We start from the raw sequence: 144,179 nt of genomic DNA, 5'->3' as shown, positions 1-144,179 counted from the left end.
AAATATCTATATGTAAATATTAATATATCTGGAGAAAACCGCCTCGCAACCTGGCCTATAAACCTGTCAGTTTCTCCGAAGTGCGGCAACGTGACTTGGCGACCCTACTTTAAAAATCCATATTTCTTTACTCCGATATCGTATGAATAAATGGTTTGGACCGTTGGAAACTAGGTTTATATACCTTCATTTTTGTATGATATATGTCCCAAAATGACATCACAAAACTTACAAATTAATTTCTCAAAACGGTTCATTACAAGGCAAATCTTAACTCGATTTTTCTGCAACTTAAATCCGATTTTTTCTAAACTTTATATTCCATATCCAAACATCATGTATAGTCATATCATAACTTTAAAATCATTTAAATTATGATTATAAATTCTCATATTCATCTTAACTTACTTAAGACTTCGGTAAACCTTTCTTATCCTTGTAGAATGATTTCGTACTTTTTGAGCTTACTTTAGATAATCCTATAATAACAGTGACGTCTGAAGTATGGGGTGTAACAACATGTACCCTTAGAAATATTTGTCCCCGAATGATAACTCTTAAAGGCTTGCAAAAATGGGATGTAACATCATTAAATCACTTTATATACTTTCAAAGAGGATCTCATTTTCAAGCTTACATCAATTGACTTACGATGTACTTTCACGTACAAAAACATAGGGTGTAACATCATACCCCCCCCTTTGGAACATTCGTCCTCGAATGTTGACTGATGTGCTTATCATTCTCATAACCTACTTTAATATTGTCCTTTGCCATCTAGGCAACTGTTCTATGAATAAATCCAAAGGCCAGGGCATTCCCCCCTTTAGGGCTCTTTCTCACGCCACGACTCGCGGTCAGAATTATTCCAATCTCGTAACTATTGCTACCTTCTATCATGCAGTTTATATGACTTTGTCCTTGTATGTGTGCCTATGCGAATCTTCTCTCATTTTTCTCCAGCTTTTAATCAATCTCTAGGCCTCACTTTGTAAACATATACATGACTACGGCAAGCTGTCCCTCTAGGCATCTATAGGTATACTGAAGTTCTTCGCTTGGTACTTTGTTGAATGTACCACTATTGCTATATCTTGTTTCCTATCCTTGCTTATCTGTCCTTATAGCTTTACTACAACTAGGTAGGTCATGTTATACCATAACACTTACTTCGGTTTATTACTACCTATGTCTGTTACCCAACTCCAGGTTACTCGCTCGCTGCTTATCCTATATGTATAAATCTAAGTCCTTTAGTTCTTCCTCATTACTGTTCATCTTAAGAATGACAACCTAATCTCATCTCATACTTTGTAACTTTTATCCATCCATTGTTGATTCACCTTAATGTTGATCCATAATCTACCACTAATAACTTAAAACTTCTTACATAATACATTGTCACTAAGGCTCACATCTCACCGGGGAACATTTGAAGTGATTTGCCTGATCCTCCTAGGGATGATACTATACTTCAATAACCGTATTTCATAGCATCTTAACATGATTCATCATATGGGTTCTAATCCCGTGCAACTCATGAAATCCCTTTTCTCAAAATTGTTACTCAATCAAAGGCCTAAACGTCATCCTCTTATCTATCACCATTACACCCTTATTCTACTACCAGGGAAGCATTTCATCTCTTCTAATTTCTCCTAGTCTTAGACTCCTCTGAGTCAATTCAAGCTATACTGAGCTTTCTATAACTTACGAAAATCATCAACTCTCTTAATTTGATAGGCTTAATCCCGAGGCCTTACCTATTCTTGTCACCTTCTCACTCATCTTTTCTTATCCTTACTACCATCTACCTAAATCCTTGTCACTCTACCATATTTTAGTTTGCGACCTACACATATCTATTTATACTACTCACAACCTTCCTTTAACTTGCTAGCACCATAGATTTCTTTTCGTGCCTTCTCAGTTGCCTTTAAACATAAGCAATTACTTTTCCTGGTCGTTCTGCCACTTGTTGAATGAATACATGGCTTATCTTATTGCCCATAATTAATGAAATTTCCTGTAACTCATATGATCTCAAATATCAGCTTTTGATTTTTTTTTTCTTCTTCCCGTTCATTAGCCACGATAGGTGGAACTTTCTTATGGAGTACAAACAATGGTGTAGTGAGACTGTTGTTACAAGACCATTTCTTCTTTATGTCACAATGCTTAGGTGGAAGACTTCTTCCTTATTTCCCCAGCTGGTATTTCTTTGTAGTACGTAAGGAGACCTTCTGGCTCTTGTAAAGTTACGAGCTTGGTATATTGTATACCCGAAGGAATTCTCAATATTCTTACTCGCCTACAAATATCCTGAGTTATATACCTCTATTCCCTTGTGCTCGTAGGGTTACTTCTGAACTCAAATTTTGACTGTCTCCTTAGTGGCACTCTCTCTTATTTCCGTAACACTTATACGGTACCTTTAATTACTCCAACTCCTATATGAATATTTCTCAAGGGTTACGACGTCATATCTGCGAGACTGAATTCACTATGTTAGGGTTCACTACGTCTATCTTGCATGATCTATTTATTTATCCCTGACCTCTTGTCTAGCCAACATCGTGAGAATTTCAGCGATCGCGTTCCAACGATAATAGAATGGACAACAGAAGAATAAGCTTTAAAGGTCATTCAGGAAGATGCTTCCTAAAGAAAGCACAATGAGCAGAGTTAAGCTAAAGGGACTAAGTATGCTAGTTACACTAAAGAGGTATGGCCGGCACCCAGTGCCATACTCGACCCGAGCGTACCATTTTATAACTGTGAACTCTGGAGGGTAAACCTTAACTTAGGCCGATGAGGCCATATTCTGAACCATCTAAAAATAACGTCTACAACAGCAATAACAAACTAAACATCTACATAGGGCTGGTAAAGCCACAATACTGGTATAAAAAAATATACAGGACTCGTCTACAAGCCTCTAGGAATAACTGAATTGTATCATGGTCGGGACAGGGCCTCGACCTATCCATCAAACCTGTATATATAAAATGGACTCCAAGGTATCGATCGACCTGGTAACTCCGAGGAAGTGGAGCTTATCAACCAAGCTGATGTTTGACTTTGTCTACTTGAAAGGTCTATCTAGTTGTCTATTAGTACCTGCAGGCATGAAATGTAGCATCCCCACCAAAAGGGACATCAATACGAAATAATGTACCGAGTATGTAAGGCAACAAGATAACTGAAATCTGAAACTGAACTGATAATATAATAACTGAAATTACTTGGGGAGTGAAATATAATTTGAAGATATGCTTACCTACTGATACTGACTCATCTCTCTCAATATAGTAAGTAAAATAGTTGTCCGTCCCTATAAGGCTCGGTATGTGTAACTGCTATGTCGTAATAGGCTCTTTCATAGGCGCTCGGCCATACTAGGCTCTATATCTCGGCCATTCTGGGCTCGCTCATAGGCGCTCAGCCACAGTAGGCTCGGTATATAACTTATCATCTGATCAGAGGTTGCCCAATAGGGGCCTGCCCACCGATTATAGCTCGATAGTGGTGAAAATATTGTAATACTATATATATATATATATATATATATATATATATATATATATATATATATATATAGACCTTATGCTTTCTTGACCGGAAGAAGACAATACTCAATTGAATATAAAGTCTCGATAAGGGAGAATACTGTAACTTATGAGACTAGGATAATGTGAATAAATTCATGAATACGAACTTCTCTTTATGTCTCATTATCAAACACATGTAGCTACCATATCATGCCAAAATGAAGGAAGGGCTTAGCCTTAATATACCTTTCCAATCTTCTCTCCAATCGTCAACCAAGCTCAATATGATCTTCTTACGTCTACAATGAGTAACCCGACTTCGTCGTCATCATATAAGCATTGTAACTCTCATATTTCAAAGCCAATATTCTACAAAAAAAAATGGACTGCACCTCCCCTGTTTTTACTACATCCCATAAGTTACTAAAGGTCACCAAACAGCCCAAACAACAACAATATAATTCACAATAAACTCTCTGATTACTTCAACAACTATTTTGAGCGGCAAGCTCGATTTACAATTAACAAAATATATTTAATCCAATTATTTTTCCATGAATCTGCCTACTACTTGTATAACATCATACTTATGCTTACCATATCATTTTTATCCCAAAATATCTAAGAATAATCTTCACAAATAGTCCACACGCCTAGCACTTTAACCTTTATCGTCAACCTCTTATTTTTCATGTTATCTTCTTCAATCCACTGAATTAGCACATAGATAAGCTTAACAACAGCATCCACAATATAATCAAACTATTTATAACAATTTTCATTCATAACCAACCATATATATAGCCTCAACACAGCCCACAAAAAAAATAATGATTCCTTATGCCATGTCAATTACTATCTTGAAGATTTTAACTCAAACAACTCAAACAACACATGATTAACCTTAAGTACAACCAAGAACATGATTTACATACCTTAGGCAGTAGATACAACTTAAAATTTCAGCCATAACAACATATATATATATAGCCATAACAACATACACACACACAAACACGCATATATATATATATATATAGCCTTAAAATAACCCAACAAAAGATAACAACAACTCTTCCCCTTTCAAGTGTTATCTTGTAATCTTCATCCAATAACTTGACCAACACATTAATAAGATTAATCCCAAGAAATAGGATGTTATACATACCTTAAAGAATCTGAAAAAACTCGAACCAAAGCTTCCCTTATCTTATAACCACCCTTAGTCACATCACGACACCATAGAGACTTTCTTCTTCACTTAGGCTAACTTTTGATGTTTGATTTGGTGTATTTCTTTGGAATTTATTTGGAGCCTTTGGGGAGCTATTTGGGATGGTTTGTAGAGTGTGAGTCTGGAAGGAGAACGAAAAATGAGCAAAGCTCATCCAAAAAACAAGATAAGAATAAGTGAAGATCGGGCCCCGACCAAGTGGGTCCCATAGGGGCCTCCTGCGCAGTCTCGCAAAAATGCAAATATCTCTCTACAATGATGTCGTATTGATGAACGGTTTGAAGTGTTAGAAACTAGACACATGGGGATTTAATTACATATAAATATCTATATGTAAATCTCAATATATTGGGAGAAAACGGCCTCGCAACCTGGCCTATAAACCTGCCAGTTTCTCCGAAGTGCGGCGACGTGACTTGACGACCCTACTTTAAAAATCCATATTTCTTTACTCCGATATAATATGAATAAATGGTTTGGACCGTTGGAAACTAGGTTCATATACCTTAATTTTGGTATGATATATGTCCCAAAATGACATCATAATGCTTACAAATTAATTTCTCAAAATGGCTCGTTACAAGGCAAATCTTAATTCGATTTTTCCGCAACTTAAATTCGATTTTTCCCAAACTTTATATTCCATATCCAAACATCATGTATAGCCATAGCATAACTTTAAACTCATTTAAATCATGATTAGAAAGTCTCATATTCATCTTAACTTACTTAAGTTTTCGGTAAACCTTTCTTATCCTTGTAGAAGGATTTCGTCCTTTTTGAGCTTACTTTAGATAATCCTATAATGACAGTGACGTTCGAAGTACGGGGTGTAACACCATGTCCCCTTAGAAATATTTGTCCCCGAATGATAACTCTTAAAGGCTTACAAAAATGGGACGTAACATCATTAAATCACTTTATATACTTTCAAAGAGGATCTCATTTTCAAGCTTACATCAATTGACTTACGATGTACTTTCACGTACAAAAATATGGGGTGTAACATATACGCAATCTAGAATTTTCACTTTCGAGTTAAACTCTAGATTCGTAAATAGTATTTCACTGTTAGCTACTTAGCAAAATAATTAAGGACATAATTAAATAAACAATCCAATATGACAAACTCAAACTCATCAATTTAAACATCAAACGTCAACATTCATGTAGCACCCATGACCCCAGAATAATAGGGTTCTTAGCCACTCATGTTCATACAATCATCAAAAATAATGTTCTCAAACATAAAATCAATGAATACTAGAAGAAGAATGGAAGAATTGATCAAATTCGTGCTCCCGAGTGTTTCGTACTTTTGTTCTTCTCTCCAAGTCTCGTACTCCCCCTTAAAATAGATTTAGGTTGGCTTTTATATGAGTTGGGGGCATCTTGGGGTCGAAATAACCGAGTCCTAGTCGAAATAGGACATGTTCCCGTTTTGAGCGTCCAGGGCAGCGTGGGGTGCTGGCCCTGGTGCTCAACTTTCCAACTTTCTGTTTTGTGCGCCACAGGCAGCGCCCCACGGTGCATGTGGCCCTCAAATGTGCACTTTTGCCTTTTCTTCCCATTTTCGCTCCAATACGCGCACTTTCGTCTCAAATCGCATTCGAATGATTCCTACACATAGAAGTACCACAAATTAGCACAAATCATCATATTATATATCCGAAATCTACGAGACATGAGCATAATGCGATACAATATACATCAAAATATATATACGTGAAACCGAATATCAATGGTGCCAAAAGAAAGGAAGTTTCTATGTGGGGATCATTTTCGTCCACAAAACTGTCAATTGTAATTGTAACATTCAGTACGACAGTACCTAAATAAAAGAAGGTCCAACTTATATACACTCACAGTATAAACTTTTTACAATATTAGTGTATTTAGCTTAAAAGGGAGCCTTGGCGTAATTGGTAAAGTTGCTGCCGTGTGATCAGGAGGTCACGAGTTCAAGCTGTGGAAACAACCTCTTGCAAAAATGTAGGGTAAGACTGCGTATAATAGACCCTTATGGTCCGACCCTTTTCCGGACCCTGCGCATAACGGAAGCTTAGTGCACCGAACTGCTCTATTAGTATATTTAGCTTGTTATATAGATTGTTACTCAATATTTCAAATTATCAGATCGTGTTTACATGTTACTACACCTAATGATATAATAATATTACATACTATCATTATACATAATTTAATAAACTACATGAGTTAGGCGTGGCAGTGAAAGCAATGGCCAGCTCCAGGTCGGCAGAAATCTTTCCACTAGAGGATTCAGAGAATTAATTAAGTCAAACTAAAACCTGAACAATGTAGTGGCTGGAGCAATGAATGAGGAAATAATACCCCACAGCCCTGCACGCCACGTCTGATGTCGCGGGCCTGCGCGAATAAGACAGAAGTCCGAAGCAAGAAGTGGGATTTGTCAATGTGAGAAGAGGGGTACGAAGGAAGCACATTAATTAGTACTGTATCTTCAGATGGATGTGGCCAAGACTTAAAGATAGTGACATGACACTCCTTTTTGAGTGGTTATGCGCTTTCTGGAAAACAATTTTGCATTATATGCACATACACCGACCTGTTGGTATTGAACTAGTTATCTCGTACGTACATGGATAAGTTTGATATTAAGAGAGGCCCTCATGATTTGCCTTTAGAAACATACTATCTAATGCTGTAATGAGATGAACTTGATCTAACACAATGGAAATAAACATATACCATATATATAAACTAACCTAGTATTTCACGCCATATGGTAATAAACATACCATATATAAACTAACCTAGTATTTCATGTGAGTCATTTAATATCAACTAAACCGGACGGCCATAAAGAGCAATGTGCCCAATTAATATTAGATAGGCATATTACCAATGTTGAAGATAGTTTGGCTCACCAGGTCGTTCATTTGAGAAGCTAGAGGCCAAGACGAAAGGAGGAGGCGGCCTCACTTTCAACAATATAATGGAACCTGACATTTATATTCAGATTGAAACGACACTTAAACGTTCTTAAATCTTACTTAGCGTTGGCTTTCACTCCACTACAAAACCTAACCGATCGAGACAATTGGATAGAGACAGTTCAAAACCTTTATAAATGCCACTATATATGCTATGGCTTCATTTATTATATATGATGGTATTTGATTGAATACAAAGTCTAATGGTTAATTAGATTCATATACTACATTAGTGATAAAAATTTGTCAAATAGTGGTTGAAAAATGGTTCTAGAGAGACATCATATTAAAATTTAAATAGTTTAGTGAAATTAAATCTTAAAATTTGTGGAATTTCTTTAAAATTAATATTATGATAACAAACATTGTGTGTCATTAAAAAAGTAAAGTATTCTTATATCTCGACGCAGGTATTGTAACTTGAGGTGCATGTGACCAAAGATATGACAAGTCATTGACATAATTAAACGTCCCAAATAATACCTAGCTAGGGGAATAGTTCTTAGTGTCTTATATAATTTAGTGCTTTAATTGAGATAGATGTGACCGAGGATACCACAAGTCGTTGGCACCAAACCCCACACTATACCTAACAAGGGAAATAGTGCCTAGGAGTAAAATTTTAGTGATCTTCTAAATCTTGCTATCATATTTTGCCATTCGATCTGCTATTTTGTTTTGCTCCCTGTAGTTATGCTCGATCAAGGGGTCTCTGAATTAGCTGGCAAAGGCATGCAATCATAAATAATGTTAAGAGTAAGGTGACCCTAGTTTTGTGACACTGATTGATCTTAGCATATATAATTTATTGATCGGACAAGAGGTCAATCATAGGATTGGAAAATAAGAGACCATGCTACATTAACTTAAATTTAGAAGTTAAACCTATAAAGGTCGTTTGGTAAAATGGTGGGATATCTCATGGGATTAGTTAGCTCACCTTCTATCTGTGATAGTTAATCACACCAATTTAGTGTAAAAGTTATCCCGAGATTAGCTAATACCTCAAATCAAACATGAAATAAAGTTAATCCAATTTTTATTCCGGAATTATTATTCTTATCTCATGTATCAAACGACCCCATAGAGTTTAAATCTTGTATCCAAGCTCTGATAGACACATTGATTGCCTTTACTATCCTCCGATTCAGCGGGTGTCAACAGAATCTACTGAATCCTGTACCAAAACAGTCGAAGGCAAATTCAAAATATGAAGTCATTAGTCAAAAACAACAGGGTTCACCTCATGTTGCAAACCTAGCAAACAGTATATGACATACAGAAAATCAAGCGATGAAATTCCAAAGAAAGCAAATATAAGTGCTTCGAAATGCTTAATAGTGCTGCAGAAAAAGATGCATATTCCAGCAGGATAACTTTTTAGGTTGGGCCAGTGATGGAGGCAAGTACTTATACAAGGGAATAAAAAAGAACACTAGAATGTTACAATTGAGATTTGAATTTTTGAACATCTCTTACACTACACAAGAATATTTTTTTTAGGGAATTCAACAGCTTATATATATTAAAAAAGTATGTAGGTTGCTAATTGGGCTGTTTTAAGTCCCGAACATGTTAAAGGATTTCTCTACCACTGATCAAAGGTCTTGGTTTGAGCTCTTGGAATGAAAAATATTCTGGCAGGGAGCGCTTCCCCTTTTATATGGTCCACGCGCGGCAAGAATCTGAGTTCTGGATATCAGATAATTATACCCAAAAAAACATGTAAATGGGACCCCTAAACTAAGAAAACCGTGAAAAAAATTCGAAGTGGACATATCAACTAGACTAGGGCTCCATATAGGTAAGAAAACACACATGACAAATTTGTAGAAAGATTGCCGCGCACTGAAAGCCTTTCTTTTTCCAAAACCAGTATCAACTATTCCATGATAAGATTGCAGTAATAAAAGATGAAGAAGATCAGATCATAAAGATGAAGGGCACTGAAGCCTAAAGGCACCAGTATTATAGTGACCAAAATATGATTTAATCCAGGGACGTGGCGCCCAACTCTCAGCCGCTTCCATCGTTTTAACAGCGCGATTAGACACATCAATCCACTATAAAAGGATACAAAAATTCTATTCAACTATCAATTCAAGCTGAACAAGGAACTCACTTATCCGAAATTACTCTAAGCTCTTTCTGGTGGTTCCCTCTCTACTGTTAAGCATACCTTTTAGCATTTAGCTAGCTTAACTCTTCTCTCTTTGTATTGGCTGCTTCAATGCACCACTATAACTTTCCAAGCTCCGCTGATAAATGAAATGTTTTGGTTAGCCATCAACATTTGGTATCTAAGCATCTCCATTGTGTTCAATGTTGCTCTTACAGATTTTTGGAATTTTATTGAGAAGCTAACTAAGCAGTCAGTCATTACTCTCGATCTGACTATCAAAGTCTATGTAAACGAAGCCAAGCTTAAGCATTCAACTTTATGGTTGGTTCTGTGATTTGAAATGTACTTATGTATGCTTCGTTCCAAAGAAGCTCAACTTAATGTATTTTTTTTCCTTTGCAAACATGGTATGTTATCACAATATTACTCTCACGAGACAATGTGAGATACAGAATCCATTGCTACTAACAACTTTCCGAAAACATACATGTTTTCTCCTGGTGCTGTAGAATTCTCACCTTCCTACGACAGTATCTTGATTTTTGTTGCTCTATCAAGTCATAGCCCTTTGCAGGGCGGTCGTTTTTGTGCATCAATCAAAACGTTGTTTGGTCATTTTTGGTGGCTATTTATTAGTTTAAAAGCTGAAGTTTAGCTATTCTAAGATAACAGCTGGTTTCTGGTATTCCTTCACAAGACGGTTTTAGTTTCAGCATTTGCGTGTTCCACTTCACATAATAAATTGACTCAACGGCAGGAGGCTTCATAATTAAAACAAACCACTAACACAACTTGAGAGTCTCACAAACGAGCACACACATACAATACAAGCAGTTCACAACTTGATAGTTGCAGCTAGTGACTGGCAGATAATACCAACTTTTTTTCTGCAAGGATGTTTGGCACCTAATTAAACGGTTCACTTTTTGAGATGAGGAAAACAGGCATAGAGATCAGATTTTGGATGTTTAGCTTCAGCATGTTCCTTGCACTTCACCTCTGATGTCGTGCACATAAATGTCTGCATACACACCTTGCACTGCCATCATCCAAAAAATGAAAGTTAGCCAACAGTCGTAGCATACGTAAAAGGATCATTTAGACTGTAACTGAATTGCGGGCCTCAAATCCAATGTAGAAATGATAGCCAATAAAATCTTCGTTACTTGTAAGCCATAACAATCGTAACAAACAGGTCTGTTGGTCAAATTATAGGAATCGGATTTAGAAACTCCTAATCCACTCTATCTCTAAGTCAACTCACATTATAGTGGCATTTGAGACTCTGAATCCCCTTTCAAAGAAGTTTTACTTTATGTGTCACGTAACCAACATAACTTATGTGAGAATCTTCTCCGGCCAAATACATACACGGCCACCTGAACTTGTCTAGATATTCCATTTAGACACCTAAACTACGCCTATGACCTATTGAACATCTGATCTATGTTCAAACTGTTTCTATTGGACACTCTTTGCTGACATGGTAGGTAACGTGTTGCTCACGTGAACTTGAACGCGTGTGAGACGGGAAAATGGAGCTTCGCTCGGAAATCCGGCCACTTTTTCAAAGCTTCTTCTTTCTCAGGCAACCTCTAGTCTTCTTTTATTCCTTCTTCTTTCTGTGTTTCTCTTCCCTCAACCCATAAAGATTCAATTTCTTCCCAGGAACTAGATCTTAAATCCTATCCTCTGCCGGAAATATCATCACCGGCAATCCCCCATTTTTGTCGGCCATCACTAACGCCTCCCCTTCCTCTTATATTGTTCCTCTTTCTTTTTACCCCCCAAAGTCCCTCCCTAAAATCCTAAAAGTAACAGATCAATTTTCCACTATTTAATTGTTATTCTGACGACCCCAATTTCTCTCCCCCGGCGACCCTTTTGCTCTCCTCCATTCCAGATCCGTTGCAACTGTTTGCTGCTTCTTTGCCGCTCCGGTTAGGATTTTGCTTGGCGCTGAAATTGTATGTTATTGTTCGCCAAACCCAAGATCTGCGACTGAACGGACTTCGCCAGAAAGGTGAAACTCTGCCGGATACTTTTCGGTCAACTCTTTTTTCTTTTTCCTTTTAAGTTTTTCTTTTTTTCAGATTGACTTTCTTTTTCTAAGCTGACATGTCTTTTTATCATCGGTGTTGTTTGCCACATCACAATGAGTGGCATTCACGCTCCTTGAGTTGCTTAGGATTATGTAAAATGTGTTCAGCAGACACAGTTTGAGCATACATCAAGTGTCCAACAGGTCGTAGGCTTGGTTTAAGTGTTTAAATGGAATATACGGACGGACAAGTATAGGTGCCTGTGTATGTATTGGCCATCTTCTCATTATTGGACTTGTGGACTCATGGGTCCCACTTGCTTTGAAACATAAAACCAAAAAAAGGGATTTTTGAAATCGAAATTTCTCTAATTAAGATGCTTAACTAAAGGCAAAGAGAAGAAGAGAGTGAAAATATAACAAAATATATCAGCTAATAAAAAAATTCATGTCTAAACCTTTGCTTTCTATAACCTTTGGTCCGGCTCTTATATGAGCTCGCGGCATTGTGTAATTTCGGTATGCATATAGATGGGCTGGTGATTAAGCATCTCCTGACAGCAGCCATCGCCAAGGACTTACCCACATTGGTCACCTTGATAAGATAATATTGAAATTCATGTACATATGTGCTTTTAGACAGGAATTTTTCATTAGTTGCCATATTTCTTTACCATATTTTCAGTCTCTTCTTACTCTTTTAGTTAAGTATCTTAATATGGACTTGAAAATTTTCTTTTTTGGTTCTATGTTTTAAAGTAAACAACAATTGGGACCCATGAGTCCACTTGTCAAGTAATGGGAGACCCTCACATAAGTTATGTTGTTGTGCAACGCATAAAATAAAAATTCCAACCTTTAAAACCCTAAACATTGGCAACAACGATAGCAAAGCCAAACTAGCCAAAACTTAGGCCTATATCACGTAAAGTGTAGATTGACTTTGAATCAGTTCAAATTGCCCCTCTAAAGGAATTTTAGGCAAAGGCTAGTTCAATTTGATAAACCGTACACTGATTGAAAGCTTTTAAATAGTGTGAAGTTTCAAATACAAACTAAAATAAATGCAGTAACATAACTTGAATCATTATTAGGTATAAAACCAATATCACTTGACTCTTTATATACTACAGCAAAAAACATAGAGCTTTCAAGCCTTTGCTAGTGACAGAAACTCATCCTTTTCTTTAAAACTTTCTAAGCTTCTACATCCTAGTTCTTGTTGATACCTCACCTCCTTATTTTGCATGACATCTTCTGAATCTCTAGACACAGAGATGACAACTGCTATACCACCTAACCCTCCAAGTATAGCAAAATCACTTTTGAACAAACCTAAGAAACCCTCATTCCAAGAAACTCCAGTGGCTACAGTACCCAAAGCAAGCTCAAAATTCTTCTGATAAGGCTGAAGCAAAATCTACTGATCCCATTATTAATCTGGGAGAGAATAATTCACTACTTCCAAAAGATGATATGATGTCATATTCTTCTCTCCAGAAGAAATAGCCCGCATCTATCAGCCTTTGAAATTCTGTCACTGAGAAACATTTTGGTAAACAACTGAGTCGCCAATATCTCCGACCAAAAATCAGAGACAAATGGAAGCCTAGTGAAAATTTCCAACACATAGAACTTGGATGTGATTTTTACATTGTAAAGTTCTTGAAAGAAGAAAATATACTCAAGGGTTTTGCCTAATGGCCCTTAGTTCATTAATGATTTCTTTCTTTCAATTAAGATGGGAACCTAATGTTGTAGCTACTCAAGCAAAATTTGCTCTCTCACCAGTTTGGATACGACTACTACAACTACCAACTGAGTTCTATTATAGAAATTCTTAAAATAATTAGAAACAAAGTGGGTAGGTTGTTAAAGTCGATACATGTACTTCTTCCATTCTCAAAAGATGGTATGCTCATATATGCGTAGAAGTATCAATTGATACCCCAGTCGACTCATCTCTTTGTTGACAATCAAAAGCAGCAAATTTTATACGAAGGAGACAACATTTTGTGCAAGGATGTTGCATATTAGGACATATTCAGCCTTCCTGCAACTATAATGCTCTTAAACCAATTGACGATTCTTCTATACCTAAATCCGAGCAAAAAATAGCTTCTTTATCTTTGCAGGAAATCAATTCAAGAGCTGAAAATTAGAAATGGTTATTCTTCCTAGGAGAAAAAGAAACAATCAGAGTTATTAATTCTCATCTGTCCCTGATCACAATAATCAATCAAAGGAACAAGGTATCAGTGTAGAATTTTGTATGCCACTACAAATAAGCTAAGTTGCTTGGACACGGGTGCGGGTGTCCGACACGGGTGCGGATCTAGAGGTCGGATCCTTCGAGATATAAATTTTAAGATTCAGATATACGGATCCTAGTACGGATACGGGTGCGGGGATCCTGCTAAAAAAAATTCAAAAAAATAGAAGTATAAAAATACCTCTAAATTATGAGAAATTTTGTGAAATACTAACGTATAGCTTGTAAAATGTGGATTTATTTTTTGTTCTCAAGTTGTAGATAAATAAAGGATTAATTTCCTAGATAAGGTATGCTATTTTCTTCAAATTTACCCTAGTTTTGGTTCTGATTTCGGGAATCAAATTGTATCGCGTCTCGAATTTTTTCGTCCATCATGGTCAAAGTACCCAAAATTGTTTGACCATATCCGGTACGGATCCCATACCCACACCCATACTAGTGTCGTGTCGACACGGGTGCGGCACTTAAACTGCCATGTCGGAGCAACTTAGCAAATAAGTAGAGGCCTAGTGGTCATTGAAGTGGGTTGAGAACCATGAGATCTCAGGTTCGAATCCTAACGGAAGCAAAAATACTAGGTGATTTCTTCTCATTTGTCCAAGCCTTGGTGGACAAAGTTACCAGATACCAGTAAACTGTTACTGGTGGGAGGTAGCAGGTATTCCGTAGAATTAGTCGAGGTGCGCACAAGCTAGCATGGACACCATGGTTATCAAAAATTCAAGCACAACGAGAATAGTTACAATGTTATTTTTATGATAATTTCACTACTAAGAATTTTCTTCCGTGTATTACACGAATAACGATTCAAATTTCATTAGCCAAAATAATGCCTCTATTAAAATTCAGAATAATACTTCCACCACCACTAAGACCAATAAAATAAGTACACGTGGAACTCACATTAAATTTTGTATCCAGTTAAATTCCTCATAGAGTCCCTTAAACGTTCCAATTACACTTTTGTTACGTTAACAATTAAGTATAAAAAATGAAATTAAAAGCAGTACCTGGATACTCATGGCTTTTTTGTTCGTGTCGAGCTGACTTCCTGCGACAATTTAGGTAGTTAACATAAAAGCGAGCTAAACCATTTATGTAAACTTTTTTGTGTCTAAAACAACTCTAAAGGCACAACTGCTGCAGTCAGATCGGACTAAACTAAAGCTAAAATAGGACTTATTTTACCAATAGTTCAATAAGAATTAAGATCTGTATTTACAGAGAAATAGATTAGGATTCGAGTAGATTCAAGAGAGAGAATACCTTTGGAAGCTTTTGACTTCTCGAGATTCTTCTCGCGAGCCATCTTGGCTTTCTGACCGTTGCCTCCACCCATGATTTTGCTTGATCAGAGAGGTCGGAAAGAAAACCCTAGAAGAATCCTTTTTGTTTCAGCGCTAAAACGTGGCGGGGAATGGCAGCTGATGGGTATACAAAGGGAGATACATATAGAAAGACTCCGGAGTTAGGGCCTTAGGTGGGCGAAGGTGGGGGGGAGGGGTCGAGTCTTTTTGAAGACTACCGGTTGAAAAGGATCTACAAAACAAAGAAATATACACGAGTCTTTATTTAATTTGTATACATTCTTACTATATTATTTCATTACGATAAATTAATATAATTTGATTTTTTTTATTTTTCACTCGTATATTTGATATTTTCTTTGTAGCTCGATTAATTCAAACATGTGTATAAGTGCAACGATCTGATCGGTCGTTTTGAGCTCTAGCGCATCGTTCGGCGGTTTGAGGCCTTGAGTAGCTTCACTTCAGGTATTATGACTTGTACGTGTGGTCGGAATTTCATTTCGGGAAGTTCGGGATTGATTTGGAAAGAAAATTCTAATTTCGGAAGCTTTAAGTTAGAAGAAATGGCTAAAATTTGACTTTTGAGTAAACAACCTAAGAATCGGGATTTGAAGGTTCCAATAGGTTCGTATGATAATTTCGGATTTGGGCGACGCTTATTATAGAAGGTTGGCATTTTAAAGGTTTAAGAATTTCATAAATTTGGTTTGAAGTGGATTTTGATGTTATCAATGTTCGTTCGGGGTTCCGAGCCTTGGAATAGCTTCATTAGGTCATTTGTGACTCGTTGCGAAATTTGAAGTCATTTCGGATTGATTTGATACATTTCGGCAGAGGATAAAGAATTTGAAAATTTATAAGTTTGATTCAAGGCGCGATTCATGATTTTGATGTTGCTTGACGTGGTTTAAGGGTTCGACTAAGTTCGTATTGTACTTTAGGAGGTGTTGGTATATTTGGTTAAGGTCCCAAGGGTCTCGGGTGGATTTCGGATGGTAAATATATCGAGTTTGGACTTGGGAGAAGCGCTAAGGCAACTGGGATCTAGTGCAATCGCACCTGTGTGGAAAGGGCCGCAGAAGCGACATTTGGACTAAACTGGGATGGCCGCAGATGCGAGGGTATTTTCGCATCTGCGAGCCCGCAGATACGAAGGGAGCTCCGCGGAAGCAGAAAACGAGATGGGCAGCTCGGGTCACAGAAGCGGAAGATCCCCGCACGTGCGGAAGCGCAAGAGCGTGTGGTGGACCGCAGAAGCGGTCGCGCGGAAGCGAAAAGTGGTTCGCAGAAGCGGATTTCGCCTGGCTTGGAGGGAACCGCACCTGCAAAGGATTTTCCACAGGTGTGGCTGGTGTGTCCGCAAGTGCGGAAAGTCGGCTGGGTAGATTGTTTTTAAATTGGGGTTTTGCTCATTTCCCTCATTCTCTCACTTGGTTTGGGCGATTTTGGAGAGCTTCAAGGGGAGATTTTCTTCAAGTAACACAAGGTAAGTGATTCCCACCTATTACAAGTTAAATATATGGTTTGTATAGGGATTTAAATATGAAAATTAGTGGAAATTGTGGGTTTTTGGTAGACAACCTAGAATTTGGTATTATTGGGTTTGGACCACGAAAATTGGACATGGAATTGAGAATAAATTATATATTTGAGTTCGTAATGTTATGGGTAATGTTTATGTTCGAAAATTTTCGAGATCCGGGCACGTGGGCCCGAGGGTTGTCTTCATCGACTTTTCGAGCGGAGTTGAGAATTATTTAAATTGATTAATTATAGGTATTAGAATATATTTTTGACTGGTTTGCACGTTGTTTGAATAGTTTTGGATCAACGAGTATTGGTTTGAGGCGTTAGAGAGGTCTTAGAGTCGGTTATGGAACTACGGAGCGAGGTAAGTCTCCTGTATAACTCTGTGAGTGGGAAACTATCCCTAGGTATTGTATTATAATGTGCTACTTGTTGCGGGGGCTACGAACGTGCGAGGTGACGAGAGTCTGTACGTAGCTAGATTCATGTTATGTCCAGGTAGACTTAGGTTCCCGCCATGCTATAACTGTACTATTTTGTCCCTTGCCAAATACATTCCTTTATTTTATATTACGATTTGAGACTAGACTTGCGTAGAGTGATAGACTTGCTATTGTAGAGATTTGACGGGTTTTATGATAAGCCGCAGATTTAATTGTACTCTCCTTATAAAATTCTCCCGTGTTATGCGTTCTCACCAAAATATTCTCTTAAAAATCTATAACTCACACGACTATTCGTGAGTGGGGTCGAGGACCCGTCAAAGCTTCTTATTCTAATGTGATCGGGCCATTTGCCTCGGCAGGATAGATACATCTATGGTTTGTGTCGTTCGACCCTTGGCAGTGCTCACACTATGATGGATCGGGCTGTACGCCTCGACAGGATTATGTGCCACACTATCATGGGAGCGGGCCGTTTGCCTCGAAAATAAAATAGACATATCTATGGTTCGAAAATATTATGATGGATTGGTCTGTACGCCCCGATATTTCTATAAAATACTCTTATGAAATCATGCGTAATAATTGGCAAGAAGCCAGTATATCTGTGAACTTTTCCTAATTAAACTGTGACGACCTATCTGGTAAGGTCCATTATATATACTCCGATCGAGGAGGTAACTCATAGCTGAGAGTTTGAGTTTTTGCTGAGAGTAGGATTGTACCGCATATTTATACTTGTTATTTCGTTTATTTCCTCTGATTCACATCTGTTTACTCCTTCTGTATCTGTCTTATTGGACCACTAATAAGTGTTGATGTTGACCCCTCGTCATTACTTCTCTGGGGTTAGGCTAGATACTTACTGGGTACGCGTTGATTTATATACTCATGATACACTTGCTGCACTTTTGTGCATGTACTTATATGTTTGGTGGTCTTTTGGGTGCAGAGGCACGGCTATTGCGGGGACTTTACCGTGAGCTGCATTTCATGTTACGATCCGCAACCTGCAGAGTCTCCATCAAAGTTATTTATATTCTCCTGTCTAATTTGTATTCTAGATAGATGTTATATTTTATTATATTTCTTAGTTGATGCTCATGCACTTGTGACATCGGAGTTTGGGGGTTCTTACGGATTGTTCATTATTGTGGTTCGCGTAAATATTATTATCCACCCTGTAAATTCTATTTCATACTATTTAATTTATGAAAAATTATGATTTCAAAATACTAAAATGAGTAATTAAGTGATCAATCACTGTTGATTTGCCTGACGGTGGTGTTAGGCGTCATCACAATTTTTAGTGGATTTTGGGTTGTGATAATAAGCGTTTCGTATCAAAAAAATTTAGGATTCGAATCTAACACCTTTGAAATCCAAAATATCTAATTAAGGATGGATGAGTTTATCCATCCAAATTAACACCTTGATAATCACGAGATTTATTCGAATTAGACGAATACAAGTAAACTTTTTCCGATTTGGTATGCGGGTAATTTATTTTTTTTCTCCTTATCTAGTCTATTTTAAGTTAAGAGAAGAAAAATCATCAATTATATTATCGACCAGACATCAATTGTAGTTAATTGCATATTATCTAAATTCAACATTTAAATTATTTATTATAATTTTTTTTTACCTTTGTGTCATTTTATTTTAATTGTTGTATTTTATTCGACTTTGAAATCGATTGTATTTTATAAAACTCACTTAAACAACCTTACATCAAGATGAATAATCATTTCCGTAAAATTAAAATTAAAATTTTTTAATTCGTAAGTAAAAGCTCTCTTTTTCAATCGATAAACAAAAATCTAATGCATCATAAAATAATAGCATCAAGGCCATTTTTTCTTGCTACCAAGTTTTTTTTTTATAAATGGAAAATCTTAAATTAATACTAGCATTGTCCAGAATTATTACCTAGGCAAAAATAGAATGTCCTTAAAAGTTTCACTTCTTAGGTTCTTCCTCTGCTACGCAAAATCTTCAACTCAAACTTTAACTTTTCTTCCATTTTTTCTTGCACTTGGTCTTTTCTTACTATTTTTGATTCTTTTCCATTATTTAAGCATACTCAAAGCTTCATAACTATCAGGGTTATGAGTGTTAATACCATCACTCAACAAAGAAAGTCTAAGTCTTCCATCAGCACGTTCTGTTTGGAAGTAAGATTTGCAATATAAAAGCACAAGTCATCAAGTTATATAAATTATCGTTTATTAAAGACTATCACATGGTGATCAATCTATATCATCAAGCTATATAAAACTGCTGATGTCCATGGCATATAAAAGTTATATAAATGCCATCAAGAAAATACTATATAAAGAATAATCACAAATTGCTTCCATTTCAAAAAGAAAGGTGTTCATTAAAGACTACCACCTGGAAATGCCATCAGACACTTAAGAAAGTACATCAAAAAGAACACATAATAGTTGTTTTGTCTTCAGCAACATTAAAGACTAGATCTTTGTCTTCAGCAACATTAAGCATAACATATAATAGCTGCCCATAGCAACCTTAACAGTTTGGTTACAGTTCTATTGTTCAAAAATTACACTAGACATCAAAACAAACTTAGCACCACATAAAGAACCAAACATGCTAATTAGCCTTGTTCTTAGTCGGCTGAGAGGATGAACTTGCTTGACTGAGTTGGCATGGGTGATAAGTGTGGATTTTAACCACTTATCAGTACCTTCTTGTTTTAATTTTAGTTCGAAAGTGTTGATTCTTGTTCCCAAAACTAATGAAATTGTGCAAATTGCAAGTATATTAGAGGATTGGACATTAACGAAGAAATCTAACTCAAAAAGGAGTAATCCATCTCAAAAAGGCAAGAAGGATCAAAGCAAACCAAAGTGTAGTCCGCAGAAGTAATTCTACGACTGCAGAAGAAAGTGTGTTCCGCAGAAATGTATGTGTGGCCGCAGAATAGGCTCCTGAAGCTTCAGAGGATTTTGAAGAAGCGCGGTCCGCACATTGAATTGTGCGGCCGCAAACGTTGGTCGCACTGACAAAATTTTAAAAGTTTATAGAATGTGCAAGACGACCAAGTGTGAAGCCTTGCCAAAGTGCAGCCGCAGATGGAAAAGTACGGCCGCAAAAGCTAAAGTGCAATCGCAAATGGAATTGTGCGGCTGCAAAATTACTCCAACTGAAGAAGAGAAGGAAAGTGCGGACCGCACATGGAATTGTGCGGCCGCAGAACCTCCCGAAGGGTATTTTTGTCAGGGAATTTTAGGGCACTATAAATAGACGGGAGACACCTTTTTAGGGCACATTGTAGCGGTTATCTTTTGCTATTTTGGAGAAGTTGTGACTATTTTGGGTGAAGAATCATTAGTTTTATCATTTTAATCTTAGTTTATAACTTTAATTACTTCTTTGTTTTCTTCACTTCCTAGCATGAGTAGCTAGATTTTCTCTAGGGTTGTGACCCAACCCTAGTGTGTAAACCTTATGGGTTATTAATTTAGTGCTTGTTTAGATTGGGTGTTTATTATTTAGCCTTGTTTATGTATTATTTCTAGAATTAATGATTGCAAACATTGATTGATGCATATTTGACTTGGTTCTTACTTGAGATAGAGGGACTTAGTATTGAAAAATTTGGCTAACAAGGAATTGGGCTAGTTAAGGTTTTGGCTAGTCTAGTTAAAGGGTTTGAACTAGATATAGGGAAAACTCGACTTGATCTCATATCAATTGTTTGAATTGATACCCAATTGGACTTGAGAAAGCCAATTTAGACATAACCAATCTATCACCGAGAGGTATTGAGTAGGTAATTGAGAGTTGAGAGTTATAATACACCTCGATCAATAAAACAAGCATTAATGTGATTTACCCATTAGATTAGTACTTAGGCGAATGTTACATCCCTAGGCTTTTTTCCCATTTGATTAAAAATAACAAAACCAATTACTCGCTTTCTATTTTCTTATATTTAGTTTAAATTTGTTAGTGTTAACTTCGGAATTGGAAAACAAACACCCTTTGTTGGAAGCGCAATTGAGTTGTTTCATGTACTTTCACCAAGTATCAACCCTAACACCCCTTATAAACTCCCTGTGGAATTCGACCCCGACTCTTGTTGGGTACTATAATATCAATGACTGTTTCTACTCACTATTGAGTACGGATTGGATGTTGATCAATTTTTGGTAACCACTCTATAACCGAGAGGTATTGAGTGGGTAATTGAGAGTTGAGAGTTATAATATTCCCCAATAAACAAAACAAGCATTAATGTGATTTGCCCATTAGGTTAGAACCTAGGCGAAGGTTACATCTCTAGGCTTTTTCCCATTTGATTAAAAACATCAAAAACAATTACTCACTTTCTAGTGTCTTCTATTTAGTTTAAATTTGTTAGTGTTAAGTCCGGAATTGGAAAACAAACACCATTTTGTTGGAAGCGCAATTGAGTTATTTCACGTACTCCCATCAAGTATCTACCCTAACACACCTTACAAACTCCATGTGGAATTCGACCCCGACACTTTTTGGGTATTATAATATCAACGACCATTTCCACTCACTATTGAGTGCGGATTGGACGTGGATCAATTTTTGGCGTCGTTGCTGGGGAGTTTATGCGGTGTTAGCTATATACTTGAGTGTGTTATTGAAATATCTTCTTTTCTTTCCGCCTTACTAATTTGTTGAAGAAATCATAAGTACAAAATGGCGAACAATAGGCTTGGAAATATGACATTGGGTGAGTTGGACAGCGAGAAAGAATAACTAGATGATGTGCCTTAAGTGCCACAACCGAATTGTCGAGGCCGAGGTCAACAAGACAATGTGCCCCCACTACCCCCACCTCCACCACCACAACCACAAGTGGCACAACACCGAATTTTGCCCAACGAAGGTTATGCAAGTGCAATAGTCTCCCTTCGCATTAGGGCGAAAACTTTCAAATTACCAATGTGATGCTCAATGTGCTAGAGCAACGAGGCTTTGTCACTGGTGCACCAAATCAAAATACCTATAAACATTTGAAGGACATTGTGGATACATGTTGGGGGAGAAAGCAAACAAATATTTTCGAGGATGCTTTGAGACTAAGGCTTTTTCCCTTCTCTCTATGGGGTAAAGCTTTAGATTGGCTGGAACGCTTGCCTAATCATTCGATACATACTTGGGATGAATTGGCGGCAAAGTTTATTGCTAAGTTTTTCTCTCCCAGACACATGTCTACTCTTAGGGATGAAATATTGGCTTTCAATCAAGAGCCCAATAAACCTTTGCATAAGATTTGGGAGAAGAATCGCACAATGGTAAAGGAGTGCCCGAACAATAATATGACCTACAACATGATTTAATAAACTTTCTACCATGGTATTAATATGACGAACCAATGTGTGTTCAATCAGTTGGCCGGTGACAACTTTATGATAACACCTTATGTGGAGGCATGTGAGATTCTTGATGAGATGACGGAAACGTCATCGGCTTGGCAATCACGAGCCAATGTTCCACAAGGTGATCCCAACATGATTCACCTCTATAAAGAGTTGCAATACCATGGGCAAGCCATTGCCGAATTGACAACAACCATGACTCAACATGCAAAGGCCCAACTTAATCAAGTTCAAGCTCCTAAGCAAGTCCATGCTATGGAAGGGGTAAATGTGTTAGTTAACATGAAAAGGACCAAGGATCCACAAATACAAACCCGGTGGAGAATTATGTGCAAGATGATTGTAGTTTTGATTAAGATGATTATTATCATGAGCAAGAAGAAGAGGTTCAATATGTGAACAATTACCAAGGGCAAAAGAATAACTTCCAAGGCTCCAATCAACAACAATGGCGACCGCAAAATAACCAAGGCAATTGGGGTTCTAATAATCAAGGGAATTGGCACCACAATAACAACCAAGGAAATTGGAGTGGAAACAACCAAGAAAATTGGGGAGGCAACAATCAACATGGTTTGGGAAACAATTAAGGAAATCGGGGGTCTGGTTTTCAAAAGCCCCCAATGTATCAACAATCTAGCAACCCACCTCCTTATCCTTCCCATGGTTCAAGTTCTTCAAACAAAGAGATGGACCATATTGAAAATATGTTTAAGAAAATAATGGAAAAGAATGTCGATTTGGATGCCCAACTTGCCTCACACAACACAACAATCCGTAATCTTGAAGTTCAATTGGGACAAATCTCTCAAGCTCTTAATACTCGTCCTAAGGGTGCACTACCAAGTGATACAGTGGTGAACCCAAAGGGTGATAACAATACGGGGCATGCTATGGCGGTTATCACAAGAAGTGGTAGATGCGGGAATGCACCCACCTCAAGTGAAAGGCGACTTGTGGATGATGACCAACTGATACAAGAAGAGGATATCCCAAATAATGATGTTCAAGCAAATGACGAGGTTCGGATTGACATTGATGATAGTGTTTAAGAGACTCAAGAGGAGGTGAACCTGTCTAGGGAGCACATCATTGACATACCGGAGCCGGTAGTGCAAAAGGCTAAGGCACCATTACCTAAGCCTCCACCTCCCTATCCTCAAATACTTGACAAGCAAAATGGTGAGAATCAATTCAATAAGTTCACTCAAATGATGAAGAGTCTCTCTATTAATATGCCATTGGTAGAGGCTTTGGAACAAATGCCCGGTTATGCAAAGTTTATGAAAGATCTTGTGACCAAGAAGCGGTCAATGAATTTTGAAACTATCAAGGTCACTCATCAAGTGAGTACAATTATTCATTTCGTGGCTTCTAAGTTGGAGGATCCCGGTGCTTTCACGATTCCTTGTACAATTGGGAGTGCCAATTTTGCTAAAGCTCTTTGTGATCTTGGGGCGAGTATCATTTCGATGCCCTATTCGGTGTTTAAAACTTTGGGAATTGGGAAACCAAGACCCACATCTATGAGACTGCAAATGGTCGTACCATGAAGAGGCCATTGGGAGTGATTGAAGATATTTTGGTCTGGGTTGATAAGTTCATTCTTCTGGCGGACTTTGTTATTCTAGATTGTGAAGTTGATTATGAAGTTCCTATCATTCTTGGGAGACTTTTTCTTGCTATGGGTAAGGCTCTTTGTGATGTGTAAGCTGGAGAACTCACTTTCTAGGTTGGTGATGATTGGTATTCCATGTGTTTAAGTCTATACGACAACCAAATAGCAATGAAGAATGTTCTTTTATGGATTTAGTGACCGATGTTATTATTGATAATACAAGTGCTACAATCAATGTTGGTGACATATTGGAATCCGTGTTGCTCAACTTTGATAATGACGAGATGGATGGTTTCATGGAGTGTGTGAATTCTTTGGAAGGAATGTGGTAGTATAAATATGCACCCCGAAAATTTTCTTTGGATCTTGAGAATAGGAAGTCTCCCCCTGCAAAGCGTTTTATTGAAGAGCCACCTACTTTGGAGTTGAAGTCATTTCCTCCACACCTTCGGTATGAATTTATTGGCACTTGTTCTACTTTACCGGTTATTTTTTTCTCTTATTTGACTAACGTGCAGGTTGATTCCATATTGGCGGTGCTGCAAAAGAGGAAGAATGCTATTGGGTGGACTTTGACGGATATTCGGGGTATAAGCCCCGCATTTTTCATGCATAAGATCAAGTTGGAGGATGGTGCTAAACCATCCATTGAACATCAAAGAAGACTATATAAGGCTATGCAAGAAGTGGTCAAGAAGGATATTATCAAGTGGTTGGATGCTGGGGTTGTCTACCCCATCTGTGATAGTTCATGGACCTCTCCGGTTCAATGTGTCCCAAAGAAGGGGGCATGACGGTTGTTACCAATGATAAGAATGAGATGATTCCCACAAGAACAATGACCAATTGGAGAGTTTATATGGATTATCGTAAGTTCAACAAAGTCACAAGAAAGGATCACTTTCCACTTTCTTTCATGGACTAAATGCTCGAAGGATTGGTCGGCCGTACTTTCTATTATTTTCTTGATGGGTACTCGGGCTACAACCAAATTCTTATGGCTCTGGAAGATCAAGAGAAACAACCTTTACATGTCTTTATGGTACATTTGCTTTCAAGAGGATGCCTTTTGGTTTATGCAATGCACCAATGACTTTTTAACGGTATATGATGGCTATTTTTACGGATATGGTGGAGGACTACCTTGAAGTCTTCATGGATGACTTCTCGGTGATTGGGGATTCTTTTGATAATTGTCTTGCAAATTTGGACAAAGTGTTGGCTAGGTGTGAAGAGACCAATTTGTTGCTCAATTGGGAGAAATATCATTTCATGGTTGAGGAAGGCATTGTCCTTGGCCATCAAATATCAAGGAATGGAATCAAAGTTGACAAGGCGAAGATTGAGGTGATTTCTAAGCTTCCACCCCCAACTTCGGTGAAGGGCATGCGGAGTTTCTTAGGCCATGCGGGTTTCTACCGGCGCTTTATCAAAGATTTTTCTAAAGTGGTGAACCCATTGTGTAAGCTCCTTGATAAGGATGCCAAGTTCCATTTTAGTGATGATTGTATGAGGGCTTTTGAACATTGAAGCTCAAGTTGACAACCACTCCTATCATTACCGCTCCCAATTGGAGCTTGCCTTTTGAACTCATATGTGATGCAAGTGACATAGTGGTTGGGGCTATTTTGGGGCAACGTATCAATAAAGTTTTTCATCTGGTTTACTATGCTAGTAAGACCATGAATAGTTCCCAAGTCAATTACACAATTACGGAGAAAGAGCTCCTTGATATTGTATTTTCAATGGAGAAGTTTCGCCCGTACTTGATGGGTGCCAAAGTTATTTTCCACACATATTATGCGGCGCTTCGCTATCTTATGAGCAAAATGAAATCTAAAGCTCGGTTGATGAGATGGGTGCTCTTGTTGCTTGAATTTGATATTGACATTAAAGGCAAGAAGGGTAGTCAAAACCATATAGCGGACCACTTGTCTCGTTTGAGGGAGGAGTGGAGGCCACATGATGGCCTTGAATCAATGACTTTTTCCCCAATGTGAAACTTTTGGCACTATCAATGAAAGAGGTACTGTGGTTTGCGGATTTGGCAAATTTTCTTGTGAGTGGTATCAATCCGGATGAGTTCTCTTCAAACCAAAGGAAGGAGCTCAAAAGAGATTTTTATGATTATTATTGGGATGAGCCATACCTTTTCCGTATTTATACGAATGGGGTAATTAGAAGGTGTGTACCGGAAGAAAAGCAAGGTGATATTCTTAGCGCTTGTCATTCTTTGCCATATGGTGGTCATCATGGTGGAGCAAGAATGGCGGTAAAAGTTCTAAGTTGTGGTTTCTATTGGCCGCCTCTTTACAACGATGCAAGTGATTTTGTGAGAAGATGTGATGAATGTCAACGGGCCGGTGGAATTTCAAAGAAAAATGAGATTCCTCTCATAACCATTTTAGAGATTGATATTTTTGATGTTTTGGACATTGACTTTATGAGCCCTTCTGTGAGTTCTTGTGGAAATACTTATATCTTGGTCGCGGTGGATTATGTGTCCAAATAGGTTGAGGTCGTCGCCTTACCCAACAATGAGGCGAGAAGTTTAGTGACTTTCCTAAAGAAGAATATTTTTACAAGATTTGGTACTCCACTTTTGCAACAAGGCTTTTGACTTTTTACTTATCAAGTAAGGTGTTACTCACAAGGTCACGACCCGCTATTATCCAGAAGATAGTGGTCAAGTGGAAGTCTCCAACCGAGAGATAACGAGTATCTTGTCTAAAGAGGTGAATGCAAACCAGACGGATTGGTCCAAGAAGCTTGATGATGTGTTATGAGCTTATAGGATGGCTTACAAAACACCTATTAGAATGTCACCATATCGGTTAGTGTTTGGTAAAGCTTGTCATCTTCCAATAGAAGTAGAGCACAAGGAATCATGGGCCTTGAAGAAATTGAATCTTGATTGGGATGTAGCCGCTAACTTGCGGTTGCACACTTGAATGAATTGGATGAGTTTCGGTACCATGCATATAAGAGTTCATCCTCGAACAAAGAAAATATGAAATATCTTCCGGGCAAGTAAATTTGGAACAAAGAGTTTAAGGCCAGTGATCTTGTATTGTTGTTTAACTCAAAGTTAAGGGTGTTTCCCGAAAAGCTCAAGTGGAGTGGTCTGTTTGAAATTATTGGTGTGACACCCTTTGGTGCATTGGATTTGAAGAACAAGAACAATAAAATATTTCGAGTCAATGGTCACCGGGTGAAGCAATACTTGGGAAAAGTTGGAGAGAGCCATGTGGTGGCGATCATTTACTTCACTTGAGGATGCTTTGACATGGCATCGTGCCGCGATGTTAAATCAGGCGCTTCTTGGGAGGCAACCCAAGTTCTTTTCCTTTTTATTTTTGTAGTTAGATGCTCTTTGTTGTTTCTAACTTGATTTGAAGTGTGCTTCAGAGTTGAGTGTTAGATGAAAGAAGCGTGAACAAAATTGTCTAAGTGAAGAAGAAAATGCGGACCACACTTCTCAATTGTACGACCGCAGAATTTAAGTTGCCATCGCAGAAGACTTTGTGCGGTCTCATATTTCATCTGCGGACTGCACTTCATCAAGCTAAATGAGATGTCAAATGACAAAGTATATGAACTTTTTCCATGACAGAGTTGTCTTCTGAGAATGTAGAGGTGCGGACCGCACTTATAATTTTGCAAACGGCAGATTAATTTTGCATCCGCACATTGGCATCGCACTCTCCTTCAGAGAAGAGGCATCTGAGCCTCTGAACGTTTTTGACAGAAATACGACCCCAAAGTGTGCCAAAGACAATATGGAAAAGAAAGATTTCAACAATCGCAGGCAGAAGGAGGGGTGCATACCTCTCCGAGTCTAACTCTTATGCCCCGTCTAGGGAAGCCTCCGAGGGAAATTGAGTATCTATTTCAGAGGAGCATACAGCTGAGCAGTCCAAGCCACAAGGGAAATCTGAGCCTCTGGATGTGCTTTCCACATCTCACAATACTTCCCAAGGTTTAGAAAGTGCTAGCCAGGAGTCCAAGGCAGCAGCTGCAAGGTCTGGTTCTGGTGACGATCTTGATGATAGGAGAGGGGGAGAAGGTACATCTACCGGTTTAGCTCGGACAAAGAAGAAGAAATCTTGGGAGGATAAATTTGTGAGCCTACCGGCTTTCTCTGACTTCCGTATATGGTTCTCATTGAGGTCGTTGATTCATGAGCCATAGTTTTTATTGAAAGATCTTGACAAATATAATCCCACAGTTCTGGAGTAGTTCATAAAGAGAAAGAGATGGATGATATTTACGGAGAAGGTAGTGTATGTCAAGGAGCACCTTGTCCACGAGTATTATGCCAACACTTCACGTATTAACAAATGGGACAAAGGTAAACAAAGTGCGTAATCTCAAGCTAAAATTTGATTAGTACACGTTGAATGCGTATTTGGGATTTGAGGATTTGGAGCCGAAGGTGTATTTATATAAGTTGGCCTTTAAAGAAGAGGTCAGGTCGTGACTTGCAGAGATTTTAGCATTGGGGCCATCCCCACCATGGATTACTGCTGGGGGTACCTATTCTCTGAAGCATGCTGAGTTTTGAGGAAAAAGGTTGGCAAACCTTTGTGTGTAACAGGATTGACCCGATCCAGAATGAGAACAATCTACATGTGTCTCGAGCTATTTTTGTGGCATTTATCATGACCGGGTACTCGATCAATATGGGTGCCCTGATGTCGGCCAACATTTCCATGGTGGTGCAGCAAAGTAACACTGCTTACCCCTACCCCAACACTATTACTGAGTATCGGACAGATGCGAAGGCAAAGCCCAGGCCGTTTGATACAAAGGTAAAGCCGGAAGGGCTGTTTGAGTGGTACAAGCTGCAAGATCTGAGTAACCCGAAGAAGAGTTCTCAGCCTTCTACTACTGTTGGCCAGTCTGTTGAGCTGATCATGGTGGTTTTTGATACAGCTGATATTCCATCCACATCAGCTGAGCCTTCTACCAGTGCAGCAGCTGCCCATGCCTACATGCCCACTTTCTACTCTGCGAGTCTTCTATACATTGGCGAGTCTTAACAACTGGATGCATGCAGCTACTTCAAAGCTGTCTGAGATCTCCAGTGCTCTTGTAGGGCAGTCATCCACACACGCACCCAGGGAGTCCACTGACATTGATAAGAAGTTGGGCAAGATCTTGGACAACCAGAAGGTGATTATGGACACACTGGTGTAACATGGCTCTGTTATTGAGGGGTGGATGACCAAGCAGGTGAAAAAGATGCGAAAGTACCAAGCCAGAAAGAAGTCAGTGGATGAGCTTCAGACTAAGGTGACCCGGCTAGCTACAACTGGGGATTTGCCTTTTGATATGTTGCTTGACCCATCCCAGCCTACCCCAGATCCATCTACACAAGATGCTCCAACTGGCCAGTCTGAGGAGCCATGCCTTGCCGCCAACACTACTGATGCAGTGCATGCGATGTTAACCACTCCAGCCTTTCCCAGATTTGATGATGATATTCAGTTGGCTGAGCCAACAGGGACTGATGTTGTTGGGGACACAGATATGTCCAAGGACACATAGGGAGTTTCTTCGTCCTCTATACTTTTGCTCTTATTTTATTAAGCATTGGGGACAATGCTTACTTTTGTTCGGGGGAGGGGGGGGAGAGATAATTTGATGATACATTTGATACATTTGGATATATTTGTAATGTAATAATTGGATGATTCTATTTTCTTTTTATTTTATCTATCTTTAATAGTTATTGCTTTCATTAGCTTTTTTATTTGATTACTTTGATTCTGTTTATGTTAGTAGTTTCCTTTTATGTTAGTAGCTTTTATGTTTTTATAGTAGTGTGGGCCTTTGGTTTTCTTAATATCACGGTTCTATCCAAATGTGATCTTTTGTGTGAACCGAGTGAATTTTCCTGAGGATAGATAGTGTGACAACTTTCTTAGAGAAATGAGTCCGTTTTGTATTTAGGTAATGATAATGGTAGTAGTAATGAATAAAAGCCATAATCAAGTCATTCTCTAAAAAGAGTTATTCATGTTTCATTTGGCACCAACACACTTAATTGCGTGCTTAAGGTTTGAAACAAGGTTTTTGGAAGAAAATAGCTCTAGTTAGTGAATTTGAGATTCTTGAGTTGACTTTGATAATCATTGAGTGGTTGATTGGACCATAGTGATCTTTAAATTGCTTGTGATAGTTGTAGGCCTTATACTCTATCCTCTTTTATGCACTAGTTGCACGAGAGGTGAGGTAATTTTTGTTGCTAGTCCATGTATTTGAGTGGATGGTCCAGAACTTGCTCCAAATGTGTTTCAAGGCGAAGTGATTATAGGCTTTCCTTGGTCCGTTTGAGCTTTCTATTTCCACCTAATGCTTGTTATCCCTAGTCAACCCCTTTGGGCCTTCAGCCTTTCTTTATTGGTAATCATGCTACAAGCCTTTATCTGTTTTGTCTATAATCCTCTCTTAGCACCCGGACCTTCCTTAACACTCTTATGAAATAAATGGCTTAAGGTATAAATTTAGGGGGTGGGGGGAGTTGAGGAATCTAAAAGAGGTATCAAGGCACCAAAAGATAGAATAAATGATCTCTATGAAAAGAGAAGGCAAGAAAATAAAAGAACAAAAAGAAAAATGCCAAAAAGAGAATAAGAAAGAAGGTTGATACCATATGGGATAAGTGGTTACACCTTCCTTAAACATAAGAAAGATATGGTATCCACTTATCAAGGATTGCATGATAGAACATGAGTCCTTGATGAGGAAGTAAATTCTTGAAGCTCAAATGTCATATTAGTGTTATATGCCCATAATATATAGTTTGTCACCTTGTTGAAAACGCATGAGTATTGTGGGTAATTATTTGTCCCAACTGAGTATGAATGGCTTACAATTGACTCTTTGAAATGACCTTTCACTTCGAGGGGGTGGGAACTAATCTATTTGCTTGAGGACAAGCAAAGACTTAAGTTTTGAGGAGTTGATAAGTGTGGATTTTAACCACTTATTAATACCTTTTTGGTTTAGTTTTAGTCCGAAAGTGTCGATTCTTGATTCCAAAACTAATGAAATTGTGCAAATTACAGGCATGTTGGAGGATTGGACATTAACAAAGAAATCTAACTCAAAAAGGAGTAATACAACTCAAAAGGCAAGAAGGACCAAAGCAATTCGAAGTGCGGTCCGCAGAAGTAATTTTGTGGCCACAGAAGAAAGTGCGGTCCACAGAAATGCATGTGCAGCCGCAGAATAGGCACCTGAAGCTTCAGAGGATTTTGAAGAAGCATTGTCCGCACATTGAATTGTGCGGCTACAAACGTTGGTCGCACTACCAAGATTTCAAAAGTTTAGAGAAGGTGCAAAACGACCAAGTGTGAAGCCTTGCCAAAGTGCAGCCACTAATGGAAAAGTGCGGTCGCAGAAGCTGAAGTGCAGCCGTAGATGAAATTGTACGGCTGTAGAATTACTCCAACCGAAGAAGAGAAGAAAAGTGCGGATCGAACATGAAATTATGAGGCCGCAGAACATCTTGAAGTGTATTTTTGTCAGCAAATTTCAAGGCACTATAAATAGACTGAAAATATTTTTTAAGGAAAACGTTTAATGGTAATCAGCTGTAGCGGTATCTTTTGTTGTTTTGGGAAAGTTGTGACTATTTTGGGTGAAGAATCATTAGTTTTATCATTTTAATCTTAGTTTATGGCTTTAATTGCTTCTTCTTATTCTTTTTCTTCTTTTTTTTCTTCACTTCCTATCATGATTAGCTAGATTTTCTCTAGGATTGTGACCCAACCCTAATGTGTAAACCTTATGGGTTATTAATTTAGTACTTATTTATGATTGTGTGTTTATTATCACGCCCCGAACTTGGGGAGCATGACCGAAGCTCAACCGAATGAACCCAGTCGAGCAAGCCTACGATACATCAACCTTTTATGATAACTCATGCATGTTTTATCAAAACATAATAAGATCTTGACTTTCATATTGAATACATTTGGCTTAGTGGCCCATAATATTTTTTCTTTTTCTATCGTGATGGGTACATAGCTTCATAAATATCTTAAAACTTAAGTACATGACCCACAATGTACATGAAGCTTCTATGACAATAGATACCTAAGTACATAAAATCAACTAGACTCGAATACCCACTGGAATTGTAGCGGGATCACCATAATCTGTTGCGTAGAAGATCCCTATCAAAAATCCATATCATCCTGTAGAAGTATACCTGCATCCATTAAAAGATGCAGCGCCCCCGGCAAAAGGGACGTGAGTACATGTGGAATAGTACTCGCATGTAAGGCAAACAGAACAACATATGAAATCATGATAATTCAAATAAGAGGCATAGGAAGTACATCAAGAACTACGAAATATCCCATATGTTCACATTTCAAGTCTCGTTATGCTTACATCATTATAAACTTCGTTTAGGATTAACTGAGCCATATGAACTATGCGTGGAATACATAATATAAAGCAATTGAAGCATCATGTACAAACAAGGCCAATGAAAGTGGCACATAATGTCTACGTTAACAATGCATCTCACTAGACCGTCCATATCCCTCTCTTATCTTACACATATACATTTCACATGAGAGTTTCAAAGACCGTTCACATTGTTTACTTACACAATACAGATACACATGTGCGCTTTATAGACCGTACACAGTGTTTACTTATAAATTACAAATACACAAGTGCATTTCATAGACCATTCACATTGTTTACTTACACAATACACTCGTGCGTTTCATAGACCGTTCACAGTGTTTACTTATACAATACAAATACACATGTGCGTTACATAGATCATTCACGGTGTTTACTTATACAATACACCTGTGCGTTTCATAGATCGTTCACAGTGTTTACTTAAATAATACAAATACACATGTACATTTCATAGACCGTTCACAACATAGCATTAGTTAAAGCAGCTCATAAACATGTGAAGGCATAAAACACGTTGGAAATACTTACAAAGTATAGCATTAGTTAAAGCAACCACATTGGGGCATGACTTAAGGACGTAGGCTTTTAGGCAAACTATTTTTGAAGTCAATTTGGAACGAGTGAATCAAGGCTCATTTCATAAACTTTCACACATCATTTCATTGGCACTATTGGCCACAAGTATAACTTTCATTCTTGGCACGCTGACCACACTTTATATCCCCAACTCACTCCTATCACTTTCAATCATCTTTATAGATTATTAACAACAAGGCATCTCTAATCACTGCTTTCATTACACATATGAATAATTAAGAGTTTTAAGCACATCGAGATTTCTTACACAATTTGGCATAATAGCCTTTATTTGAAACACGACTTGAAATCATAACATATTAACACACGTCCCATACTTGAACTCATTCTCGTATGATATCATAATATGACAAGAGCGTTCGAAACATGTTTTGAACATATACCTTTCGACACAAAGCTTATTCGGAATAGTTAATTTATAATGAATAACTCGGGACTTACAAGAACATCATAGGGTTCAATTCTAGGAGAGATGTTTAGCCAACATACCTTGATTCAGCCTTTTAGTGATATTACAATGATCCACTACACTAAGAAACTTCAATCTACAATATCAACATCCAATGGGACCATCATTAGTAACAAATTCCATAGTTTAGGCCATTTAGACACTTTATCAAACACCTAGTAGGCATAAATCTCTACATCTTATAGCCATAGAATTAGTTCATCCAACTACCACAATTTATCAATAATTTATCCCACTATCATTCTTAAATATTTTATAAGTTCCAACATCACATGCATGACCATCCATCCATACCCAATCAACAAAATTCCATCAAATAATCACCTTCCAATCTCTACAATGGTTATGTATTTAAATTTAGAAATTATGGCTTTAAATCACCATCACATGAGTTCCAGTACTTAATTCATACTCATATTCCCATAATAAATCCATACATGTAATTCTAAGGGTGTAGTATTACCTTTTGGAAGAAATCTTGCAAGACCCTCCTTTGAGTTCTTGAAGAAATTTCTTGAAAATCTAGTTATTTTATGTGTAGATTTCATCAATACTAGTGTAGAAATGATGGTATTTTACATCAAGATAATGAGGATTTCTTACCTTGAAGAAGAGAGGGGTTGGTGGTCTTGAGAGAATGGAGAAGAGCTCAAAAATCCATCCAAGTGAAATGGGGGAAATGAGCCCCCAAGGTGAGTACTTATAAAGGCTTCAGGTGTGGGTAACGTGCCAGCGCCAGCGCCAAATGCCTATACTTTACTGGTTTTCAAAGTTGCTGAGAGGGTTGGCGTGCCACAATCCGCGCGTTGCACGGACCCTAGCACACTTCCAGTTATTTTCTTTTCAATTTCTTGTTTCTTCACTCACCCTTAATTGATACCTTGCTATGATATAGACCCGAATTGACTTCCAAACCTTCATATAAGTATGAAACCATGTTTACATAATAACATTCTTTCCATCTAATGTATCCAACTTGTTACACACAAATTCTTCCCATTCACAAGACTCCTTTAATACTCGAATACTTTAATCCCAAATATCGCTAGCGCACTTTAAAATCTTAAATCATTAGAAAATTTTAATGGGTCCTTACTTTCTCCCCCGCTTAGGATCATTCTTCCTCGAATGAGGGTCAGAATCCGCCATTAGCATCCAATGAGACTCAACTATTTCCTCATACACGCGTAGTTCTAAATTTTTGACTAACTCCCTAAATTTCAAAAACTTTCGACAGAGTTTCCCTTGTAATTGGGCATATCCACCTGTCAGAGAATCTCATAAATCAATCTTAACAACATATAGATAACACCACATTGCACCATATACATGAAAACAACAATAACCATGACTCCTGAGGCCAACTCTATGACCTTGCTTACCTTGGTCATATCTTTGACTTTTCCTTCATCCATTACAAGGAGAATTGGGCACCTCACACATTATACATGTTATGTGCTCCATTCCTTTAATCCTTAGGACTTTTTCATTTCGTAGTACGACGTGAAAATATTCCTTGACATTAACAAAGGAACTTCTAGACTAACTCGGAACCTTAACGCACGATATAGGATTGAAGAAGAGAAAGATTTCCTAAATGTCGTTGTGGCCTCCCTATTATAAGTGTGACCGGCAACACCCCGATAAGAGAGACTCTACTCACACAACTCCATGACACCTTAGGACTCATAAACTGTACTCTAATACCAAGTTTGTCATGCCCCAAACTTGAAGAGCGTGACCGGCGCTCAACCGAGTGAATCCAGTCGAGCAAGCCTACGTTACATCAACCTCTCATCATAACTCATGCATGTTTTATCAAAACATAATTAGATCTTTACTTTCATATTGAATACATTTGGCTCAATGGCCCATAATTTGTTTTCTTTTTCTATCGTGATGGGTACATAGCTTCATAAATATCTTAAAACATAAATATATGACGAAACCCAAAACTTAAGTACATGACCCACAATGTACATGAAGCATCTATGACAATAGATACCTAAGTACATAAAACCAACTAGACTCAAATGCCCATTGGAATTGTAGCGGGATCACCATAATCTGTTACGTAGAAGATCCCTATAAAAAATCCATATCATCCTGTAGAAGTATACCTGCATCCATTAAAATATGCAGCGCCCCCGACAAAAGGGACGTGAGTACATGTGTAATAGTACTCGCATGTAAGGCAAACAGAACAACATATCAAATAAGAGGCATAGGAAGTACATCAAGAACTACGAAATATCACATATGTTCACATTTCAAGTCTCGTTATGCTTACATCATTTTAAACTTCGTTTAGGACTAACTGAGCCATATGAACTATGCGTGGAATACATAATATAAAGCAATTGAAGCATCATGTACAAACAAGGCCAATGAAAGTGGCACATAATGTCTACGTTAACAATGCATCTCACTAGACCGTCCATATCCCTCTCTTATGTTACACATATACATTTCACATGTGCGTTTCATAGACCGTTCACATTGTTTACTCACACAATACACATACATATGTGCGTTTCATAGACCGTTCACAGTGTTTACTCACACAATACACATGTGCATTTCATAGACCGTTCACAGTGTTTACTTATACAATATAAATACACCTGTGCATTTCATAGATCGTTCACAGTATTTACTTACACAATACACATGTGCATTTCATAGACCATTCACAGTGTTTAGTTACACAATACAAATACACCTGTGCGTTTCATAAATCGTTCATAGTGTTTACTTACACAATACAAATACACTTGTGCATTTTATAGACCGTTCACAGTGTTTACTTACACAATACATATGTGCGTTTCATAGACCATTCACAATATTTACTTACACAATACAAATACACATGTGTGTTTCATAGACCGTTCACAGTGTTTACTTACACAATACACATGTGCGTTTCATAGACCATCCACATTGTTTACTTACACAACATAAATACACTTGTGTGTTTCATAGACCGTTCATAGTGTTTACTTACACAATACACCCGTGCGTTTCATAGACCATTCACAGTGCTTACTCATAACACATCATTATGCACATGACCATATATAAACCCAAAGCGACATGACTAGTGCTACTTTTAAGGTCGTAAGTTCTCGGATCATTGGAACACTTTGTATTCATGTTCATGATCATCATGGAGGAACACAACTCATTATGTTAGCGCACGTATGGTAAATCAATAAGTCAATTTCAATGGCACATGGCCCAAATATGTTTTCCATAAGATTTATCGTCACTTAGCATAGGACATCCCTGTTCCACCTCATTATATACCCTCTTGTCAACTTAAGGTCATTAGCTAAGTTCATGATTCTTGGGAACTTAACAACGAATTCATTTGCATTTATTATTTTAGAAGCATACATACTATGATTGAAACCATTGGGACATATAACGCCTCAAAATTCTATTTTGGCAAATGGCCACATTTCATGTTCACACTATCACTTACTTGTACTTGCCATGGGTGGTCACAGGAAATTAAGAATATTTAAAACATTTAGGAATACCATAGCCTCTCCTCATGAGGGCGTAGGAGCTTATAGCACATTAGAAACATAAGTATGAATACGTTCATCTCATAACCATTCACACCATATATCACTTCATTAGTACCTTCAACTACTTAGAACATCACTATTTCACTGGCTCCTTTGGCCATACATATTATTCTTCATTCATGGCACGGTGGCCATATCAAATATTCCACACTTTTATTTCTTTACTTTCAAGGCTCATCATCATAAACATCAACATATAGAATATTCTTGAAGTACCTTTCCCCAAAAGGACAATACACAATTTTAACTCATAAATATGTGAAGGCATAAAACACATTGGAAATACTTACAAAGTATAGCATTAGTTAAAGCAGTCACATTGGGGTATGACTTAAGGACATAAGCTTTTAGGCAAACTATTTTCAAAGTCAATTTGGAACGGGTGAATCAAGGCTCATTTCATAACCTTTCACACATCATTTCATTGGCACTATTGGCCATAAGTATAACTTTCATTCTTGACACGCTGGCCACACTTTATATCCCCAACTCACTCCTTTCACTTTCAAGCATCTTTATAGATTATTAACAACAAGTAATCTCTAATCACGGCTTTCATTACACACATGAGTAATTAAGAGTCTTAAGAACATCGAGATTTCTTACACAATTTGGCATAATAGCCTTTATTCGAAACACGACTTGAAGTCATAACATCTTAACATACATCCCATACTTGAACTCATTCTTGTATGATATCATAATATGACAAGAGCGTCCGGAACACATTTTGAACATATACCTTTCGACACAAAGCTTATTCGGAATAGTTAATTTATAATGAATAACTCAGAACTTACAAGAACATCATAGGGTTCAATTCTAGGAGAGAAGTTTAGCCAACATACCTTGATTCAGCCTTTTAGTGATATTACAATGATCCACTACACTAATCAACTTCAATCTACAATATCAACATCCAATAGGACCATCATTAGTAACAAATTCCATAGTTTAGGCATTTAGATACTTTATCAAACAGTTAGTAGGCATAAATCTCTACATCTCATAGCCATAGAATTAGTTCATCCAACTACCACCATTTACCAATAATTTATCCCTCCATCATTCTTAAACATTTTATAACTTCCAACATCACATGCATGACCATCCATCCATACCCAACCAACAAAATTCCATCAAATAATCACCTTTCAATTTCTATAATGGTTATGTATTTAAATTTAGAAATTATGGCTTTCAATCACCATCCCATGAGTTCCAATACTTAATTCATACTCATATTCCCATAATAAATCCATACATGTAAATCTAAGTGTGTAGGATTACCTTTTGGAAGAAATCTTGCAAAACCCTCCTTTGAGTTCTTGAAGAAATTTTTTGAAAATCTAGTTAATTCATGTGCAGATTCATCAATACTAGTGTAGAAATGATGGAATTTCACGCCAAGATAATGGATATTGCTTACCTTGAATAAGAGAGGGGTTGGTGATCTTGAGAGAATGGAGAAGAGCTCCAAAATCCGTCCAAGTGAAATGGGGGAAATGAACCCCCAAGGTGAGTACTTATAAAGGCTTCAGGTGAGGGTAGCGTGCCAGTGCCAACTCCAAATGCCTATACTTCACCGGTTTTCAAAGTTGCTCAGAGGGCTGGCATGCCACAATCCGCGTGTTGCACGGACCTTAGCACGCTCCCAGTTATTTTCTTTTCGATTTCTTGTTTCTCCACTCACCCTCAATTGATATCATGCTATGATATAGACCCGAATTGACTTTCAAACCTTCATATAAGTATGAAATCATGTTTATATAATAACATCCTTTACATTTAATGTATCCAACTTGTTACACAAAAATTCTCCCCATTCACAAAACTCATTTAATACTCGAATATTTTAATCCCAAATATCGCTGGTGCACTTTAAAATCTTAAATCATTAGAAAATTTTAACGGGGCCTTACATTTATGCATTATTTCTAGAATTAATGGTTGCAAACATTGATTCATGCCTAATTGACTTAGTTCTTACTTGAGATAGAGGGACTTAGTCTAGAAAAAATTGGCTAACAAGAAATTGGCTAGTTAAGATTTTGGCTAGTCTAATTAAAGAGTTTGAACTAGAGATAGGAAAAACTCGACTTGAGCTCATATCAATTGTTTGAATTGATACCCAATTGGACTTGAGAAAGCCAATTTAGGCATAACCACTCTATACCCGAGAGGTGTTGAGTGGGTAATTGAGAGTTGAGAGTTATAATATACCCCAATCAACAAAACAAGCATTAATGTGATTTACCCATTAGGTTAGCACCTAGGCGAAGGTTACATCCCTATGATTTTTCCCATTTGATTAAAAACATCAAAAATAATTATTCGCTTTCTAGTTTCTTTTATTTAGTTTAAATTTGTTAGTGTTAACTTTGGAATTGGAAAACAAACACCTTTTGTTGGAAGCACAATTGAGTTGTTTCACGTACTCTAATTAAGTATCTACCCTAACACTCCTTACAAACTCCCTGTGAAATTCGACCCCGACTCTTGTTGGGTACTATAATATCAACGATCGTTTTCACTCACTATTGAGTATGGATTGGACGTGGATCAATAGAATGCAACATCTCTTTGGAGTTGCCTTGTTGTAATGGCTGGTTTGCCATTCCACTTGACTCCTTTGATTGGTTTGTAAGTACACTCTAGAATATTAGCAGAAGACCTCTTTTGACCAATTGTAACTACTCTTTGAATACCACCACCAGACTGCCAAAAAAAGGTCTTGATTAAAAATAATCACAACAAAGTATATACGTTTAAATTGTGCAATACTTACGAAAAAAGACTTAAAGCCTGAGGCATTTTGGAATAGACCAATCCCAGAGCAACCCCTACCTCTTCTAGCCCCTCTTCCCCTACCATAACCAATAGCTGGAACATTTTTTCTTGCCTTTGCCTCTAGCAGTAGAATTATGTGCAACAGGTGTAGGTTGTGCAGGAGTAGAACTGTTACACCCCATATTTTCGTACGTGAAAGTACGCCATAAATTAATTAATGAAAGCTCGAGAATGAGATTATTTTGGGATTATAAGTATTATGTTATTTCAAACAAGGGATAAGTAAATTCGTGAAGGTGAGAGGGTAAGCGAATCGAAGAAAATACGTTTCGTCAAAGTTTGGCAATTTGGGATAAAATACGGACCGAGCTATAATATCCCGTATTTATGGACTAGTGTCATACAAGGTACCCCATGACCACGATAGTAGGATACGTAAAATATGTTAAAAGTAAGTAGTATTTTAAGTAATTTGAGATAATTTTTAATTATGTGGGTAATTGATTAATTATTGGGTAACGGGATATTACCTAAATTAACTAATGAATTATGGGATAAGATTAAACCCCCCACCCCCACGTGGCAGCAAGCCACTACCTAAATATATGACTCTTAGTCATTATGGGTTATGTGGCAAACTAATGTATTAGATACATAACACTACATTTTTCTACGTGTAAAGACATAGAAGATTAGCATTTTGACTTCATTTGGATGTGTTAAATAAAAACACTGCAAAACACTTCATTTCTAAAATGTTAAATACAAAACACTACAAAACAGACGTTAAGAATTTATATAATGAAGAATTCATAACACCTTCAATGAATTCCTATAAGAATTTCAACTTTAGCAACCTCAAACCAACGAGATTTCTTAGCACCTTAGCAACGTGAGATTTTACGATTCTAAGGGAGTACATTGCAATCTTTCTCAAGAATATCATACGAATTTTTTCTACTCCAGGAATGTTAAGGCTAAGCCCTTCCTTCATTTTGGCATGATCACGTAATTACATGCGTTTGATAACGAGACATAAAGAGAAATTCATATTCTAGAATTTATGTATATTTTTCTAGTCTCGTAAGTTATAATATTCTCCTTATCGGAACTTCATATTCAATTGAGTATTGTCTTGTTCTAGTTAAGAGAGAAGAGAGCCTATATATGCAGTATTACAGTATTTTTATTACCATCGAGATATAATCGATGGGCAGGCCCCTATTAGGCAACCTCTAATCAGATGGTAAGTTATATACCGAGCCTACTATGGGCGAGCGCCTATGAGCGAGCCCAGTTGGACGAGATACAGAGCCTAGTATGGCCGAGCGCCTATGAGCAAGCCTACTACGGCAGAGCAGTTGTATATATATACCGAGCTTATAGGGCCGGATAACTATTTTACTTACTATATTGAGAGAGTTGAGTCAGTATCAGTAGGTAAGCATATCTTCAAACTATCTTTGACTCCCAGTTACTTTCAGTTATTATATTATCAAATCAATTTCAGCTTTCAGTATATTGCCTTACATACTCGGTACATTACTTGTACTGACGTCCCTTTTGCCTGGGGACGCTGCGTTTCATGCCCGCAGGTCTCGATAGACAGGTCGAGAGTCCTCCAAGTAGGCGATCAGCTCAGCGGAAGATGTTGGTGCACTCCATTTGCTCTGGAGTTGCTTGTTTGGTCAGTATGATTTAGATATGTATTGTTTGGTATGGCAGGGCTCTGTCCCTACCTTTATGACAATTATGTATTCTTAGAAGCTTGTAGACAGATGTCATGTACGTAAAAGATTGTATGGCCTTGTTGGCCTATGTTCAGTGTACGAGTGGTTATTTTGGTCTTATAGACCCATACGTCTTATGTATAAATTGGTATTACATGTTGTATTCTACCTATCTCACGGAAGCCTCTACGGTTCAGTTATCTATGATAGTATGATACGAAAAGATACGTTATGTTTACCGGGTGCCCGTCGTGGCCCATCGGTTTGGGTCGTGACAAAAGTGGTATTAGAGCAGTTCTGTCCTAGGGAGTCTATAAGCCGTGTCTAGTAGAGTTTTATTTTGGGTGTGTCGTGCACCACACTTATAAGCAGGAGGCTACAGGGCATTTAGGACTGTCACTCTTTCTTCTTACTCTAGATCGTGTGGTAGAGCTCAGTTGTAAGAACTCAATTTCCTAAACTCTATCCTATTCATAATACGACGACGCCTACATATAGAAAGGCAGTTGGTAAGAGATTAAATATGGCTATGGAAGAGTTGAGTCAGAGGAACTCGAGTTTGCATGATATTTATGATGGATAAATGTAAGGTATTCAGCAGATCATGTGTGTACTAAGACGTGGAAGCCTTTTGATAAGGAGCCTTAAGGCAGGAATATCTATCCACCCCTATGGTAAAAGGCAATGAGAGATTCAAAAGATAGATACAAGTTTCAACAAGTAAAAGAAGCAAGATGAAGAAGGGTACGAGGCGCCCAGCTAATGAAGATTATTAGCATTTACAATTCAGGCAGAGGAATATAAGCCTTTTGATTTACCTGCAACAATAACAGAGGTATGTATAATTGGCCACACCCATCTCAGTTATAGCCTATATGGGGCTAACAGGTGTAATTTAAGAAAAGAATGAGATATCAAGATCCGGCTGGGGTTAGAGTAACCCAAAATGGTGAATGGATTATTTGTGTTAGTTGACATTTCCGAAGGATATTACAAAGGTGCTAATAGATATCCTTGTGAGACACCGAGATGGTGCATTCTAAAATAGTACAACTAGATATGAGTACTACAAAGATAGACACTGGAAGCCTTGAAGGGATAAATATTACCTTAGTATGACTCCCGTCCCTAGTAGGGAGAGAATGTTAGGCAATTCGAAGAACCAGTGGATGGAGCAAGGGGAGCTAAAAGCAAAAGAATGTCTTATTGAAGTTTTCAGAATAAAGTGCTAGAAATAAATGTTAGCAGGAAAAAACAAAGAAGAGAGTTAATGAAGTATTATGAGTAAGATGTGATACATGGATGACAACGGAAGATTAAAAAAAATGAAATGAATGACAGTATTATAGAGTCTATATTCAAGTGAAGGAAAAGATGAGAGGTGACAGGCCTTGATACATCAAAAGAGTATAGGCCAAAAAGTCATATCCTCATTTCGAGAAATAAGTTTGTGATTCCAACGCGACTACCATAAGGAAAAGTTAGACCTCAGAGTAATAGAAATCAGAATGGACTAATGAACAAGGTAAACTAAATATGAATTAGGGACTGAGTAATTTAATAATAGTCAGTATCGTGAGAATTTCAGATTTCGTTCCGGTGATAATAGAATGGACAACTGAAGGAGATACATAAGAAATTCAAAGAATGGTCTTTCAGGAAGACGCTTCCCTAAAGCAAGAAATGTGAGCAAAGTTAAACTTAAGGGACTGTATGTTCCAGTTATACTAAGTGTCACCCTCGCGAGTAAGGAATTTTGTTATCCTTGGTATAAAAGGATTACCGCGAGGCGAGTAAGGATCATCGATGATGTGAAAAGATGCCAAAGATGAAAAGGTAAAACATCTATACGTAGATCATCGTAGCACTAAATATTAGTGCTCCCCTAAATGGGGGAATATGGTGTGATGTGGCATTAAATCAAAATTAAGTGGTTCTAGTAACTATGGAATGGTAAAGGAAGAATGCGACAAAAAAATGAGAAAGGGATGAGATTGCACTCATTCAAATCCTACAGATATGCTATGATTCTAGAACATTATGCAAGCGCGACGTCAAGGAGAGGAAGTAAGGGTTCCTACCCGAGATGTTTTTGATAGATAAGGAACCAATGCGAGACGTAAGTTAAGACAAAGGAAATAACCCAAGAAAGATTACGCAGAATATTGATATGAGAATGGGACAATGAGTAGTTAGTAGTTGATTCAGGAAAAGCCTAGTTATGGCTAAACAAGAGGACACAGACAAATCAACAAATTGTGCAAGACGAACATAGTGAACCCCAACATGGGGAATTCAGTCTCGCAGATACGACATTGTGACCCGTTGAGAAATATTTGGACAAGAGTTGGGGTAGTTAAAGGTACCGTATGAATGTTATGGAAATACTATAAGTTCAGGAGCAACCCTACAAGCACAAGTGCGTGAAAATAAGTAACTACGGATAATTATAGGCAAGGAAGAACATCCAAAATTCCGTCAAGTATACGATGTAATAAGCTCGCAGCTTTACAAAAATTCAGAGGGTCCTCCCTAAGTACGACAATGAAAGACTAGCTGAGGAAATAAGGAATAAGGCTTTAACCTAAGCATAGTAACTTGAAGAAGAAATGGTCTTGTAATAGCAGTCTCACTACAACACTGTATGCACTCCATAAGAAAGTGGCACCTATCGGAACTAATGAGCGAAAAATGAAACCAAAAGTAATACTTAAGATCGTATGAGTTGTACGAAAATTCCGGCATGCATGGGAACTAAGATAAGCTAAGTAGGCACGCAACAAGGCAGAACGACCAGAAGAAGTAATAGCTTACGTTTAAAGAAAGCTGAGAAGGAACAAAAGGAATTATTCGATCAATGATCCAAAGTTAGCTCCACTTAAGAGTTCGGAGTATTATCCATGCAACATATATGTTGGCAATCATACAACCGTAGAAGACCCCGGTGTAAGTTAAATGAGAGAATTGAGCCCATGGCATAAACAAATGATTAAATTATTACAAGATTGTATCCTAGATATTCCATAGCGTCCATGAAGGGCTAAAGTAATAACTAGTACCGTGAGCCACAGATCGGAAGACAGCTTAAGCCTACATAAAGGCTGATCAGAAGGAAGAGGAAACTAAAGAATTACATTAACCAAGTAAATCGGGAATCTGATTATTGGCCCGGACAATTATAGAAATCATGATTGAGAACCTTGCAGGATCATCCTTAATACCATAGGCATAAGATAGATAGTACAACAAAACCACCATATTCTATAACGGACCTACGATAGAGCCAGTTAAAAGAGTACCAGCCTCGTAAAAAGTAAGCATAGAGCTACCACTAGATTGTGTATGCACCAGAGGTGCAAGTATTATAAGAGAGCTTCAAGTTGGGAATGTGAATTATACCTGTGTGAAAGGGAGGTCATGAAGGAGATAAAAGATATGATGCGAGACTTAAGGTAAGTAAGGTAAATGTGAACAACGTACGAGATACTCAAATACATAAGGTTGTGAATAGTCCATACTTCGGATAGAAGGTTAGAAGTGCGGGGATTCAATATCCAGGAATAATAGCGGCATCGTCAGTGGCATATCTTGCAGCCTATGGATTCTAGGTATCGAGAGGTCTAGTTAAGAGAGTAAAAGAAGAGTTAGAGATGATGTGATGTCTCGCTTGATGTTCCAGAATAATACAAGGAAATCTATGGTGCAAGCAAGTTGAAGGAAGGTTGCGAATAATATAAATAGATATATGTAGGTCGCAAGCTAAAGTATGGTAGAGCGACAAGGTTTTAGAAAGACAGGAGTAAGGATAAGAAAAGGCAAGTAAGAAGGTGACGAAAATGGATAAGTCCTCGGGGTTACGCCCATGAAAACAAGAGAGCTGATGGTTTGTCTAAGTTATAGAAAGTTCTGTATAGACTGAATGAACTCAAAGGAGTCTAAGACTAGTAGCATATAAAAGAGATGGAATGTTGCCCTAGTAGTAGAATGAAGGTGTAATTGTCATAGATGAAGGATGACATTTGGACCTTCGACTGAGTAATGATTTCATGAATTGTACAGGATTAAAATACCCACATAAGGTAAATCACGTTGGGATGTTATGAAATACGATTGTAGATTGTAGATTAATATTGAGGTGAATCAACAATGGATGGACAAAAGTCACAAAGTACGAGATGAGATTAGGCTATCTGTCTTAAGATGAACAGTAATGAAGAATCATTAAAATGACTTAGATTTAGACATATATGATAAGCAACGAGAGTAACCTAGAGTTTGGTAGCAGACCTCAGTAACGATAAATCGAAGTAAAAGTGATGGTATACTAATCTACCTAGATGTAGTAAAGTCATAAGGAGATATAACCAAAGTTATGAAACAAGATATAGCTATATTCGTAAGTTCAACAAAGTACCGAGCGAAGAACTTCAAGTATACCTATAGACATCCATAGGGACAACATGTCATAACTCTATATATGTTTACAAAGTGAAGCCTAGAGATTGGATAAAAACTGGAGGGAAAAGGAGAGAAGAGTTGCATAAGCACACAAAGGAAAAAGTCGTACAGGCTGCATGACAAAAAGGTAGCAACAGTTACGAGATTGGAAGGATTCCGACCATGAGTCGTGGTGTGAGAAAGAGGCCTAAAGGGGGGAATGCTCTGGCCTTTGGAATTCATTCACAGAACAGTTGCCTAGATGGCAAGAGGAGTACTAAAGTTTTAGCAAGAGCTATGAGTTATGAGAGTGATAAGTGCATCAGTCAATATTCGAGGACGAATGTTCCGAAGGGGGGAATGATGTTACACCCCATATTTTCGTACGTGAAAGTACGCCATAAATAAATTGATGAAAGCTCGGGAATGAGATTATTTTGGGATTATAAGTATTATGCTATTTCAAACAAGGGATAAGTAAATTCGTGAAGGTGAGAGGGTAAGCGAATCGAAGAAAATAAGTTTCGTCAAAGTTTTGCAATTTGGGATAAAATACTGACCGAGCTATAATACCCCGTATTTATGAACTAGTGCCATACAAGGTACCCCATGACCATGATAGTAGGATACATAAAATGTGTTAAAAGTAAGTAGTATTTTAAGTAATTTGAGATAATTCTTAATTATGTGGGTAATTGATTAATTATTGGGTAACGGAATACTACCTAAATTAACTAATGAATTATGGGATAAGATTAAACCCCCCACCCCACCCCTATGTGGCAGCAAGCCACTACCTAAACATATGACTCTTAGTCATTATGGGTTATGTGGCAAACTAATATATTAGATACAAAACACTACATGTTTCTATGTGTAAAGACATAGAAGATTAGCATTTTGACTTCATTTGGATGTGTGCAAAACACTTCATTTCTAAAATGGTAAATACAAACACTACAAAACAGACATTAAGAATTTATATAAAGAAGAATTCATAACACCTTCAACCAATTCCTACAAGGATTCCAACGTTAGCAACCTCAATCTAACGAGATTTCTTAGCACCTTAGAAACGTGAGATTTTGTGATTCTAAGGGAATACAGTACAATCTTTCTCAAAAATATCATACGAATTTTTTCTACTCCAGGTATATTAAGTCTAAGCCCTTCCTTCATTTTGGCATGATCACGTAATTATATGTGTTTGATAACGAGACATAAAGAGAAATTCATATTCTGAAATTTATGTATATTATCCTAGTCCCGTAAGTTACAATATTCTCCTTATCGGGACTTCATATTCAATTGAGTATTGTCTTGTTCTAGTCAAGAGAGAAGAGAGCTAATATATGCAGTATTACAGTATTTTCATTACCATCGAGCTATAATCGATGGGCAGGCCCCTATTGGGCAACCTATGATCAGATGGTAAGTTATATACCGAGCCTACTGTGGCCGAGCGCTTATGAACGAGCCCAGTTGGCCGAGATACAAAGCCTAGTATGGTCAAGCGCCTATGAGCGAGCCTACTACGGCAGAGCAGTTGTATATATATACCAAACCTTATAGGTCCGGACAACTATTTTACTTACTATATTGAGAGAGTTGAGTCAGTATCAGCAGGTAAGCATATCTTCAGACTATCTTTGTCTCTCAGTTACTTTCAGTTATTATATTATCAGTTCAGTTTCAGCTTTCAGTATATTGCCTTACATACTCAGTACTTTATTTGTACTGACGTTCCTTTTGCCTGGGGACGCTGTGTTTCATGCCCGCAGATCTCGATAGACAGGTCGAGAGTCCTCCAAGTAGGCGATCAGCTCAGCGAAAGATGTTGGTACACTCCATTTGCTCTGGAGTTGCTTGTTTGGACAGTATGATTTAGATGTGTACTGTTTGGTATGACGGGGCTCTGTCCCTACCTTTATAACAATTATGTATTCTTAGAGGCTTGTAGACAGATGTCATGTACGTAAAAGATTGTATGGTATTGTCGGCCTATGTTCAGTGTACGAGTTGTTATTTTGGTCTTATAGGCCTATATGTCTTATGTATAAGTTGGTATTACATGTTGTATTCTACCTATCTCACGGCAGCCTCTACAGTTCAGTTATCTATGATAGTATGATATGAAAAGATACGTTATGTTGGTACTTGGTTGAGTAAGGTATCGGGTGCCCGTCGCGACCCATTGGTTTGGGTCGTGACAAGAACCTACAACAGGAGTAGAAATATTCTAAGTTCTCCCTCTTGTGAAAGAAGCATTTGCAGGAGTAGAACCTGCATGTCTTGGATCCTCGGAGCATCCTCTCTTATTGTGTCCATAACCACCACAATTTGAGTAGCTCATTTTCATACCCCTACTTGATAACTTGCCAGATTTAGGATGTTCTGTTTTTACTCTTCTCCTTTTCTTCTTGGGCCTACCAAGCACCTTTTTAATTGGTGGAGGCTAAATGGGTGGATTGGTAGATGTTGGTCACATTATCATGCTATGCACCGATTGAATAAAGGTTGAGTATACTTTTAAGTAAATGGACTAATGGTACCAATGGGATATGTAATTAAGAGGCTCAATGTCTTTGAAGTGTATTGCAGCAATTGCATGAGCACAAGAGATACCCTTCAACATCCATGACCTGCAGCTGCATGTCTGATTTTTCATATTCATACAATGCTTATATGGGTCATACTCAATCTCACAACCAACCTCAAATTTCACCTGATGGTACACTTCATGAAATGAGCCATGTTATCTTGAAACACTATCATAGCAATAGCAATGGGAGATATATCGTATATCTATTTGTTTGCAAACTCCCTCAACTTCCCTACCCTTTCCATCATCTTCTCTCTTATTTCTTCTAACATTGTGATAATTGTCTTGTGTCTCTCAGCTAGTATCCATGCATTAAAGGTTTCAAATATGTTGTTGTCAATTATATCACATTTAATGTCACAGTTGAAGTATGTTCGTACCCAGGTTTCCTTATTATAAGTGAGCAGATTCTCACAAACCACATTACCAAGATTGTTCAGGTTATCTATTTGGATATTCAATTCAGCAACACATGATGTTCTTGCATATCTCCAGAAGCATTTTCTTCTTTCCAACCCTCTCTAATTATTTGACCAGTTTGCTAAAATGTTCCTAGCACACCATCTATATTCACTGTCATGCAACAAGTAATTGACTACCTTAAGTATGCCCTGCATATCAAGCACAAGTCAGAAAATGCATTAGTTACATTAGTCATATAACAAAAAATATCAAACACAATAGATATTACTTTCTGCATGTCAAACATAATGGTGAGATCTCTACCTTTCTGCAGCATCAAGTCATCAATAAAACACTTGATAAACCAACTCCATGTGAAAGTGTTATCACACTCTACAATGGCCCAAGCAATTGGAAACATCTAATTATTGCCATCTTTAGACACAACTACAAGCAGTTATCCCTTACACATTCCTTTTAAGAAACAACCATCTAGACCAATAATTCTTCTACAACCTTCCATCTAGCCTTTCTTCATGGCATAGAAACACACATAAAAGGACTGGAATACATGCTTTCCATCCCTATTATCTACTGACTTTACAACACAAATTGTGCCAAGATTAGTCTGTAAAATGACACCCCTATAGTCATACAATTTTTTAAACTCTTTTTGAACATCTCCAATTAATTCATTCAAAATCTTTGCCCTACCTCTATGGACAGTGGACCTACCAACATACATGTCTAGTTCTAGCTTAATCAGCTTTTTCAACTTCCAAACCCTCATATTTGGCTGGGAATAATTTTATCCATGTAATGCTTTGCTAGATATCTAGAGCTGCAAAGCTTGTTCTTGTGGGTCCGATAATACTTATGGATAGGACAATACCTCTTCACTTTAAAATTGTTGTATCTGTCATCTTTGCTAGCAAACAGATTCCATGGAAAGCCACCATTGCATCTTACACTCACCCGACCAGGTTCATCAATGATCTTTTCAATTTGAACTCCTTTCTGGATAGCATATCTGGATACAACCCACCTAAACTCAGTAACACTTTCAAAAATAAGGCCCAACTCCCATATTATTTTCTTGACAGTTGTATCAAATATCAACCTTTTTTTTTCTTCTTTGCATCAATATTTCTCTTATATTCTTCATCAAACTCATTTTCCTCATCTGAAGCAAAACTTTCAGTATCAGAAGAACCAAAATATGGTTCATCAGCCCCAACTAACCCTTCATTCATATTTACATTGCTATACATGCTCAACTCATCAAACCCATTGTCTATACCACCATCCCCTAGATTTATGTTACCCTTATCTTTAGGCCTTTCACTCATTTTCCACCTATACTTCCTCAACATTTCCATCACTCTCAGACCTAGATGAATTATCAAAATTTGAGCCATTCTCATCGTCAAACTCACCTTCATCATCTTCCTCTGTTTCCCCCTCTTGAGCAGGTTCTCCCTCTTGCTCTTCTAAGTTTATGGTGACTTTATCAGCCTCACTATTTGTCTTACCAGCCCCTGGACCAATAGCATTTATGTCAATAACCATTAAAGGGGCAACATGTGTGACATAAATGTCTAGGGTATCCCCATCCCCCAATTCATTTAAAATGTCTAATATATCCTTATCAGCTCGTATATTTACCAATTTATCAGTTTTGTCCATGGGATAAATATACATCTCAGCAACAGTTTTTAACCTCATTTTCTTAGTGTAGTCCATAAACTCAAAAAATGACAACATATCCACATCTACCTCTAAGATCAATGATTGACTATCCCCCACATAACGATCATAAGTATCTGAAACTAACACCCCATCATGATAACATTTTAATGTAATCAATTTAAAAGATATTTTTTCTGTAAAAGGGGGGAAGAGAGTTCACTCGTACATGCAGTAATGAATAAAGAAATAAAAAGCTACTCGTAAAGCTAAAGCAATTCACAATATTCAAATCAGATGTAACCAATAATAAAATACTCTTAAAAAGTAGAAGCACGGCAAATAGAAAGTAACATTGAGAATGACAAAGGATTCCCCTTGAGAAAAGTACGAAACCCTAAATCGGGTAAAGAAAAATAACAAAAAATAAAATCACATGCACTAGACGGATACAGTGTGCATACTCACCTGAAGGACTTGAAATCAACCTCTTGTGAATGGTAAAAATTACCCGATGCAAATTATATCCACATGCACTAGATGGATCTCCTTCAACGCCTTCAATAGAAGAAGAGTCGATAAATGGGGAATTAGTTTTGGGCTTATTTGCACTTAGGCTTTTAATCGGAGTGGCTAGTATCGGGTCGGGTCGGGTAATGTAATAGATTTATTAGACAGATGGGTCAAGAGTAAGTCAAGCGCATGTAATATACCGTATGAATTATTAATGGACCTGGTCAACTTTGGGTCTTAGACAACTTGGCAAAGGTTGGATGTGTAAAAGTTTATCCAAGCTTATTGGGTGTGTAATACGAATTTGCCTACAAGGTTGATGGGTAACTATGCATTTTGCCACTTTTTATGGATAAGTTCGAGCCATTATTAACAAGCAATAAATTTCACCTTATTGCGTGGACATTGGACAATATACACAGCTTATTTCTTTACTTGAGATTATTTGCAAAAGAAGAAACTACTAGGGAAGTTATTTGCATTTGCAACTAATCAAACAACTAGATTATATTAAATGCATTTAGAATCTTAAAGAGTTATTGCTTTCCTAAGATAGACAAGAAACTACATTTTGAGCTACAATCTTCCACCTCCCCCCCCCCCCTCCCCACCCCCACACCACCTTTCAATCTACGTCAATAGTCATTCCTTGGCGAAAAGAATGACTCGGCTTCCTTTATAAAGAGAAAATAATTGATTGATTTTATTTATTGTTTCATATTGACTTAATACCGAGATCATTTACACTCATTTCTCAAATTAAAAACAATTAAATTCATGATATGTTTAAAGCTACTAAGCCCAAACTACTGATTAGTATAACTAATGACATTGGGAAAATATAACTACACTATGGTAAAAAAAGATGCTAATGGTGGCTAATTGTGGGTGTGTAGGAATTGGGTGGAGATTGGGAAAACAGATCTAAAGTTTTTTGGGAGTGTTTTTGGCATCTTTTTTCATGGCTAGCCGCAGAGGAGAAGAAAAAGTTAAGAAAAAAATGGATTAACCATTTTTGAGATACTAAAGCCCTAAAGGAAAGTGGAAAATATACATTTTGCCTAAGAAAATGTATTTAATAAGTAAACATTTAAAGGAGTTTATGTCATCAATAACTATTCTCGGAATTAAAATGTCTAAAGAAAATAATTGGACAAATTTAGGAGCCGCATATATATTAAGCCACTTCTCTTTTATTCAATAGTACAATATATCAAACGGCAAAGGGCCAAATATACCCCTCTATTTTCGAAAATGGTCTAAGAATACCCCTCGTTATACTATTGGGTTATCTATACCCCTGCAGTCATACTTTGGGTTCAAATATATCCCTTATTTAAACAGAGGGACACATGTCATCGTCCTGTTGGTCAATTCTAAATATCTTTTAATTAATTAAAAAGACTCATTAATCATATCCGAAAAGTAATTTTTTTTTATAAAAACTAGAAAAAACTGAAATTATTTTTAATAAAAACTGGAAAAAAAAAAGAAAATATTTTTTTTTCCAGTTTTTATAAAAAAAACTGCTTTAGAAAAAACTGGAAAATATTTTCTAAAATAATGTTTTTGAAAAAACTGAAAATCAATTTTCTAAAGCAATTTTTTTTTGTAAAAACTGAAATTGTTTTTACTAAAAACTGGAAAAAAACGAAAATATTTTTTTTTCCAGTTTTTACAAAAAAACTGCTTTAAAAAAAGCTGAAAAATATTTTCTAAAACAATATTTTTATAAAAACTGGAAAAAAAACTAAAAAGCAAATTTCTAAAGCAGTGTTTTTGTAAAAACTGAAAAAATAATATTTTTTTTTTTCAGTTTTTAGTTAAAAATATTTCAGTTTTTAATTGCTTTAGAAAATTGCTTTTCAGTTTTTACAAAAATATTATTTTAGAAAATATTTTCCAGTTTTTTTAAAGCAGTTTTTTGTAAAAACTAGAAAAAAAAATATTTTCGTTTTTTTCAGTTTTTAGTAAAAATATTTTTTTCAGTTTTTACATAAAAGAAATTATTTTTCGGGTATGGATAATGGTTTTTTTTAATTAATTAGGAGATATTAAAAATTGACCAACAGGACGATGACACCGTGTCTCTCCGTTTAAATGAGGGGTATATTTGAACCCAAAGTATGACTGTAGGGTATAGATAACCCAATAATATAACGATGAGTATTGTTAGATCATTTTCAAAAATAGAAAAATATATTTGGCCTTTCGCAGTATATCAAAATTATTCAACTAGGTACATTGCACCAGGTACAAAAATGAATAAAACATGGCACAGAAGCAAATATACAAGAAAGGTTAAAAACAGAGAATTGCACAAATTCTTGGGTAATCTTTAGTAGGAAACATATGTTTAGGTACATAGTATGGTCGACTCGAGGTCGTTTTCTTTGTCTCTACTCCCTCATGATCTTTAGCAAGACTGTCCTTTTTCGCCACCTTACTTTCCTTTTTTTCAAACGTTGCCAACACACAGAGTGACAGTGACACTCCCCCCACCCACCCCTACACCCCAACTCCAACTCCCACAAAACCAGAATATACTTTGCTCTGTTCTGCAAAATTCCTTTCCCTTTTCTTTCATCCCTTCAAATTTTCCATCATTTATTTTGTATTGTGTACCCACTCTTGTTGCAATATAGGTATGATTTTTTTTCAAGAACTCCTCTTCACTTTGGGACTTTCGTTTCTTTTTTATATCATACTTGTCAAGTTCCATTCACATAGATTCATGCAAGGCAGATACTATAGTTGGAGTCTTCAGTCTAGTGTCACAGCTGTTACGTGTAGCTCAAAGAATGACACTAGTAAGAAAAGGTTCTGCTATGTTGAGGACCTAGCGAGAACGAGTGATCTGAAAAGCAAAAATGTTGTCGAGGAAAATCCTATGGGGGATGGTGGCATAGTTGGAACTGCAGTATTAGCAGAAAAGATGAAGAGAAATGAACAAGAAGTGTCAAAGGAAGAAGGGGACACATACGTTAAACAAAATGTCGGTGGTGATGACAACGGGGTGAAAGAGAAAGTAAGTGACAAAAGTTGTTATGTGGCCCCAAAATTTCGGGAATTTGAAATTGGGTCCCTGTATTATGTTGAAGAAATTCCGGAGGAACTTGAATTTCAAGAAATTGAGAACAACCCAAGTGAGAAAGATGGGGTGGCAAAGGAGGGAGCTGGAAATTTAGAGGGTGAAAACAGGAAAAAGCAAGAAGCTGATGTATTAATGGAGAAAAGTGAGGAGTTATTAGAAGATTGGGAAGGTATAGAGAGAACAGATTTGGAAAAGCTATTCGGTGCAGCGGTGGTATTTGTGAATTCCAAAAAGAATGATGATGTTCTTGACAATGAGTTGAAGATGCAGCTTTATGGGCTTCACAAGATTGCCACTGAGGGGCCGTGTTATGGACCGCAGCCGATGCCGTTCAAGCTTTCAGCTCGTGCAAAATGGTACTCTACTTTTTTCTTATTTATGATTCTAATCATCAGCATATATAAGCTTAAATGTGTTACGTTATAGTTTAAGCACCGGGAATCATAGCTATTTCTTCGTTCAGAAATGGAAAAGAAAAAAAGTAAATGAGCTTTGCGGGGACAAGTAGTTTGGATGTGTTAATTGAGCATTTGGTTCATCATAGATGCATTGGAGAATGACCAAAACAAACGGACAAGGCTCAGCTTCTGTTCTTGATATTATAATAAAAGTAGTTTTGTAACTTTTAAGGTAAAGTTTAGCTTCTTTAATGTGATAAATAATAGGTTCATAGTGGATAAGATAGTTTTCAAGTTGTCGAACTAAGTGTCAGATATACCCTGAAGCTCCACTCAGTTGTGGGGGTTCAATTTCTGTAGTTTGAAAAGATCCAAAATACACAATTGTATTCTTGTAAACACAGGTCCTAATCACCTCCTCTTGCTATGTCTGATCTCCTGGAAAATGATCTAGATTGCCTCCTGTTTCTTACCTTTTAAGACTTTACTGGAAATATAAGATCCAAAAGAAATTCACTTTGTCATGCCTCCCCATAGAAGTCAGAGTGAGTCGAAATATTGCAAATTTTCTTCTATTTTCTCAGTGTTCCCGTGTATTTAAGAAGCAGAAATTTCAAGCACAATCTGCATCTATACATTCTTTCTATGCCTTGTCTTGTCCCATGCCGTTGAATGCTGAATAATCAGTAGAGAGAACACTTAGCTTTTTCACTTCTGTTTTTCCTACAGAGGAGCTACAACCGAAATTCTATCACATTGGGACCTCGGGCATCATGTCTAGAACCAATTGGCACCAAAGAAAAAGAAAAGTTGGAACTATGGAACTGAAACTTCAAATCCAAATAAAAGTCAGTCTAATTCCACACAAACTGCATAATGTCTGAATATCTTCAGAGAAAAGAACAACAAAACTTAACCTTTACTTGCATATATAGATCTCAAAATCATGCATAGAAATGTTAATCTTGAGGCCTAAAATGTTGTATTCTCAAAATTTTGGTATCCAATGCTGCAGCATTAACTGAACAGCATAATACACATAGTTCATTAGGAAAAACTTGAGGTATCCTTGTCGAAATTTTCCAGATTTCAGACCCTTTGGCAACAGGCCATGTATGTTATGTTTTGAATTTAATAGTTTGTTATATATGCTGTTCAGGAGCTCTTGGCACAGGCTAGGAGATATGAGTAGGGAGAAGGCTATGGAAAAGTATGTAGCCCTTCTCTCAGATAGAGTTGCAGAATGGAAGTTAGATAAGACTGATGTAAGAATCACTGAATCAGTTTTATTTACAGCTCCCTCTTTCTGATGTTTTACAAAATTTCTCAGTGATTAGTTGGTAGAGGGTAGCACTAACTGATTTCTTAAAACTGAACAAATTTCCTCTCAAAATTCTGTTCTCGCTGATAAATTGGTGGCAGGTTAACAATGAACTGATTTCTCGAGACATTGAAACATCTCAGGATAGACTGCACTTCTGCGCACAAGTTTCTTCATTAAGATGAAAGGTACCTTTCTCCAAATTATTGCCATGAAATAAACCACATTGAAGACTTTCTTTCTGAATTGCATCAACTTGATATGCTTATAACTCCGTCAAAAGTTGTAAAGCTATGTGATTATGTCTATTTGAGTTACATACCGTCTTTCTCTTGTAGAACACAGCTGCTTTGGTTAAATTACTTAACAGACTCATGAAGATGGATTCAGATGCCAATGCACTTTTCTTTTTCCAAGATGGTTGTCTTTGCTTTAATTTTATATTATGAAGAGTTTTCTGTGTGACTCCTTAGTTAATTGAGCATGGGAATTCAGAACTCTGCTCCACACAAACCCAACTCAAAAGCGATTAAATACCAGGCTCAGTGTCTTAGCCTACAAGATTTCACAGTTCACAAACATGTCGACTATCATATGCTTTTTTGACATCTTGCCTACGTGCAGTGCTGTGATTTGCTTGTCTTCAACTTCTAGTCTTTCTTCTTAATTTCTAATTTGGACATCATTTTGTCTTGCTCTTTTTGTTCTTCAGAATTATAATATGGTAAGGTTCATAACTTGGATTGAATCATAGAAATACAAATGCTAGAAGAGCAGCATGTTAAGTCAGCATTCTTGTGGTAGTAGCTCTCCATTAACGAGTTTTTCTATTTTCTCTATGCAGCTTTCCAGACTGGGAACTATGAATGGGACCAAACCATTTTAGTGTGGTCACTTCAGTTATTTGCATTAGTTATATATAGACGTCTTGCGGAAAACTGAGTAGTAGTGCTACAATGGTGCCTTGATCATGGATACATGTAATGTAAAGGCAGGTTGAAATAGTGCACTGAAAGCACCAAGGAAGTTGTTGATTTTTCTTAGCCACCGAGTGTAAATGTATACTTTCCTCAGTAATCTATCCCTTTTGCTGTATTCAGTTTGCTCATACTCGTATGTCTTGCTTAGCAGCAGTCCTATCGTGCTGATGTTATTTTATTTATTGGGAACTGGAAAATACATGTAACTCTCTCACAAAGTGACAAATCCAATAATGAGTTTTCAGGCTCGGCAGACCCTGGTTTGGGTTCTTGTCCGCCAAAGCTCTCTCAAGCTGGTTTAAGTTGTCTTCGTTATGATTGCACGCAAGTGTCTATGTTATGGTTGCAAGTGTGAGAAAACATTAGTGTCTTTAATTGTTATGGTTGCATGTGTGAGATATTATTAGTGTCACACATGTGAGAAAATATTATTGTCTTTTCTACATTGTGGTTTGCACGTTTGAGAATTTCTTTCTAACTATCCTTGGTCCACATTTTAAATGAATTTGCTAATAGCCAGGAAATAGTGCCATTGAACAGACTTGTTTCCTCTTTTATTTATTAAACATATAAAATGAGAGTAACCGTGTTAGTATATTGGATCTGGAAACTGAAGAAGTTCCTCGAACAGGTTAATGAGCTAGTACATTGCCTTCTTAAAGGGAAAGGGAAAATGCAAAACCAGATGGCTTCCTTAAACGTCAAATGTGTTAACACTGGACCTCTTCACATACAGGAGTCCACACGAGTAGGTCCAACCAGCTGACATGGCCCAATACATCTTTGTAATAGTCTGTAATCTATATAATTATATAAAACAGGGCCTAAGACAGGTGGCGTGGCACTATATACGATTAGAGAAGCCATTTCTCTTTTTCCACATTTTTTGCTATTTATTCTAATTTTTCTATTTATCTTATTTTCGGATGAAAAATTTAAAGCGACTGTTCATTCTCTTTAACCTCTTTAGCCACATTTTCATTTGTTTTCCACCGTTTCGTATTCATTTTCTCCTACTAAACCGAAAGCTCTCCGATCTCCACATACCATGGCAAAGCTAAGGACGTTCCCTTTCTCATGGAACTTACCCATTCTTCATCCCTTTTTCTGCATTTGATTTTTCCTCTTTTTTCATCAATATAAATTGTGCCCGGCGTTTGGTGGGACCAAAATGATATTCATTTAAAATATTCATTGTGATATATAAAAAATTCACATTCTCCAAATATGCTGATGTTTTCATTCAACAGATATTTGCCGAATTCTGACATAAAATGGAGGCATAATTGTGTTTTGTTACTATAGAATGCATAGAAAGGGACAAAATGTGATGCTTTTTCTCTTGCTGGGCGCATCATATTGTATGTTACAATCTTCCATTCCTGGACGTCAACTAAAGCAACATATAGTATACAATATGCTTTTTCTCTTACTAGACTAGAAGTATTTTATTACATTATGTCATAATTATGGTACTCATGATAAGTAATTCCTCTTTAATTTCCTGATATAAATACTTATAGTATCATGGAATAAGTGGTATTTTTTCATCTTTGTTGTTGTTGATTTAAATATGTATAGTATCATGGAATAAGTGGTGTTTTTCAAAATATTCAAATGTACCCAATTTATCACTCATTGTTAATGCTATCCCATTATTTCTTCTCTTATTGCTGTGCCATTTCTTCTTCGTAACTTCCCCTCAATATTCTCTAATTTATATTTTTGTTTTTTCGTAAGGGATAATTTTAATTACCTCCATAAATGTTTTGAAACCTTTCTAGACTCATATAAGCGGCATAATCCAATACACCAAGATCCAAATCCTAACACGTGATTTGGCTCACTCAAACGTTAGAGATTTTCACTTCCATTTCTCGATTTACTTACCAGAAGATATGAAGGTTTTAGATTTCTTAGAATGATTTTATGCGTGTAATTCTTGGCATTTGTTCATTTAGGTTGTGTGAATTTCAACTACACGGATTATGTTCTGATGGAAAATAAGGTCGCTCCATTGCCTTCTGAACACAGTGGTGTTTCGGTTGATGCTGCTCTGGTTGGTGGTTGCGCCTGTGCCATGTGTGGCTGGAGATGAAAGTAAGCATAAACAAAATCTAAAAATGAAAGGAAGTAGAAGAGAAAGAAGGCTCTGAAGACGAATTGGTATCAACATCTTTGGTATATAGTTTCACAAAGCACAATGGATGTGATCGTGTGGAGAAAATTTAGGAATTTAGGCTTGCATATTCGAGGGGGGAGGATAAAGTAGCAAAGATGGTAAATTTTCCGAGAAAAAGAAAATAAAAGAATCGGAAAGCGTAGAAAAAGAGTTGGGATATGCGTGATATGGTTTCATTATTTTCCTTTTTATTTCTTTTCCTTTTTTATTTCAATCTTATATCTTATATTTTTCACTTATTTAAGATTGAATATGAGAAAAATAAGAATTGTTCATTATCCATGTAAGTGGTGGAAAAAAATAAATTATCCATATAAGTACGATCTATGATTTACGTTTCGTAAATCTTGAATGAATTAATTACAATCATATATCCCCTTAACAAATTAGTAGTATAATGTGATGTTCTTTTTCTATGAACTCTAATTTAATGTTTAGTTTCTAATTATCTATTTGCTGCCCTTTCTTTTTATCGTTTCAAATTTAAGCTACATAAATTTAAATTGCTAGGGAGTCTAGATGAAGGTGAAGATGTAACGACCGGATGGTTGATTCTAAACTAAGCTAAGGGATTAACACTATTCTGTTTATATTTAAATATAATTTTTATGCACCATGATATCCAGTAATTTTACATTATTATCTTTCATCAGTTATTTATCTTTTGTTTTTCAAATTCAGATATACTTATTTAAATGGGTTATTCCATTTTAACTAAATGTTTCGCAAATCCTTCATCCAAAGAACTTGATATAAGATGTTTGATTAATGTTTTATTTTATTGAATATATGATACTAATTAGTTAGCTATATTTTATTGTATAAACAATGTATCTATATGTATTTATATAAGTCGTGGTCTCAAGAGAGGTTAGATGGCACTACAGTCTCATATTTGACAATATAGAGAGGGTGGTAGATAGGTTAAAGTGGCAAGAAGAGTTAACAAGAAAGAGAAAATAATTTTAAAAATTTTACAAAAAGTTAGGAGGAGAAATAAAAGTTTTGCCTGGTTAATTAAATAGAATCACGGGAGGAAAAATGGATAGGAAGTAACAGAAAAGGAAAAAATAATAATTAAGGGTGGTGGACTTTTAAAAATGGTAAGAATAGCTAACACGAGAAAAGAAAATGATTTGTGGGATTTTACAGAAAAATAAGGAGAGGAATTATGTATCTGGTTGATCAAATGAAATCTGATGGAAGGAAAGAGAAAGAAAATGAAAAGGAAAAACGAAATTGTACCATGAAAGAGGAAGAGGAGCACCATTTTGCAGGAAACAAAGAGAAATGAAGAAACAAAAATAAAATAAGCAAACAAAGAGAAAGAAAAAGAAAAAGAAAAAGAAAAGAGAAGTAAAACTGAACATGCCCACCAAAAAACAAAATACTACTTGGCTTAAGAATACCTTACAGGAAGAAGGGAAAGCGAAAAACATCCTTGGTTTACATCCTCTAAATTTTCAAATCACTATATTTTCTCCTTTCTATTATTCTTTTGTATTCTATTTTGATTTATTCAAGTTCACATATAAAGTGAGTTTTTTTAAAAAAAAATTTATTATACATAGAGGAAGAGAAAATGGGGGGAGATGTTTACAAGGTGAATGATCTGACCCCAATAAAATAAAGTTCAGCCAATATAAGTATTAACCTGAAATATATTTGCACATACTCTTTTTCTCATAAAATTTTATATAAAAAGTTAAAAGAATCGTAGTAAAATCATGAAGCGATGTTTGATATTAATAAATACTGATTTTCTTTATATAAATAATATTAACAATTAATTATATTTTTAAGACCGCGCGAAGCGTGGTAAGTACACTAGTTAGTTTTATATATATAGTTACCATATGTTTACACTTAGCTATTTTTGGTCTAACCTTGCAATTCTTTACCCACTGTATATAAAGCCTCATAAGGATTAAATGTGTAATTAACAGATATTTTCGATTCATTCATTTTTCTCAGATAATAAAATTCTCTCTTTTCATCCCTATTTCGAGTTAGGGTTCTCTTCTTCATATTTTGCTTCCGCAATTCGATCTTGTTGATCTAACATGGTATCAGAACAAATAATCGAATAGTACTTGTTCTGAGCTCTCGATCGATCTTACCCTCACGGGTTTTCGAGGTGTTTCAGTTCGTCAATTTCTCACCTAGGGTTTCTGAGTTTTGCGAAATTTTGGAAAAATTTATGAAAGTTCTCCGATAGAGTTTTGTTGTGTAACGTGATAGCTACTTAAAAGATGAAATTTAAGGAAATTAAATTGATAGAAAAATTAAAGACAGATTTTCATTCCAAAAGATGCATTTTACACTGATTTTAAGGACTCTATATAACTATTATCACCAGTTGTGACTAATGTACTGGACCAATAAAAATAGAACAGACTAGGTACTATTCTAACGTTACAAATGCTAAACATAATACACGTGTTGTTATAAGGAAAACAACAACTTAAGAGAATTTAAAAGACTACTAACCTAAGAGGACTCAAATAAAAATTACAAAACTATATTCAGATCTTCAAAATAGACCCAATACAAAATGGACCCATTTCCTTCACGTCTTCTTTAGCCCAGCGGACTAGATCCGCTATATCCCATTCGAGAACCTTGTTAATCAAGGTTGAAAATCTGGAAATTGCGAGGTTAAGAAGGAGTAATCTTCCCAAGTTGCATCTTTTGGAGCTAAATTAGCCCATTGTACCAACACCTGGGTCACCGCCCGATTTCCTCTTTTAACTATTCGGCGATCAACAATTGCTAAAGGTTCAGCAACCAATTGACCATCTGGAGTGCTTAGAGGAGGATTTTTTGTTGGAAAAACTTTGGGTCCTAACTTCTTCTTGAGTTAGGACACGTGAAACACAGGGTGGATACGTGAATTGTCTGGAAGTTGAAGCTCATAAGCCACCGGGCTGATCTTTTTTATTACAGGGTAGGGGCCAAAGAACTTTGAAGCTAACTTCAAATTCTTCCGCACAGCTACGGATGATTGCCTGTAAGGTTGTAATTTGATAAAGACTAGATCCCCAATCTCAAATTCTCTTTCGCTTCTTTTGTTGTCCGCATATTGTTTCATACGCATTTGTACTTTAATGAGATTTTCCTTCAATTGTTTGCTCATTATTTGCCTTTCTTTCAGCAATTGATCCATTATTTCTACCTTGGATTGAGCAATTAACTCAAATGTGGGCTGCGGAGGTTCATATCCTTAGAGGGCTTGAAATGGTGTCATCCCAATAGCGGATTGAAAGTTGGTGTTATACCAAAACTCGGTTAAAGAAAGCCACTTGATCCATTCTTTTGATTTTTGGCCTGTCATGCACCTTAGGTAAGATTCCAAACAGCGGTTTAGCCTCTCAGTCTGTCCGTCCGTTTGGGGATGATAGGCTGAACTCAGCTTAAGTTGCACCTGCATATTCTTGAACAACTCCTGCCAAAATAAGCTCACAAATATGGGGTCTCTGTCCGAGACCACTGAGCAGGGAATTCCATGTAGTTTGCACACATAATCTAGAAACACTTGAGCTATTTGGGAGGCATTGTATGGGTGGCTTAAAGCTATAAAATGAGCATACTTAGTGAAACGGTTGACTACCACCAGTATGACTTCTTTCCCTTGCGACTTTGGTAAACCTTCGATGAAGTCCATTGAAATATGTTCCCAAGCCCTCTTAGTAATTGGCAAAGGATGCAACAATCCCGGATATGCCACACTTTCATCCTTGTTTCTTTGACATATTTCGCACTCTCTAATCACAGACTTAATATCATTAATCATCTTGGGCCAATAAAAAATTGACTTAAGTCTTTGATAGGCTGCATGAATACCTGAGTGTCCTCCCCATACCGATGAATGCATATCATTGACTAATTTGAACCTTAAGTTTTGTTGATTGCCTATCCACACTTTGCCTTGTAACCTCAATAGACCCATTTGCTAGGAAACATCTGGGACATTATTTGGGTCAATACTGATTTTAATGATTAACTCCTGGGCTTCATCATCCCCCATATAGCTATCTAACACTTTTTGAGCCCATTTTGGTTGTGTTATACTTAGACCCAAACAATCAGCAATTTGACCATCCACTTTGGTCTCCTCACCTCTTCGAGATAACGCATCTGCTACAACATTTTTTTTCCCTTGTCTGTAATGTATTTCGTAGCTTAACCCCATCAGTTTTGTCACTCCTTTGTGTTGTAAGGATGTGGTGATGTGTTGATCTCTTAGGAATTTTAGGTTAAAGTGATCAGTCCTAATTACAAAGTGGTTGGGTTGAAGGTAATGTCTCCATTTCTCTATTGCTAGCAAAAGTGCTATCAGTTCCTGCTCATATGTTGACAAACCAAGGTGCTTTGGGCTTAAAGCTTGACTCATAAATGCGATGGGCATGTTATGTTGTGAGAGGACTACTCCGACACCTAGCCCACTAGCATCCACTTTAACCATGAATGGAACATTGAAGTCTGGCAGTGCCAAAACTAGAGCTTAGGTCATAGCTAACTTTAAAGCCTCAAAAGCTTTATCTGCTCCTTCGTTCCAAACAAAACCTCCTTTCTTTAATAGTAACGTCAATGGCTTACTGATAATTGCATAATTTTTAATGAACCTTCGGTAGTATCCCGTTAATCCAAGAAATTCACGAAAACTCTTAATGCACACAGGTTTGGGCCAGCTTATCATCGCCTCAATCTTAGCCATATCTGTGCTCAGACCTTCTCCATTAATGACATGATCCAAATACTCAACCTTGGGTTGAGCGAAACTGCATTTTGACCGTTTGGAAAACAATTGATTTGCTTCCAATACTTTAAACACAATAAGTAGATGTTCCAAGTGTTGTGCCAATGATAAGCTATATACGAGGATGTCATCAAAATATACAAGCACAAATTTCCTTAAGTAAGGGCCGAAAATGCTTTGCATTAGTGCTTGAAAAGTTGTTGGTGCGTTAGTGAGCCCAAAAGGCATCACAGTGAATTCCCACAACCCATGACGTGTTTTAAAAGCCGTCTTGTGTTCATAACCTTCCTTCATCCGTATTTGATGGTATCTCAGCCTTAAATCCAATTTTGAGAAACATTAAGCCGCATTGAGTTCATCAAGGAGGTCTTCCACCACCGGAATTGGGTATTTTATTCTTGATGGTCATATCATTCAACCTTCGGTAGTCCACACATAGCCTCCATGAAAGATTTTTTTTTCTTGACTAAAATCACTGGTGAAGCAAAAGATGAAGTGCTGGGGGTTACTGTTTTTGCTTCCAGCATCTCCTTGATGATCCTCTCTATGGCATTTTTCTGCTCATGTGAATACCTATAAGGTCTTTGGTTGACTGGCCTTGAGTCAGGAATTAACTCTATTGCATGGTCACAAGGACGGGTTGGAGGTAATGAAGTTGGTTCCTTAAAAATGAATGCAAATTGGTTCAAAATCTCCTGCACTTGGGCTGGAATATTTTCAGAATCATCCCCTCCTATTTCCGTATGGAAAGTCTGGGCTACCCAATTGCATCCTCCATTTCGCAGAAGCCCAGATATCAGTCGTGCATAGTTTTGGCCCAACCCAGAAGAGTCTTGATAGCCAATAAGAGTCACCATCTTGCTTCCCCTCATAAAAGTAACATTGTGGGGGCCTGGTGTGCAAAACTACTGGAGCTACCATGTCTATCCAGTCCATTCCTAGCAAAAAATCACAACTTCCCACTTTTATTAGCCTAAATTCAAATTCGAATCCTTCCCCTTGCATTTGCCAACGTACTTTTCTACAAATTGCCTTGCTTAACATTACATCACCATTAGCAACTCTAACTCTCATGGGTCTGTGCAACGGTTGTATGTTTAGGTTCAAACTTTCAGCCATATGGGGGTCTATTAAACAATGAGTAGCCCCACAATCTACTAGGACGACAATTGATTTACACTTAAGTAACCCAGAAATTTTAATGGTCGTTGGGCTTCGAAATGGGTCTTCCAACATACTAATGACAGCTTCTTCTTCATCTAATTGGTCTTCAATTAGACTTACCCCTGCCTCAAGTTCATTTTCATTTCCCCTTGTCTCTTGTTCATTTTTAGCCCCTGAACTTTCCCCAACTTCCACAATTATTTCTCCTTTATTCCATTCTAAAGTATTGTGTGCTTTGGTTCTACACTTGTGTCATGAAAAATACTTTTCATGACAATTGTAACATAACCTATGTTCCCTCAAATTTTCCAACGTTGGGGCCTTGGTTAATTTCAAGTGGTTGTGGGTTACAACTGGTGGTAAGCTTTTGGGGACTTGGGTTACAGATGCTTTTGGGCTTTGAGGGTAAGTGATTCTAGGTATGGTGTTTGAATTTCTGGGTGGTTGAACCTTCTTGTATATGGCTGCAAGGGTTTTCTCATGAAGTTTGGCTATTTCAACTGCATCCATCACTGTTTGAGGATTTGAGGCCCTTACCATTGGTTCTAAATCAGATTTCAACCCACCAACAAAGCAATACACAAAATAAGCTTCACTGAGTGAAGGGTTAACTAATAACAAGTAGAATCTTAATTCTTCAAACTTATTAAAGTAACTCTCCACATCAGACCCACTGTTGCAACCTATTGAACTCAATAACAATGTCCATGGGCCTAATGTTCCCATACCTACGGCACACATCCAAGCAAAAGTTTTTCCAAGTTATAACCCCTCCGTGTTCCATCATATACACATCAAACCAAGTATCCATCTTTTCCTTTATATGGATAGCAACATAATTCATCTTATCAGCAGGTGGAATTTGGTATAATTCAAAAAAAAATTCACACCTCCTAATCCATCCTCGGGATTATTACTATCAAACTCAGGGAAAGTTAGCTTAACCTTTAGCCCTCAAAAAGTGTTGTTTGTGTTGGTGTTAAGGAGTTTGTTGGAATATTGGTTTGTGAGTTGAGTTACACAAAAAAGTATTCATAATAGCCTGGTAAGCTAAAGGGGGGAGGAAATAGTGGGTACATACTGTCCTTGGGTGGTAACAGGGTTAACATAAGTATTGGGGTATATTATTGTGAAATTTTTTGACACAGCTGGGTTTGAAAAAAAAGGGTAATGAAGCAAAATTGGTGCTTATAGCTGGGTAGGTAAGAGAAATGGGGGCTGGGGGATACATAGATGAAGATAAAAACTGAATTCTGGGCAAGGTTATATTAGGATTGAGGGGAGCTGCAGTGAAGGACATACCCTTTCCAGCAAAAGAAGAAGCTGGTGTCACTGGTGACTGAGTTGGTCTAAAACTTTCTCCTACTGAAGATTCTCCTCTTGATGTTGGTGAATCACCCAAGGCTAAGGCAACAACAGACCTACCAGAAGTGGTCAAATCTATCCATCTTTCGGACTCTATTTGGCTTATTACCACATCTAAACGTCGATTGTTTTCCTCCTGCCTTTGTGATACTTCAGCATTCAAACGAGCTTGGCTTTTCTCCAAGACCTCCATTCTTTTCTGTGATTCACTCATAAAAGCTTGTAATTGAAGCTCTATTTTTTCCAACCATCATCAGGTGCTTTATCTTTATCTGCCATTTTTGAAAAGAATTCCGACGGAAAGCCTGGCTCTGATACCAAATGTATCGTGATAACTGCTGAAAAGATGACATTTAAGGAAATTAAATTGATAGAAAAATTAAAGACAGATTTTCATTCAAAAAGATATTTTTTACACTGATTTTAAGGACTCTATATAGCTACTATCACCAGCTGTGACTAATGTACTGGACCAATGAAAATAGGACATGCTAGGTACTATTATAACGTTACAAATGCTAAAGACAATAAACATGTTGTTATAAGGAAAACAACAACTTAAGGGAATTTAAAAGACTACTAACCTAAGAGGACTCAAATAAAAATTACAAAACTATATTCAGATCTTCAAAATAGGCCCAATACCAAATTGACCCATTTTCTTCACGTCTTCTTTAGCCTAGCGGACTAGATCCGCTACATGTTGTGGGTTTGTAACATCGCAATTCGAAGGCTTTCATCTGATTCAACTTTGTTCAACTGTTTTCAGCTAAAGAAGACCTACTTCTCCAGGTTTTTGAGAAGGACGGTAATACATACTCTCTATAGCTCTAAGTTCAACATAATTTTTGTGTGATATTACTGTTGCATGTTTATATTTCCTTCGATATGGGTAGTACAATAGAATTTGCGAATGAAACTAGGCAGACCACTTCTGATGATGGATTTACCTCCTTTTTTCATCGAACCTACTCATCTTTTCTACATTCACCCATAAGATAGCCTAGGGAGTCATATGATTTCTGATATATTGGACAAAAATGATTTTGTTATATGGAGAAAGAATGTGCTAGTTGCTCTTTCTGCTTAGACCAAACTAGGACTCATAATTGGTCGAGTTCCTCAGCCTAATCTAAACTCTCCTTATTACTCCTTTTGGTAATGTTATAACGATATGGTTATAGCATGGATTACTAATTCTTTGTCCAAAGATATAGCTACTAGTGTCATGGGTTTTAGCACTGTTAAGGATATTTGGTTTGATGTAAATGAAAGATTTGGTCAGTCTAATGGTTCCAAATACATACAACTTCAAAAGAAATTAGCTGCCACTTCTCAAGGATCTTCAGACATTGCAGCTTATTTCACAAAATTGAGGAGTTTGTGGGATGAGATTATCACTGCCTACATAGGTCCTGTCTGCACCTATGGTGCTTTACCCAAACATATTGAAGAATAGAAAATATTTCAATTCCTTAGTGGTCTAAATGACTCTTATTTAACCTGCAAGTGTAACATTTTGATGATGCCATCTCTCCCTTCTATCAGTAAGGCTTACTCTATATTACAACATAATGAGAAGCAAAAGAAAACCTCTAGTGTTGTTCCTAGTTTTTTAAATAAATCAGCTTCCTTCTCTGTATCTACTGTCCTCCTCATTCTGGTAATTTCGACAACAATAAAGGGATTAATCAAAGGGTCTAATTTGACTCCAAAAAGGGATCCACATCCAACCTCTTCTGTAAATATTGTAAGAAAACTGGGCACACTGTTGAGAAGTGTTACAGGCTGCATGCCCCCCACCCCACCCCCCCAGAATTTTAAGTTCACAAAAGGCAAAAGGGTTGCATCTTGTGTTCAGCCTGAGGGATATGGTGGAGATTTTGGTGGTTCTGCTAAATCTTCTGATCCCCCTGCTCCTGCTCATGGCTTCAGCAAAGATCAATACCAACACCTCATGACACTTTTTCAACAGGCGCAACTGTCTCCTCCTTTCATCCCTGAAGGTCCAGTGGTGAAAATCTTTCCTTTACAAACTTTGCAGGTGTGTTTAGTTGTTCTATTTTTACTGCTGATGGTTATAGTATATGTGCACATTCACAAACAGATAGAAGCCCTTGGATACTAGACTCAGGTGCCACAAACCACATGACTCCTCACAAACACCTACTCCACAATCTTTAACCCTTAACCACTCTTTACTTGGTTACTTTACCAAATGGTTATAAGGTTAAAGTTGTCTCTACTGGTTCTTTAAATCTAAGACCAGATATTACTCTACTTAATGTTCTGTTAGTTCCATCTTTTCATTTCAACCTAATTTCTATTCACAAGTTAATCACTTAGTTGTTATGCACTCATTACCAATTCTCATTGTTATTTACAGGGCCTTTCTCTGAAGAGGCAACTGGAAATTGGTAGGTCTGCAAATGGTCTGTACTATCTCAATCCCACTACATCTACTTCCTTGTCTACTGTTCCACCTACTGTTTCACCTCACGTAAATAATTCTCAGTGTAATGTTTTCAATTCAGGGTCTACTTGTGATGTTCTACCTCATGTAAATAATTCTCATAGTTATGCTTGTAACTCATCCACTGCTATTAATAAAACTGATATTTTCTGGTATCAAAGAATGGGCCACATGCCTTTTAATAGAATGAGGTCTATTCCTTTCCTATCTAGTAAACTTTCTACTAAACAATAATTTTTATGTGATGTTTGTCCTATGGCAAGACAACACAAAATTCCCTTTCCTGAGAGTGTAATCCATTCCACTACACCTTTTCAATTAGTCCATGTTGATGTATGGGGACCATACAATGTTAGAACCTATAATGGCTTTAGATATTTTATCACACTAGTTGATGATTACACTAGGGTAACTTGGACTCATCTCCTTTCTTGTAAAAGCAATACCTTCTCCATTCTTAAAGCTTTTACTCTTATGGTTTAAGTCCATTTCAAATCTAATATTCAGTGCTTCAGATCTGACAATGCCTATGAATTGGGCAGTATTTTGAAGCACAACAATTTTTTGCTAACCATGGCATATTACATCAAACTACCATTCCTCATTCCCCTCAACAGAATAGGGTTATTGAAAGAAAACATAAACATTTTCTAGAAGTATCTAGGGCTATTATGTTTTAGTCTACTCCCTTTGAAGTATTGGAGAGAGAGTGTCTTAACAGCCACCTACCTTATAAATATGATGCCTTCCACTATTTTACAAAATGTCTCCCTCTTTGAGAAACTACATGGAAAGCCTCCTTCCTATGATCATCTGAAATCTTTTGGGTGCTTGTGCTATGCAACCACCCCTAAGCAAGGCAGAGACAAGTTCCAATCTAGAATAATTTCAAGTCCTTTCTTGGGGTGCCCCTATGATAAAAAGGGTTACAAGTTACTCAATTTGGCTAATCATTCTATATTCTTCTCTAGGGATGTCACTTTCCCTATCATTCCTCCAACCATCCTTCTACTTTTCCTCCTACTCCTTCATCTTGTATTGATATCCCTTCTTTTCCTTCTTCTTCTTCTTCTTCTTCTTCTTCTTCTTCTTCTTCTTCTCTTTCTCCTTCTAGTGCCAACCCTTCTCCTTTTACTGTCAGCCCTTCTCCTTCTCCTCTCCCTGGTTCTTCTTCACCTCTCAGTTCCACTGCTTCTCCCAGTCCTTGTCCTCCATCTACTTTACACTCTCATGTCTCTACTCCTCTTTCCTCTGTGCCCTATTCATCCTCTCCCGTTACTCCTTTCCTGAGAAAATCCACTAGGACTGGTCATCCCCCTACTTATCTTTCATACTACATCTGTTCTTCTACACATGTTTCTATAGTTCCTCAACTTTCTTCTACTGAGTTTCATCTGCAAGAACCCCAATTCTATCAATAGACATTCTCTCACCATACTTGGCAAGGAGCTATGTTTAAAGAGTTCCAAGCACTAGAGGCTAATCATACTTGGGACATTGTCCATCTTCCTCCTCGTAAGAAATCTATCCTTTGCAAATAGGTGTACAAGATCAAACAAAGTGCTGATGGGTCTATAGAAAGGCAAAAGGCAAGACTTGTCATTAGAGGGGGCACCCAAAATGAAGGGGTAATTTACACCGAGATATTTTCCCCAGTTGTGAAACTCACCACTGTCAAATGTCTTATATCACTAGCTAATAAGAAGAATTGGACTGTATTCCAACTTGATGTCAATAATGCCTTCCTCCATGGAGACCTTCATGAGGAAGTTTATATGAAAATTCCACTAGGGCTGCAAGTTACCTCCTATGTTTCTACTTCTTCTCCACTAGTTTGTCACTTAAAGAAGTCTTTACATGGCCTTAAACAAGCCTCTAGACAGTGATTTTCAAAACTATCTGAGGTCTTGCTGTCAAGAGGCTACATTCCCAGCAAAAATAACTTTTTTCTTTTTTACAAAGTCTTCTGTTGGATCTCTGGTTCTCGTGGCAGTCTATGTAGATGATATATTGTTGGTTGGGGATAATTTGGTTGAGATGAATTCTTTGAAGGCCTTCTTGGATGATCATTTCAAGATTAAGAATTTTGGTTATATTCACTACTTTCTTGGGTTGGAAGTCTTCAAGCATCCTCAATGATATCTTGTTAGCCAACACAAATATGTCTCTGATTTACTTGCTGAATATCATTGTGCCAACTTCAGTTCTGTTGTAACACCTTTGGACCATTCTCTTAAGCTTTCCAGTGAAATGGGTGATCCTTTACCTGACTCTAGCTCTTACAAAAGACTTGTTGGGAAGCTGAACTTTCTGCAGCATACTAGGCCTAACATCTCATTTTCAATGAAACATTTAAGTCAGTTTCTTCAGACTCTTAGAGTCCTTCACATGATGGATGCTCTCTATGTTTTGAGATACATATCTTCTAATCCTGCACACGAGATTCTTCTTTCAAGGTCTTCTGATACTTCCCTTGTTGCATACTCAGACTCTGACTGGGCAACTTGTGCTACTTCTAGAAAGTCAGTCTCTGGGCATTACATTTCCTTTGGTGGTTGTCCCATCTCATGAAAGAGCAAGAAACAACCTACTATTTCTCTCTCCTCTGCTGAAGTTAAGTACAGAGCTCTGAGGAAGGTAGTTGCAGAAATTTCATGGTTGATAAGGTTGCTTGGTGATTTAGGTGCCAGCCATTCAGTCCCCATCCCTGTTCATTGTGATAATCAAGCTGCCTTACATATTAATCCAGTCTTCCACGAACGCACTAAACATATTGAAATCGATTGTCATTATGTCAGAGATGTGCTTAAATTCAGGCCTGATTTCCCTTCATTTTATCAGAAGTGCAGATCAATTGGCTGACATTTTTACCAAAGCTTTGCATGGTGCTTCCCATCACTCTCTTTTGGGCAAACTTGGAGTGTTATCACTCTCTAGCTTGGAGGGGGAGGGTGAGTGTTAACACCGGACTTCTTCACATACAAAAGTCCACACGAGCAGGCCTAATCAGCTGACATGGCCCAATACTTCTTTGTAATAGTCTCTAATTAGTTTTACATATATAGTCACCATATGTTTACACTTAGCTATTTTTGGTCTAGCCTTGCAATTCTTTACCCACTGTATATAAAGCCTCAAAAGGATTAAATGTGTAACTAACAAATATTTTCGATTCATTCATTTTTCTCAGATAATAAAATTCTCTCTCTTCATCCCTATTCTGAGTTAGAGTTCTCTTCTTCATATTTTGCTTCCGCAATTTGATCTTGTTGATCTAACAAGATGGTTGCTGCACCTTTTGTTACTTGGTGGTGCTTGACTAGTAAGACATATTGAACTTTTCTTGAGGCAATCCAAAACTAATAACCACCGGCTTGTAAATCGTTTTCTTTTTTTCTTATAAATTATAACCAAAAAATTCGGAGGGTCACTCTACCACCATTAAGTTACTTAAATATCAAGTTTTTATCGGCGGTAGGATTAAAAGATCCACACATAAAAAATTGTGATCATACCCACTATACCTAAACATGGAGCACATCGGATAGTAAATTCCTTGTTATTAAAAAAGGAGGCGAGCAAATCAAACTCTCTCCTTAAATGAACATAGGCTTGGTCAAGTGAAATAGCCACTCTACTTAGGTGACGTTTGTTTAAAAGGCATGTGAAAAGAATTTTTCAATTTCTTTTTAATTTTTGTAAAAAGTCAAAATTCATAATTTTATATTATGTTAAAAATATATATAGTATACATTAATATACAAAAAATATAAATTTTACGGGATATAATTTAGGGCTTTTTTTACTTTTAGATCGCGCTAGAAACTCTTTATATTTGATAGTCAAAAAAATATATAAAATTTGTATAATTTTTATATATAACATACATAATATATATAATTTTTTTTTCCCACTATTATTTTAAGAAAGGCTATAATTTATTCACTCCTCTGCTTAGGCTATATAGCGTAGTTTTCCCAATAAGTCTGGGTTTCAAGAAGGCAGCCCGATTTAGGCCGGCAAGCAAGTGAGCTCCTAGTCCACAGGAACAATCTCACCTTCATCGTACTGACAAATTCGCCGAATGCGATGAATCAATTGATGAACCTCTTATTCCTTTTCTGTGTCTGCAACTGAAACAAAGAAGTGATCCAAAATAGATCGGGCGAACTTTCTTCCCTCCCGCCCAAACAAGGGATGGGGGTAGTAATAGAGAGGGATGTGTGGGAGCCAAATCCAGCATTGTATTTATTCATATTCCTATCCTGCTGCTTCTCAATCTTTTTTTCCCCAATCAACTCCAACAACAGCAGCAGAATTTCTTCAGTCTTTGATCATGCCCTTCCCTCTTCTTTCATTCGTTTCCAAAGACGTTTCCTCTTCCTATTTTCTCTTTCTTCAGGTATGCTTAAGTATTATGTCCTCGGTGCAATTTACTCGATATGTATGTTACAGCTCTTATTCATTTCAAACTACTTTCACAGTAATGGAAGGCTTATGGGAAGTATTTGGAGAATATGAGATGGCATACAATGGCATTAGTAGGGAGCATATGATTGTTTCTCTCTGTCTTGGATATGCAGCTGCTCTCTTTGTTGGTACCTTTCTAGGCATGTTCTCTGATTTGATGTAAGACTTCTATTGATTTTTTCTATTTTACCTTCTATTTCCCTGATTCGTAAGGGGGAAAAAACGTTACTTCCATTAACCAAAAAATCTAAACAACATATTTTAATGATATATTCTCTTCGTCCCAATTTATACGAGGGTGTTCGACTAGGCACATAGTTTAAGGCAGAATATATAATCACATTAAGTTAAATAGAAAGTTTAAAGTTATATTATGTCATACTTTTTGGGACAGACTAGATGAAAGAGTGTCGTATAAATTGGAAAATAGCGAGTATTAAGGAGAGTTACTTATTTTTGTTTTTTGAAACTCTATACTACATCATATTTGGGGATTTTTTCATAAGTACATCATATTTGGGGAACTATGAATCGCAATTCTTCTGTATTGTTCCATTAGCATGAATTTGGAGTGCTTTCTTTAGCTAGGATGCGTTTTCAAGTATGTGGTGCTGCGTCATGTTTACTATTATTAAATTGATTGTTGCTATCAAGTTGTGATGGAATTACTATTTATCACATCTCCCCGTGCAGTGGCCAGAAAAAAGTCTGTTTGTTATTCTGCTCGCTGCACCTTTTTATTACCATATGGAAGAGGGTAACTGTAGATCCAAGTGTTTGGCTTGTCTCTCTCTTGCGTCAACAATCTTCTTCTTCAACTTTGAAACATGGATGGTTGTTGAGCATGATAAGGTTTGTCTTAATAACTTCTTTTTCTTTTTTTTTTCTTTCTCTTTCTTTGGAGGGGTGGGGGTGGGGGTGTCATTTGCTCTGCGTGTGGGAAGTACAATTGCTTGCAACCTTCTAGTTCGAGTTTTGTTTGTCCCTTTTATATTTATTTGGCATAAATGAATGGAGTAAAGAGAAATAAAAGGACGGAACCATATAATTATATTCTTTTGGAAATAGGTTTCTTAGCTATCAGTAGCAGCTCAAGTGCTTTAAGTTGATCATTCGCCAAGTTCATGTAAACTTTAGACACAGGTTCAGATTTTCTGTATGACTTTGGAATTATTTCAGTGGAATAGTCTCATATAGTTAACTAAGATATGGTCTCTTTACAGTCACTATTTGCAGCTGGGACAGAGGCAAGATTTGATGAATGACATGTTTTGGGTAATGACTTTTGCTGAATCTGCATCTTTCATTGGAAGCCAAGTGCTTGGGAATTGGTTATTTGGTGGTAATGGAAAGAGAAGCATGCTTTCTCCTTTCGGTGCAGTTGTGGTAATGGCTTTTATTGCTCTGATTCACGTTACCCGGGGGTGGAAGGAAGATCCAAAATCAACTAGTCTTAAGGATTATCACACTAAATTTCATACATATATACTCAGTGGTACGAGTTTTCTGCTCTTGTTCTTAATTCTTTACCTCTTCAGGACCTTTTCCTATCATGTACATATACAATAATGTGGGCGGAGTCACTAATGGTGGTTGGATAGTGGCGAAAGTTATGGTCTTGTTGTGTTCAACTGTTCATGCATTCCATATTGAACTCAATGGGCTCACATTACCAAAAGATTTAAGTGAGATAAGTATGTCCATCCATAGAGTAAAGTATCTAGGTCGTAATTAACCTTTTGTTTCTTATGTTATTTAATCCACTTTAAGAAACTAGAAATTTTTGGATGATCATGATATAGTATGGCCTGACAGTGTGAATATGCATATGTATGAAACAAATCATATGGACGATGAATGCAGCTTGGTAGTCTTTGGAATTCAGCTTGATTAAAATTTTTTTAATGCACAAATAAGTCTAAACAATGAACAATTTTTTATTGTTGGCAGATAGAAGGATATGGCTTTTGTCATGGGCGCAAGCTTCTGTTCACTTCTCCGTTTCAGTTTTTTGGATCCTTTGGGCTCCGACCATTGTGGTATGATTTTCACTGCCTTTGGATGGATGAAACAAACTTTACGAAAATCTAATTCTCTAATCTACCTAAAAACGTAATTATTTTCCTTCTTTTGGATTGATGTGCTAGTGAAATATTTCAAGAAACCACACATGGCATTTCTCCCTCCATCATTTTTAAGACAAGTGTTACTCCCTCTATCTTTGTTCAGAGGGATCTTATGGAGTTTCTGGATAATACACATGGAAAACACAAGTGTGACTTCTGTAACCTTAAGCTTTAAAATTAGTTGTTGAAGTTTGTAGCTGAAGTTTATTTTGTGAAACAACACAGTTCTTGGTCAGATTTGAATTGTAAGTCAGAATGAAGGGTGTCAAGGGAAAGCAGAGCATTCTTCTTATTACTTTGTGCCGAGGGTGAGTTGGCATTGTTGACTTTTTGTGTATGGCACAGCAGGGTGCAGTCTAGTGTATAACCAAGTCTTAGCTCAACATATTTTGTAACTTAGTTATTTTAGGATCCATTTTCCTGTAATTTGAGATTTATAAGCATGTCTTTTACACTTCCTCCTCAAACTTTGGAACATTACTGATATCATGAGAAATCAGATTTTTTTTCCATTCTGGCTCCAGTATCACCATGTTTGTTCCTTTATCTGAAAGAATTAATATTTCCTCTACTAAGAGTTTGTTCTATTTCTAGGCAGATGGCAGAGAGGTTCTGTTAGGTTTATTATATCCATGTTTGCTCGGCTCTAAGATGCTAGGAAGCCCTGCACTTCCGTGGTTCTTCAATGGACCTTTATCACTTCGAACAGAGGACTGCTGAGTGTATGCTTTTGTTGTTATGGGATTCATCATGTCCATTGTAGCTTATGATTATCAGGTACTTTAGTCATGTACTTGTTTGATGCTGTTTGGATATCAAGCTTTTAAGTCAACCTTATGATTTGCCATGTGATTGCAGGAAATAAAAGTTCTTGTGATGCTGTTCTGCATATTTCATGCTGGCATGGGACTAGTTTTGCCTTCATTTACCAGATTGAGAACCATGTAACTTGCAATACTTTACTATATATTTCTTTAAATAAATCATGATTTCGTAATTCTCAATATGTGGGGAATTATACCGATTCTCATATATTTGGGTGGAGTCTTTCTATTGCTCAAGTTCCTTTTCATCCTATACTATGCAGGTACGTGCCTAATGAACTTCGCGGAGGAATGATGAGTTTATCTCTTGCTCCTTCAAATGCTCTCGTGTTATTTTTTCTAGTGCAGGTCTGTACTAAATATATCCTTTAATCTACTATCACATTAAGAGAAACCATATACACATTTTACAGTGGCATCTTGTGCGCTCTAAAACCCGTTAAAGAACGTCGCATTTGGATGGTAAGCACCTGGATGCAGGTTGCTTAGAAATTTAGGGGTCTCACGACTTATCAACATCCTCTGCAGATCTAGCAACCCATCTTCTCTTGTTCTCTTCCCCCCTCTCTTTCCTTTTTCCTTCCCGCCGAAGTAAACAATCATGATGTATGCTAGAGCATGAAGAATATGCATGGGAGTTTCTTTTTTTTCCAACCGCATTTATCTATTTGCACTCACAGTTGTGTGTTTGAATCGTCAGCAACACCTTCTGTTCTCTACGTTCCAAAATAATATTGGTACATGGACCTATTCTGAAAGAATGACAAGTTAGTGTATCTTATATATGTACATGCATATTTGCCACGAAGACAGGAATAAGGTGCAATTGTATATGTAGACTAGGGACGGGAATTTTCAGTGGATTGAACTTTTGCATCTGGTTTTATTGGCTGTATATGCATAATGCCAAACATTATCATGAGACTTCTAATTTGTATTTCCGGTGATTTGGTGAATATTTGATACTTCTGATAATCTTGAATCTTTTGTAGAGAGGTTGCTACCTGAATATTGAAAATTCAACCATGATAGCACCAGTTGCACTTGGTCTTGTTGGGAAAATTAACCCCCACAGAAATAATATTCACGTTATACGACTATAATAAATGCGGATTACTAAAATATTGTAACCAACGGTAATAATAAGAGAAATAAGGACACCAAAATTTTTACGTGAAAAACCACGGCCCGAGAGGGGCAACTGATTTCACTATAGTGAGTATTTTACAATTTGTAGTACCGAGTAAAATACTCCAAGACCACTAAACACTCAAAAGAAATAACTCTCTTTTGATTTTTCCCCCTCACCACAATACCGCTCAAACTCTCTATATTTTTCCTCACAGAGTATTTTGGTTCTTACTCTATAAATCACTCTCTTTCTGTTTGTTTTGGTGTGATTACAAATGAAGGTAGAGTCACCTATTTATAGTTGAAGAATGCCCATATTGATGTATGCAGTGTATGGGTGTTTAACGGGGGGCCTGAGACGGGCTGTACACAAAATAAAACCAGCCTGTCCGTTTAACGTTTCGGGCTGTTAGCGGGCTATACTTTTTCGGGTTTTTTTTGTCCGTTCGGGTTCGGGCTTAGCGGGTTGGACCGGGCTGTGCAATTTTTTTTTTAAAGTAAATTTTATTTTTCTTATTCAATGTTATTGATACTTAAGTGTTTGCAAACTTTTAAGGCTTAGAATTAAACTTTGAAGTTTAAAATTTTAAATTTGAAATTTGAATTTTACAATTTTAAAATTGAAATTTGAAAGTAAATGGCTACAAAAAATTATTTAATAAGACCAATAGGCAATATGTAAGGATTAAACTCCGAAGACTTTCATTTGATATTTTTATTGAATAATATATAATACTTCAAATTAAGTTGGTTCTTTTTTTATTTTGTTATTTTTGAACTTGCAAATTAAAAGTTTACAACAATTATAAAAAAAAAGGAGAAGAAATAGTACATCACATGGTTTGCATCATTTTTGTAAGTCCATCTATATCAACAAGAGGTTCTTGGTTTCCGACATTGGTTAAATCAGAACCATAAACCATTATATCTCCAATTTGTTGGTCCTCCGCTTCATCTACCTCGTCACGCCCTTGATTTCGCCGTTCTGATCTTATCCAATCTCTGAAGCACACTAGAATTTCTAAAGCGTTGCTGCCCAATGAATGACGGGTATCTCCTAGTTGCTGCCTTGCTTGGCTAAATGCGCTCTCTGATGCGACTGTTGAAATCGGCACATTTAGCACGTTTCGAGCTATGGCCGAAAGAACAGGAAATTGATTTGAGTTGCTCCTCCACCAACCCAGTGGTAGAAATTCCTTTATGCGGGGCTCTGCTGACTTTTGCAAGTAGAATTGAAGTTTATCAATATTCCTGCTACTGGTTTGTTGATGCTCCCCTAGTGTAGACCAAATCAAATAATTTTCAACACCATCATTATCATCCAAAGCATTGGTCCCAGATGTTGAAACTGAACTTGAAGGAATATTTGCATCTACAGCAGAAGAAGCATCAACAATGTTAGCATAATAATTATATAATGTTTCTAAATATTTGTGTAGATCATAAATACAAGTATCAATATCAGGAGTTTCAGTTGGTCCAAAAAAAAAATTGTAACGGATAACGGGTTGAACCGGGCTGTAGCCCGTTAAAAACTCGTTAACGGGCTTAGCGGGTTCCGGTGCACCGGTATCAAAAAACTGTTCGTTTGAAACCCGCTCCCCGCCCAACCCGTCCCAGTCCGCCCCCACGCTACAGTACCGGGTTGACCCGGGCTGAACCGGGTTGTAAACGGGTCAGCCCGGCCCGATTAACAGGTATAATGCAATGACATCAATATTAATTTCAAAAGTTAGTTGCCCAAATTGAACTTCTAAATTGGTTGGCTTGACAAAACCAAAAAAGGAAGCTTCATCTTCTTTCACATGGGCCATGGGATGGACCCAATAAATCTCCCCCTCTAGTCTCATGCACCTGAAGGAGGTAACACCGGAGTTTCTAGTTTGAGTGCATGCCGATAAGTTCTTTGCATAGCTCGAACTTGTCTCTTGGTACCACCTTGGTCAGTATATTCGAAGGATTCTCACTTGTATGGATCTTCTAGACCTGCATAGATCCATCCTCTATCCTTTCTCGAATCCAGTGATATCTCACGTCGATATGCTTCGTCCTTGCATAATATATGGTGTTTTTGCTCAGGTCTATTGCACTTTGACTGTCACAATAGATGACATACTCCTTTTGATGTAATCCAAACTCTCGAAGGAACCGTTTCAGCCAAACCATCTCCTTTCCAGCTTCAGTAGCAGCAATATACTCTGCTTCAGTTGTAGAGAGTGCAACACACTTCTGCAACTTCGACTGCCATGATATAGCCCCCCCTGAAAAAGTAAACAGGTATCCTGTAGTAGATTTACGATTATCAAGATCACCTGCCATATCAACATCTATGTAGCCCTTCAAGACTGGATTTGATCTCCCAAAAACACAAGCATTCATCTAAGGTTCCTTTTAAATACCTAAGTATCCACTTCACAACTTCCCAATGTTCTTTTTCGGGATTATCAAGAAACTTGCTAACAATACCGACATCATGAGCAATATCAGGTATGGTACATACCATTGCATACATCAGGCTCCCGACGGCAGAGGAATATGAAACTTTAGCCATACTTTCTTTATCTTCCTTTGTTGTAGGACACATTGTCTTGCTCAATTTCATATGACCAGCAAGAGGCATGCTAACTGGTTTAGCACTCATCATGTTGAAGCGTTTAAGTATACGTTCAATATACTTATGTTGTGACAGCAACAACTTACTATTTGTCCTATCTCGGACAATCTCCATTCCTAGAATTTGTCGTGCTGGATCCAAGTCTTTCATGTCAAATGACTTGGACAAATCTTCCTTCAACTTGACAATCAACTTCTTGTCTTGTCCTACAATCAGCATGTCATCCACATATAACAACAAGATGATAAAGTTATTGTTAGAGAATTTCTTATAGTATACACATGGATCTGAAAAAGTCTTTGTGTACGTTTGACTTCTCATGAATGAGTCAAATTTCTTGTACCACTACCTAGGTGCTTGTTTCAGCCCATAAAGTCTCCTTTTCAACTTGCACACCATGTGTTTCTTCGCCTTTACTTCAAAACCTTCTGGTTGCTCCATATAGATCTATTCTTCCAAATCTCCATGCAGAAACGCAGTTTTCACGTCCAACTGCTCCACTTCAAGATCTAGGCTAGCTGCCAAACTCAAGATTGTTCGAATAGAAGCCATTTTGACAACATGTGAGAAAATTTCATCAAAATCAATACCTTTCTTCTATTCGAAACCTTTTACCACCAATCAAGATTTGTGTCTGACCAGCTTGCCATTTTCATCTTTCTCGAGCTTGAAGACCCACTTGCACTTGAGCGGTCTTTTGCCTTTTGGAAGTTCAACCAGTTCGTACGTATCATTCTTTTGTAAAGACTTCATCTCTTCTTGCATGGCTTCCATCCACTGGATTTGTTCCGGATGAGATAACACCTCCTTGAAATTCTTAGGCTCCCCCTCATCAGTGACGGGGATATACTCCGAAGAAGTATACCTTGTGGACTCTACCTTATCTCTTTCAGATCTTCTCAAAGGTTGTTGTCCTTCTTCTTGCTGTTGTTGCTCTCCTTATTCCTCTTGTGGACTGGGGTGCTCCCCCTGCTCAGCAACCTCTTCATCTACGCCTTCTGTGTGCCATTCTTCATCTGTGGAAGGATTACGTACAAGTACAGCAGGAGTAGTAACAAAGTTAGAAACTATACCATTATCATTTTGGTCTTTGTTGATTGATCACTATCAATCCCGACCACATCTTCTCTGAAAATCACATCTCTGCTTCTGATGATCTTTTTCCTTTCTGGGTCCCACAATCTGTAGTCAAACTCTTCATCTCCATAACCGATGAAGATGCACGGAATAACTTTGTCATCCAACTTCGTTCTCTGCTCCTTCGGCACATGTGCAAAAGCTTTACATTCAAACACTTTCAGATGGGAGTAGGACACCTCTTTGTTGGTCCAGACAATGTCAAACTCCAATGGAACTGATGGACTTCTGTTAATCAAGTAACAGGTTGTGCGAGCTGCTTCACCCCAAAATGACTTACGTAATTTTGCCATTTTGAGCATACTTCTCACTTTTTCGACAATGGTGTGATTCATCCTTTCAGCTACACCATTGTATTGTGGAGTTCCAGGAACTGTCCTATCATGTCTGATTCCATGGCTTGAGCAGTAGTCTTCAAACTCCTTTGAAGTATACTCTCCTCCATTGTCTGTCCTGAGATGCTTTAATTTTTGACCTGTCTTCCTTTCCACCAGAGCATGAAATTTCTGAAATACTTGAAAACCTGGTCTTTGGTTCTCAAGAAATAAACCCACAATTTCCGTGAAGCATCATCAATAAATGTGAGAAAATATTTGTTACCTCCCATTGATTCTACATCCATTGGACCACAAACATTAAAATATACTAAATCAAGTATATTCGATTTTCTTCCATGAGTTGCTTGAAACGATACCCTGTGTTGTTTTCCAAATAAATAATAATTACAAGAATTCACAGTTGTACCTTTTGCAAATGAGATGAGTGACTTTTTGGATAGGATCTGCAGTCCCTTCTCACTCATATGGCCTAATCTCCAGTGCCATAAATCTGCAGGCGTATCATTTACAGCCACATGTAATCCATCTTCACATATCTCAATGATTGTCTTGTACAATGTGTAGGGATCAACTCCTTTAGCAATCACCAATGATCCCTTGGTGAGTCTCCACTTCCTATTGGCGAAGTGATTCTCGTACCCGTCTCGATCTAGAGCGATCCCTGAAATCAAATTCATTCGCAGATCTGGTACACATCGCATATCTTTTAAACTAATGTGCATCCGACATTTGTCTTGATACAAATGTCGCCAATCCCCACAATCTATGAGTGAATGGTATTTCCCATCTTGAATTCTTGACCATTCCAAAGTCTCCTGCTTTGTACCTATAGAAAAATTCTCTTACCGGTGTGGAATGGTAGGATGTTGCTGTGTTAACCACCCATTATGACTCTTGGCTTGCTAAGTGCATGCATTCCTCCTCCTCGTGAACGAAGAGAACCACCGAATCATTGTTGTACACTGCAGCGGTTGTGTTGTCATTATTCTCCTGGCCACTGCTCTCGCCTCGGCCTTTCTTTGGGCAATCTCTTTTGAAGTGACCGGGTTGACCGCAACTGTAGCAGTTTCTACCCTTTGACCGGTTACTGGACTTTCCACGAGCTTTGGATTTATCACAGCTACTCGATGCTCTATAAAAACTTCTTCCTCTGTTTTCCATGCTAAGAGCCTGCCCCTGATTTTCGGGCTTCTTCCTCATCTTATCATTGAGTAGGATGGCTGATGTGACCTCCTTTAAATCGATGATATCTCTATCATGCGGGATGGTTGTTGCTAAATTATCATAGGAAGATGGTAACGAGTTTAAAAGCATGATAGCCTTATCTACTTCAGTGATTGTTTCTCCAAGGTTTGCCAGCTGCGTGATTAATCCATTGAACATATTTAAATGGGACAAGAAATTTGTACATTCACTCATATGGATGGCATAAAGTTGCTTTTTCAAAAACTACTTGTTTGTTAAGGATTTGGACATGTATAGACTTTCTAGTCTTTTCCAAATACCACATGCACTATTTTCGTCCCCGACATTATTGAATACTTCATCGGACAAGTGCAGTCTGATTGCACTAGCCGCCTTCTTATCTATGTCTGCACATTCCTCGTCTTTCATGGTTTTCGGCTTTGCCTCTTTTCCATCTAGTGCAATGTCTAACCCTTGTTGGATGAGCAGGTCCTTCATCTTTCTTTGCCATATGGAGAAACCGTCATTATCGTTGAATCTTGTTATTTCATACTTTACTCCTGACATTTTTTTGTCACATTAAATAATATTTCTGTGAATGAGCAGAACCTGTGCTCTGATACTAGTTGTTGGAAAAATTAACCCTCACAGAAATAATATTCACGGTATACGACTATAATAAATGCGGATTACTAAAATACCGTAACTAACAGTAATAATAAGAGAAACAAGGACACCGAGATTTTTACGTGGAAAGCCCTTCTGAATAAGGGAAAAATCACGGCCCGAGATGATCAACTGATTTTACTATAGTGAGTATTTTACAATTTGTGGTACCGAGTAAAATACTCAAAGACCACTAAACACTTAAAAAAAAATAACATTCTTTTGATTTTTTTAACTCATTACAATACCGTTCAAACCCTCTATATTTTTTCTCACAGAGTATTTTGCTTCTTACTCTGTAAATCACTCTCTTTCTCTTTGTTTTGGTGTGATTACAAATGATGGTAGAGACACCTATTTATAGTGGAAGAATGTCTATATTGATGTATGCAATGACATCAATATTCACTTCAAAAGCTAGTTGCCCAAATTGAACTTCTAAATTGGTTGGCTCCACAAAACCAAAAAGGAAACTTATCTTCTTTCACATGGGCCATGGGATGGACCCAATAGGTCTCTTTTCCGCTGCTGGATGCATGTATATGTTGAAGCGGCTAGGAAAGCAACCACACCATAACTGGCATAAGTTGTGACCCCCTTCCATATCTGAAGCTCTTCTATCGGAATTGAGTGGCTCCTGAATGTCGCCTGTTGATTCAAAGATGGTGAAACTTTTTAAGCTTCATACTTTCATGAAGAATGCGAATGACATCCTCTTTTAATTGGAAATCAAGGAAAGATGCAGCCTTTAACGAGGTATTTTGAGGAGATTCTATGTGGAGTTCAATTTGGTCGTCAACACACTTTCCATTCAAATGGTATGAGACGCTACACGAACATTTTGCTTTTCACTATTTGGCACGAACTAACTCACACCTCGTATTTACTATCGGAGAAGCAAGATAGCCTTGGTGGTAGAATTTGGGTTTGCATTTCATCCCCCGGAACAGCTCTCCGCCTCTCCGGCTTTCTGATGACTAGTGAAGGTCTTGTCGATGATCAGCAAATAATTATGAGTATCAAAGCATTTTAGATGAAAGAGGTTTTTTTTAAAACAATTTATTTGTGATAATTTTGTCCGTTCTTCATCGGATTCATGCAGTATTGTTGAAATATCATCCTTGGAATATGCTTTTTATTACTTTGGTTTGAGAAGAGAAATTGGAAGGAACTTCATATAAATGAGTTGTTTCTCGGGACATTGATCCCTCACCCTTTTATATAAAATTTTGGAGTCCACTATACTTTTCCAAGAATGAAATTTAAGCCCTTCAATTATTTTCGACTTAAGAAGAATAGGGGTAATTTCTTCTCAAGAAAAATATTGAGATCACGTGAAAAACCCGAGGAAAGAAAAAGAAATTGGCCAAGGATATTTCCTGTTAAACATTAAAAAGAACTCTTTTCTCATTTATGTCACTTAATTACTATTTAGACGGTCAAGCAAATCATTCTTTAACACATTTCTTCCATTATAGTTAAAATTTAGCGGTATTGATTTGTACTTTTTCTATTTTAATTTCTAGATTCATACTTTTTGTTTAGAATGAGATACACTGCTCTATTCAAACTATTGTGGTAAACGTCTTATTATTTCTATGCAGAACGTCTTATTATATTTCTATCGACTAGGAAGAAAAAATAATATTATGACGTAGCTTTTTCGTTAAAGACAATAATAGTAGGCCAGAACTCTGTTATCTGTCAATGTAGAAAAGTTGTCAATGTTTAATCATCTTTTATTCCTCCGTTCTCTAAAATATTTGTCCTATTCATATACAGAAAAATATAAAATAAAATAGAAGTAATTACCACTCCAATTTGATTTACTGCCCCTTTCGGTCCATATTAGTTTTTCTATTTCTCTTTTATACGTCTTTTAAAAAGTTATTAATAATTTTTTTTTAATACGATACCCTTACTTATTTCTTTAATCATTCAACATATTAATCCTCTTCAATAAGTATTCTATTTATTTATGGATTGTTACTCTTCCATTTAGATTTTCTATGCTAGTTTTTTTTACTTTCAAGAATATTTAGTACTAAGAGCAAATTGGAAAAAAATGATAAATTATATCTTAATTTTTGAAACTGATAATATTTTGAATTAGATATGTTTAGTAAGGAGGAGAATTAATATGGAGCGCAGGGAGTATTATCGGAACCTTTTATCTTTCCTAAAGAAGAATGCCACTACTTTATTTCTTGCTATATGCACCTGTTTATGCAAGCTAAAAGAAAATGTTACAAAGGTGGAGAAAAAGAATGTTAAAAAGGGAAAACTCATTTACGAGGGGAAATAACTGTTGAGAAAACCGAACCAGTGCCACCGTCTTCCACAACTCCTTAATCTCAGAAATGAAATTCTTCATCGGAAAAGCCTCTACTCTTCACTCTCATCATCATCAATTTCTTCTTTATATAGTTTCACCTCAATCAAATTATATGGCTCCACACTCTATCTCTCTGCTAAACAATTATAATCCCAATTTTATTACAAAGCGGTGGCTCAGTACAGGGACCGAGTCGGCTCAGTCCGAGTTTACCGGACTCAACGCTTACGAGCTATTAGGTGTGTCAGAAACAAGCTCTTTTGCTGAAATCAAAGTCTCTTTTCGTAAATTGGCTAAGGAGACTCACCCTGACCTCCTCCCTCATTCCACGCCCAATTCCTCCTCTACTTCCAAGCAATTCGTTGACATACTTGCTGCTTATGAGGTCATGCATTTCTTCCCTATAATTTCCATTTTTTCAGTGACATTAATCTTTTCACTTTCTTTTTTCTTTTTAATTTTTTAATGTATTCTGCCTCAATTTACTTTGTTATCAGGATAAATATAATTGTTGAATTGTTCTTAGTTCAATTCAATCAATGTGCAATATTTGTTATTAGCTACAATTAAGGATATAAAATACGTATAGTAAAAAAAATTGAGATGTTTAAGGGTTAATTTCATGGATGATCACTCAACTTTCACTTATTGAACCAAAATTACCAAGCTATTTTTTGTAACTAAAATGTCACTCAGCTTTATCCAAGTATCATCAAAGTCACTAAATTACTTTTTGTAACAAAAAAATTGCTCAACTTTGCTTAAATACCACATGAAGTCACTAGGAGAAAAACAAAGGAGACGTTTTCTAGGATATTTAGGCAAAGTTGAGTGTCTTTTTTATTACAAAATTTATTTAGCAACTTTTGTGACACTCAGGCAAAGGTGAATGACACACAAAATAGTTTAGTCACCTTGGTACAATAAAATGAAAGTTGAGTAACCGTCCGTGAAATTAACCGGATGTTTCACTTCGCCTATCCTTGCAAAGTATATTTAGTTCCAGATCTGGATAAAAGAGGAGCATTGTGGGCGAGTAAAAATACGAATCAATGGAAAATTAACTTCGTGAACAGAGTGGAGTGGATGCAGATGACTCGTATAACTGATTGACCCAGGTTGGAATTGAGGAGTACGAAAAAATTGGGATATTTAAGAGCCTCAATTTTTATGTTGATTGAAAGTTTAATTGAACACGAGAGAAATATAAGCATAGGCTTTGTTGCAGTTTTTTGCTTAATTTAGGACCACATGAGCTAAGCTAGACTATGATTTGAATATCAAATGTGTAAACTGCTCTGTTGGCTATTACAGTTTTGTTTTGTTTTGTTTTTGGGATCTTCCATATTTGTCATGGTATATCCATTTTAATGCTTGTAAAAGTGATCCCGAGTTGTGAAAGAAAAAGGGCCATGATTACCCCAATCCGAAGTGTGAAAATCCCCTTCAAAATCGCCCAAATCCGAGCTCCAACAACAACATACCCAGTATTATCCCACAATCCGAACTCCATAGCTCAAAATATGATAAAATGACCAAAACCTTCGAAATAGAGTACTTTAAACACTGCTCCAGAGGTACCCTTCGCGATCGCGGTCACCAACCCTAAAGCAAGCACGCCTTCTCAGGGAGAATGAAATGAGGTGAAATCATGTTACTATACAGACATGGACGCCATTATGACAGAGTAGATGCTTTTCATTCTTAGTTGATTCAATAAATCAATATCCTAGAAGTCCTCTAGAATTTCATAATTATTACAAAAATGACATTTAAACTTGTACAAAAGTGACATTTAAACATGTGCACATTTAACATCCTAGTCCTCTATGGTGGAATATTATACTGCATATGCATATGGTGGACTATATGGCTCGAGAGGAACAAAAGATGCTTTGAAGATGCAACCAAATGTGTGCTCTAGTGGTCAAAGAAGTGGGTTAGAACCATGAGTTTTCAGGTTTAAATTTAGTGGAGGCTTAAACACGAGGTGATTTCTTATCTGTCCAAGCGTTAGTGGGAGGTAGCAAGTACCCGTTGAATTAGTTGAAATGCGCGCAAACTGGTCCGGCCACCACGGTTATCACAAAATAAAAAGATGCGTTGAAGATATTGCTAAGTTAATTCTTAAGATAAAGGCTAATTGTATATCTTTGTTTTGCTTTGGTGTAGAATGGAACATGTAAATGAGGCTGAAGTACTTCTACAACTACTAGAATTGGTACAGGATAGTTGGGATTTTTTGCTGGTTTTTTGGGTCCTCTGCTGATGTTGTACAATTTTAACAGCACATCCTTTGTGGTGGATTATATATGAGATTACTTTACCTTCTCCAAAAAAAAAAAAAAAAAGAAAGTGAAGGGTAATATCTTTATTTACTAGAGAGAATACTGGTATTTACTTGGATAACAAATGGAATGCAGATTCTATCCGATTCTGAGAAGAGAGCGCATTATGACCAGTACCTCTCAGCTCGAAAAACACTTGTTCATGTGCATTCTAGACAAGGTTCGAAAATGTGCATGTATGAATCATATAGCACGTCAATCAAGGAGATGGAAGTTGTTGAATGGTTAAAGTGGTATAGACAAACAGTAAATGACATATTGGCTGAAAATAGGGTAGTATCTGGATCAGGCTATTTTGATGCACTGGAAAGAGATTTCTACTCAGCATTACATTTAGCATTCTACGGCCCTGAGATTGAGTCAGATCTCCTTCCTGAGTGTTTTGAAGCTGAGGAGAGATCAGTATATGAAACAGCTGAGGTTCTGCACCTGGTGTTCGGGCGAGATCTTTTTGGGATGGTCTGTTTAGCCAAAAATGTCTCCGAACTGTCACATGCTTCTATGGAAAAACTAACTTCCTTTACGCCGGGCTTGTGTCATTCCATTGAGAATATCCCCATGAAAATGCATCCGGAGACGGCTCATACTGGTTCTGATCAAAGGCAATTGAGAAGTTCTAATTACCCTACATCAGATGCATACAGAAACTTGGAATTGCATGTTGGAAGGAGGCTTGTTGCTGTGGCCACAAGAGTTCCACCTAGGAGTAGATCTAATGGGATACAGAATGAGGGTTTTGATGACTGCATTCATGTTTACCTCAATTCAGATGAAGTCCAAAGATTTTCTAAAAGTAACTTTATAGATTTCGGATTGAAATCTGCCGTTCCACTGGGAATGATAACAGGGTTGGGGACCAGTCCTGAAGAAGGTTCTTGCGATGTTTATGACAACAATGGTCTAAAAACCCATGTGATTATGAAGCATCGAACATTGCTGGTGAGTCTAATATCATCTATTATATTCTTTATCTTTTATCCTGTCAAATATCTTTTGCTAGAAAAAGAAGGGGATGGAGGGGCGAGTTGGTACAATGAGCAATACCAGTTCTTTCCCTATCTGCCAGCTGCTTATGAAGAGTAGTTGTAGATTGCTGTAAACATTGCATAAAGTTGCAAGTGTAGTTCTAAGGTCATTGTCTGAATGCAATAGAAAAATGTCTAGGCTTGCCTTCACTATGCTTTTTGGTGTTTGGCCTTTAATATGTTGGTTGGTGTTGCGGTATACCTGACTTGCAAGTAGTCATGAATTGTTTTCTTTGTCTTATGGACCATTTCTGTCCAATCTAAGAGATACTTGGAGTAGCTTAGCATATTCTACACTTCTTCTACACTTATTTATCTTACAACCACATGCACCGTGTACAAATTTAACATCCTTCCTCTGCACTCAAGTGTAAGGTTTTGACAGGAGGTATGGCTTATCTACAAGCGATGTCTTGTTGTAGCTGAAATCATTCTCCTTTTAATACTCTATGGTTGGCCAAGCATCAAGCTCGTAGTACTTCTGATTGGATTTTGATATCATAGTTGCTGTGCTGGCAAGTCCTAGGATGGTGGTCCATGGAGTAGTTGGAGCAATCAAAGGGGAAGAGTGAGAGAGCGATCACGGCCATTCGAGATGGCAAATAGAAAACTCATTAACATAGTATAGAGTGGAAGATATGGATGGAGTTCTTCATTGGTTTTGTCAATGGAGAAAAATGAAGCCTAGAAAGAACTGAGTGTGCGTCTAAGGTGATTTTTACAGTGGTAGTTCAATTGACATCCTTCATCCGGCATATCCAGAGGCGGAGCTAGGATTTTGCGTTTATGAGTTCTGGATTTTAGAAAATGCAGCTTCATGGCTTCTTCATTACTGTTTTTCAACATGGCTTCTTTTCCAATCCTGCTTAGAAATTTTTTTGAGCTGAGGTCTATCGGAAACAACCTCTCTACCTCCACAAGATAGGGGTAAGGTCTGCGTACACACTACCTTTCCCAGACCTCAATTGTTGAAATACACTGGGTATGTTGTTGTTATTGCAGCTTCATGGGTTCTAGATAAATTATTTATATATATTAAATGGATTTTTTAACATAAGTACAAGAAATTTATGCAAGCGGATTCAGAAAAATACTAGAACGTTACACTTGGGATTTGAACCTGTAACCTAAAACAATTTTTAAACCCCTTTGCCACTACACTAGAATCTTACCACTTGGGATTTGAACCTGTAACCTAAAATAATTTTTAAACCCCTTTGCCACTACACTAGAATCTTACCGGATGTCATGAGCTTAGTTTACATATAACCAAAAAAAAAAACATTCACATTATAATATTTTGGTGAAGGGGATTCAATTACCCCCTTGGCTCTACATAGCTCTGCCGAGGATACTAGGATTATATTGGGCTTAATAGCATGGATGTGGACATGGGGTCTTGTTGGATGATGACACAAATTCAATCATGAAGACCGGAAAACTTTAATTTTGAGGGGACATGTCGACGTGACCCAATTGAATTTTTGTTGTAGTTAGGTTATGCAAGTTTCTTATGTAGCATAGGCCAAAAAAGAACGTTGAAAAAATATATACTTAGATGACTATAACCGCAAAAGAACTCAGATATAGTTATGTCTGAAAATTTGCAATAAATGTATCCTTTCTCTTGTATATGAACCTCTGTTATCCACTCATACCTCCGTTTATGATTTCCAAGTGTTTTAGAAGGCGAAGGCATAGAACAAGACATTGTAGCTATACTGGGGCGGAGTGTAACCCCAGAAACTTTGAACTCTTAATATTTAGTACTCCTTCCGTTCATGTTTAGTTGTCCATTTTTGACTTTGCACTCCGTTTAAGAAAAAATAAATGAATATGTATTTTATAATTTTACCCATAAATGATAGTATCTCCAAAAGTCGTGGAAATAATTTGGGGAATGAGTAGTTAATGATAAGGGAAAACATGAAAAAAAAGATTGTCTTTCTCTTGATTTAGTATAGTGGACAAGTAAAAGTGAAAACGCATTTTTAGTACAGTGGACAAGTAAAAGTGAACGGAGGGAGTAGTAAAATAACATTAAGAAATAAATTAAAAGATAAATTTCTAAAAAAAAATTAAAATTCAAAAGATAAAAGGTATAAATATTTATTTAACTACCTAGGCATAATTTAATATTCTAAGCCATCAAGCTCTTAATTGTAGAACAACGTACTCATTATATAAATTATAGACAAATACTTGAAAACATTTATAAATCAAACACTGTGGCGTTTTGAACGGGCAATCCAAGGCGTAAAGCATGCACGAGCCATTCTTGGAGTGTACTGGATAGACAACCTAAGGCGTAAGGTGTCCATAAGGCGAATGCCTCACCTGTCATGGCATATACCCCATGGGACTTTAGCTGTTCCATCTTGCGTCTACAATGTTAAGGGCTTACCTCGCCCCAAAGGAAGTTCCAGACGAGTTACAATTTTTTCTTTCAAAAAAATGGACTTTCCCCTTTTCATGTCTTTTATAATTTAGTAACTTACTATTTCTGACTGAACAGTTTGTTATAGATCAACAAATAGTGTAGGAGAATAAGCACCACCAAAGATGTGATCAAGTGAAACAGAAGAAGTTTGGTGTCCAAAACATAAAGAATGCAAGAAAAAGAACATGTTCGACATGTGTATAAGAATTTTTTGTCAGTCTCAGTCTCCGATACAAAGCCTTAAATTTTGGAGCCATGTTTTTTTAAATCTAGCATTATGTACTTTCACTTCTTTGAAGCAAAGGAATAGTCATGAGAAGTCCAAGTATTTATGAGCTTCTGCTCTTAGCCATCTAAACCTCAGGGTTCCATCTTTAATTGGACTCTGTAATGTGGCTCCACAAAGATGAACTGTGGATATACCATGTGTTCACAGCACATTGGTGGTTTTCCCGATATGATTCTTTGGTGGGTATTCCATGGATTGATGGCTTTAATTGACGAATTTGCTTGACTTCCGTGATGATAAATTCACTTCATGGCTTTAACTAGTCGAAAAACCTTTTTGCATAGATTCATAGATGCACGCTGCAACATCCTGTTGTAGTCCGTGCATGAACCATCACTCTTACATGTGCACCTGTCATTTGAGAATATTGTGCTTCTTAAGCTTTATGTATCCTGGGTTTTATTAGAATTCTTCTTACCATGTGCCATACATGCCGCTCTGGAATTTGTTCTTGGAATGGCTGTCTTTCTCTTGGCTTAAGGAATCATATTCATAATTTTTCCACTTTAATTTGCGTGAGAAATTTGTTTCAGGTAAGACACATGCACTGGTATCAATTAGGAGAAGTATCAACCTGTGAGTGCAGATGCCGCAGAGCTAGGCTACCTCCGAGCAAGTAAAGTCCATAACTTAACCTTTTGAGTCAATACTCATCAGAAGTGCTAGTTTTTCTCTCTATATTTTTGTCAAACTATCATGGGACTTTTGTGCCTATTCTTTAGTTACAAAGTAAATGTGGAGAGGTGGGCTTAGAGATGAATCAGACTACAAAACTGGAGTTAATCTATCTTATTGAGTTGGATGGAAACGAAAAGCTGAAATGGAATGACATCATTAAAGGAAGTTATGGTTTACTAATTTATTGATGTCTAGTCATCCACATTTAGCTTTGAGCTTGGAAAATTGCGCCTCCTGGTCAATGCTGTCTCTTTTTACTTACGATCGCTGCAGTCTTCCATTTTCTGTCATCCTCCCTCTCTTTTCATTTTTTTTTGTTACTCTTTCTCAGAAGGTGGAACTATGAAAGCTTATGGTTAACTATTAAGAGACAAATGGTAAGAGAACTAGTAGTTATTTTTGTGCTCAGTAATTATGGTTTATTGTACTTTTCAATGTCATTAAGAGTCATAGTTAGGCTCCTTTCTATTTATATCACAAGGCTCTGTCTGCTCTTCCTATGTTGGTACATTGGTGCTTGTTTGTTGGAAGCATAGGAGCTTTTGACCACAGTATCCATATGGTTAGCGGATCAAGTTGTTAGATTTGCTTTAAATCGTTTTTTTAGTAGTTTAATGAATTACCGGCTCCTAGAGACACCAGTGGCCAAGTATAAAGTTTAGCAGAAGATGATGCCATTGGATTGTGAATTTTCTTTTTAATTCATAACTTAAAAGCCAGGAAATCCATAGAACATTGCGCTTGTGATATTCATATCAGAGTGTTCTCTGGTAAATCACTGTTTTTCTTGTTAGTATACAAGATATAGGTCTCTCATTTTCACTTGGTTTTTTGTTTATTGATGTCATTAGTAATGAGTTTTCTCTCAAACAGATTTTGGCTATTTGAACCTCGATGTGGCATGCATGACATTGGAGGTTGGTATGTGGAGACGTTTGGCAGAGATAAGAAAGGTCGAAATGTGCTATCTCAGAGGTATTGGGATGGCTTAGGGGCAAATGATCACTTTGAGAAGTAAGTGTCAGGTTATAGAAGCCTCAAACATATGAAATTAAATTCTCCACCCATTTAATGATAAGCTTATACATTGTGGCAGTCTGGCAGAAACAAATTTAAGTATTTTATGAATTTTGCTGATAATTATGCTTTGATGTTTTGCATCTTTGTAAATTGATATTATTGTGACAATGTAGGATGTGTTTACACCCTGCTTGAAAAGATTAATATGAAAATCTTACTTTCCGTGCTTCTAGTCTAGCAGAAGCCACTCGGCTACAGCTGGTTATCTTTCTCATTATGTCCCATGAATTTGGGAAATGTCTCCAACTGTAATCACCATGTATAATCCTCTTCTCTTGATGTTGCATATACGAGTTGCCATACGAAATGTTGTCGGATTATTCAGTAGGCTCGAAAACAGTATTGTGGGGTTTGATGTGCAGATATATTTTTCCATGTGCAGGAGACTGCATCCAGCAATGTACTTGCTTGCCCTTGCCTACAGGACTCTAGATATTGAAGATTCAAGGAGAAGTAAACAGAGAATGAAGGATCTTGTGGAATCAAACGTATCTAGAATTCTCAGCTGGTGCAAGAGACTAGTACACTGAAACATAATGACATTCAGTCTTTATGATCATATCCTTGCTCAGCCCCAGAATTTAATAGGCACCTGTATTCTGGTGGTCCTCTGATGGTACAGATGATTCACACTTGTTAAAGAATCCTCATATAAGCCTGCATAGGTTGTTGATTTGGATGGCTTGTGGATTGATGAGCCAAACACCATGAGCCTTGAACACAACATAGATATTTTATATGCTGCAATTGAATTCACCAATCTCTGTGAAGCAGCTTAAAAGTGCTCTTTAACCACCAATGAGATTGCTCTGCTTTGTATTTCCTGGTCTCTCATTTTCGGTGCCACGACCCAATGTGATATTATGTAAGGTGACACCAGTCAGCTCACTAAGGAATTGAACCTGTGTTTCATTATAAGCTAGTTTGGTTACTGGATGGAATTGCTGAAGCAACATCAATAATGATACCATGTTAACGGGAAGAGTTGCATGCTTACTGCCTTCGGTGACACTACATAACGCTAAACTATACTGCTCCTTATATGTTGGAAGCCATATGTGGATCACGACATTATGGGCCGGAAAAGGGATTTGATACCTCAAGTAGGAACCAAGTAACACCTCAAGCCAAGGGAGTGAAGCATGGTGTTAATGCAGATGGAAGCTATTAATGTTTGGGGTGATGGCTTGCATTACAGGGAGGCATTTGATCAAAAGATTATTGTGCACTTTCTGAGTTGCTGTAACTAATTTACTTATTATCCTCATACTTCTGTTATTGGCATACAGGTTCTCTGATATATACATCAAATTTTTCTCCATGAATATAACAAAACGATTGCTGGTTAGTATATTTGAGTTCAATTGCACAAATCTTGTAAGCAGCTAGAGACTTTCTTTTTAGGGAAGCAGTCAAGAGGCTTTTAACTGTTGTTTTCTTATCTTTTTATTTAAGTAGATGTTCTTCCATTTTGTTTATTTCTGAAGTAATTACAGTGGACTTTTACTTCTTCTTTTTTCTTTCTATATTTATTTTTACTATTCTCATGCTAATTCTTGTAGGCTGTAGCTAATGAATCCTACAGCATACGGATTACTTTCAGGATTGAGGGTTTTGGTATGGCATACAGCGAATACCTTTTTTTGTGTGTGCTCTCTGTCCAAAAATGTTTAGTTATCTTAGTTTGTGATTATTTTTCCTTCTAGATTAAATTAGCAAAATCCTGTGCATTCATCGGGTGGGATTAGGTTTTTTTTCTCCTCAATCCAGATAAAATATTGACACAGAATTACCGAGATCGTCACTTCCTCAAAACACAAAACAGTAGTTCCAGAGGTGATTCTTCAACCGTGAATATTAACGGATTGAGAACAAAGTATATACGAACTGTTTAAAATTTAAATTAGATTTTATACTAAGGAACCTGGTTTTGCGGTTGATGGAGTTGTAATTTCTTATTGGTTAAATTTTCTGCGTAATCTTCGTTTGGCTTGTTGTACCAAAAAATTATAATGAAAGCCTATCTTTGGTAAAAGAATATACGAAGTTAAATCTTAAACTGATATAATTCACAACTAGCTGGACGTGTCGCACGACTCCAGTTGTTTTTGTTTCGCTTGTGGTTAGTGGAATCCTCGTGTATTTCTTGTTTGGTTGACCAAAAAAACTTTTCAGTACATCAGATCTAAAAAAATTAACAATCAGTACTCCATTCTGCACAGAGAAGGGAAGAAAATTATTTACTATCAAAAAATATATATAGAGGGATGAAATGAAATATAGAGCACTAATATATTAATAAGTAATACTTAGTATTTATTTTTTTTTTCCAAATCGAGTAAGGAAGGTTGTTGTTCAAAAAGAAAGAGTAAGGAAAGTCAGTGTACTGATCTTTAAACACTTGTTTAAATTGTAGTTTTATTCATTATCAACAGATAAATTTTGGAAGACATTTGCAAACATCTTTTGTATTTTATGTTATCACAGATTTAATATTTAATTTAATATAAAACTAAAAAGAATTGCAATTCAAATATTACGTTCCCTTTGGGACATGTAGTCCAAGTAGAGTTGGCAGGGCAGCTCTCGTGTTGAATCAGAATTGACCCAGTTTCAGTTTCAGTTTCAGTTTCAGAAGGACAAAAGCCCGAGTTTTTTAATAGTGAAAGGAAACTTTCTCCCGGCGATCCATTGAGAAAATGAAGAGCAGAGGTAGATTTGGATGGTGGAGCCTCAGATTGCCTTCCGTATTTCTCCTATGTCTCTTCTTCTTCCTTCTCGGGTTCTTCGGCTCTGCTCTCTTCTCTCATCAGGTCTTTTCTCTTTTATTTACTTATATTTACAGCTTATGGTTCAATTAAAACAGATACTAACTAGTACATACATTATTTGGACAGTAGGTGCAGTTGAACTACATATCTAGTTGAACAAATAATTAAACAAGATGTAAATTTATAGCATTAAGTCTGCAATTACTGTTACAAAAAAGTAGACATTTACTGATTAAATTTTTGGGTATGGTAGGATGTACCTAGTGTGCGGCCAAGACCGAGGTTTCTAGAATCAGTGTATAAGGAGGACTTTGATCCGTTGCCCATTGGTGAGACTGGAGAGCATTCCCTAACTTCCATTCCCTTTCAGGTGTGCTTCTCTCTTTTTTAGTTGAGAAACTGTCAACTCTCCTTGTTTTGGATTTTAGTTCTTGCTTCTGACCAGGGCGAACATAATTATCTGGTTATTCTGCCGTATATTCAGTTTTTACTTTTAACCATCAATTCCCTTACTGTTTGAATAACTTTTGAGATAGTTGCTTCTCAAAGATGCGCTGTCTATCATAGCTGAAGTATAATAAATTGGTATTAAATTAAGAGCGACAACGATCAAATCCCCATACTTCTTTTGGGTGAGGGTGTGTTCCCATTCGCTATCGTCCTATAATGAAGTGGTAGCATCTTTTATGTACTTAACTTATTCTCATATCTGCGATAGCCAGTGATACCATGTTAACTTCTTTATAACTTAAATCTATGTTGATAAACTTTAAGTCATCGTATACTTATGAACAAAAATAGGTTTTTATGTCTTAACTATTAGTAATTTCATTTATATTGCTTTGTTTCCCTGTAAATATATGTGCATTTTTTGGGTAGGTTTTAAGCTGGTTCCCACGTGCATTATACTTTCCCAATTTTGCATCTATAGAACAATGCCAAAGCATAATTAAGATGGCAAAGGCAAATATGGAACCATCATCCTTGGCTCTTCGCACAGGAGAAACAGAAGAGACCACCAAAGGAATTAGAACAAGGTATATACTACTCAATAACCCTCATATTTGTCAACTGTTGAACACTAACTCCAAGAATTGTATTTAAGTCAATACACTGTCTTAATTTTTGTGTGGTCCTTTATTTATTAGTTAGGTTATTGTTTCCCAAAATCAAATATCGCAGATTTAACCGGTAATCAATTTAAACATGTTTTTTCCCTCCCATTTCTGCTAAACTAGGTCGCTGAAAATATGGTGTGTGCATATATTATCTTATTTTGGAAGATAAAGCGAATTCATAATTTTCAAACTACATGTGCTTCTTTTTTTTTGAATGACTTTCTCTAATTACTTGTGATTTGCTTCTAAAAAATAATTTATGATAGAACTTTGTACTTCATGTGTCAGTATCTTTGACAAGAAACTACAGATCGTGGCATGAGATTTACATTACCTTGTCAATTTTTCCAGTTCTGGCACTTTTATTAGTGCATCTGAAGACAAAACTGGAATCTTGGATCTAATTGAAGAGAAAATTGCAAAGGCGACAATCATCCCCAAGACACATGGAGAGGTAAAGTTCTCTAACATGTATATCCTAAATAAAATGCATTATGCTCTTTTCACCAAATGTCAACTTTGGTTTTGCTTCCATGACTTAGATATTAAAGATCTGGTTGGAATATAGTAGTGGATGTGAGACCCCCCCCCCAAAAAAAAATCCCTATTCCAACCTATCTTATACAGCTTTATTTCCTTCAAAATGAAGCTGATTGTGCCTGAACAAATCCAAGTCCTACCCTCTACATGTTGGTACTTCGCCTATCCTTGTTTAGTCAGCCTCATATCTTAGTTTATGTATTGGAAAAAGAAGATGATCACTATTTTGAAACTGCTTAGACATCTTATTGAAAATTATAGTTTCAACTACCATTTATATCTAGTTTAATTGACATGGAGTAGATTGTGTGGAGTTCAAAATCTAATATTTTAATGAGAAGTATACCAAGAAACGGATCAAAATGTTAATTTCTGATAGCTTTGAGAATTTACAAGAAGAAGTTGGCCCAAATGTAGCTTTTGAGGTAATTTAATCCAATGTTTTGAAGTGAGTAATACGGAAGAGAACTATCTTCCATTTGATGTTAGTGGACTATAATCTATGCTACACTAAGAAGAATTACCTTTCTTTTCATGTTGATATGGAGTACTATAGCCTTTGTATACTCAAAATAATTCTCACTGAAACACTGATTCGTCATGTTAATCTGAGAAGTCATATTTGAAGATTAAAGTCCAGATAATGCCATTGGCTATTAAGTTACAGATGGTAGTGAAGTAATACAAGAGTTCTGAATGGTAATGCAAAGACACTCAGATTCCAGTTCATCGAATTTGCCAGGCGCTTTTTGAGACCATTTTATTTGGAAATAGCTAAGATGCAAGAGACAATGGTATAGAGTATGTGATCTTGGGTTACATTTTATGGTTCTGTGTTTCTTCTTCCCTCATTACCCAAAAGAAATTGGATTTTTCTCTGTTGCAAATGCAGTATATGAACCAACGGAGTATATGAACCAAGGGTTCAACTGAACCAAATAGTTTCAAAAGTCTAATGGGTTCAGTAGTTAAAACATGAAGGTTGAAACCATGAATCTTAAATCCTGGATCGACCTACTGCTTTCTTGGGTTTTTATCTTCTTTTAGTCTTGTGTACTGGAAAAACTGTTTTTATTGGCGCTTGTTTATGAACGAATGCCCATGTGGTAATGACGGAAATATATGTTGTACACATTTATCATCATGAGATGTGGCCTAGTGGTCAATGAAGTGGGTTGACAACCATGAGGTCCCAGGTTCAAATTCTAGCGGAGACAAACACACTAGGTGATTATCTCCAATCTGTCCAAGCCTTGGTAGACAGAGTAACCTGGTATTTGTTGCAGGTGAGAGGTAGCAGGTATCCCGTGGAATTAGTCGAGGTGCACGCAAGCTGGCCTCGACGTCACTTACCAAAAAAAAAAAACATAAAGAGGAGATGATGCCTCTTTCTATGTCAATATTCACCTCATACTGATATATAAATGTTGGAAGAAACTTCTAAAAAAAATTCATTCTGGATGTAAGTGCAGAATCTGAATGTATACTGGATTGTTAGTTAGAGGTCACATATGTGGGCCAGCTCATTTAATTTACGGAAATGGCAAGTCATAGTGCTCAAATTGATGGAACTTTTTTTCCTCCCTTAATGTTGTTTGGCATGTCTTCAGTTGTAAATGAAGTAGTCAAGCAAGGTTATAGCTCTCTCATAATGGTGTGGATACACACCTCTTCTAACAGATTCTTTTTCAGAGGACAAAACCACGAGGCAATGGGTCAAGATGTCCAGTTCTAAGAGACAAAATTTTTTGTGTGCCTTAATTTTTTGTGAGGCAAATCTACATTTTGGTTTAACATCTGAAACTGCCTGTTGGGAAGTATTTGTGCTGATTTTCCAGAATACTTCGGACTATTTCCCCACTAGATTTTGAGTTACAATGTAACCATGCATATAACGCATGTGACAATTGACAGCTAGTCAAGCTGCTAACTTGATGATTGTAGGTTAAATGAACATTGGTGTGTATCTGAAGTCTGAACTTTCTGTTTATTGCTCTTACTGATTTTGAATGATTCTCTTCTTCAGTGATAAATATGATGTTCCTCTGGTCATTTCAGGCATTTAATGTTTTGCGGTATGAAATTGGCCAGAGATATCAGTCACATTATGATGCTTTTGATCCTGCTCAATATGGCCCTCAGAAGAGCCAAAGAGTAAGCATGAACAAAATTTTCAGTGGTGCTATTTTTTCTAAGTTGCTCGCTATTTTTCCTGTATCTCAATTGAAATCTTACACAAGAGGACCTTGTGGATTATAGAATACTTTATTGTTTGGTTATCCGGGCATAAGGATGCTGTGCTTCCATGTTACTCCCAAACACCTCCCCCCTCCCCAGAACCACAAATAAATTAGAAGAAAGAAGTTTGATGTGTTTGATTCAAGTATTGGGTTCTTATTTATATGGCACATGCTATTTGCATCACCCAAACTGCAGATGATGGTCCTCTGCTGTACTTTACTGAACTCTCTTGAGCATGTTAATGTTAGATGAGAAAATTGCAAACAAGATACATCTTTATCTCAGATTGGACAAGTATTTCCCAAGACAGGGGGCAGTCCTTCTTGTCAGATTTTCATTTTCATTGAGTATCTTTTTAGTATATTTTGCAAGAAAAGGTATTAAAAGAAATGATTTGCATGATTTTAAGTCATGTAAACCACCATTATTTGTACAATTTAAATCACTTCTAATGGTAGCTAAATTCTCTTCAATCTGATTTTAGTTTTAGCATGAACCAAGGTGAGGATGATTGTTTTGGTGGCTTCTTATTTGCCATGGATGTGACATCCTCTATATGCATTTTTCTTCTTTTCTTTGTGGAATGATTCTGATCTTCTCTTCGATCCTTGGAACCATGAGGTGAAATGAAATGTGCCAAGCAAGTTTACAGGAACTGTACTACACTTTTAATCTTGAGATATCATTGGTTGAGAATTTGTTACTGGTAGTTAATTTTGAGGAATGATTACTTTCACTTGTCTGGACTAAAATTTCATTGATCTCGTCTAGGCCGCTTCCTTCTTATTATATTTATCTGATGTTGAAGAAGGTGGGGAAACTGTGTTCCCGTATGAGGTAAGATCAAGTACCTCTCCACTCTCTTTTGCTCTCTATTTCTACCCATCACTACCTTTCTTGTCTGCCTGGCTTGTAAAATGGTCCTTTGTGTTTATCTACAGAACGGGCAGAACATGGATGCTAATTATGATTTTAGCAAGTGTATTGGTTTGAAAGTGAAGCCACGCAGAGGGGATGGACTTCTATTCTACTCACTGTTTCCAAATGGTACAATTGATCTGGTGAGTTATTCTAGTTAATTCGGTTACCCTGCATTTTCTGTTTTGTTCATCACAATGTTTTTTGGTATAAGAATCAATAATATATATACAGGAGTAATCAGTCAGCTAACAAATTGTTTCAAGGAGCTGATCTGCAATAGGTTAGCTGGAATACAAGGCAAACTCCGTGCCATCTGTAGCTGCTAGATTGGAGATCTGCCACAATATATAATCCCAGATTAAAAGCTGTGATTCTTGCAGAGTGGTTTAAAGTGTTAGGAATTGCTAATCCTAGAAAAACCTTTGAGTTGCCCAAAAACATGTTTAAGATTTAGCTCTAAATGATGATGTGGCTTAAACATGCTCAATTAATCATAAGAATCATGATGCTATGAGGATGTTTGTCTAAAAGGATTAGTGTGATACTGCTTGAATTATTTGGATAAAGTGGTTATACACTGCAACAGGAGCCTCTATTGAAAATATCAGAACAAATTTGTACAATCAGACCCATCGCATAGAAGCTGATTGGAGAGATTATAGTATATCGTAGCTTCACGACTGTTTTCATTTTCATTTGCTGCTATATTAGTTTGTTCAATGCAACAATTAGAATAGGCTCTTCGTCTTTCTTTTACTTCTTCCATTTCCAGTGATTTTAATTCACAGTACATAAATTACCAAAGGAGGGCATGACAAACACAATGTAATAATGCATTTTGATTTCAAGCATGGCCTTATTAACTTTCTAATTTTCACATTTGCTTGAATTCTAATGCAGACCTCACTTCATGGTAGCTGTCCAGTAATCAGAGGAGAAAAATGGGTGGCCACCAAGTGGATCAGGAATCAAGATCAGGATGATTAAACGCCTGGTACATTGTAGTATTGTTCATCAGTTATTTTTTGTAACTTAACAGACTGAAAAAAAACAAAGTTTTGGAGTAAATAGATTTAAAGAATGAACAACACGGGGCTTTGTCCAAACAAACTTGGGGCTTTGTCTTTTGGAGTAAATAGTGTAACTTGCTTGATTGCAGGCCGCTAAAATCAGCACCACACTTTGAAAGAAATGAAAAACTGAAAGCAATAAAAAGGAAGCAGATATATAATATATTTCTGGAAAATAAGATCCAATGAGTACGAAGTAACTGATGAGCTGAAAGGTAGTCATAAAGAATGAGTTCTGTTTAGGCCATTGATAGTCTTAAATTAAATTACATGGTATTGATATCCTATAATCACATTAAAGCATTTTAAGTGTTATCTAGTTATGTTAATATTTTTTGACTAATTTGACTCACTACAAGTATCCACCAGATCAGCTCAGGTTACTAACATATATAGAATGCAGAAACTTATATTTTAAGTGATCTAATTGTATAAATATTTACATATTAGGATAAATTGCTTTAAACCGATTAAAGACGATTCAATAGACTGAAGTTGAGCAATATTCGTATTTACATTTTAGAAAGAATCCATGGGAATGGATAAGCACCACACATTGACATTAACTAGATAGGTAGGTAGCGCAATACGAAGACCAATTGTTCATCGCAAAATCAAATAAAGCAAAAACCCTCATCTTTCCCGGTCCTCAAACAAACCAAATAATTAAAGAAAAACGACAACAATCTTCTAAAGATTTAAGGAGTGATGTCATTCTTATATTTACATGTTCGGTTGGACTTGTCACGATCCAAGCCCATGACACGTATTGTCTTCTTTGGGCCTAAGCCCGCACGAGTTTGTCTTTTCGGGCTTAATGTACTTCCCTTGAGGGAAGGCGGGTCAAGCGATATTGGCAGACTTCTAGGCTGGCAAACTTCTGAATAAGGGGTGCACATAACACCTTAGGCGAATTCTACGTTGGAATGGGAAACGAACGTGAAGAGCCTTATAAGGCATGGCACAAGTTCACATGGTACGCGCGTTTTTGGAGCTCGAGGTGGCGTAGCCCAAAAAGACAAATCTGTTCGGGCCTAGGCCCAAAGCGACAGAGGCGGATCTAGGATTTTTAGTACATGGGTGCACTACTAAAAATGAGGAAAAAATATATTAAGTGAGAACGACCGGCAAAGGTAAACAAAATCGCTGCTAAGAATGCGGCGGAGTTGCTGAAAGAAGCCATAGGTGTAGGAACTTCAATCCAGCTAAAGAAGTCCCCTACTCCAACACTGAATGTAGGGAAGAGTCAAAATGGTCAAACTCCGGTGACCACACCTATACCTGTACAAAATCAGCAGACATCGATGGGAGTGACGACTGCTATAAGTTCAAATGGGAAGGCACTGATGGACGTAACACCAAACAATCAAACAATTATGAAGTAAGGGCGTAAGGAAGCAAACTTGGGGAATCTGCCTAGATTTGGGAATAAGGCGGAGGAGGCCGGCGCTGAGCAAAAACAGAGGGAGATGGATGCAGATCAACCAAAAGAGGTACCAAAAACCCAGGCAACACTATTCAATGAGAACAAATTCACTGCTAGAGGTATGGAATTGAAATACATTACACCAATTATTGTAGAGGGTGAATTGATGGCTCAATTACAGCAAGAGGAGATTGACAGAGAAACAACAAAATGGAAATATGCTCTAATTATGTATGTAGTTGGGAATTCACCTTTTATTGCAAGTAATTGGAACTATACTGCAAAACCCAAAGTCTACTATCACAATGAAGGCTTCTTCCGCATAAAGTTTGGGAGCATAGCTGATAGAGATGAGGTTCTCTTCTCCGGTCCTCACACAATGAATAATAGGCCAGTTATTGTTAGAATATGGGAGGCTGATTTTGACTTCAACAAGGAGGTGCTCCGAATGATTCCCCTGTGGATTAAGATGCTCAATCTTCCACTTAGTTACTGGAGTATGGATTCATTAAGCAGGATAGGTAGTGTGTTGGGACGCCCAATTTATGCAGATGAATGCACTACGAATGTTGATAGGGTCTCCTATGCAAGGATGCTTATTGAAATAGATGTTACAAAGCCTTTACCAGACTCCATTAAAGCAAGAGATCCTATGGGGAAGGCATTTGACCAAGAGATAAAGTATGATTGGAAACCTACTTATTGTCCATCTTACTTATAGATTGGACATAGATGCTAAGATGATGGGCAAAAAATAGTCACTCAACCTGATCAAGGGAAGCAGAAGAATATGTGGGTAAGGAAAAATGATGATATCCAGGATCAACCTCAAAACAACCAACCTACTCGAGGGGGAGATCAACAGATAGGAATGCTTGGAGTAATGAACAAGCAGGTGCAGGTCCAGAATGATACAGCTAAAAACAAACAACATCGGACTCAAGAGGATCAGTGGACAGAGGTTAGAGGCAAATTAGCAAGTCGAAGTGGTCAGACTGCCTTCAAAAATGGTAATCTGGCAGTAACAAATGCATTCGGCTCTCTAGGATTACCAAGTACACAACATCAATCACAGGTGGATGAGGTGACTGGAGGAGCTCGTGGACAATGTAGTTATCTGGGACTAGAGGATAAACCCCCTGACTCTGAATGTTGAAGCTCATTACATGGAATGTCAGAGGCCTGAATAAAGTATATAAGCATGCAGAGTTAATAAAGTTTCTGAAGCATAATAAGGTAGGATTGATTGTAATACTAGAACATAGGGTACAAGGAAAACATGTTGAACAAATAATTAAAAGGATAGCCCCAGGTTAGCGTTGGTGTTCAAATTATGATGCAAATGGAAGAGGTAGAATATGGATATTATGGAATTCGAATGAAATTGTATTCACTAAAATATATACTCACCCACAGCTTATTCATGGGGATGTGAGGATATGTGCTTTGAATGTGGGGTTTCAACTAACTGTAGTCTTTGGTTTGCACAATGTGGCTGCTAGAAGGCCACTATGAACTGAGCTAACACCTATTGCTCGCGTACAACAGGAGGCCTGGGTTGCCATGGGAGACTATAATGCTATAAGGCACTATGATGACAGAATCAAGGGGAATCCTGTGCAGGAACATGAGGTGGCTGATTTCAAGAGATTTATGGTGGACACTAATATGGTGGAGCTTAAAACAACAGGAAGAAGATATGCATGGACTAATAACCATGTACTTAGCAAGATTGATTGGGTGCTTGTCAATAGTGAATGGATGACTACTTGGACACATGTGGAAGCTACAGCCCTAGATCCTTATTTTTCAGGTCACACTCCTCTAGCTATAGAAATAGGAGGGAGAGGATTCAAAGGGGCTAGACCATTCAGATTCTTCAATCATTTGGCACAGCATCCTGATTTTCTCTCATTGGTGAATAACCAATGGAATTGTGTACAACCAGTACGGGGGATGGAAGCAATTTGGTATAAACTGAAATAGGTCAAGCATGAACTAAAGGCACTAAACTGCAGAAAGTTTTCAAAAGTAACTGAAAAGGTGGAATATTACAGGAAAGAGCTGGCTGAAATACAACATGAGACAAGAGATCCCCAAAAGCAGGTAGAACTAGCTGAGGAGGAGAAGGAATTGAAACAACAACTGGAAAAATGGGTGCTAATTGAAGAATGCATTCTTAAGCAAAAATCAAGAGTGAAATGGCTACAATTAGGGGATGCTAATAATGCCTATTTCTATGCTTGCATGAAGAATAGGACTGCTCATAACCAAATAAGAAAACTCAACACCATAGATGGTAATATAGCACAGACTGAGAAAGAAGTGGAGATAGAAGTTGTCAAATTCTATCAAAAGCTACTTGGGGCTGCAACTGATATATTACCAACAATTCAACTGGATGTACTTGATGAAGGACATAAGCTGACCAGAGATCAACAACTGAAATTGATAGAACTAGTCTCTAGGGAGGAGGTATACAATGCAGTTGAGGACATTGATGACCAGAAGGCTCCTGGATGTGATGGTTTCAACTTTCATTTCTTCAAGAAAAGCTGGCAGGTAGTAGGAGAAGAAATCATCTATGCTGTTATGGATTTCTTTCACACAGGCAACATGTTTAAACCTATCAACTGCACATCAGTAACACTTGTGCCTAAGGTGAAGAACCCTCTAACAATAAAAGAGTTTAGGCACATCTCTTGTTGTATTGTGCTATATAAAATCATCTCGAAGATCCTCACCAAGAGACTACAACTGGTAATGCCTATTTTGATTGACCAAAGCCAAGCGGCCTTTGTGCCAGGCAGAATCGTAAGTGATAATATCATCTTAAGCCATGAACTCATAAAAGGGTATGGAAGGAAAGGTATTTCCCCTAGATGTATGATTAAAATTGACATGCAGAAGGCGTATGACTCGGTGGAATGGATCTATATTGAACAAATGTTGCATGGGCTACACTTTCCTGTTAAATTTACCAATTGGATTATGAGCTGTTTAAAGACATTCTCTTATTCAATCATTATTAATGGCAAGCCTAGTAGGCCATTCACTTCTAAGAGATAGAATACCTGAGTAGGCTGCTGAAGCAATTGACAAAGAACCCTGCATTCAAATTCCATCCTAAGTGTGCCAAGAATAAGATTACTTAGCTAGGATTTGCGAATAATCTTCTGCTGTTTTGCAAGGGTGACAAAGAGTCTGTACAATTGATAAACAATTGTTTCAAGACTTTCTCTGAGGCATCAGGACTTATTGCAAATCCAACCAAAAGCTCAGTTTATTGCGGAGGAGTCAATCCAGTATTACAGCAACAATTATTAGATATCCTTGGATTTCTCAAAGGTGAGCTCCCTTTCAGGTACTTAGGGGTGCCTTTAAGCTCTAAGAGACTGGCTATTACTCAGTGCCAACCCCCGTTGGAGAAAATACTTGGTAGAATCACGGGGTGGACAACCAAGTTTCTATCCTATGCAGGAAGAGTTATGCTGATCAAAAGTATACTATTTTCTATACAAACATTTTGGTCACAAGTGTTTGTTCTGCCTAAGAAGATCATAAATGAAATTGTGGCAACGTGCAAGAAATTCTTATGGAGTGGTGAGGCAAATGGGTCGAATAAGGCACTGCTTGCATGGGAAACTCTTTGTTATCCCAAAACTGCAGGAGGTGTAAATTTTACTGATGTTGAGCTATGGAACAAAGCTGCAACCTATAAACCGTTATGGAATGTATGTAAGAAGAATGACAAATTGTGGGTGAGATAGGGTGCATGCCTATTATGGGGAACAACTAACATCTGGGAGGCCAAATGCAATCAAGCTTCTTGGATAATGCAGAAAATCCTGAAGGCACACAAATATATCGCACAGGCTGGAATGAGTATGGATGAACTGATGAGCATGAATCAATTCTCAATCAACAACATCTATTGCAAGCTGAGGGGTAATGTGCCAAAGGTGGCCTGGAGAAGGCTGACTTGCAACAATCAGAGTACCCCTAAATGGAACTTCATACTGTTGCTCACGGCTCATGGCAGATTATATACAAGGGACAGACTAAAGAGATGTGGAGTGATACACGATGCAACATGTCCTATGTGTGGAGCAGATGAGGAAAGTATATCCCATTTGTTCTATGTATGTATAATATCTAGGGAAGTATGGCAAAAGCTGTTACAGTGGCAAGATATAATATAGGCAACCTATGGAATGGGATGCAGAAATGCAATGGGCTATATCACATCATAATGGAAAGAATGCATCTGCTGAAATTTACAGAATGGCTATTGCTGGCAGCGTATATCAAATATGGCATGAAAGGAATCTCAAAGTATTTCAACAAAGACAAAGATCAGTGGGGGAGATAGTTAGAATGATCATACAAGAGATATTCTATAGAGGAAGCATGAAACTACGATTGAGGAAGAAGCTGCACAGTCTAAATTTCTATCCATGAGACTAATAGAATAGTTAGTACAGGAATGTATGGAAGCTAGATAGCTAGTAGGCAAGTCACTGAAGGTTGGGACTATGTCTAACCCAGTTGACAAGTGATAGTTTGTTTTTCATAGTTTGTTTTTCTTCTCTTGAGGTGTACATATGCTTTTTGGTAAATAAAGTTTATAGTTACCAAAAAAAATATATTAAGTGAGAATTGATTCCTACTCCTCTTAGTAATTATAACTCAACCTTCAACCAAGTGCACCATTCACCCTTCTTGGAGCATGAGCGCCAACAGTTAATATTATACCAATTTTTAAAAATATGTATATAAAATATCTAATTTTGCGGAGAGACCATGAGTTCACGTGCCCCATATTTTTTCCTATAAATCTGCCCCTGCAAAGCGAACAATACGTGTCATGAGCATGACAAATGGTTTAATAAAGCTATTATTCGTATACGAACAATGCTTGCTTGATATATACGATAGGAAGTAGTAGCTTATATGTGTCAGAGAATTAAATGTACTTTTTTTTACCGTAAATAAAGAATTTTAAGTTAGATATTTACCTATCTATTTATATATATATTATTATAAAAGCATGAATACAATGACGGTTTACAAAAATAACCTTATAATTTTAAGCATAATAACTCATAATAAAAGGACATAATCGGAATTCTAGATATTAACTTTATAATCCTATTAGTTTTAGGACATAATACTACACGTTAGGAATCCTACATGATTACCTTTAAGAATCCTATTAGTATAATTATTTTCGGGTTGTCTAATCCATATAAAATTGAACAAGTAAATATATTTAGTCTTGTAATCATATTACTTTTAGGATATACTTATTAAAAATTCCTATTACCAATTTAATTTGAAAACGTATTATAATGTTCTATTACTAATTTAATTTGAGAATGTATTATATTGTCCAAATCTATTTAGAAAAATGAGAGCCTATATTATTATAAACACATAAATACAATATTAATATATCAAATTTGCCCTAAAATATTAAACGAAAGAACTCATAGGGAAAGGACATAACTGCAATAACCTATTTTTTGGACTACAATATCTTCTATGCTAATTTATAATATATAAAGTTTTAAAATTAATAAAATTTTGTCTATTAAATTCTTATTTAAAATATGTATGAAGGTTTAATAAAATCATTTTCATAAGAATCCTCCATATTGGCAATACATTACCACTACATAATGTCCAATACGAAAAAAATAAAAATAATATTAAATAGAATGCATAAAGAGTTAAAATTGAGAGAAAAAAATACCACCACGATAATATATTTTTATATTATATTTGAACTATTTTTCTACTCAAATAATATTTTTTTTATCATTTTTTTGTGTAAATACCCAATTATTAAACAACAACTAAGAAAATATTTAAGAATATAAATTTGTGAGAAAGAGAAAAAATGGTCTTAAGAGTCAATACCACTAATGATTCTACAAACATAAAAATCTAAAAGTGAAATGTCATATCAATCTTTTACTCTTTGAAAATAAAATTTATGGTGGATAATAATATAATTAAGATTAAATATTCAAAACAAGAGATGAACTAATATTAAGATCTGAATCAACATAGAATAAATTACTTTTTATGTTAAAACCAAATAATTAAATATTTTAATTAATTATTTAGAAAGATAATGCAATTCAATTATTTTTTAAATTCATCGTATGAGTAAACTTCTTTTTCAAGTTAAAAAAAATCTCAGGGTACATAAATGTTTTTCATAAAAAGAGCGCTAGAACATAAAGTAAAAAGGTTAGTATATTATTAAGAATCAAAATGCTATACAAGTGTCCGAGGAAGCACAATTAAAGCTAAATCCTAAACAAGAACAAGTTTTCATGACTATATTATAAAGAGTCGACTCTGGTATAACATGATTATTCTTTGTAGATGCCTCCGACGAAATCGAAGTAATATTTTTATGTCATGCATTACTTGCAAATATCATATCAAGAGGCATGACATTGTTAGCAATAATAGCAAGTGGTGTACAAACAACGATTTTATTGTGAGACCACCCACTTTAGATTTGATATACCTCTTCAAACAACTTAAATAACCATCACAAATATATCAAAGCAGAGCAATGATGCTAAATTTATAAGAAAATCAAAATTGATAATATGGGATGAAACACTTATGACTAAGTGTGAAACGATCGAAATAATTATCCGGAGTTCTAGAGATATATTGGATATTAACGAACCGTCTGGTGAAAAATTAATGGTTTGGGAGGTGACTTCTGTAAAGTACTACCAGTGGTTCCAAAATCGACAAAAGCATAGATTGTAAAAGCTAGTTTACCAAAGTTATACTTCTGGCCTCAACGAAAAAGATTCAACTGACAAGAAATATAAAGTAAGAACATATCCAATATTCAGTGTCTTCTTGCTTCGTGTCGGAAACGAAGAAAAGCATCCAATAAAAGATGATTTGGTTCTTCCCGAATATTTGGTTATCAATCCAAATGGTAATAGTAGTGCATTTAATAAAAGAAATATTTTTATCATTAGATTAAAATACAATTTATGCAAATCGCATGATAGAATTAAAATGATATCTTAGCTAGCAAAAATGAATATGTTGATCAACTAAATAAAAGGTTGATTGCAAAATTTTATAGTAAAAATAAAATATTTTTCAGTTTTTGACTCAGCAGAAAATGACACTAATAATTACTACCAAGAAAAATACTTAAATACTTTAATACCAAATGACCTTCTACCATACATGTTTGTTGTGATGTTTCTTATTTCTTACTTATGTACCGTATATATAGTAGACTAAGTTAAAATTGATCTTCCATTGTATATAGGTTAATTTTGAAGAAAAATATGTCTGTCATGCTACTGAAAAACTTAGATACGCCTAATAACTTATGTAATAGCACATAGATGGTATATAGAAGTTTTGACAATAACGTCATACATGCAAAAATTATGATACTGGTTAATGTGCTTCTAAGTATATTCTTATCTCTCAATTCAACTTTCGTCTTCCGAAACTAAGGAATGTCCTTTTAAATTTGTGTGAAAATAATTTTTAGTATGTTTATGTTTTACAAATATAATAAATAAAGCATAAGGACAAACATTCTAAATATTGGACTATATTTATCGCAATATGTTTTCTTGCACGAACAACTGTATGTTGCACTTTCAAGAGGGATATAAAGATCGACAACAAGAGTTCTGGTTAAGACAGAACAACCAATGCATTAGGAGGAAACATACACAAAAATACTGTCCACAAAGAAGTGTTCGTTAAGATACCATCACTTTAAAAATTTTTAAACTATAATATATAATTATCTAACTAACATGACAAAATTGATCATTTGTGTAAGTTTTAACGATGTCCTTTTATTTTAAATTCATGTATTATGCTAATGTAATAATATTTTTCGGCATTTAGATTATTGTTGTAATATTATACATAAAATTTCTTTCTTTAATTAAATTTTATTGTTCCTTCATATAAATAAATGTTTAAATCATCACGTGTCATTATTTCAATGTATATGTCCCGGCTAATTTTCATAAATTAAAGGTGGACAAAACTTAGTTGACTTCAAAATTCTAATTGTGTTCAAACTCCTACATGTTAGACAGTCCTAAATATATGATAATATGTCCAATATGGATCTGTCTCTTTGAAGAATTAATTTGTTTTTTGAAGCATAGATTCGGTTAATTTTTATTGTATTCAAAATCTCAGATATTGGGTGAACTGTTACATATAGCAATATTATTTAATATTGAATTTTTCTTTAGATATATATTTTAGTCTTCATAGAACATAAAAAGCTACTATATCTATTGCGGATGCTTTTCATAGCTGGATATTTCATGTTTATAACAATATTATTTAATACTGAATTGTTTAGACAACCCGATAGTAATTATATTATAAAAGTACGAATACAATGTTGATAGACCAAAATAACCTTAAAATAATTTTTACTAAAAGTCATAAGAAGAGGACATAATTGAAAATAATACACGTTAAAATAAAGAGTTGTAATTGTAATCGAAACTGTACTTAGTATTTAAGATTTTGCCTGAAATGTGCCTAATTTGTAATGGGTTCTAACAATTTTTTTCCTTTTCTTTCACAAGAACGAGGATTAACTATTTCAATAGTTTTAGTTTGATTAGGATTAAAAGGGTTCTTAGTCAGATTTTGTTATTCTCTTACTTCAATTTTAAAGCAAGATTCATTGCCTTAATAATGGATAAATTATCCTTTTTTACATTATTCTTCACATAACATTGTAGGTTACTTTGGTCAAAACAATTTAAATAAAATTCTATTAAAATACTAATTCCGAATGAAATAGACTTTCTATATTGGAAATTGATGTTGGCCGTGAGTTGGGTCTTCTGGGGAGTTTTTATTCAGTTTATTTTAAGTTTTTTTTTTTGTTTTTTTTTTTTACTTTTTTTGTTTTGTTTTTTTTCTTACTTTTAGACAAGGCAAAGAATAATCTGCTGACTGAAATAATAAGTTAAAAATAAATATATAGTAAAATAACTTATTATTCCTATCATGTCAAAATTGTAACGAATTAATTTTATATTCTTTAAAAGCTAACTATGTTTTTATAAATAGTTTTGTGTCGGATAAAATTATAATATATAAAGATTTAAATTAAGTAATAATAGAGTTCTTAAAATTTATAATGAAATTTAATAACAAAGATTTATTTCACTAAAGATTCACATGTCGAATAATAGTTCAGAGCGCATAATAACTTTTGAAAAAAATATCAACTAAAAATTGTTATTTTCCTACGATTGTAACATTCAGAATAAAATATTTACTTTCCCTAGATCAACAGGACAACAACAATAACATTGCAACTCCAAAACGTTCACATTGTTGTGTTAGATTTAAAATGCTAATTTTCTTTTTTCACTTTTTTCTTTCAATATATAATTGGGGGAAAAATTAAAGGTAAATTTTCCTCTAGATATATTTTGCTTTTTTTGAGTGCTGTACTGTTCGAAGATGTTTGGATAACGGTCGGTAGATTTATCAAGAAATATGAGATTGTTAGTACGCACGTTACAGAGATAAAAGAGAAAAAAAATAAACGAACAAAAGACATGTCCCAACTACTTAGAACTTTCCTTAGTTGTTTAAAACCACCAAAAGTTTAATTGATTTTAAAGAAAGAAAAGGAAAAGATTGAAATTACAAAATGATAAATCCATTTCTTAGATTAATCAAGACCGTTCAGAAAGATTGAAATTTCCAATATTAGTTTTTCGTTATAAAATCTTGAAAGATTATTTTAATGTAGTCATAAAACCTTAAAATTTTGAATTGAATCAACAATCAGGTAAAGCATTTAAATTCAACAATTAACTTTATTATATTGTTTATTAAATAAAAAATATATAATTTTGACGTAATATTTGTACTTACGATACTACTGGAAAAGGAAAGATTAACAAACTATTGTGACATCAGACAATATAAACCAAATCATGCTCAATTAGTTTATTAAATATGCTCCGAGCTGAAGACATAAATAAAACAGAAAAAATATCTCTATTTGGTTGAACTACCGACGATAAGGCATAGTAAATATTTATACTCCAACAAAATTATTTGTTTTTTAATTTAGCCTATTAGTGATGAACCATAAGGCCCCTCTTCATTAGAGACTTATTATTAATAGAAGAAAGATTCAAAACATTCAAAGAAGTTGCGAAATAAATATTAGTAAACTTAGATAACAGCATTTCAGAATATTTTGGTGAGGAAATCCTCGATCTTCTAAATACTATAAGCTATCCGAAATTTATTAACAACTATATTAGTGTATTGTAATCCAACCGATGTTAGAAGGTTGTAGGAACATATTATGAAGAAATGTTAGATGACTTTAGAAGGATACATGAAAATTCATCTAATAATCAACATTTGTGTGCATTAAAAATTATTAGTTATTTATTAGAGAGTACGAGCAATAGTGTAGAAAATATGACATACCAAAACTTGATTAGGGGCTAGATGATTAACAGAGAAATAATTGAGAAAAATTCATAAAAGTACATATGAAAAAATTCAATGCACAATCAAAGCTAAACCTTGATCAGGGGCAAGTTTTCAAGACTATATTGCAAAAAGATGATTCTAACGAAGTAAAATTATTTTTTGTGAATGGACTTAAAGGAACTGAAAAATATTCCTATATCGTGATTTACTAGCAAAATTATGAGGTATGATAGCCTTAGCAATATAAATAAGTGGTGTAGCAATATGATTTAATCTAGGGTCGCATGACTCGCTCAAAATTTGACATTCCTCTTTAAATAAATGAGACAATCATCATAAATAAGTGAAATCAAAGTGATGATACTGAATCGACAAGAAAAGCACAATTAATAATCTGGGATGAATCACCTATAGTGGAGCGTCTGACAATTGAAATAATTGTCATGAGTTTTAGAGATCTAATGGATGTCAATAAATCATTTGACCAAGAAACGTGATTTGTGAAGATAATCTCCGTCAAGTACTACCAATAATTCTAAAATCGATGAGAATATAAACAATCAATGTTAGCTTGGTATATTCATACATATAATATATAAAATGAAAGGCTAATAAAAAAATATGCGAAGAAGAAAACATTCAACATCCAGTGAGTTTCACCTTGTTTCAAGTGAAGATAAGTATACAATTAGCATGACTTGATCATTCTCCAATCTAATTGAGTTTAAATCGCAATTGTAATAGTAGTACTGAACATTGCTTAATAAGAGATATATTTCTTATTAAATTAAAATACAAGATGTGCAAAATATATGAATAAGAAAAGATTATCTTAACTTGAAGAAATGAATATGTCGATCAACTAAATAAGATGTTGATTATTAATATATAATTTATCAAAATATTTAAAGTATACTACTTTCATATAAATAATTGACTAAAAATATACGTGCAACGCACGTACATAAAAATTACTACTATATTAAAAGCACGAAGGTCCTTAGCGAAATGCCGTTCGCCTTTTTTACCCTTTTAAAATAAATTTCACATAGGACAAAATAGTAATTCAAATTATTTCCTAATATTTAGGACTTAGTTCCTTAATTAAATTATGTATCAAGTCCTAATATTTAGGAATTCAAATCAATTAAGATTTTACCTTATTTAAATTATTTTCTTATTTAAATTATTTATATAACTATAATCATTCCATATTAAGTTCTTAATATGTAGGATTTTAACATCAACTAAAATTCTATTAGTTAAACGCTTTAATAAACTCACCCAACACATGCACGTTCAATGGTGGTAAGAAAATATAGGGGAACATCATGGAAACCATTTGGGCTAATTGTTTTTTTTTTTAACTTTAAAACTAATACTAATTTAAATTACCTTATATGAATTATTCTTTATTTTAGTAACGTGACATAATTGTCATTGTTTTTCATGTTATAATTCAATATTTAAAAGTTGGCATGAACAAAAATCTAATGAGTTACTATCACAATAAAATTAAATAATTAAGTCTTTGAATTAATTATTAGCAAAAACATATATTCCAACTATTTTTCAAATGCATCATCTGACTAGAATTAATTTTTTAGTTGACAAAAATCTTTGATATACAAATTTGTTTCCACAAGATCAAGCAAATTGACGGTGAAAAAAAATAGTAAAGGACGAATATCAATTATAATATAGAATTAAGAGTAAAATTGATTAAAACACAAACTAAAATTAATAAGAATAAAATAGTAGACATGATTATCTACTATTTGAATTAAATCTTTTCTTATTAGAACAATGTACGAACTCCAATATCTAGGTACTTAGAGTATATTGCAAAAATATCTAATTAAATATAAATTTAGATAAACTAATATTAATTAAGATTTGAAAGGGTGGGAAGGAGATTTCCACGTTTTAAATGCTTGGACGAAATTATAGTTATATTTAAATATTTATAGTTTGAGTTAATATGGATTTGAATAAACAGAGAAATAAATTTTTGCTTTAAGGTTGAGAACCAATGGTTAGTTCTTAAATTAATTAACTAATTAATAATTAAAAGTATGCAATTCAGTTTTTTTTTTCAAATTTATTTAAGTAAAAATTATTTTTTAAGTTGACAAAACTCTTAGGCTACATAAATTTATTTCTATATAAAAAAAGGCATTGGTAGTGAGATATCAGAAAATAGAGCAAAGTTAGTAATAGTATTACAAGTTAAATTGATAAAAATACAAACATAAAGCAATAAGGATGAAATATTAGTAGATAAAATTTATTTTAAATGTGAGTTAATTTTTATAATTATCTTTTTGTTTCTTTTCACATTCATTTCAGCAAATGATAGCTCCTTATATATTTTTTTAAATTAAGTTATTTTTGAAAAGATATTAACTGAACAATTATTGTTAGACTTTGCATCATCATTTATCAATTTGTTTGTGGGCTATAGGGCCAATCTTTTAATTCTCAAATCTCTAAGATACCAAAAGATTCAATTATTCAACTTTTCAATTTATTTTACTTGACAAATTTTTGAAGAACCATAAAAGTATTTTCTGATTTATTTATTTCAGTATTAGGCAATAGAAATGCCAAAAATTTTAAAATCAGAATAAAACATCTAAAAATTTTGATGGAGCAAGATTTCTTTCATTAAGTTTGCCAAATAAGATTGATATTCATCATTTTAAAAAACATACCCTTCTTCTAATTTTTATTTAATAACTCAAACACATAATAAATTTTTTAAAAATTGAGTACCAATTAATATAAATACACGTACAAAACGCGTACTCTAAGACTAGTATATTTTAAAACGTGTTCTCTCCACTTTTTGAATCTGCCACTATATTAACAGACAGATTATTCTAGAGAGAGTAGTAACCGCCAGCCGCATTAAAATGTCATTTATGTGACAGAGTTCCTAATTGAAATAGTTATTTATTGGAAACTAGGTAAGAAATTTAGGTAACAATGTTCAAATTATATTTACGTTGCTAAGCACAAGCCAGGAATGTTGTTGTGTGTCATGGCAATTTCACGTGTGCCTTAGCCGAATCGACAATACTAGCTTGACAGCGCAACACGACGACACCTTCTTCATTACGTAAATAAAGCAAACCCCTTCAACCAACCAAATAATATATAAATATCAACCATATCTATGCACGAGGGTCCAGTGTCCACTCTCATTATGTGCTACACTCCAACCGATATACAATAATGATATCCTCAAAAAAAAAAAGAAAAAAAAAAAAAAAAAAAAAAAAGAAGAGATATCCTGATCCACGGAGGAGCCAAGTTTATATGGGTTTTTAACCACCAATATTAGTATTCATAGTTTATCTTAGTTATTGATTTTTAATTAAATATTTAAATTTGTTTATATATTGCTTAATGCAAATACAAAATTCTAATCAAACGTTACTGTTTTTCATTACTAGAAATTCGGCAAAAAATTAGCCGGTCAAAAAACCGATCAAAGTCGATCGATTTTTTAAAATATTTTATTTTACGAAACCGACCAACTTTGGTCGGTTTTCTTTGGCGCAAAAATACGGGAAACTATTTTTGAGTCCCACGATATTTATTTTTCAAGAAACCGACCAACTTTGATCGGTTTTTCATTTAAAAAAAATTAAAATTAAAATTAAAAAAACCGACCGAAATCGGCCCGTTAATTCGGCCGGTCATTTTAAAAAACCGACCGAATTCGGTCGGTAATTTTATATTTTAATAAAAATGACTGGCATTAGACGGTTATTTTCGTGCGAAAATACAATTAAATAGTATAAATGAAATAAAAGACAGTTTTGAAACAAAATGCATCAATGGTCTAGTGATAGAATTTCTAGTATCCTTCCACAGTACAACCCCGGTTCGATTCCCAGATGTTGCATTATTTAATTACATAATTAAAATAACGACCGACTTTGATCGGAAAAAACCGACCAACTTTGGTCGGTTTTTCGGCAATTTATTTTTTGAATTTAATTGACCGACCAAAGTTGGTCGGTAATTTCCGACGAACTTTGGTCGGTATACCCTTCCGACCTTCAAAATACCGACCACACGTTAATGGTCACGTTTTAGATGATTAGTGGCCATTACCGACCTACTTTGGTCGGTTTTTTTGGACGGTTTTTTTTCGAATTTCTAGTAGTGTTCGTCTGAATCCATATATAATATGGTAGCTCCTCTCATGTCCACTTTATTGACCATGTGTTGATTTTGTATAATTTAATATATACTAAACCCTTGTGATCCGGTCCTTTTCGTACCCCGCGCATAGCGTGAGCTTAGTGCATCGGACTAGTCTACTATAAACTTAATAATGCACTGCTAATAATTTCGCCTCCAGTCAAGGGGCGACTTGTGAATCTGAAACGAATTTATTACATATGCATAGTTGGAGGTTCTAGTTTCCACCACACAACTAAACCTAAAAAGCAAGCACAAAGTAATAGTGAAGCAAAGAAATTAAAGAAGAAGAAGATGGGAGTAGTTGAAGAAGCTCACAACGTTAAAGTGGTTGGCTCAGGGGAGAAGACGGTGGTACTTGGCCATGGCTTTGGCACTGATCAATCTGTATGGAAACACCTTATACCTTACCTAGTTGATGACTATAGAGTTGTTGTATATGACAACATGGGTGCTGGACCGACAAATCCTGATTACTTCGATTTTGAACGATATGCTTCTCTTGAAGGTTATGCCTATGATTTACTTGCCATTTTGGAGGAGCTTCAGATCAATTCTTGCATTTATTTAGGCCATTCCTTATCGTCTATGACTGGTGTTATTGCTTCCATATTTCGTCCTGATCTCTTCTCCAAACTCATCTTGCTTTCTGCTTCTCCAAGGTCAGATCATGGCATATATATATCTTGCCACGTTTACCTATCAATATCTGTGTAAAGACTTTCACACTGTTAGTATAATTTAATTAATTATAATAGATTATCATCTTATGTTTAGGTTGTCGTATCGTGCCTTATTAACAAAGAGTTGCTTATTGTTACATATTAATTTAACCTGTACGCTGGTACAAAGAATTAGTGCACTGCTAGTTCATTATCTTTAATCTCAACTGATAAACTTATCTTATCTTGATCCATATTATTTGTTATTTTGCTACGCTAAATTTCCAAAACGTTTTTGACATTTGACAAAGAACAATAGGTTTTTTTTGAGAATCAAGAACAATAGGTACTTGTTACTTTATTGCTTTTCAAATTCACTCTTACTACTTCAATTAGTAAAATGTCTCTTAAAAGCTACTCCGTAGTAATATATATGGATCCTAGCTAGCATCGATTAAGGAGTGCTAAGTTGGTAATTAAGACAGATAAATAAAACTCTAGACTAATATTCTTATAATTAGAATTATTAAATATCGTTCGTAAAGGTAATTTGGAGCGCGCAGCATCAGTTAAGAAACTAACTCGGCAACTAATTACTACGATGTTATTTCCTTTATTAGGTTCATAAATGCAGATGATTACTACGGAGGATTTGAAAAGGAAGATATTGACCAACTAAGCCAAGCAATGGAGTCAAACTACAAGTCATGGATCGACGGTTTTGCGCCGCTAGTAATAGGCGGTGACATGGACTCAGTGGCAGTACAAGAATTTAGCAGAACCTTATTCAACATGAGACCAGACATAGCACTAAGTGTCTTTCGTACAATTTTCACATTTGATTTAAGGCATTTTCTATCTCGTGTCACAGTGCCTTGTCATATAATTCAGAGTTCAAAGGATTTGGCCGTGCCCGAGGCTGTCTCAGAATATATTCACCAAAATTTGGGCGGAAAGTCAATTGTGGAAGTCATATCAACTGAAGGTCATCTTCCACAGTTGAGTGCACCAGAAGTCACTGTTCCTGTGCTGCTTCGGCATATTTCTCATGATATTTCCAGTGATACTGTTTAGATTTTAGGATCTGTGTATGCTCAGTTGAATTACGTTTTCGTGCTTTTAACATTTCTCAAGGAGACATTGTTGCGTGGTGCTGTATAAAATAAAAAAACAAGTATATTTTGTATTAGTCATCTGCATAATTTTATACGTAATCCAAATGATCTTTGTGTATTTTCTCTGTTCTTTCCTTGTTCAATATACTAAAAACAAAGCAAAATAAATAAACAGGCACTTAAATTAGCTTCATCTGTGTCTAACTAATTATTTGATCATTTTCACACAACATATTTTTTTCATGTGGACCCCACTTTCTTCCTCACCAATCGAATCATAGCCACCACCATCCTTCTGCCACCATAGCCACTAAGCCACAACCTCATCACCACCCTCATGCCACCACTCCAAAAAGAACAACACTAAATACACCATTCTTTTTCTTGTAATTGCTTTATTTCCCCTTAATGCAACCCACTTCTATTCTCATTCTCTCTTAGCTTCCCAAAAAAAATATCTCACTCTATCCAATTAGTTTTGTTTTACAACCAAGATAGAGAATTCGAAAACCCATAGCTAATTTCAAAAAACTTTTTTTAAAATAGAAAATTAAGATTACAATAGAAGAGAGAGATGTTGGGATGAGGAAGAAATAAGGAAGGAGGAGGGAGGGGAAAGAAGCAAGGGAACGGGCATGGGTTTGGGATTTGGACGAAGAAGAAGAAGAAAATGGGGGAGGGGAGATGTAATTTTGAATTTAGTGTTATAAATATATTATATTATGGATGTTCATTTAGTATTTTGTTGTTAATAAGCTTCCTGAAGAAACTTATCTATATGAGATTCCGCAATAAATATGTTTATCTATTTAGTATTCTATTGAAAATAAGTCTCCCGAAGAAGCTTATCCTTTCGGTACCCCGTTATGGATAAACATCACCCCCGGTAGAAGATTATCCATATCTGATACAATGAGCTTATCATTTCAGTATCCCGTTATGGATAAACATCACCTCTGGTAGAAGATTATCCATATTTGGTACAATGAGTTTATCTTTTCAGTATCCCGTTATGGATAAATATCATCTCCGGTAGAAGATTATCTATATCTGGTATAATGAGCTTATACTTTAGGTATCCCGTTATGGATAAATATCACACCCGGTAAAAGATTATCTATATCTGGTACAATGAGCTTATCCTTTCGATTAGGGCTGTGCATGGATCGGATCGAATTTAGCATATTTCGGATCGGATTTTCGGATTCTAGAAAATGCAATCCGAATACGATCCAAATTAATATTGGATCAGATCGAATTTTAAAGTTTGGATCGGATCGGATTTTCGAATTTCAGATCAAATATTATGCCTCAAAGTTGCAAACTCATATGTATATTTTCTTTGTAAAAGATACAGTACAGTAAGAAAAATTCATGTTTATACAATTATGAGAGTACTATGGTGCCAAGATAGCTAAATCCATCAATTTTAAAGGTAATAACTTGGAGGAAAATGTAAATAAAGTACTAATTATCCAAATTAAAGTTTAGAATTTATACATGCCCTAATAATTTGGGATTTCGGATCGGATCGGATCGTATTAAAATTATACCAATCCGATCCGAAATTCAAAATTTTAATAAACACAATCCGAAATTCGAAATTCGAAATTGAACAAATCGGTTTGGATTTCAGATATCCGATCCAAATGAACAACCCTACTTTCGATAACCCGTTATGGATAAATATCACTCCCGGTAGAATATTATCTATATCTGGTACAATGAGCTTATTATGTCGGTACTCCGTTACGGATAAACATTACCCTCGGTAGAAGATTATCTATATCTGGTACAGTAGTAGCTTACACAACAGCTTGCAGAAGCAGCTTACACAGCAGCTTGTTTTCTTCTATAAATATAGGGGATTTCAGTTCATTATGTATATAAGTTTGAAGTTTGAATAATATATTAGTTTCTCTCTATACTTGTCTTTACTTAACAGTCTTTATTTTATAACACGTTATCAACACGAGACTCTGCCATCTCGAGCAAATACTTTGAAAGAATCAGAGGTACAAACTTTCTTTTTCTAAATAATGTCAAATCTTTCTAAACTTGAATTTGTAGCCCGGGATATATCGGGCAAAAGTTAGATGTGTGCTTGATGCTGAAATTCATCTTGATGTGATGGGTCTAGCAGACACCATCAAGGACAAAAACCAAGCATCAAACCAAGACCGTGCCAAAGCAATGATATTCCTACGCCATCACCTTGATGAAGGCTTGAAAATGGAATATCTCACTATTAAAGATCCAGTCATACTGTGGAATAATTTGAAAGATAGATATGACCACCTGAAGATGGTCGTTCTTCCACATGCACGTTATGATTGGACTCGTCTAAGGCTACAAGATTTTAAATTTATCGGTGAGTATAATTCTGCTATATTTAGAATTATTTCCCAATTGAAATTATGTGGTGATAATATTACTAATCATGATATGTTGGAGAAAACTTTCACCACTTTTCATACCTCGAATATGCTCCTGCAGCATCAATATCAAGAGATGTGATTTAAAAAGTATTCTGAACTTATCTCATATTTTCTTGTAGCCGAGCAACATAATAAGCTATTAATGAAAAATCATGAAAGCCAACCTACTGGTTCTTGTCCATTCCCTGAAGTGAATGAGACGAACTTTCACCAAGCTAAGCATGGAAGAGGATGTCGCCCCAGTCGTGGTCATGGCCGTGGTCGGGGAAAAAACTCTAATCATGCTAATAATAATGCACCAAAGAACCCTCCTCACCACCAGCAGTGGAAAAGGAAGGAACAAAAGCATGAAGCGGTGCAAGTAGCAAAGGCAGAAAATGCATGTTATAGATGTGGAAGAAACGGACACTGGTCACGTACATGTCGTACGCCAAAGCACCTGATTGAGCTGTATCAAGCCTCCCTGAAGAGGACAGAGAAAAATGCTGAAGCAAATTTTATTTCTAAAAATAATTTAGACTTCATGCATTTGGATGTAGCTGATTACTTTGCACTCCCGGAAAGAGAAACAAGTCATGTGATCGGTGATGAATCTGTAAAAATGTAAATATTTTAATTTTTGTTGTTTATAGTAGGTAGTATAGTTATGTAATTTTTGTACATAAATAAAAGTTATGCTTTGATAATGATGTTTACTATCATTTTTATTTTGTTTATGTCATTTTGAAGAAATTTTCTCTCATGATACCAGAAGTGTCTGAGAGATATTTGGTAGTACAAAATTTATCAAAAGCTCCTGAAGAGCTAACTGTTTGTCTAGAAGACACATGCCACAAGTAGTGCCTGAATAATATTTGATTGTGGACAATAAATTGAAGGCTCCCGAAGAGCTTATATGCAAATGTATCATTCATATTATATGATTGTGGTCAAAACATATGTTGTAATAAAGCAGAAGTTTACTAATACGAATGACTATCATACTGAGACTACAAATAATTGGAAGATTGAAAATCTTTATGTTTCCAAAATCATAGGGGTAAAATAATATGTATGTGAGAAGTTACCCGCCTTATTCTTCAATTTGTACTACATCATGTATCACAGTAAACTAGAAGTTTACTAATGCAAAAGCAGTCACAGTAAATCAAGAAGTTTTACTAAGGCAAAAGTAGCTACAGTAATCAGAAATTTGCTGATACAAAAGTAGGCACAGTAAATCAAAAGTTTACTAATGCAAAAGTTTATGCCATAGTAAACCAAAAGCTTACTAAGAGATAGCACATGCCATGATAAACTTGAAGTTTTCATTTGTCATTTTTAAATGAGCTATTTGGGAATTCAGATAAGCATATACTGAAGAACTAGAAGATTCTTCAAGAATTCTCTTGTGTTGCTTATTCTCATAATAAATTAATTATAACAGCTAAAGTTGGGACTAAGACCCCTGCATTCTGGAATATATAAAAGGTGAATATGGGCCCATTCACCTATCATGTGAACCACTTATAGATGCATATATGAGATGGTTACATGTGTATTTATTATCAACCTGTAGTTTGGCATTTAAAATTGCTTTTCTCAATTAAGAGCATAATTGTCAGATTATGAAATCAAGACAGTTTATCTTGATGATGCTTGTTTATATCCGAGCTAGTTTAGTATTGAAAACCTCCTATAATGGCTAAACTATGCTTATGAGAACAAACCCTCATATGTTAGTTTAAGATTTTCTAAATTGTATATAACAATACTTGTATGCATCAGACCAACTATATATGATAAGTCCTCCCCTCACAATTGGTTTATGATCAGAAACCAAATAGTTTTACAATCTAATAACTTTTGATGTGTGGTATATGATTAATTTCTCTTCCACAATGTACAAAGATAGGTTTCCCAAAGAAGATTGGGGATATGTGTTAGTTTTTCTAACATTTGGGGAATGAAATAAACAGCTGCAAAATATGCTATATGAATCGAATTATCATTAATATGATCCTCACTAAGAAGATAATTCAAGTCAAATGCCAGAAGAATTTGCTTATTCAAAATTAAATATCATATTTCAGCTGCAAATGCTCCTATTAGAATTAAAGTCCCTGAATGATAAAGTTTATTGCACGCATGAAGCATAGTAAACCGATCGGTTCCAAAGGTAACAATCTTTGAAAAATGATAGGAGCAAATGATCGAAATGATCATAATGAGGAGGAAATGAGCTCTAGAAGAGCCTATGACATAACATTTCATGAAACTCCTAGAAGAAGTTCAGGTACCTGAAAATAAAGAAAGTGATGAGATCTCAACAAGTTATGTCGCTTAGGAACCGATACAAAATGACCGTCGACGATATATTTGATACAATACAGTTCACAATATTGTAAAAGATTGTGAGGATCAGACTTGTAGTCCAGACACCTAAAGATTTCATGCCATCTAAATGCAAGTCATAACCTATATGACTCATTTGATTAAGTCTATATGAAGATCCCTGAAGGATTTAAAATGCTTGAAGCATAAAGTTCAAAGTATCGTGAAATGTATTCAATCAGATTACAAATATCTTTGTACGATTTAAATCAATCTGGGCGCATGTGATATAATCGCCTCAGTGCATATTTGATGAAAGAAGGTTACATAAATGATGTTATTTGTCCATGTATTTTTATAAAGAAAATGACATCAGAATTTGTTATACTTGCTGTTTATGTTTGTTATTTGTCCTTTTGACTTTCGTTTTAGTTTAAAAATGCTTAAATGTATTTCCGAAAACTGATGAAATATGCTTGCTTGCAGGAGTATTGGAAAATGAGCCAAGGTGATGAAATTCAACTCAAGAAGGAGTGATTTTGAACAAAGACAAAAATCAAGAAAAAAGGCCAAAGTACGGACCGCAGAATTTTGTCTGCGGCCGCAGAACAAGTACAAAGTGCAGATCGCATAATAATTTTGTGGCCGCAAAAGTCAAGGTTCAGTGAGTTGGGAATTCAAGACAATCAAGATCTGTGAACCGCACTATAATTGTGCGGCAGAAGAAATCAAATGTGCGGCCGCACCCAGAATTGTGTGGTTTGCAGAACTCAAGATGTGCGGCCGCACCCAGAATTGCGCGGTCCGCAGAACTCAAGATGTGCGGCCGCACTCAGAATTGTGCGGTCCGCAGAACTCAAGAAGTGCGGCCGCAGAAACCACTCCTGTCAAAAGCTGCAGCAAAGTGCGGACCGCATACAGAATTGTGCGGCCACAGAACCTCCGAAAGGGTAATTTTATCCGAAAATTCTAGCTTTATATAAATAAACTACTTTCACGAAATTAGGTCAAGTTTTGAATATCTGAAAGTTGGTAGCCGTTTTTCTTTACTGTTTCAGGAAACTTTATCATAGATTGTCAATTTTACATTGGATTTTCATCTATTTTAATTAAATATGAGTTTATTCATCTTTTCTTCTTTACCCAATATGAGTAGCTAAATTTCTAGTTAGGGTTGTGGCCCAACCCTAGTGTGGGTACCTAATGGATATTTGATTTAGGACTTGTTTATGGTTGGGTGTATAATATTTAGCCTAGTTCTTGCTATAATTGTAGAATTAATGGTTGCAAACATTGATTCAAGCCTATTTGACTTAGTCTCTACTTGAGAAAGAGAGACTTAGTCTAGGAAAATTTGGCTAACAAGAAATTGGGATGAACTCAAGAAATTGATAGTCCCAGTTAAAGGGTTGAATCTAGAGATAGTAAAACCTGATTTGAGCATCTATCAACTGTTTTGTGCATTAACCATTTGGACTTGAGAAAGATAAATTGGGAAAAACCACTCTATTACCGAGAGGTATTGAGTGGGTAATTGTGTGTTGATTGTTATAATACACCCCGACCAACAAAACCCTCTCTAAAGCCCACAACCCATTAGGCAAATACCTAGGTGGAAGTCACAGCCCTAGGTCTTTTACATACTTGAAAAACAACACCAAAAATATTATTCTCTAGCCTTACATTTGAGAATTGCAAACCTTAGCGTTATTTTAGAAGTAGAATCAAAACACAGTTTGTGGAAGTGCAATCTAGATATTTCACGTGCTTATTCAGAATATATACCTAATCCCATCTATGCTCCTTGTGGATTCGACCCCGACTACTTGTTGGGTATTATTATTGCAATCGATCGCTTCACAACCCCGAATAGAGGTGTGATTTGGGCGAAATCAATTTTTGGCGCCGTTGCCGGGGAACTAAAACACAGATTTAGCTATATATTTGGCTTTGTGTGTGAATTGTCTTCTTTTCCTTCTGTGTTACTAATCTTTTTGGTGACACAATTGTAGGTGAAACAATGGCTCTCAACAACAATAATCCTCTCGAAAACATGCCTTTGGGGGATATGGACGTGGAAGATGACCAAGTTGAAGAGGTTCCTCTTGAACCTCAAGCAAATTGACGAGGCCGACCGCTTCAAGACAATGTTACCGTTCCACCCCTAAATCCACCAAGAGCGGCTCCATACCGGGTGTTGCCGAATGAAGGGTATGCAAGTGCCATAGTCCCGTCCCGCATTAGGGCGGGCAACTTTCAAATCACAAATGTTATGCTCACATTGCTAGAGCAACGGGGATTCTTTACCTGGGTTCCAAATCAAAATGCGTACAAACACTTGAAAGGATTTGTGGACACTTGTTGGGGGAGTTAACAGACAAATGTCTCCGAGGATACTTTAAGGTTGAGGTTGTTTCCTTTCTCACTAGGGGGATAGCCTTGGATTGGTTAGAAATATTACCAAACCATTCTATCCATACATGGGATGAATTTGCGGAGAAATTCATTGCCAAGTTATTTTCTCCCGGGCATATGGCTACTCTTAGAGACTAGATTCTAGCATTCAAACAAGAACCCAATGAGCCTTTACATAAGATATGGGAGAGGTACCGAACTATGGTGAAAGAGTGCCCAAACAATGACATGCCAGAGACTATGATTCAACAAACTTTTTATAGGGGGGTCAATACTACCAATCAATGCGTGGTCAAACAACTTGCCGGTGGAAATTTCATGACAACACCATATGCCGAAGCTTGTGAAATCTTAGATGAAATGGCGGATACTTTATCAGTATGGAAAAGTAGAGCAAATGTTCCTCAAGGTGATTCAAATGTGATTCACCTTGATAAAAAATTGCATGATCATGGGCAAGCAATTGCCGAGTTGACCACTACAATGAATCAATTGGCCAAAGTTCAGCTTCAACAAGTTTAAGGTCCTAAGCAAGTAAGTGCAATGAAGGGTGTCAATATGATGGTAAACAAGAGAATGCAAAAGGGTCAACAATGCAAAACCGTGCAACATAATATGTGCAAGAAGATAATGGGTTTGACCAAGATGAATCTTACAATGAACAAGAGGAGGAAGTACAATATGTGAACAACTTCCAAAGGCAAAGAAACAACTCTCAAGGCTCGAATCAACAACAATGTCGATCTAAAGGTAATCAAGAGAATTGGAGCAATCAAAACAACCAAGGTAATTGGAACAATCAAAACAATCAAGGAAATTGGAATGGTCAAAACAACCAAAGCAATTGGGGTGGCAATAGTCAGGGATATTGGAGAGGCAACAACCAAGGGGGATGGAACAATAATCTAGGGAATCGGGGGTCGGGCTTTCATAGGCCCCCGATGTTTCAACAACCAAATAACCCGCCTCCTTATCCTTCCCATGGTACTAGCTCTTCCAACAATGAGATGTGGTGAATTGAGAACATATTTAATGAAATGATGGAGAAGAATGCCGCTCCGATGCTCAATTAGCCTCTCACAACACTTCAATTCGCAATTTGGAAGTCCAATTGGGGCAAATCTCGCAAGCTTTGAACACTCGTCTTAAAGGGGTACTACCAAGTGACACAGTGGTAAATCCAAAGGGTGGGAATAACACGGGACATGCCATGGATGTGATTACAAGGAGTGGAAAAGGTGGGGATGCAACCACCTCAAGTCAAAGAAAAATTGTCGATGATGAACTAGTGATTCAAGAACATGAGATTCCAAACAATTTGGTGCAAACCAATGATGAAGTAAGAATTGATATTGATGATAAAGTGGAGGAGACTCAAGAGGAAGTGAACCCGTCTAGGGATCACATTGTAGACATACCGGAACCGATAATGCCAAAGGCTAAGGCACCAATGACAATGCCTCCTCCTCCATACCCTCAAAGGCTTGCAAAGCAAAATGGCGAGAACCAATTCAAAAATTTCATTGAAATAATGAAAAACCTATCTATTAATGTTCCATTGGTTGAGGCTTTAGAGCAAATGCCCGGTTATGCAAAGTTCATGAAGGATTTGGTGACAAAGAAGAGGTCGATGAATTGTGAGACTATAAAGATGACACATCAAGTGAGTGCAATTGTGCACTCGATGGCTCCTAAATTAGAAGATCCCAGCGCTTTCACAATTCCTTGTACTATTGGAGCACCGACTTTGCAAAAGCTCTTTGTGATCTTAGGGCAAGTATCAATTTGATACCCTACTCGATTTTCAAAACTTTTGGAATTGTGCAACCAAGACCCATATCTATGAGGTTACAAATGGTGGATCGTACTATGAAGAGACCATTGGGTAATTATTGATGATGTGTTGGTTCGAGTTGATAAGTTCACCCTCCCGGCGGACTTTGTGATTCTTGATTGTGAAGTAGACTATGAGGTGCCTATTATTTTAGGTAGACCTTTCCTTGCTACAGGGAAGGCACTTGTTGATGTGGAAGCCGGCGAGCTCACCTTCCGAGTGGGTGATGAAAAGGTGGTTTTTCATGTGTGCAAATTTATGAGGCAACCGAATAGCAATGAAGTTTATTCATTTGTGGACTTAGTGACCGAGGTGATTGTTGATGATGCTAGTGCCATGATGAATGTTGATGATACTTTGGAGGCTGTATTGCTTAATCATGATGATGATGAGAAGGATGGCTATGTGGAATGTGTGAATGCATTGCAAGGAATGGGGTCGTACACTTATGAACCCCGCAAACTGTCCTTAGATCTTGAAAACCGGAAGACTCCTCCAACAAAGCCCTCAATCGAGGAGTCTCCCACTTTAGAGTTAAAGACATTGCCTCCACATCTCAAGTATGAATTCCTTGGCCTGTGTTCTACTTTACCGATTATTCTTTCCTCTTGTTTGACTAACGTGCAGGTAGACTCTACTTTGGCGGTGCTACAAAAGAGGAAGAAAGCTATCAGATGGACATTGGCGGATATTCGGGGTATAAGCCCCGCCTTTTGCATGCACAATATTATTTTGGAGGAGGATGCCAAACCCTCCGTTGAATATCATAGAAGACTAAATGAAGCAATGAAATAGGTTATGAAGAAGGAGATCGTAAAGTGGTTCGATGCCGGGGTTGTTTACCCCATTTTCGATAGCTCGTGGACCTCTCCGGTGCAATGTTTCCCAAAGAAAGGGGGTATGACTATGGTCACCAATGACAAAAATGAGTTTATTCCTACAAGAACGGTGACCGGGTGGAGAGTGTGTATGGACTATTGCAAGCTCAACAAAGTCACAAGGAAAGATCATTTCCCACTTCCCTTCCTTGATCAAATGCTTGATAGGTTGGCCGGCCGTGCTTTCTATTATTTCCTTGATGGATATTCCGGCTACAATCAAATTCTTATTGCTCAGGAGGACCAAGCGAAGACTACTTTCACATGTCCCTATGGAACTTTCGCATTCTCGCGGATGCCATTTGGGTTATGCAATGCACCAGTGACTTTTCAATGGTGTTTGATGGCTATCTTCACCGACATGGAGGAGGATTTTCTTGAGGTCTTCATGGATGATTTTTCTGTGGTTGAAAATTCCTTTGATGATTGCTTGAAAAAATTGGATAAGGTCTTGGCAAGATGGGAGGAGACAAACTTGGTGCTCAATTGGGAGAAGTGTCACTTCATGGTCAATGAAGGCATTATCCTTGGCCACAAAATTTCAAATAATGGCATTGAAGTTGACAAGGCCAAAATAGAGGTGATTTCTAAACTCCCACCCCCTACATTCGTGAAGGGAGTGAGGAGCTTCTTGGGTCATGCGGGGTTTTATCTCCGTTTTATCAAGAATTTTTCCAAAGTGGTGAACCTCTTGTGTAAACTTTTGGAGAAGGATGCCAAATTCCATTTTAACGAGGATTGCATGAAGTCATTCAAGTTGCTCAAGTTCAAATTGACTACTACTCCTATTATCACCGCGTCGGATTAGAGCTTGCCTTTTGAGCTCATGTGTGACGTAAGTGATGTGATGGTCAGAGCATTTTTGGGGCAACGTATCAAACAAATCTTCCATCCGATCTACCATGCTAGTAAGACCATGAACGATGCCCAAGTCAATTACACGGTGACCGAAAAAGAGCTTATTGCTATTGTCTTTGCTATGGAGAAATTTTTTCCGTACTTGATGGGTACAAAGGTGATTATCCACACCGATCATGCGACGCTTCGGTACTTAATGAGCAAAAAGGATTCAAATGCGAGGTTAATGCAGTGGGTGCTTTTATTGCAAGAGTTCGATCTAGAAATCCAAGACCGCAAAGGCAGTGAAAACCAAGTGGCGGACCACTTGTCTCACTTGGAGGAGGAGGGGAGGCCATATGACGGTCTTGAGATTAATGACTTCTTCCCCGACAAGAAACTTCTAGCCATTTCAAAGGCCGAGATGCCATGGTTCGCCGACTTAGCAAATTATCTTTTAAGTGGTATTGTACTGAATGAGTTCTCTTCAACTCAAATAAAGAAGCTCAAACTGGATTGCCTTGACTATTATTGGGATGAACCGTATCTCTTCCGGATTTATACCAATGGTGTGATTCGGCGATGTGTGCCGGAGGAAGAACAAGTGAAAATTCTTGAGGCTTGCCACTCTTCACCATATGGTGGTCACCATGGTGGATCGAGAATGGCAACAAAAGTGTTGAGTTGTGGATTCTATCGGCCTACCCTCTATAAGGACGCTAGTGATCTCGTCAAGCGTTGTGATGAATGTCAAAGGGCCGGTGGAATTTCTAAGAAAAATGAGATACCCCTCACCACCATCTTGGAAATTGACATTTTTGATGTGTGGGGCATTGATTTCATAGGACCGTTCGTAAGCTCTTGTGGGAATACCTACATTTTGGTAGCTGTGGATTATGGGTCAAAATGGGTTGAGGTCGTTGCTCTACCCAACAACGAAGCTAGAAGTTTGGTGGCATTTTTGAAAAAGAATATCTTCACAAGGTTTGGTACTCCAAGGGCCATTATAAGTGATGGGGGATCACACTTTTGCAACAAGGCTTTTGATACCTTACTCATCAAGTATGGTGTCATTCACAAAGTCACAACCCTCTATCACCCTCAAGCAAGCGGACAAGTGGAAGTCTCCAACCGGGAGATCAAGAGTACTTTGTCAAAGACAGTGAATGCCAATCGGACAGATTGGTCGAAGAAACTAGATGATGCTCTATGGGCCTATAGGACGGCTTACAAAATACCGATTGGGATGTCTCCATACCGGTTGGTGTTCGGGAAAGCTTGTCACCTTCTGGTGGAACTTGAGCACAAGGCTATGTGGGCATTGAAGAAGCTAAATCTTGAGTGGGATGTCGCAGCCAACTTAAGGGTGACACAATTGAATGAACTTGATAAATTCCGGTACCATGCTTATACAAGTTCTTCCTTATCCAAGGAGAAGATGAAGTACCTCCATGACAAGTATATTCGGAACAAGGAGTTCAAAGAAGGTGATCTTGTGTTATTGTTCAATTCTCGGTTATAGATGTTTCCGGGAAAGTTGAAGTTTAAATGGAGTGGCCCATTTGAAGTTGTAAGTGTGACATTCTTTGGTGCATTAGACGTGAAGAATAAAAATGATGAAGTGTTTAGAGTCAATGGTCACCAGGTGAAGCCTTATCTTGGAAAAGTTGATGATGGCCACGTCGTGGCATTAATTCATTTCAAGTGATTGATGGTATCCTGCGTCGTGCCACGACGTTAAATCAGGCGCTTCTTGGGAGGCAACCCATGTTTCTTTTTATCCTTATTTTTGTTCTTTTTAGATAGGTTTTGTTTTATGCTAACTGGTTTTGAAGTGAATTGCAGGAATGAGTGTGCTTTGCAGGAACTGTGCTCAAATAAATGAGGTGTTGAAAAAGTGCGGACCTCACATTTATTGTGCAGACTGCACAATCTTGCATGCCATAGCAAAAAGGAGTCTGCGGCCGCACAACTGGAGACCAAAAAATGCAACTCTCTGAAGTTTGAAATTGCAGGAATTAGCCAATCTATGGCCGTACTTGAAATTGTGCGGTCCGCACAAATATCTGCGGCCGCACCCAATTTTATGCAGACCGCAGATCGTCAGCGGGACTAGGTAAAGAGTGCGGACCGCACACAAAATTGTGCGGTCGCACTCAGTTGCACAAAATGACCTAAGTTGGTCAACATATAAATAGGCCCTCCTCTCACTGTTACAAACTTTACGTACTTTGAACTCTTAACACCAAAGCAAGCACAATGCACATCACACTCATTTCATCATTCTAGATTCTCCCTTGCATCCTTCATCACTGGTATGTTTAATTCGTGTTTAGAGTTTTCCAAATTTTCTTAGTTTTTGTCCTTAATTATTATAGTTATTTTTAGGCCTAAATGTCAGATGATTCATCATGTGTGCTTAAAATTATGTGGGTAATTTCTTATGTACTTATTGGAGGTTGGGTAAATCATGTATCATATCTAATTTGCCAATACCATATATAAATTGTGCAAAACAAATTGAAAAACCTAAGTTCAGTGCCGTCTAATTTTGAATTGTGCGGTCCGCACATGAAATTGTGCGGTCCGCAGATCCTTAGTTTTAGGGAAAGTAAGTGCATTCAATGTGCGGACTGCACCCAAAATTATGCGATCTGCAGAAAATGATCTGCGGCCACAGAAAAATTTGTGTGACCGCAGATCCAAACTTCAGAGAACTGCTATTACTGGACCTAGAATTGAGCAGCCGCACTCACAATTGTGCGGTCCGCACTTCAATTGTGCGGTCGCACTTCAAAATTGTGCGGGCCGCACTCAGAATTGTACGGACCGCACTTCCCCCTCTTGCCCACTATTTTATCTGCAACTATTTTTTAGTCTGTGTTTGAACTTTAACTGACTCATGTTGCTATATATTGCAAAAAATGGTTAGATCAAACGGACGTGGTGATACTTCCAAAGGGAGGGGTGAACCCTCCCGAGGCAGGGGTACCCTACCACTCTCCGTGCAAAAAGTGATTAGTAAGAAGGCAACAATAGGCCGAGGTAGACAGTCGGAGCCCTCCGAATCAAGTTCATATGACCCGTCTAGGGAAGCATCGGAGGGCGACTTAATGCAAAGGCAGCTTGCTGTTCCATCACAGCCACAACTTCCCCAGGACAGATTCCGACTGAGAGATGAGCCTACCTCTTTTGAAAGTACTTCTGAGAGATTGGAAGTGAACAGTCAAGCTACAGAGCCCTCATCTACTCATGCCCCCGCCACACCAATCACAGTTGATGATGATGATGGTATTCCGGATGACGGTCGGGGGGGTGATACCAGAGTTGCAGGCCTGGAGTGGTCAAAGAAGAAGGAAATTTGGGAAGATAGGTTTGTGAACCTGACTGCATTCAACAGGTTCCGAGAGTGGTAGCCGCAGAGATCGCTTACTCTTGAGCAGCAGTTTGTGTTGAAAGATCTGGATTGATACAACTCGAATATGTTAAGACAAGTTCGGGAAAGCAAAGGGTGGAAATGGTTCACGAAAAGTGTATTGGATGCCAAGGAGCACTTAGTCCGGGAGTTCTATGCCAATGTGGCGCACATAAAAAAGGGTACTAAGGTGACTAAGGTGCGGAACTTAAAAGTACGATTTGATCAGACCACCCTGAACACTTATTTGGGGCTCGAGGATATGGAGCCAATGCAGTATTTAGAGAAGTTCTCACTGGGTGATGCAGCTCGCCCTTGGCTAGCTGAGATACTAGCAGTTCCAGGACCACCACTACCATGGATCACAGCAGGGGTTCCTATTCTGCAGAATACCCTCAACTTTGAAGCAAAAGGGTGGCAAACATTTGTATGCAGTCGCATAGAACCAAGCCGGAATACAAACAATCTTCCAATCCCCCGGGCAGTCTTAGTTGCATCTATCATGGCCGGGTACCCAATTAATGTGGGTTCCATCATGTCGACCAACACGTCTTGTTACACCCCATGTTTTCGTACGTAAAAGTACGCCATAAGCAAATTGTGAAAGCTCGGAAATGAGATATTACATCCCGCATTTTCGTACATTAAAGTCTCGTCGTAAGTTAATCAACATAAGTTCGGGAATGAGATTATTATGAGATTATAAGCATTATGCAATTGCAAACAAGTGATGAGTAGATTCGTGAAGGTGAGGGGAAGCAAGTCAAAGAAAATGAATTTTCGTCCAAGATTGGCATGTTGGGATAAAATACGGGCCGAGCGTTAATACCCGATATTTATGGACTAGTACCATACAAGATACCACATGGCCACAATAGTAAGGTGTATAAAGTCTGTTAAAAGGTGAGTAGTATTTTAAAGTAATTTGAGATGATTCTTAATTATGTGGGTAATTGGGTAATTATTAATTTTTAGTGGGAGATTAACTAATTAATTAAGCATAATTTGGATAAGTATAAGGATGATTAACATGGCAGCCACCCTTTCTTCCATTGATGACTCTTAATATAGTTGATAAGGTGGCATTTAGAAGACTAAGTTAGGCTAAGTCATACCTAAAAGTGGGCCCCACTCAATTTGACAAAGAAATTACCTCCCTTCAAACATTAAGTGGAAACGGAAAGTGCATATGTTTGGTAGGCAACGAATATTTAATAAGAATTCAACCAAAGTTGCTTATCATCTTAGCAACATAGTTGCTTCAATATTCCATTCAAAACGGGAGATTTCATAGCATCTTCAAGCAATTCTTACAAGATTTCAACCAAACTTCTTGCAACCAAACAATTCCAACGAGAATTGTTAGAACCGTAGCAACGTAAAATTTTGCGGTTCTAAAGGAGTACGGTGCAACCTTTTCCAAGAATATCATATGGATTTTTCCTTACTCCCGGTATGTTAAGGCTATCCCTTATTTTTTTTGGCATGATCCATAAGACACAAACGAAACGATAAAATGCACAATTTCCATACATGACTCTATTCATAGAAATAATAGAGATGCTTATGTTCTTGATTCCCTACGTGTCATATTATTTTATCATCTGTTCATGGGTCTCAAAAAATACGTAAGTTGGTAAAGTTTATTTCATGATAATAATCAAAGGCATAATGGTCTAATGACGTACTATGAGATTTTATTAACGTATTCATATGCATTTAATGCATTTATACATGCATATTGACCCATGACCAGATGGCGTTATATATATATATATATATATATGGTATATGGGAAAGGTTATGGCATTATATAAGCACCACCACCTGATCAGCTGGTATACGTTAATGATTTTGACCACAGTGGCCGAGATGATATGATGGGATGCCCTCAGAGGCCTTATGATGTTATGAAACATCTACCTATGCACGACATAACATTCATACGCATATGCATGAAACTATAATTATTTCATGATTTACAGAGTTATCCAGACTTACAGGTTGAGTCATTTACTCTATATTTCTTCCATGTCTGTTATGTACTTATTTATGTGCCTTACATACTCAGTACATTATTTTTACTGATGTCCCTTCTGCCTGGGGACGCTGCGTTTCATGCCCGCAGGTTCCGATAGACAGGCCGAGAGTCCTCTAAGTAGACCATCAGATTAGCGGAAGATGTTAGTGCGCTCCATTTGCTCCAGAGTTGCTTGTTTGGTCAGTATGATTTAGACGTGTATTGTTTGGTATGGCGGGGCCCTGCCCCGACCTTTGTGATAAGTATGTACTTTTAAAGGCTTGTAGACAGATGTCATGTATACGAATGCTTTTATGGCCTTGCCGGACTATGTTTTGAGTTTATAAATGATCATGTTGGCCTATTAGGACCGTATGTCACGTATATATGATGATGTAATAAGAAAGATACGTTACGTTGGTACTCGGTTGAGTAAGGTACCGGGTGCCGGTCGCGGCCCATCAGTTTGGGTCGTGACAAAAGTGGTATCATAGCAGTTCTGTCCTAGGGAGTCTACAAGCCGCGTCTAGTAGAGTCTTATTTATGGATGTGTCGTGCACCATACTTATAAGCAGGAGGCTAAAGGGCATCTAGGACTGCCACTTTTTCTTTTTACTCTAGATCGTGTGGTAGAGCCAGTTGTAAGAGGTCATTTTTCTAAACTTTATCTTATTCATAATACGACGATGCCTACATCTAGAAAGACGATTGGTAAGGGATATAGCTGTGGAAGAGTTGAGTCAGAGGAACTCGATTTTTGCATCATGCTTATGATGGATAAAGATGAGATATTCGGTAGATCATGTGTATACTAAGATGTGTAAGCTTCTTGATAAGGATCCCTAAGGCAAGAATGCCTATCCACTCTTATGGTAAAAAGCAATGAAAGAATCAGAAGGTATAAGTTTCAAGAAGTAAAAGAAGCAAGATGAAAAAGGGTACGAGGTATCCAGTTAATAAAGATTATCATTATTTACCATTCAGGAAGGGAGATATAAGCATTTTGAGTTACTTTCAACAGTGACAGATGTATGTATAATCGGCCACACCGATCTCAGTTATGCCCCATGGGAGCTAACAGACATAGTTTAAGAGAAGGACGAGTTATCAGGATCCGGCTGGGGATAGAGTAACCCAAAATAGTGAATGGATTGGTAGAGTTAGTTGACGTTTCCGAAGGATAGAGCAAACGTGGTAATGGATCTCCTTGTGAGACACCTCGATGGTGCACCCTAAAATAGTACAGTTAGATATGAGTACTACAAAGATAAGCACTGGAAGCCTGGAAGGGATAAATATTATCTTAGTGTGGCTCCCGTCCCTAGCAGAGAGAGAATTCCAGGCAACCCGAAAGGCCGGTGGATGGAGCAAGGGGAGCTAAAAGCAAAAGAATGTCTTGTTGGAGTTTTTAGAATAAAGTGATAGACATAAATATTATCAAGGGAATAAGAAGAGAATTAATGAAGCATTATGAGTAAGATGTGATACATGGATGACAACGGTAGACCAAAAAGATGATAGTATTACAAAGTCTATTGTCAAGTGAAGGAAAAGACGAGAGGTGACAGGCCTTGAGACAACAAAAGAGTATAGGCCATAAAGCCATATCCTCATTTGAGAAATAAGTTCGTGACTCTAACACGACTATCAGAAGGAAAAGTTAGACCCAGAATAATAGAAATCAGTATGGGCGGGTGAACAAGATAAACTAAGCATGAATTAGGGGCTGAGTGATTTGATAGTGGTCGACATCATGAGAATTTCAGATTTTGTTCCGACGATAAAAGAATGGACAACAGAAGAAAATTCATGAGAAATTCAGAGAATGGTCATTCAGGAAGATGCTTCCCTAAAGCAAGCATTGTGAGCAAAGTCAAGGTTAAGAGACTGTATATGCCAGTCATAGTAATTGCCACCCTCGCGAGTAAGGAATTTCGTTATCCTTAGTTCAGAAGGATTACCGCAAGGCGAGTAAGGTTCATCGATGATGTGAAAAGACGCCAAAAATGAAGAGGTAAAACATCTATAGGTAGATTGTTGTAGCTCCAACTCTTAGTACTTCCCTTGGGGGGGGGGGGGGGATATTACGTCAGAATTTAGTGGTTCAAGTAACTATCGAATAGTAAAGGAAGAATCCGATAAATATGAGAAAGGGATGAGATTGAACCTATTCAAATCCTACATATATGCTACGATTCCAGAGCATTAAGCAAGCATGACGCCAAGGAGAGGAAGTAAGGGTTCGGGCCAGGATGTTATTGATAAATAAAGAGCCAGCGCAAGATGTAAGTTAAGACAAAGGAAATAACCCAAGAAAGATTACTCGGAATATTGATATGAGAATGGGCTAACGAGTAGTTAGTAGTTGATTCAGGAAAAGCCTAGTTATGGCTAGACAAGAGGATATAGAAAAATCAACAGATCGTGCAAGATAAACATAGTGAACTCCAACATGAGGCATTAAGTCTCGCAGATATGACATCGTAACCTTGAGAAATATTAAGATAGAAGAGGTGGTATTAAAGGTACTGTATGAGAGTTACAGAAATAAAAGAGAATGCCACTGGGAAGATAGTCGAAATATCAGTCCAGAAGCAACCCTACAAGTACAAGGGCGTAGAGGTAAGTAACTGCGGATAATTATAGGTGAGGAAGAACATCAAAAATTCCGTCGAGTATACGACGTAATAAGCTCACAGCTTTACAAGAGTCAGAGGGTCCTCCCTAAGTACTACAATGAAAGACTAGCTGAGATAATAAGGAAGAAGGTTTCAACCAAAGCACTGTGACCTAAAAAGGAAATGGTTGTGTAATAACAGTCTTACTACAAAATTGTATACACTCCAAAAGAAAGTGGCACCAACCATGGCTAATCAGCAGGGTGTAAAACCAAAAGTAATATTCGAGACCATATGAGTTGCACGAAAATTTTGGCACGCGTGAGAACTCAGATAAGCTAAGTATGAATGCAACAAGGGGTAAAAAGCCCAGGAAAAGTAATTTCTTACATTTAAAGAAAGATAAGAAAGAACGGAAGGAATTATTCGATCAATAATTCATAGTTAGTTACATTATGAACGCAATTGAGATTTCGGAGTATTATCCATGCAGTATATATGTTGCCAATCATACAGCCATAGAAGACTCTGGTATAAGTTAAAAGAAAGAACAGAGTCCAAGTCATAGACAAGAGATTGAATTGTTAAAAGATTGTATCATGGATATTCCATAGGATCCATGAAAGGCTAAAGTAATACCATAAGCAGCAGATCGGAAGATAGCTTAAGCCTACATAAAGGCTGATCAGAAGGAAAAGGAAACTAAAGAGTTACATCAACGAAGTAAATCAGGAATCTGATTATTGGACCTAGAAAATTATAGACCTCGCGATTGAGAACATTACATGATCACTCTTAAATATCAGAGGTACAAGAGAGATAGTACAATAGCCATATTCTATAACGACTCTACGATAAAGCCAGTCAGAAGAGTACCAGCCTCCTAAGAAGTTAGTATGAATCTCTCACAAGATTGTGTATACACCAGAGGTGCAAATGTTATAATAGAGCTTCAAGTTGTGGATGTAAATCATACCTATGTGGAAGGGAAGTTATGAAAGAGATAGACGATATGATGTGAGATTTTAAAGCAAGTAAGGTAAATGTGAATAACGTACGAGACACTCAAGTGCAAAAGATGGTGAATAGTCCATACTGCAGATAAAAGGCTAGAAACGCGAGTAATCAGTACCCAGGAATGATAGCATCGTCGTCAGTAGCATATCTTCCAGCCTATGGTTTCTAGGTACCGAGAGACCTAGTCGAGAGAGTAAAGAAGAGTTAGAGACGATGTGATGTCTCGCTTGTTGTTCCAGAATAATACAAGGAAATCTATAATGGAAGCAAGATTGAGAGCAGTATAAATGGATATATGTAGGTCGCAAGCTAAAATATGGTAAAGCGACAAGGTTTTAGGAAGACAGAAGTGAGGATAAGAAAGGGCAAGTGAGAAGGTGACGAAAATGGATAAGTCCTCAGGATTAAGCCCATGAAAACAAGAAGAGCCGATGGTTTCTCTAAGTTATAGAAAGCTCAGTATAGCCTGAATGAACTCAAAGGAGTTTAAGACTAGTAACATTTAGAAGAGATGGAATGCTGTCCTGGTAGTAGAATGAGGGTGTAATTGTGGTAAATGGTACAGGATTAAAATACCCACGTAAGGTGAATAACATTGAGATGCTATGAAATATGGTTATGGAAGCATGGTATCGCCCCCCGGTGGATGGTGGAACAATTTAATCATTTCAGATGTTCCCCGATAAGATGTAAGCCCTAGTAATAATGTTTTACATGAGAAGTTTCAAGATATCAGTAGTAGATTGTAGATCAACATTGAGGTAAATCAAAAATGCATGGATAAAAGTTACAAAGTACAAAATGAGATATAGCAATATTCGTAAATTCAACAAAGTGAGGCCTAGATATTGGCTAAAAGCTGGAGGAAAGAGGAGAGAAGAGTCGTATAGGCACACATACAAGGAAAAAGCCGTACAGGCTGCATGACAGAAGGTAGCAAGAGTTACGAGATTGGAAGAATTCTGACCACAGACCATAGTGTGAGAAAGAGGCCTAAAGGGGGGAATGCCCTGGCCTTTGGATTTATTCAAAGAACAGTTGCCTAAATGGCAAGAAGAGTATTAAAGTATTCGCAAGAGCTATGGGTTATGAGAATGATAATTGCATCAGTCAACATTCGAGGACGAATGTTCCAAAAGTGGGAATGATGTTACACCCCATGTTTTCGTACGTAAAAGTACGCCATAAAAAATTGGTGAAAACTCGGAAATGAGATATTATATCCCGCATTTTAGTACATTAAAGTCTCGTCGTAAGTTAATCAACATAAGTTCGGGAATGGGATTATTATGAGATTATAAGCATTATGCAATTGCAAACAAGTGATGAGTAGATTCGTGAAGGTGAGAGAGGAAGCAAGTCAAAGAAAATGAATTTTCGTCCAAGATTGGCATGTTGGGATAAAATACGAGTCGATCATTAATACCCGATATTTATGGACTAGTACCGTACAAGGTACCACATGGCCATGATAGTAAGGTGTATAAAGTCTGTTAAAAAGTGAATAGTATTTTAAAGTAATTTGAGATGATTTGTAATTATGTGGGTAATTGGGTAATTATTAATTTTTAGTGGGAGATTAACTAATTAATTAAGCATAATTTGGATAAGTATAAGGATGATTAACGTGGCAGCCACCCTTTCTTCAATTGATGACTCTTAATATAGTTGATAAGGTGGCATTTAGAAGACTAAGTTAGGCTAAGTCATACCTAAAAGTGGGGCCCACTCAATTTGGCAAAGAAATTACCTCCCTTAAATCATTAATTGGAAACGGGAAGTGCATATGTTTGGTAGGCAGGGAATCTTTAATAAGAATTCAACCAAAGTTGCTTATCATCTTAGCAACGTAGTTGCTTCAATATTCCATTCAAAACGGGAGATTTCATAGCATATTCAAGCAATTCTTACAAGATTTCAACCAAATAATTCCAACGAGAATTGTTAGAACCGTAGCAACGTAAAATTTTGCGGTTCTAGAGGAGTACGGTACAACCTTTTCCAAGAATATCATACGGATTTTTCCCTACTCTAGGTATGTTAAGGCTATCCCTTATTTCTTTTGGCATGATCCATACGACACAAACGAAATGAGAAAATGCAAAATTTCTATACATGACTCTATTCATAGAAATATTAGAGATGCTTATGTTCTTGATTTCTTACGTGTCATAGTCTTATGATGTACTGAGAGATTTTATTAACGTATTTCATATGCATTTCATGCATTTATACATGCACATTGACCCATGACCAGATGGCGTTATATACGTAGTGTGTGTGTATATATATATATATATATATATATATATATATATATATATATATATATATATATATATATATATATGGGATATGGGAAAGGTTATGGCGTTATATACGCACAACTACCTGATCAGCTGGTATACATTGATGATTTTGCCCACAGTGGCCGAGATGATATGATAGGATGCCCTCAGAGGCCTGATGATATTATGAAACATGTACCTATGCACGATATGACATTCATACGCATATGCATGACACTATAATTATTTCATGATTTACAGGGTTATCAAGAATTACAGGTTGAGTCATTTACTCTATATTTCTTCCATGTCTGTTATGTACTTATTTATGTGCCTTACATACTCAGTACATTATTTGTACTGACGTTCCTTCTGCCTGGGGAAGCTGCGTTTCATGCCCGCAGGTTCCGATAGACAGGCCGAGAGTTCTCTAAGTAGACCATCAGATTAGCGGAAGATGTTAGTGCGCTCCATTTTCTCCAGAGTTGCTTGTTTGGTCAGTATGATTTAGACGTGTATTGTTTGGTATGGCGGGGCCCTGCCCCAACCTTTGTGATAAGTATGTACTCTTAGAGGCTTGTAGACAGATGCCATGTATACGAATGCTTGTATGGCCTTGCCGGTCTATGTTTTGAGTTTATAAATGATCATGTTGGCCTATTAGGCCTGTATGTCACGTGTATATGTTGATGTAATAAGAAAGATACGTTAGGTTGGTACTCGATTGAGTAAGGTACTAGGTGCCGGTCGCGGCCCATCAGTTTGGGTCGTGACATGTCTCTCGTTGGCAGACAGGGTGAAAGCTCCTATCCGTATCCCAACACTATCACGGAGTATCTCACGGATGCGGGGGTAGAGCCCAAGAGCTTTGATACGAAGGTAAGGGCTACGCAGCCCTTCTCCTGGTACTCTTTGTAGGACCTAAGGAACCCGAAAAACAAGGGTAAATCGACTACTACCGTAGGCCAGTCTGATGAGCCATCGGTGGTAGTTGCATATTCTATTGCTATGCCTTCTACAGCTTCCATGCCTTCCACAGCAGCCGGGCCTTCCACCGAGCCAGCTGCCATGCCCCCATCTCCATCTTCTAGACCATCAGCATCAGTATCGGTGCCTTCCTCCTCCACATATCCACTCATTGCACTGCGAGTCTCCCAGACATTGGCGAGTCTCAACAACTGGATGCAGACAACTACTGCAAAGTTGTCTGACATATCCAGTACCATTGCAGCTCAGTCTTCTACCCCAGCAGCACCACCGGTTCCTCCTTCAGTGGAGGAAACATTGAAAAAGATCTTGGACAATCAAAAGACCATCTTGGATACATTGGTGGCACATGG

The 144,179-nt window shown here is 36.7% G+C and overlaps 8 protein-coding genes, 2 long non-coding RNA genes and 1 pseudogene across 11 annotated transcripts; 8 read left to right on the top strand and 3 right to left on the bottom strand.

Annotated features, from left to right (window-relative positions):
- Positions 1–5,907: 5,907 nt before the first annotated feature.
- On the bottom strand, positions 5,908–7,982 carry LOC117274517 (uncharacterized). Its single transcript, XR_004504634.2, has 2 exons — positions 7,695–7,982; positions 5,908–6,405 (listed from the first exon to the last, which is right to left on the bottom strand). It is a non-coding gene; the product is annotated as an uncharacterized lncRNA (long non-coding RNA).
- A 2,642-nt stretch (positions 7,983–10,624) lies between these two features.
- Positions 10,625–15,760, bottom strand: LOC104087727 (uncharacterized protein At2g23090-like). The gene is made up of 3 exons (XM_009592284.4): positions 15,465–15,760; positions 15,209–15,249; positions 10,625–10,921 (listed from the first exon to the last, which is right to left on the bottom strand). Exons 1-3 carry the CDS (start codon positions 15,535–15,537, stop codon positions 10,802–10,804), a joined length of 234 nt encoding a protein of 77 aa, XP_009590579.1. The 5' UTR covers positions 15,538–15,760; the 3' UTR covers positions 10,625–10,801.
- A 38,505-nt stretch (positions 15,761–54,265) lies between these two features.
- Positions 54,266–57,661, top strand: LOC104087728 (uncharacterized). Its single transcript, XM_009592285.4, has 4 exons — positions 54,266–55,203; positions 56,405–56,510; positions 56,668–56,754; positions 57,411–57,661. The coding sequence occupies exons 1-3, from the start codon at positions 54,401–54,403 to the stop codon at positions 56,749–56,751; spliced, it is 993 nt and encodes a 330-aa protein (XP_009590580.1). The 5' UTR covers positions 54,266–54,400; the 3' UTR covers positions 56,752–56,754; positions 57,411–57,661.
- Positions 57,662–58,493: 832 nt separating this feature from the next.
- LOC138905398 (uncharacterized) lies at positions 58,494–60,114 on the top strand. Its single transcript, XR_011413544.1, has 2 exons — positions 58,494–58,907; positions 59,508–60,114. It is a non-coding gene; the product is annotated as an uncharacterized lncRNA (long non-coding RNA).
- Positions 60,115–64,232: 4,118 nt separating this feature from the next.
- Positions 64,233–64,781, bottom strand: LOC138905635 (uncharacterized mitochondrial protein AtMg00860-like). Its single transcript, XM_070194156.1, has one exon. It carries the CDS (start codon positions 64,779–64,781, stop codon positions 64,233–64,235), a length of 549 nt encoding a protein of 182 aa, XP_070050257.1.
- Positions 64,782–73,466: 8,685 nt separating this feature from the next.
- Positions 73,467–86,429, top strand: LOC104096442 (uncharacterized; annotated as a pseudogene).
- LOC104087613 (uncharacterized) lies at positions 86,206–95,548 on the top strand. 2 transcript variants are annotated; one of them, XR_011414247.1, is made up of 6 exons: positions 86,206–86,700; positions 88,739–89,602; positions 92,951–93,033; positions 93,427–93,472; positions 93,969–94,109; positions 94,558–94,640. XR_011414247.1 is itself a non-coding variant. In XM_009592145.4 (5 exons), exons 1-5 carry the CDS (start codon positions 86,341–86,343, stop codon positions 94,703–94,705), a joined length of 1,596 nt encoding a protein of 531 aa, XP_009590440.1. In that variant the 5' UTR covers positions 86,206–86,340; the 3' UTR covers positions 94,706–95,548. The 2 variants fall into 2 exon arrangements, 1 of the variants encoding a protein (XP_009590440.1); XM_009592145.4 differs by lacking the exon at positions 93,427–93,472 and having other exon boundaries at positions 94,558–95,548.
- Positions 95,549–96,686: 1,138 nt separating this feature from the next.
- Positions 96,687–102,876, top strand: LOC104087614 (probable prolyl 4-hydroxylase 9). The gene is made up of 8 exons (XM_009592146.4): positions 96,687–96,988; positions 97,200–97,316; positions 97,826–97,983; positions 98,416–98,518; positions 100,663–100,758; positions 101,617–101,682; positions 101,787–101,906; positions 102,667–102,876. The coding sequence occupies exons 1-8, from the start codon at positions 96,875–96,877 to the stop codon at positions 102,751–102,753; spliced, it is 861 nt and encodes a 286-aa protein (XP_009590441.1). The 5' UTR covers positions 96,687–96,874; the 3' UTR covers positions 102,754–102,876.
- Positions 102,877–104,305: 1,429 nt separating this feature from the next.
- On the top strand, positions 104,306–104,983 carry LOC117274490 (uncharacterized). Its single transcript, XM_033653817.1, has one exon. The coding sequence runs from the start codon at positions 104,306–104,308 to the stop codon at positions 104,981–104,983; it is 678 nt and encodes a 225-aa protein (XP_033509708.1).
- An 842-nt stretch (positions 104,984–105,825) lies between these two features.
- Positions 105,826–108,634, top strand: LOC104087619 (uncharacterized). The gene is made up of 4 exons (XM_070194155.1): positions 105,826–106,232; positions 106,320–106,923; positions 107,454–107,996; positions 108,422–108,634. The coding sequence occupies exons 1-4, from the start codon at positions 105,826–105,828 to the stop codon at positions 108,632–108,634; spliced, it is 1,767 nt and encodes a 588-aa protein (XP_070050256.1).
- Positions 108,635–119,143: 10,509 nt separating this feature from the next.
- LOC104087617 (probable esterase KAI2) lies at positions 119,144–120,884 on the top strand. Its single transcript, XM_009592147.4, has 2 exons — positions 119,144–119,651; positions 120,272–120,884. Exons 1-2 carry the CDS (start codon positions 119,284–119,286, stop codon positions 120,723–120,725), a joined length of 822 nt encoding a protein of 273 aa, XP_009590442.1. The 5' UTR covers positions 119,144–119,283; the 3' UTR covers positions 120,726–120,884.
- Positions 120,885–144,179: the final 23,295 nt, after the last annotated feature.

Source organism: Nicotiana tomentosiformis, chromosome 2 (genome assembly GCF_000390325.3).
Source record: "Nicotiana tomentosiformis chromosome 2, ASM39032v3, whole genome shotgun sequence".
NCBI classification, from domain to species: domain Eukaryota; kingdom Viridiplantae; phylum Streptophyta; class Magnoliopsida; order Solanales; family Solanaceae; genus Nicotiana; species Nicotiana tomentosiformis.
This window is presented reverse-complemented; position numbering and strand designations above follow the sequence as displayed.

Bases quoted from the DNA above. Each gene is read 5' to 3' on its own strand.
- LOC104087619 (XM_070194155.1), top strand. From the start codon at position 105,826: ATGGGAGACTATAATGCTATAAGGCACTATGATGACAGAATCAAGGGG. The intron at 106,924-107,453 runs GTGAAGAACCCT...CTGTTTTGCAAG, and splicing joins CAGTAACACTTGTGCCTAAG to GGTGACAAAGAGTCTGTACA. The intron at 107,997-108,421 runs GTATGTAAGAAG...TATAATATCTAG, and splicing joins CCTATAAACCGTTATGGAAT to GGAAGTATGGCAAAAGCTGT.
- LOC104087728 (XM_009592285.4), top strand. From the start codon at position 54,401: ATGATTTTTTTTCAAGAACTCCTCTTCACTTTGGGACTTTCGTTTCTT. The intron at 55,204-56,404 runs GTACTCTACTTT...TATGCTGTTCAG, and splicing joins CTTTCAGCTCGTGCAAAATG to GAGCTCTTGGCACAGGCTAG. The intron at 56,511-56,667 runs GTAAGAATCACT...AATTGGTGGCAG, and splicing joins GGAAGTTAGATAAGACTGAT to GTTAACAATGAACTGATTTC.
- LOC117274490 (XM_033653817.1), top strand. From the start codon at position 104,306: ATGGATGCAGATCAACCAAAAGAGGTACCAAAAACCCAGGCAACACTA.
- LOC104087613 (XM_009592145.4), top strand. From the start codon at position 86,341: ATGAAATTCTTCATCGGAAAAGCCTCTACTCTTCACTCTCATCATCAT. The intron at 89,603-92,950 runs GTGAGTCTAATA...AATTTGTTTCAG, and splicing joins TGAAGCATCGAACATTGCTG to GTAAGACACATGCACTGGTA. The intron at 93,034-93,968 runs GTAAAGTCCATA...TCTCTCAAACAG, and splicing joins GCTAGGCTACCTCCGAGCAA to ATTTTGGCTATTTGAACCTC.
- LOC104087727 (XM_009592284.4), bottom strand. From the start codon at position 15,537: ATGGGTGGAGGCAACGGTCAGAAAGCCAAGATGGCTCGCGAGAAGAAT. The intron at 15,250-15,464 runs GTATTCTCTCTC...AAATTGTCGCAG, and splicing joins GAAGTCAAAAGCTTCCAAAG to GAAGTCAGCTCGACACGAAC. The intron at 10,922-15,208 runs GTACTGCTTTTA...GGATGATGGCAG, and splicing joins AAAAAGCCATGAGTATCCAG to TGCAAGGTGTGTATGCAGAC.
- LOC104087614 (XM_009592146.4), top strand. From the start codon at position 96,875: ATGAAGAGCAGAGGTAGATTTGGATGGTGGAGCCTCAGATTGCCTTCC. The intron at 98,519-100,662 runs GTAAAGTTCTCT...TGGTCATTTCAG, and splicing joins TCCCCAAGACACATGGAGAG to GCATTTAATGTTTTGCGGTA. The intron at 100,759-101,616 runs GTAAGCATGAAC...GATCTCGTCTAG, and splicing joins GCCCTCAGAAGAGCCAAAGA to GCCGCTTCCTTCTTATTATA.
- LOC138905635 (XM_070194156.1), bottom strand. From the start codon at position 64,781: ATGAAGGAAGGTTATGAACACAAGACGGCTTTTAAAACACGTCATGGG.
- LOC104087617 (XM_009592147.4), top strand. From the start codon at position 119,284: ATGGGAGTAGTTGAAGAAGCTCACAACGTTAAAGTGGTTGGCTCAGGG. The intron at 119,652-120,271 runs GTCAGATCATGG...TTCCTTTATTAG, and splicing joins TTGCTTTCTGCTTCTCCAAG to GTTCATAAATGCAGATGATT.